The sequence below is a fragment of the Rhyacophila brunnea genome, unplaced genomic scaffold (genome assembly GCF_057557595.1).
Source record: "Rhyacophila brunnea isolate RB1 unplaced genomic scaffold, BYU_Rbru_1.0 scaffold_9, whole genome shotgun sequence".
In the NCBI taxonomy this organism is placed as follows: domain Eukaryota; kingdom Metazoa; phylum Arthropoda; class Insecta; order Trichoptera; family Rhyacophilidae; genus Rhyacophila; species Rhyacophila brunnea.
Genome location: NW_028233361.1, coordinates 29,046,634 through 29,190,812, shown reverse-complemented (window position 1 = coordinate 29,190,812; position 144,179 = coordinate 29,046,634).

Here is a 144,179-nt window from a genome sequence, read left to right as displayed (position 1 = left end):
AACATTAAAACACTGAACACATTTAAAGATGATTCTAAAGATACTTATTATAAGCTATGTCTTTGACCATTCAAGTGTGATAAACATCTTATGAATAATGATTACAGTCGGAAGCCAACAGCGGTGGAGTGAGGTTGTACAACTTCGCTTGCGTATTCGTGTCGCATTCGCCTGGTTACTCGCGAACGTTTATAAATACGTGATACAACAAAAATAATATTGTTTGTAAATGAATTTGACAATAAACTCAACATGTGTGGTCCCATGTGATTTTGACAATCAGTGCCAGTGCTTGAGAAAAAGTGAAAAATATTTATTGTTGCACGGATAGTGCACTTTGTGCGGGGAGTGCGTCAAACGCTGTGAAGCGAGGGGCTGTCCACACTGTTTTTTGTTCACACTGTTGCGCGAATTCCAAGACCGCGTGAACGGCAAAAACAATAAAATGGAAAACACCACAATGGAAGTGAATGAAACGAAAAAAACGAAGAAGAAAAGAAACGATGATGAAGAGGAAGTGGTTGGAGAAAAAGAAGAAGAATGGCAGACGGTGACCTCTGGAAAAAAACCCAGAAGAGACTCTGGGGTCACTCCAAAGGGAAACCAAAACATCGTCATGATAGCGACGGGAAGTAAAATTCCATTAAAGCTGAAAATAGCGCAGATGCTGCATAAGGCAGGAGTAAAAGTACAGAAAATTTACAATAAAAATTTAAAGACGTACATCCAAGTAGAAGACGAAAAAGAAGCAGATAAAGTGAAACAAGCTGGAGAACTCAAAGATCTCGGTTTTGTGACCAAAGAGAATGACTCCTGCTCTTATGGAGTAATAAGAAAAGTCGATATTGATATGGACCTCCAAGAACTGCAAATGGAAATCAAAAGTGATGCAAAAGTAATCAACCTTAAGAGGTTGACAAGAAAAGGTGATACAGGAGAGCTGACAAAGACCTCGTCAGTCAGTATTAAATTTGGGGAGAAAATATTGCCGAGAACAATTTACATATATGGAGTCTCTTTTGCTGTAGAACCGTATGTATTCAGGGTTATGCAATGCTACAAATGCTGGCGATATGGGCATATCGCGAACAATTGCGGACGTACAGTAGAAACGTGCCCTAAGTGTGGTGAAAACCACAAAACCTGCGAAAAAAATGAGGAAATTACGTGCATCAATTGCAAAGGCAACCACGCGGCAAATAGCCAAAAATGCCCAAAGTGGCAAGAGGAAAAGAATTGCAAAGAAGCAATGAAAAAAATGAACATACCTTTCAAGGAAGCAAAAAAAAATATGTTAAATAATAGCTATGCTGACATATTAAAACAAAAAAAAATCGTAGGAAGAGATGAAAGCGAAACAATTCAAAAAACTAAGGAAATCAAAAAGAAAGAAGAAGCGGTGGTAGAAGCTTCAGGCTCAACAATAATAGCTACAGGTAGTAGCGTAAAGCCTACAAAAAATAAGAAAAATTCAAAAGGGAAGACAGAGGTTAACGCGATGGGAGAAATTATGAAAGTCTTGCTGAAAGGGGGAGATTGGCAGCAGATCATTAAACAACTAATAATTAAAGCAGTGGACTGGGTATGCAAACACTTCAAAGAAGGAAACTTAGGGGAAATTCTAGGGGAGGTTCTGCAGCAAAATGGATAGTAAAAAACAAATTAGGATTTTACAATGGAATGCCAGAAGTATGAAGCAAAAGAAGGATGATATAGAACTCTACTTAATAAGACAAAAAATTTCAATAGCATTAATCTCAGAGACTTGGCTGAGGTCTGAATTAGACTATCTGAAATTCAATGATTACACGATGTATAGAAAAGACAGAGGGGATGGTTACGGAGGAATAGCGATACTGGTGCATAAAACACTGGCGTCTAAAGAAAAGACCCTACAAGGCCTTCCAACTGAACTGGAGGCATGTCAAGTCGAAATCAGAGGGACACAAAAACTAAAATCAGTGACAGCAATATATTGTAAACCCAATGTTACCATTCGGAAAAACGCATGGAGCAGGCTCTTCGATCAAATGGGAGAAGGATCAATTATGGGTGGGGATTTCAATGCACACCACCCAATGTGGGATCATATACTTCGAGACGCAAGAGGAGAGGATGTCGCTGACGTATGTCTTGACTCTGACTTAGTAGCGATTAACAATGGACAAAGTACCAGGGTCGCCCCTCCAAATCAGAGAGGAGCGGCACCGGATATAACATTTATCTCCAATGAGCTGGTACTGGAAACCGATTGGAAAATAGACTCCGATACTATGGGCAGTGACCATTTACCCATTATCATCGAGTTTGTGGAAAATCAATGCCAAACAGAAATGATCCCAAGAAGAAATTACCCTAAAGCAAACTGGGAACAATATCGAGAAATCATCTCAAATGACATAGACAGACTTACAGAACCTACCAGAGATGTACAAGTAGAGTATGATAAATTGGAGGCAATATTGAATAATGGGGCAAATTCAAGCATTCCGAGACTCAAAGTATGCAGTCACCCAAACTTTAGACCAAAACCATGGTGGAACTCCGAAGTATCAAAGGCAATCGCTGAGAGAAGGCTTGCCTATACTCGCTTCAAAAAAATCAGTTCAACAGAAAACTACCTAGAACTAAAGAAAAAGCAAGCCACAACTCGAAAAGTAATCCTAAAAGCCAAAAGAGAAAGTTGGAAAGCATTTTGTGACTCCGTCAACTCGGAGACTTCCTACTCAGAAATGTGGAGAAAAATGAGTTGGATGAAGGGCAAATCGGGAAACAAATTCAAAAATCAACTGGATGAAAGCATGGCGTCACTCCTCCTTGAACAACTAGCAAGTAAAAGTGACGAAACGAAGGAAGAAATTGCAGAACAGGAAACATATAATCCTAATGATACATTGAATGAAATTCTTACAGTGGCGGAACTAAGATCAGTAACCAAAAATAAAGACACTGCCCCCGGCATGGACGAAGTTTCATATTCCATGATCGCTCAGCTGCCAGAGACCGGAAAAAATAAACTAGTGGAGATATTCAACTTAATCATGGAAACCGGAAAAGTCCCTAGGCAATGGAAGGAAACGATGATTATCCCAATCTTAAAACCAGGGCGAGACCCTACCCTAGTGTCGTCAGTCAGACCAATTGCACTCATATCATGCATGTGCAAAACGTTCAACCAGATGATTGCAAGAAGAATCGAATGGTTTGCAGAGAAAAAACAACTATTTCATCACAATACTACGGGATTCAGAAGGCAAAAGTCGACTCTGGAGAACATAGGCAACCTAGTACTAGACATCAATGCAGCACAGGTCAAAAACGAAGTAACTCTGACAACATTCCTGGACATCCAGGATGCGTATAATAATGTGCATGTGAAAGAAGTGTCAAGGGTGTTGAATGAATGGGGAATCGGTGGGAAGATCACTAAATATCTTAAGCAGTATTTAAATGAAAGAAAAATCACCATGTGCATTAATAATGAAAAGAAGAGTACGGTATGCTCTAGAGGCCTTCCGCAAGGAGACCCCCTATCCCCATTACTATTCAACATTCTTACAACTGACATATTAAAGTTAATAACAAGGGTCAACATTGTACAATATGCAGATGATTTTGCACTTTTTTGTTCGGGAAAAAGAGTAGATGAATGTCAAAGGTTAATGCAGAAGAGTCTTGACGAAATAAAATTATTATTGGAAACGCGAGGCCTCAAAGTAGCTCCCAGCAAAACTAAGGTGGTACTTTTTGCCAGAGGCAAGAGACAAAACCAGCTTAACTTAAAAATCGACGGCACTATAATAGAAAGAGTAGACACTTATAAATTTTTAGGTATGAACCTGGACTATAGACTAACGTGGAAGCATCATATTAGTCATTGCGCGAATAGCCTGACACAACCTCTGAACATACTCAAAGTACTGGCGGGAGGTGGGTGGGGCGTACACCCCATTCATATGAGAAGGTTATACACGGCACTCATTAGAAGCCGATTAGATTACGGGAGCATGTTTTACCACTCCGCCGCAGAAACTAATTCGGTGAGGCTAGATCGCATCCAGTCCAAAGCATTAAGAATATGTGGAGGATTTATCAGGACAACGCCCATTCACGTGCTACAAGCGGAACTCAGCGTACCTCCACTGAATGTCAGGAGATGGGCACTGGCTACCAAGACATGGATGAAGTGGAAATCTATAATAGATAACCCCATATTGGCAAAGGTGAAACTCCTATACGAGCTCGTTGAAAGCAATACATACTATGAGAAAAGAAAGCTCCCACTACTGGTAGGAATCCTTAAAGCCACAGAAAGTTGGGAGGTATTAAATACAAAATGCCTAGGTATGTATTCGCTGAGGAGGCCAGTTGGTACCTACGACCTCAGCTCTGTTATCCAACTAGAGGTCAAAGGAATAGACAAACCAAAACGGAGCATAGTATCCGATAAAGCAAGAGAGCGTGTCGAAAAAATGCTGACAGAGAGGTACGCAGGATGGAGCCACCTTTATACAGATGGATCCAAAGATCAGAATAGAGCAGGAGCAGCTCTTGTGATACCAGAAGTAGGTATAAACAAGAGCTGGAAGCTAAACCCAGCGATACCAATAATGACGGCGGAACTCATCGCGATAAACGAAGCAATTAAATACACTTTAAGCGATGATTTCTCGGCGCAATCCGCTGTCATTTTAACAGACTCCAAAAGCGCTTTACAACATCTTGCCGCAGCAACTCGCTCACATAACAGTAAAACCATAGCATACCACATCCTTGACCAGATCGACGCCAAGAAAAATAGAGGAGGAGATCTATGCCTTCAATGGATCCCATCGCACATGGGCATTGAGGGAAATGAAAGGGCAGATGATCTGGCAAAGGAAGCCGGCCATTCAGGGGTACCACATCAGTGGATACCAGAAAACCTGGACTGGAATGAGGCTATAAAAAAAATGTGCCATAGTATGTGGATAGATTTTCACCATAGGGCATCATTAGAAAAGGGGAAATGGAGTAAGTCAATTCTACCATCACCACGAGAGGTGCCCTGGTTTGTAGAGTCTTCTTTGACGAGGAATGAGCTTAAGTTAATTCTGAGGCTAAGAACAGGGCACACCATGGGCAAAAGATTTGATGTCCTCATGGGAAGAAGCGAATCGCAGCTCTGCGATGAATGTCATGTTTTAGAGGACATTGTACATATAGCACTGCAATGCCCCAAATATGAAATTCACAGAGTACAGCTGCGAATTGCAGATATCTATGAGAATGTCGACGAATTGAAGGGTGTCCTGGCGGTGGGTAAGACGGAAGAGCTAGGCAAAATTGTAAAGTTATTTAACAGAATAGGAGTGAGGACCTGATCGACGGATCCCCTTCTAGAAGAGAAGAGGCGATATGACAGCGAGTCGCAGTCAAAGCCTCGGTAAAATCACAAAAAAAAAAAAAAAATAATGATTGCTTTATAATAATTATTAAACTAAGAATAAGGTAGTGTTTTTTTGAAATACGCCATTTCTTTTGTCATTTCACAGTGGTTAAGCTACAACATAATAATATGGCCGTAGCCATAAATTGACAAACTATAATTAAAGTAGGGAGTAAAATGATATTAACGCGCGTGTTTGAACATCTTTATCTTTAGAATTATCTTAATGTGTAAATCTTGCCTATTTTTGAATAATAGAATGCCTAATTCTTGTCAAATTTGGGATCACAGAGATTATCGATATATTTTTTTGTCGTGAATATTTTACAAAAATTATCTCGTCATAAATTATACTAATGGTTTTATAAATGCGTTTAAAAATTAATAAATGTAAATAATCTTAACACCACTACACAGTTATGTACCGAAATATGACTATATTCTAAAACATTAGAGCGAGAGGTTTAAAAGAATACTATTTTATGTAACAAGAATACTTTATGCAGTCATCAAATGTTTAAAATAAATATTAGGGATAATAAGGCTTCAAAATAATATAAATAGATTATCTACAACGTTTATGGAGTGTCCAGGATCATGATTTGAAAATACAATAAAAACTCAGTTTTGACCTACGACGAGCAAAAAATAACTTTTTGGTACAGTTCGGTTATGAGGAATACAGCGGAAAACACATTTTTAAAATACCCGATATAGTGGATTATTTATTAGTTTGGGTTAGTTTAGGTTAGGTTAGGTTAGGTTGGGTTAGGTTAGGTTAGGTTAGGTTTGGTTAAGTTAATCTAACAAATAATCCAGTATATCGGGTATTTCCAAAATGTGTTTTCCGGTGTATTCCTCATTACATAACTGTACCAACTTTTTATATAAAACGTTTTTAAAATTTCTGTTGAATTATTATGCTCAATATGCTCAAACTAAGTAAGAAAATAAAAAAGAAACAAACAAACAAACAAATATAGAATACTGAAATGTCATTTTGACGTTTCATTTTGATTTCCATAGTAAAGCACGTATATATTAATAGTTTAGTTGCTAGGACCACCCCCATTACAACCAATAATAGTCTTTTACTTTTTACGGATTTTTCTGAAATAACTTTACATACAAAACAGAATTAACTGAAAATGGATTCAATTCTGCTTAAAGATGGCTAAAAGTATTAAAAAAAATGCACTGGCATCGTGTTCTGAGATATTCCAAAAATTCTAAAAAATGATATTATATTCTAAAAGTTTCAAATGTCTAACTAGTCGGGAATTTAGTTGAAAATCGATTGCAAGATTTGTACTGGACAAACAAGAATACGAGCTAATAAAAACGTTGTAAAGTGCATGAGAGGAGATTAATCAGTACAATTCTAAAGTGAATATGAGAAAATTCATTGATAGACTGAGAGCGGTAGAGTTAATGAATGTGGTTTTAGTTAGAAGTAAGAATTACAATTTATTATTTTATTTAACATATATTGTACATTACTACTCCCAATACGTATCGTAGCAACCTAATAATTATTTGGTATTCTTGAAACGGTAACCACGAATAAATACAGTGATGAAAAATTAAAGAAAAAATATTATGTTTCCGATGATATTATTTGCATAATATATATCGCATTATAATTTTCACTCAGTTGTTATTGTTAATACTAACAAGTAAGTAAGGTAGTAACTCGAAATGTAACTCCGACAATGTATTATTACTCATACAGCAGTTGTCCGATGACTTGTCCGTAATAAACCGTAATTAGTTTAATGTCTTTTTTTGGTTCGTTTACTTTTTCAAAAGATTCAGCTGCCGCGTCTTACATTCGGCAAACATCGCGTCGGACAATAGCGCCACAACTCGTACCGTTAACCCTTTTAGTACAGTTGCTACAAAAACAATGCGTGTGGTAAAAGTATTATCTTATTTAGTGGATGCAATAGGTATCTAAATGTCCCTTAAACGATCCAACTTATAGACATATTATTCTACGTATACGATTTCATTTATTCGTTAACAGATGAACGTTTTAATTAAAATGATATGAGTCACAAATTTGCATTCGAAGTTTTTAAAACTTCCTCTTTTATTCATAATTTCTATGACGTTTTCTTGAAAATTGGGGTATATCATCAGATGAAAAAAAACCCGTTGATGTTTTTTTTCCGACGACTCGATTATTCCTCATAATTCTGACAGAATAGATTAATAAAATATAAATATGAGGCCAGTCGCCATAGAACAAGACTTTAAAGAGAGATTTGGTTTATGGTTCAATGACTGACCGTCATAAAATGCAAAAAATACTCATCACTAAAAACTCATCAAATATTACCCGTATTGAATAATCGTTTCGTTTACATGACAAACTTTAATGTCTATTGTTTAAGTGTATCTCATATTTATCTACACTCGAGAATTGTACCTTTTTATTATCACACCCACAAGGTAACACATTTTCCACTACTTTTGTGATTCCTAGACATTATCAAGTGGTGTTATATAATATAACTAATTGAAGAGGCGTTTACGCATTAGAACTCTATTACAATTGTTTTGAAATAATGTTTTTCTGTTTGTTAATTCTTCGATAATTGAGTTATTTATGTTGACAACTGTTTCGAGATATAAACGCATCCTTCAAACCAGGTAATACACAAATAAGTGTCTGACCTTCTGGGTGAGGCTGTGACAAAATTTAAATCTCGAGTGTGGAGAAATATAGGATAAACTTTAACATATGGTAAAGAATATATTGTGGTTAATAGGTACGTCTGTATAATATTGGCTATCGTGGTTTCTGGCGTTTCATTCGGGAACTCCGGGTTCGATTCCCGGCGAAGACTCAATATCTTTATCTGATTTTTTCAAAACCTGGTTATTTGTGATTAATGCAATTCTATTACTGAATACACTACCGTTCAACTACACTACAGTCATTAGGCGTCTAGGCCTGTTGTAGTGTTAAAAAAATATAATTCGTGTTTTAAATATTGGTAATATTTCAGAGGATTCGGAGTGTTTTATCTTTTTTGAGAAAACAGGTTTTTGGGAAGACTGGCTTTGGTCATTTTATCTTATTAATCTGTTCTATGATATTTTATATCGTATTCTATTTTAATTTTATTCAATATATTTTTTTATTATAATGATTTTATTGTACGTTTATTTCTGAATACTTACATAAGTACTACATGATACAAATAGGAGTCAGCATTTTTTATTGTATTAATCCATTTAATGTTTTGATACTAATACGCAGCTGAGCAGTGGCGCACGAAGGGTTAAGCAGTGTCCGAGCGCGGTATAACGACCCCCCGGGCGGGCAGATGGGCGGCAATAAGCTCTCCACACGCCGCGCCCGAGCTGATCCGGAGGAGCGCATCACAATTATTATTACGTTATCCACCACATTATCAAATAAAATTATTATTACCCACACATTGCATGTGCTATTTATAAGACGGCTATACCAACACATCCGGACTTACACTGACTACATTTTTTGCCAGATCCAAACATTTTGTAATCAAGTTTTCAAAACATGCATCTGGCATATGGATTTCAATTTAAAATGTTTGATGTCACATACAGCAGAAAGATTAGTTATAAAATGTATTAGGTAGGTAAGGTAACAGCATAAACCCCACATCGTGAAGCGGCCCCCCAGGCTAGGATCTTTGGCGGGCCCCCCTACCTATCGTTAAGGATAAAGGCAATGTGATGCTCTACGGTAGCGTTTTCCAAATGGTGTACGCGGTAAAATTAATGTGTATGTTTAGTGTTTTATTGTAGGTATATTTTAATACAGCCATTTGAATTATGGAGATGTCGAGTATTGATACACAATTAAACTTTTTTTACTATTAAAGCGAATTTTTGATGTGTGTTTATCTCACTTATCTGTTCGTCTCGCCTCGCCGGGCCCCTCCTGAGCCCGGGCCCCCAGGCCAGAGCCCTGTCAGCCCCCACCCTTGTGGGGGCTATGGGTAACAGTGGCGTACGGTTCATTGACGCTTCAGATGCAGAGCACTCCCTACTTTATTAGTAAATATGTATTTATTTTGAAAATATTCTATAGTCAATTTTTCTTAACTATATTCTTAACACAGAGGCGTTACGAATAAAACAACAACACTAATACTGTCTTTCACTACCTACCACAAAGAAATACTCAATATGCCATTTGTCTTAAAAATGATAAGTTTTGGTGTTCTTTTGGACACTCATTGGACTCATAGTCAAAATATTATCCAACTGTGGAAAGAGCCTACTAGTGAAACTACGCCTCAGCTTAAAGCGCGATGATTTACATCTTATTTTCTCTCACTTCTGCAACAGATGCAATACGAATCAAATGATATGACAAGGTCACACGGGGTCCTAATGGTTAATTTGAATGTTAAGGAAATGTAAATAGGAATGGATAATGCTTTCAATTGAATTATATTATATCATAAGTGAACGATTAAAAAATCCATCCCTGTCGTCATGCTAACACTACTAGATTAACATAACTTACATAATGCAGGAAAATAATTTTGAATTTATTATATTTTGAAATATATATATCTACAAGTTGAATACACTCATTATTAATAGCTTTAATATTTTTTTAAGTATCTGTAGAATGTTTTATTTTTTTATCATATTGTAAGGTGCGCATTAAACTATAATTAGTACAGTTTAATATACTTAGTAACATGATTCATGATTGAAATTTATCTTAAAATGTCTAAACATAAGTAATTACTAATGATTTATTTCAGCTGATAAACAAAAAACAATTAGGCAGGTACATGTGTACACACTAATAGTCAATCCTTTACTAATTAAAACCGAGAGATACTAATTTGCATTTGACAGGAAGTATAATAAATAGGCATACCTAGTGATAGTTTTTCTTTCATTATTTACAACTTTTAAATAACATTTTAACGTCAAAATAAAATAGAATAAGTGATTAAAAGACAGATAACTCTTTCCGAACGTAAAAACTCTAAAACCAGCCTGTCATTTAAATAATTAAAAGTAATAAATATCTTTTTTCTGTTTTCTATCGCATTATAACTAGTTGTGCCCAGTCGTATTCATTTAATTTTTAAACGCTGCGTGTTAGAATAATAATATTGTGTTTTAAATTTAATGTTAAAAAAAACAGTCGGTTTCTTTATCTGGGAATCTATTTTTGACCATAATGGGACTTATATCATTTTATTTGGAAACGAATAATTGTACAGGGGTTTTGAGGCTTTCGAGGAATGTCTGGTTTTAAAAATTTAAAAAATATATTTGTAACGTCTTTAAAGCTACCCACTTTTCAATAAATTCAATAAACGAAACACTCAATATTATCAGAAATAGGACAATATTAAAAATATGATGTTATCATATCATAATAATTCATATTGTAAAGCACGGATAATTAAATTTAACAATACAGAACTTTAAGATGAAAACCTAAAAATGTCACTTGAGATACTAAGCCCGGTCGCACATATTTGTCTTGACTGTAATTTTGATTGTGATTTTGTTGTCATTCACAAAACATACGTAACTTAAATGTACCCTCAGATAACACTCGAATGCGACATTTTAATTTGAAAAAAAAACACCTTGTGTCGCATGCAACAAATTTCACTCGAAATGCAACGCAGGTATAATACCTACCAAAATGTAGCAACGGAACATGTGCAGAAGCTGCTTTTTCATTCATTTAGGCTAACCGCGTGACGTCACTGCCACGGAATGTGTTCGCTTGTGCGTATGGAATACAGTTGCAGTTTATAACCGTGTCCCGTTTGAGACGATTTTCAATGTGCGACTAGGTGGCACTGTAGGAAATACATGTACTTATGTGGGTACCCAATACTGCAAAAATATTAGGTAAGGTGAGTTAGGGTAAGTGCGACTATGGGGGAAGAGCATATAGGTTAAATAACTTTTTACTGCAATCAATGTAATTACTGCCGTCGATAGGAATCTATTACAAATCCATAAATGTATGCCAACACCCAAAGATGGCAGCATAATAATGTTTGATGTGTCCAGTATGACAACTAAGAGTTTGACATTCGTTTGATGTCAAAAATCAAGTTGGACGTGTTTTTTTCAATCGATCTGTATTTCAACAATCTTTCGTGCTAAGAAGGAGATATTATTTGGTGAGTACCTTTGTTTTAAATTGTGATTTGTCTTCCGACTGTAAGATTTAGGATTAATGCAAATGTTTAAAATACAATTTAAATGTTATGTTTTATTGAACTAGATGCACTTACCCCACCAAAAATATAGCATGGGGTAAGAGCGTCAGACGCTTTTACCCCATATACTCTATTTTTTGTATGTACAAGTTTTTGGCTAGTGATGTTCCTTGCAATAAAAAATGTATTGAATTTATAATTTATGGTACCTAAACATTTTTTAATACAACCTCTAGATTCATACAGTACATTACTTAAAATATAAGGCCACAGATTAAATACCTACCGTGCAGTGCATATTACATATCGACATGACCGAATACTTCATGGAATAACACACTGAATCTAAAGTGTTAACTTTTCAGTAGAGCGAAAAAAATTTTCTTTTCTTACAGAAATATGAGCATTTCGGCCTGTATTATTGATTTATGAGGTCATACGTCACACTTGACTAACAACTAATAGAAGAATCAAGAAAAAATAATGTCACAATTTTAAAATTGCCTCCCGAAAGATGCTTGGGATGAATCATTGGTGAAATGGCAAAGACTACACGTAGGCTCAAAACTGCCCAAAAATGAATTTTCAAGAATAATCGCAGAAACCTAGAAAAAACTTGACTATCAAATAATCAAAAACGGATTTAAAAAGGGAGGATTCAGCCATTTAATCGAAATGTTATAGGCTAAGACAAGTTTGACCCTATGATTGACAGTAACAATATTACGGAAACTCTAATTGATTATGAGCACTGTATTGATCAGGGATCATTTGCAATGACACAATCTGCGGATGAATTAACACATCAAAAATCATCAGATTCTTCAATATTTGGCGAAGAAAATAACATATGTATTCAAGCACCTCCTACTTCTAATGAATGAATGACACCAGTGAAATCCACTAAGCGAATACAAATTTTGGATTGTCAAATAATAAAACCGCCAGTAGGAACTACTGATATAAAAAAATCTTTTTGCGGATAAAAAGGGACGATCCTGTACCCATAGTAGGACCCATAAAATGATCATTTTAGGATCGAATATGGTGTGATGTGTTTAATATTATTTTTTGACTAAGTATAATATTTTATATTTTATTACAAACCAAAAGATCTGTTAACTGAATATATATTATAATAAATATAATACCTATTAAATCACCTGTTTTAAAGAAGGTTCACAAAAAAATAAAACGTTAAAATGAATACAAACCCAACTACATATCGTTCTTCTTTTTTCTAAACGCATTATTATAATATGTACATTTTTTTTAAATTAAACTGACCAGCTATCATTTACGTTTTTTGTAGCATGCCACCAATTACTTCTGACTTCCACCTGTTTGTTGCAACTAGAAGCGCCATGTATCATAACATAATGGCTTGCCTATGGCCACGCGTACTATTAGATACTCTACTTTTTGACAACCAGCATCTACCTTTTTGTCGATGAGTGAATAATTATTTATATAACCAAAACAATCATTTTAAACCTCCATAATAGTACATCTACCAATTAATAATTACGTAAGAAACAGTTATAACTGAATTTATGACTTTTTCTAATATATAAGTACAATTTTTAATTAATAACTTAATATATAAATTACTACCCTTAAATTAGTACCCGGCTTCGCACAGGGTCGCTTCGTGGTTATATTTATCTTATATATTTAAAAAATATTAAGAGGTGATTATTATTTTAATATTAAAATATCTGTGTAATACAATATGGCAATATGAGAATAATTCTAATAGGAGTGAAGGTCAAATAAAAGAACACTAGATTAAAATCGAATCCAAAATATGAAAACGTTATTAATGTTATTAATATGTAGTAAAAAAAAATCACAATTGGATGGAACAAGCAAACAACAAAATTTGTATTTTATATAATACTAATTTAGAAACCTTCGCAGTTGTGCGCACAACAACTGACAAAAGTTTCATCGCAATCGGATGAATGGTATAGGGACGCATACGAATAGAAGAATAAGAAGATATTTGTACTAATTCAGAAACATTTGCGGGCGTGCGCACGACAACTCACCAAAGTTTCATTGCAATCGGATGAATGGTATAGGAACGCATTCGAATAAAATAAGAAGAAGATGGTTGTAATAATTCAGAAAACTTCGCGGGCGTGTGCATAACAACCGGTCAAAATTTCATCGCAATCGAATGAATGGTATAAGAACGCATACGAATAGAAGAAGATAGAATAGAAGAAAAAGAAGAAGAAAATGGTTGTATCAATTTACAAACCTTTGCTGGCGTGAGAACTACACTTGATCAAAATTTCATCGCAATCAGATGAATGGTATAGGAACGCATACGGGACAGACAGACAGACAGACAAACAGACAGATAGGCATTCATTTTTATATATAAGGTATAGCCTATACTCTTCACGCAAGTGCAAGCAATAAGTTGACAAAGTTTTATCGCAATCGGATGAACGGTATGGCAGCGCATAAAACACGAACAAACAAACAAATATTTATTTTTATATTATAGATGATAATACTCTCCCGTAAGAAATGACATATAATTAATTGTTTTAAAAATAATTTCATCGGAAAAATAATTGTTATAGGGAATTAATTATTTATGATTGATATTAATATATTAAATTTATTTTTTAAGGCGGTATTTTTCGTTCATGAAAGGGTTCATCGAGTTTTTCAGAGTAATGAAGATTACTTAGACAAGTATAATCGAGAGCAAACACCCACTAGGGCAGTGATGGGGAACTTTTTAATGCATAGTTATGTACGTGCCAAAAATCGAAAATTATAGATGAAATACCAACGGATAATATTGACGCAGAATTAAAAATTAGGGACAGAAATATTGACATATTGATTGTCTTAATGTAGTGTAATTAACAAAAACCTATATTTTGTGCACGGATCCATACAGGAAACCCCAATTAAGTGCGATGTTTATTTATAAACGGGAAAAATCACACCGATCTGTTCTTTATGCATTTATACGTACATATAAGTTTTCACCATGTTCGATCCCAAGATGATCATAATATGAGCCTCTACAGAGTGAAGGTTGCATTAACAGTTTTTTTAAACGAGAAATGGATGTTAGCTACCTGCTCAACCTATTGGGTCTATACTCCGGGTCCAAGCGCAGAGTGAAAAAAACAACAAGTGAATTTGCCAGACCCGCGATTCGTATCCACGATAGTATAACCATAACCGCTCGACCATCATGCACGATATTTACTAGTTAAATTTATAAAATTTAATTTAAATCATTTGTTTGTCAATAATATAATGCTGACCGTATGGTTGGTTTTGTCATCAATCGGAGTATTGCAAGTATGATGACGACTAACCAATACTCTCTTTCTAAATTTATGTACTTACCTACTATTCACGTGTTGCCATAATATTTTAGCGTGTGCCGCACGTGGCAACATCATAAAAGGTGACGTGAAAGTGTCATCTATGTACCGTCAGAAATTGATGAAAAAAAAATGAAATAAACTCAGTTACATATAAAAAGAAGAAATCGGTAAATATCATAAGAAGGATGAAAGGAATTTATTTCCCGCTGAGCAATTTTGGTAGGTAGTCAAAATTAACGTTGACAATTATTATTTATTTTACTTTCACAGTAGTTTACAAATACAATATTTCCTACATTTTAGGTGTTTGCAAAGAGAAACACCTTATACAGAATAGCTATTAGAACCAAATAAGTCGGTAGGGTGATCGGGTTGATTGTCCAGGGTACCAAAATCTAGATGGTGCACAAATTTTAAAATACATAATATTATATTTAAAAAATACATAAGGTGAGTCGGGGTAAGTGTGACTTTGGGGTAAGTGTAGCTACTAAGATATCTCAGTATCTACTACAAATTGGATGATGCCATCTATGGAAAGGTGATAGCAAAATCACCGATTTATAAAAATAATCAGAAATGGTGTCGATACCATGTTTTTTGAGGTGACTACATGGAATTTTCTCCAGACGACATTTTGAAGTCGACGAGTGAGATGGTAGCTGTTACTAAAATATTTTTTTAAACACGGAAATCTGCACATTGTGGTTGTAAAAATTGGTGAGTATATGTGTTTTGATACGCTGCTTCACGTGGTGTTATCGTTTTACTGAATTATAAGCATTTGAAACCTTTAATCAAGTAGACACACTTCCCCCACGAAAGTAAACACGTGGGGTAAGTGTGCCTTTGTATTGTGTCACACTTCCCCCATATATTTTGTATGAATTTGCAAAGTCAATATTTTAACTAGTGATGGGACATGACGCATTATTTATATCGATCGAAGTATCGAAGATCGAACATGTTCGTAATTGAAATAGAATGTTTATATGTAAGAATTTGTATACCCGTATAACCTAGATAATTCGAAATCCAAGGGACTCTGAAAATTTGATTTCGAATTCGCGAAAATCGCCATAAATCGAATTTTCCGAAGAAGAAAAAAAAATCGTCAATTTGTATGGGGACTGTTCGACTCAAAAATGTTCTTCTAAGCCTATAATTCTGGATTGCAAAGTTGTTCAATTACCAAATAAAGAAGTTTCCTGCAGAAAATATAGAAAAAACTTTGTTTGAAACACTTTTGCTGAATTCTATCAGTAGTAAGGCGCATATAAAGAATAAGAGAAAAATGGTTGCCCCAGGAGCAGAAGTGATTACATGTTATGATGTTATAGAGCGAATGAAAAATAATGTCCCAATAGAAAAGAAAATAAAGCCATTGCAAGACAAAACTAACACGCAGAAGAAGGTATTGAAACCGATAAAAGTACACCAAAACAAAAAAAACACGAACCCATGTCATCAGAAGAAGATTTGTCATGGACATCAAGTGACGAAAGCGAAGATAATATGCAAGACTATATTAATAATTTGCTCGGCGATGAGGAAAACGATCCTTCAATTAATTGTCTGATCAGTTTGATGATACTGCAGTTGCATCTAATTCAGAAATGTTAGGGATTGGAAAGTGGATTGTAGTACAATTTGCTACAAAAAAAACTGTGAAACATTTTGTTAGAATTATAATAAAACTTGACCAAGATGACAGAATTCTGACAAAGTTTGCTCGAAAACTTAAGACGATTAAAAAAGAAAAAGAAATTATGTTTTCATTTCCAAGAGTAGAAGACATTTACGAAGTGAAAGAAGAGGATGTCATCTGCATATCGCCTCATCCATCATCTGGACGAAGAGGCGAAATAATTTTCAAAACAAAAATCTCTGGTTACAATATTCAGTAGGTACCTAGTCATGCAATTTCAAATATTGCAATTCGAAATAATTAAGTTAGAATAAATAGTTTTGTAAGTTAAGCACTTAACTTGAATTTTAAGTACAGTAAAAACGAAAGAATGATTCGAGAATGAGACCCAAAACGTTACTAGAGTTTTAATGTTTTTGTGTATTAATTATTATTTTTTCTTTTATATATTACTCTCTATTTGTATCCACATTTTATTTTTGCTGATTGTTATTTAAATTTGTAATAATACGAAAATAATCATGTTAGGTGTATTAAATTTCATCAACTGTTTGTTAATGCTCACTGTTTCGAGCTAAAAAATAATAATTCACCCTGTTAATTCTTGGTGAAGCTATAACATTTCAAATTTTAAAAATGTGTAACTTATTTGTAAATAATCAGAACTGGTTTCGTTAATTGAGCATTTTCAACGAAAATGTATTAAATATCTTCCAGATTTTTTATAATAAACACCTACTGATCTATTTTATTATTTGTAATATTTTTCATTATACTTACATATTATGTATATGTATACGGTAATAAAATATGTGTCGCAAACATAATTATATTGTTAAATTTAGTAAATACTTCGACTTACATTTATTTTTTCTCCAAGAAAAATAACCACAGAACGCCTTTTGCTATTTCCTCGTGCGTCATTGCTACAATGCAAATTTCATAACACTCTAAAATCATACATGTTAATTTCAAAAGCCCTTAAAATGGTAGGTTAGTTTCAAAGTCCCCTAAAATAAAAATCATTTGATTTTTAATTTATTCTCTTACTAAAATAATATGTAAAAAGTGAGTAAAATATATTAAATAGGTATAATACTCTTTATAATGTATAAATCAAATAATAAATACCTACATAGTGTTTACGTATTCAATAGATATGCCCTTTTCTCATTTTTATCAAAACTATCTAAAATCGTTTCATGTCGTGTCATGTAAGTACTGACTATTTTTAGGGTTACTCTGCATTCCTGTATTGTATACTTTGTATTTGTGCTCTTTCGAGACAAATAAAATTATAAGTCAATCTTCAAAAGCCTTTGATTCATTTACCTACCACTCCTGTTGCTGAGATAAACACATTAAATAATTAAGTACCTACCTAATAAAAAACGTAATTTTTGTTTCGGGACATCACTAGCTCTACATACATTAGTATGACACACTTACCCCAAAAAAAATGATATAGATAAATTTTGTTGAAAATCTATACAAAATCTTTAATTTAAGAATCAATATCCATTAAATGATATATTACCTTTCTATGCATGTAATACCTTATGGTTTTGAAGAACTTTTGGATCAATGGTGAATTTAGTTACAATTACCCCAATATCGGGGTAAGTGTGACAAACTGACTAGTGATCAAAAAATATTAAAATGTCGTATTATAGTAAGATATACAGTGGGTTCCTTCTGTACATATTAATTGTAATGATATTGTAGATCCTATGGTAAAGTTTTCAACTGTTTAAAACATACCTATTCATCATGAACCAGGTTGAAATTCATCTCATCAAATTATATGTCACACTTACCCCGACTCACCTTATATATATTATACTTAAATGCATATGTACATTAGACTTAATCTAGATAGGTAAATACATTTTTCTATTTTATTATTCCACAATTATTAATGATCAATTACCGATCAAAAAACACGTAATTATTTTAATAAATCCCCTGACGCACGATTATAACAAAAAACTTAGCAGTTAGAGATTTTTAGAATATTTTTATAATGCTGACCTGGCACTGTATTGCGAATTACGATTGTAGTGCTAGTTATTGATTATCTTTGAATGCAATGCGGTAAACTGCAATAAAGGAAGATTTTCAATATTTTGTTCAAATTATTACTATTTATTTCAAATATTGCATTCGAAGAATTAACGACAATTCGCACCACCATCGTAAATTATAATTTCCTATGACGGCCTGACTATAAATGGCAGGCCTTAAATAATTCCGTAAATTAACGAAACAACTAAAATATTACTTTAGTTTAAGCCTTAAGGAAATGTACTTACAATGTGAATAAACCGTTACAAACATGCTAACAAGAATCAAATTAAAACGTCAAATAAAAATTAACTAAAACATATAAACCAAAAACTAAACGAACTGTGTGCAGATATGCGAATGCAACTAACTGCTTACAGTGTAGTCATGTAGTGTAATATTTCGTGATGGTAATTACTCATTTCATCGTCATCTTGCGGGTGGGTTTCGTTTCAATTTATAGGGAGATCTTTATCGTTCGCATATCGTTACATCCACACCCAACTTTTTGTTCCGATAGTCTGTTTCGTAGGGACAAATAAATACATTATAGGTATCTACTTAATCTGCTCTAGCGACGCAATGTGTTGCGTTGAATTAATTTTCGATGTAATGTTTTATCGTGAATTTTAACGGCTCGGTTTATAATTATTGATTAATAGTCTCGAATTTCGTTGGAATTGTGTTTTCTTTATCGATGGCCTAAAGGTGTACGGTAATATGTAACTTATGTTGTTAATAATTACGACTTTCTTTTTTAATTCAATTATTGAGTGTTTTATTTTCACATTAAAGAAAATTGAAGTGTTAATAAAACGGGTAATGTACCTTCATCCTATATTCTTCTCTAATTGCCTGATACGTAGATGACATTTCTATTAAACAATTAAACTACAGAACAGATTGATAAGATAAATTACGAAAGTCAGTCGCCAAAATTTTGACCGCAGTACTTAATGAATGACCGATAAATGCAAGAGATACAGAGCCCCCTGAGCATCCTCAAATATTATTAATATCGAATGCACGTTGCGTTTACGTGACAAACTTTAATGTCATGTTATTATAGGTCACCGCCATCTTTAGATTAATAAAGCCTTAGCATAACTTTTTGCACAAACAACGAGTGGTCCACTTTTCAGCTGGCAAAATGAGATCCCAGATTGCTTTGCATATTCACCCTTTCTCATTTTAAATTGAATTATAAAAAAATCTCAAATCAAATATATTAACTATCAGTGTTATTAATAAATAATATACATTCCTGTTATTCATCAGCAGCTGTCAAAGTCACACTAGTCCTTCACACAAAAAACGGTGGTAATATCAATTTCCAAAAAATATGTAGCATTGATCTATGCATTACAGAAGGTGTGTTAATGCTAGTATATTATTTATCATGTAACTTATCTATTAAAATCAAACCATTCCCTGTTGTAAACACGACTGACGTGTCAGTATGAGCACTCTATAGAACAATGACAGGCAATGACAGTTCATACATAAACAACAACGGGAGGGGCGGAAAAAGTAGGATCAGTCGTTGTGAATGTATTGGCTTTCTACTTGAGTCGGCAATGAATAGGTACATAGTATGTAAATATCTAAAATAACATATTTTTAACACGTGCTTACGACTAACCCATATTACCCCAATCACACCTTATAACCACACCCAGAAAGTAACGCATTTGCGGCATTTCCCATTACAAGTCAATAACATGACAAGTGACAACATTCCATTCCAACATCAAAATTGCTATTTCATTAGAATACAATAAAATTGTAAAATCATAACATTTGGACAATATAAATTTAAATCAATAGATAATATTATATATTTTAAATATTTAAATCGTTCCCGCGTTTTTTTGACAAATGCACGAACCGCGGATAAATAATTATACGTTTATGACAAATAATAGATACTCTTTTATTATCAAAAATAACGTTTAATTAAATGGATTAAAGTGCCTTTTTTATACTTTATAATTTATCGACTTTATAGCTAATTAAATGAACTAGACATAACATGTATTTATTTAGGTAATCTTTTTAATAATGCAGCAATAATAAAGTAACGAAAAACGAGCTAAAAATCCTGGAAATAAAATATATTGTGTGCAGTCAATTATTAGTCGCCGCGTTAAATTTTTCGTGAATTTCGAAAAGTTGTGCAAATTTATCAAGGTTATTCCTTTTAAGTAAGACTAGATGCTTTAATTGAAAATACAATACCATCACAATATATCCATAATGTCTCTATCGAAATTAGTTTCGTATTTGATACTCAGTTTATTTTATTATGACATGTAATGGATTTTTAATTATAGACTTTTATAACCATGTATGCATATTGATTCTATGACATAATGACTCATTGTGGTGATATTGTTTTTTTAGATTTGTGGAGTGATAGATCTAGCTAATAAGCTGTGGAATATCATCAAATATTGATTGTTATTACGGTCATTTGTATCGGCGGATCGTGTATACTTATATTATTTTCGTAATAAATGGTTGTGGAACAATACAATACGAAAACCAAAGTATTTATTATTAGTAAAAGTATATACATAATAAGCAGCCAAAACAACACTACTGAAGCAAATAAAAACAATACTTTGTCATAACACAATTATATAAAAATATACTTGGGTAATGTTAAAATATTAGATTCAAAAAATAATGATTTTAAAACCCTAATCTCACAACATTATAATTATTATAACAAAATATTGATAAAGCTTGATATGAAACCGAAACGCGTATGTAAAATAGTGGGGATTATTATAAATATTTTCCATATGATTCAAATTGAACAAATAATAATAAGTATACATCAATGTACACACTTTATAGGGGCGAAAAGGTCACATGGCATATGAAAATGCAGATACTGTGCTGTTGCTGGATCGGCCACGTGCATAGAATGCCGTCGGATATACCAGCAAGGCGGGCTATGTACATACGCAACCTCTGAGGGCGAGAAAAGATCTGGATGGCTGAAATTGAGATGAATGGACTGCGCCATATGAGATTTAAGAATGTTCGGTCAAAGTAATAAAATTGGAGAGTGTCGGCGCTGGATCGCCTAGGATGGAGGAAGTTTTTAAATTATGCCAAGTCCCGCCAAGATTAAGGGGTGTAGTGCCATAAATGATGATGATACATCAGTGGCGTGCGGTGACTTTAGCTTTTGGGGATGGTGTTAAAAAATATATATTTATTGAGTACTACCTACTTTTACTATACGCTATTGGCAGGCAATTGATAATCGAGTTTGCGGTATTGAGTGGAAATTTTAACAATGTAGAATCTTTAGATACAGATTAATGATTTGAGTTATCCCATCTACATTCGTAATTTATATGCAACCAAAATTTGTGGACAGTCATCTTCCATGACGCTATAAACGTATCTGAATGAAAAGGTTTTTTTGATAAACTTCCTTGTCACGAGACGATATCGCTCGGGACTGATGCTGTTACCAACCATGTAAATTGGTGCACCTTAAAAATATATTTACGTAAAATTTACTTACATATTACAGGGTACTTGACCGATAACTTGTATGGATGCTCTGCATATACAGCATCTATGGAACGCATGCCATTGGTAAACATTTTAAACCACACTTTGTATGAATATTAAATATGTTTTGAATATGAGTCTCAGCTATTTTTTGAATCTGAATCTGAATTAAACACTGAAAATTATATTTGATGACTTATTTATATATATCGTGATCCTGTTACAAACTTGTAAAGAGGAAAGTGAGTTTGTATTGTGTAGCTTTGATGTCTTTTTAATTGGCAATGCTATATATTTAATTACAACGTTTTTCTTATCTTGTATTCTTATTTGTCTGGTGGTTCTTTGTCCGGTACAAATCTTGCAATTGATTTTTAACTAACTTCTCGACTAGCTAGACATTTGAAACTTTTAGGATATATCAGAACACGATGCCAATGCATTTTTAAATACTTTTAGCCATCTTTAAGTAGAATTGAATTCATTTTCAGTTAATTCTGTTTTGTATGAAAAGTCATTTCGACACCATTATTGGTTGCTAAGCGGATGGTCCTAGCAACTAAATTATTAATATATACGTGCGTTACTATGGAAATCAATATGAATGTCAAAATGACATTTCAGTATTATTTCTATCAAGTCCAAATTTTTTTGACCGTTTAAGCTAGTTAAGTCAAGTTTATATAATTCAACAGAAAATTTAAAAACGTTGCATATAAAAAGTTATTTTTATCTTGTAGCTACTGACCTATTTTATTAGTCATCATTTATTGTGGATTAGATCATTTTTACGAGACATAGTCTCAAACAGTGGTATTTTTAAGTACCCAGAAGTGTGATTCTTCTTCTTCTTCGATGGGGCTACAGCTCAAGTCGAGCCCTGGCCTCCTCCACCGCCATCCTCCAGCCAGAACGGTCATCCGCACGTCTTTTCCAGTTCATAATTTTTAGCAGCTGGTTGGCATCTTTTGTAATGTTGCCACCCCATCGTGTGCGTGGTTTTCCCACTGGCCTTTCCCCCCCTGGATTTCCTTCGAGGATCTTCTTCGGTATCCGTGACTCAGGCATGCTCTGGACATGGCTTGCCCAGTTCATCCTCTGGAGTTTTATGAAGGTGGAGAGTTTTGAATCTTGGTATGAGCGGTATAGTTCCGTGTTGTACGTAATTCTCCACTCCCCACCATCATTCATGGGTCCATATATCCGCCTCAGGATCTTTCTCTCAAAGAAATCCACCATTTCAACTGCTTTCACATTAATTTAGCATCCATGACTCACACCCGTATGCAACGACTGTGCGTATGACGGTTTTATAGAGCCGGGTCTTAGTTTTTTTGTGGACATTTCTAGATTTGAATATGGGCAGCAATGAGAAGTACGATTTATGGAAGTGTGATTCTCTATTGTGAATTTTACTGTGCGATAAGCCATCATTGAGTGTTACAATATAAAATTAGGAATAATATAATAGGTAACCTTGATTTTTAATGAATAGACCACATCGTCTGCTTCATGGAAAACGGTCGCGACTGCTGTCAAACGTTGTGTTATTCGAATTCGGTTCTTCATTTGTTGTACTTTATAATGTGCTGCACCTAAGCAACGCACGACCCGTCTACCCCCACGGGACATCACTGATACCCACTCTGATATATATACACGAATATTGTATATCTTATATATTGATTCAATCTTAAAACTTCATTAACTCAGAAGTTAGAACTATAAATACACGAAAATAGTCCAAAATGCAAATTGTAACTGATGTAAAAATATTTATATTTGTACATTTTATTTACATGTTTCAAAAAATAATATAAAGAGTATTAATAGACAGACTTATTGCGCATTTTCAACAGGTGTTAAGGAAATTTTTAACATATTTCGACAATTAAATAATTAATAGCAGGAAACTAAACAAGTTAAATTAGAACAGAGAAATGTGGCATATTTGAGGAAACACCCTGTGGAGACAATGTCGGTATATTTAGAAATAATTAATGATCGTTTATACGTGTTTCATTAATTACTATCATTGTAAAGATAATTAACTAAAATTTAAAACAATTAGGCCTAAATGATAATAATATGATATGGGACTCTTTTGCATATCCAAATAAGTGATGTTTTATACACGCGTTATTAATTATCTTCGAAATGTTGTAAGCATGGCCAGTACCGGGCTTAGGAACTTGAAGGCACTGTGTGATTTTGAGGCCATCCATGATAAAAAATAAAATAAAAAAGCGTACAACTACCAACGTTCCTCAATGTATCTCTTTCTTAGAATCACATCGTGTAGGTAATTAAATCAACATTGTTGAAGATTACATATTTTTTGTGTAGGTTAATAAGTAGGTAGTTATCTCTTTGAGTATACATATTATAGACCCCTTTGGTGTTGGTTGCAAGAATATTCTTTTGGTAATATTGAAACACCCACTCATAAGCACCCACGATGGCCGCGAGGCTTAAGCGTCGGCCTCTAGCGTCGTGGGTCCCAGGTCCGAATCCTGAGTCTGGCAAGTACACATATTGTTTTTAAATTTTTGTATGAGTCAGAACATAAACATGAATATGAACCTAACAGGTTGAGCAAGTAGCTGATATACATTTCTCGTAAAAACAATATGATCTTATTAGGATCGGGCATGTTCGGAAAGAAAAAGAAAAAAATATGTTATACTCATTTTTTGTATAATTTGTAAATCGTATAACAGGTTTAAAGTGTTCCAAGGCCCCTTTTTAAAATTTCTGGTGAGTCGATTGCGTTATTTGCGTCACAGAAAATTACCGGTGAGTATGAATGACAACGTTGTATTTTATAATAATATCAACCTTTAATTTTGAATGTTTACTTACTATATAAATATCTAAATATTTTCGACGAGTAATGATTATTTATGTAAAAAAATTAGCAATATACCTATTCAAATAATATCTAAGTACATATCGTATTACAGTGGTCAGATCAATTTTAGATATAAAACACACTTGATTAAATTACTGCTAATTATCATTCAACCAAAAAGTATTAGGCGCCCATAAAACGAACGTGGTAACATTCTCTTTCTTGCGTCAGGCGAATTGGCCCACTTCCCTACTAATTCCAAAGAGAGATGTTATCGCGTCGATTTGGGTAACATGTAATCATCACGTTTTAACTAAAACGAATGCAGTAAAAACGAACGGCTCATGAATAAACAATTGAATACAAATTAATCATGTCCGGAAAGAAACTCGGTGGGTCCTGACCTGCTACCTTCCAGACCGTCTTTTAATTTGGACCTTGCATAAATTGCGGGCATTTAAAGGTTTGATTGATGTGATGTATACGAAAATATAACGTTGAAAATAGTTAATACTAATCTAAATATTAAATAAAAATACTAAATAGCTGAATATTATAATATATTTCTGTTTTTCTTTTTTCCTATGCAATGCAGATGTCAAGAATTATTACAAAAGTAATTATGTATTTTGCTACTTCTTTTAGAGCTAAATATCAATGGAGCTAAGTGATTGGGTGACGGTTGTGCAGTCAGCCATGGACCCGTATAGTATTTAGCGCCAGATTAATTAAGTAAAATTTTAAGTTTTACTATTGTACCTGCACGTAAGAAATATTGTATGTATATCTCCCTATGAATGAGTATAAGTATAAGCTAGTAATTGGACAACTTTGAAGCCAAAGAAACCATAAAAAAAACTTCGATTGACATATTTTTTTTATAAAACCTGTCTGAAACAATATCATAAAACTTATTATTTCATGATTAAATACAAAAAATGAACATCTATTTTCAATAAAGATTGCAATATTCTTATGTATTATATAGGCCGCGCGGTTTAAGCATCGAGTCTTGGGTCTGGCAAGTATACATATTGTTTTTCAATAATTTGTGTATGAGTCAGAGTATGGACCTAATAGGTTAAGCAAGTGGCTGACATCCATTTCTCGTAAAAACAAAAATCTATCAATGCAAACTTCCACTGTATTGAGGCCCATAAATGATCTTATTGGAATCGGACATGGTCGAAATATAATACAATATGTAGGTAAATTCAATCATGAATAAATAATAATAACTAAATTAACAAATACATTTTTATATTATTTAGTACTTATTATAATATTTTCCATATTTCTGACATTATATATCTGATAATATGTACTATTAATTTAGATAACTAACCGAAAAAGTCACGTTTCCATTTCCTCATAATATATAATATTTGTCAAATTTTTGAAAAATTATCTATGTAGATAAGTATATTATTTTTTATTGATTTTAGGCAGTAGGAAGAGACGGAGCTAATAAAATCTTGCTGGTGACACTGGTTTCTACATTTACCTCGCATACTACATATAGATTCTCAACGCGGAATACCGCGCTTTTACAGGTACACTCTTTATAACCAGACACTCCACATTTAAGTCCAGCGATAAATACCTGGCTTGCAGGTATAACTAAGTGTATTTACCTACTGTTATTACGAGCTGTAGCATCCACAAGCTACTGGCTATCGAATACGCATGGCTTAACAGACATAATTGTTATGATCGTTAGTGTCCATTTCTATCATCCGCGCTGTCTTGTCTTTTAGACATGCCGCATCGATATATTAAAGCAAACATTGGATGCTCCTAATAGTTGCACCAATTCATGAGTGACACGAGTCTTCTTGCGTCTTGTAGAATGCTGAGATGACTGGGGTAAACCCATTGAGAAGACTGTTTGACAGTCAAATCATCAGGGTCACAATCCTCAGACATGAGGTCCTGACGACAAAGAAGAACATGTAATATGCCATTTATCTAAATATTTTGTATTTTTTTTTTCGTTTCCGGACAAATAACTTCTCGGTCGATCAGTATAAAGAATAATTGAATACAAAAGTTGATTCATTATTTTATTTTGTAAAATAAGATTTAATTTTAAGAAGTTTTTAATGTAAAATTATGCAATTAGCTTCGTGGACTATCATATACATATAGTATAATCAATAGTAACACAAATTCAGTTGAACAATAAGTTAATAAAGAAAGGTTATTTTTTCGACTCTTCATATTATTATAAAACTTTAAATAATTTGAATGGGGTAGTTTCTAAAATTTAAAGCAATTTAATTGCACATTTACTTTTTAAAAATAATTATATCAACCTCAATAAAGTAAAAACGTTTGATTCCTACGCCACCTGTCTGAAGATTTACAAAGTCTTCATTCAAAAACATTTATCACTCGTCAAAATCTTGTATTTAGCCAGCGATAACGGCCATTTAATACTGTAATAAGGCATTTTAATGAAAATTACGCTAATAAGGGGGCATTCGTGCAGATTATGGCATCAATTTGCTGTTTTGTTATTAATTTGATAGCATACGTATCAAATTCGGGTTGTCCGCCTTTCATTTCAAACAAAATTCAGATTGCGGTATTAGATAATTTTTATCTTTTTGCGAATATTTATTTATTCAGTGTCATGATATTATTAATATATTTTGTAAGCAAAATTAGGGATAGGCTGTTGGTGTTAAATTGAGTAATATTATTTAGTTTTTAGTTATTGTTGTTTTTATATCGGAAAGTATTCAAATTATAATTTATTTATTTACATATTAATGCACCTAATACAGAATAACAGTATAAAGAGTAGAGACAAAAATTATAAAGTAGATACAAGGAAGTAACCGAATGAGTTAAAACATAGAAAATTTTAATAGTTTATAAAACAAAGCCCACCTATATTAGATACGTGACGTAAGTAATAATCCTCATTTAGGTGGAATATAATATCAACATCCGAAGCGAGTTGGTTGAACAAAGTTATTGTCCTCCCAATAGACATCACCTATGTCAGTTAGTTCTGCACAAACAACTGATGTTCCCAATTTCTAAGATGCATGGACCCTTATACCAATACTATTAAGAATTGCCAACTTCTAATTTACATCGCGTATACGTCTGGTGAAACATAAAATGATACCAAGTCGCGTCAAGCGGGAGAGGTGCAAAACATCCGGGTGGTAGAATTCAAGTGTCATGTTATATATTATTATTATATATTCTTATTAAGTATTTTTAAATCTCCTATTACAATTTCGGGCTTGAACCCGGGCGGCAACCATTCCTGGCACGGCCCTGTTTGTAATTAAAAAATAAATACAGACGGACGTGATGGAAAATGAACTCAAAGTGAATTTAAATATAGGTTAATTTGCTAAGTGCGTCAATTTGTATATCGTTTTCATTGCCATTTTTATAGACAAGAATGTTTTAATTACAAAAAATCTCTTTCAATGTGCAAACAAAAGATTTCGCAGATATTTTAAATTTTTGCAATGGAAACACCGCTATAATATTGCAATTAGTGAATATCACATCCCATATTATGACACACGATATCGATGAAGTTTTAAAATACGCACAATATAACAATGGGTTTGTCTTAATAAATAAATAAATGTGACAAGAATAACGTCCGGGTTGAAGAATCTATGTGTTCAGTAATCCACCCCTGTTCAGATTAGTGACAAGGAAAAGATTGCTAATGCCAACGGCAACATTCGGTAATGAATATGACCAGCGGCAATTTTCTTTGACGCAAATAACGCGATCGATTCGTCAGAAGATTTAAAAGTGAGCCACTAAACTGACTAAACACTTGAAATCAGTCATACGATAAATAAATTATATCAACAGTTTAAAAATGCTTATTTTTTACAAAATGAGTATAAAATACTACCTAAACCACAACAAAAATCCTACAACTACATACAAGATATAAGAACCATTCAAACATATCCGTACCCGTAATAAAAAAGACAATAATTATATGCCTTCACTATCACCTTAAATAAAAATTATTTTTAATTACAAGATACATTGATATTTACAAGGTATGTTGGTAAGTCGAATTTAATGTCTTTTATCGTAAAGGGCCTCAAAATCAGTCAGTGTGAAAGTCGAACAAAAATCTCAGGTTTAATGCAAAAAATGGAGGTTTAGAAAAAAATATCCTCTTTTCTATTAGGTACCAACAGTGCACTGTTTCCAACTTAATTAACTAATTAAATGTAAATTTGTTTAAAAGTAACGTTGTACCATGTACGCTTAGCGTAAAAAATAGACATTATTCATGCAAAAATGACAGTTGAACAATTTTTATCTAATTTAACATGCATACAAAAAACTTTCAAAGTGTAGTTTTCGAAAGATAAAATCGGGTTAAACGTGATGCGTCGATGCACTCTTTAAAATGTTTGCATGATCCCACTGATGCTATCGCAAAATTCAGATTATCAACGTTTAATGCTCCGCTACCACTGCTTTCGACAGTGAAGTAGATAATATTATGTAACTTTTCCAGTGGTAGGTAATAGTTTAAATAACCTAATAGGTATTCTAACTAAATATTCTAGTATATTATATTATTATGTACCTAAGGGCAGGAGGTCTGTATAATGGTCGAAAATAAACAATTCGGATCTAAACCTGAATTCCCTGATCATATGAAAATTTTGTAGGAAATACTCTTCTGTCAGTATTATAGGACGATTTTCTCATTATGTGAATATATTTTAATTTAATTATCAGATAAAATACTTGCACATAAAAAATAGGGTAATTTTTAACATCTTTGTTATAATAATAATATATTCTCTCATATCTCTTTCATCAAAATAAATGTCCAAGGTTAATTTATTTTTTATTTATTTAACAGTATATTATACATGTGTATTATTATTATATTTTTTTTGTTATTATTATTGTTATTATATATTCTTTTCTATATTCTCTTCTTCTCTCTTGTGAGGGTAATGTTTGACTTATAATGTGAATCTCATGTTGTGTACGTCATGAATTTAGATTTGTTATGTCCACAATGTTTTGTATTCTTAAATAAATAAATAAATAGTAAAAAAATATATTAAAAAACGTCTTATAAGAGTTTAGAATTGACTTGCATTATTATTATTATTTCTAACAATGATTACATCATTATTTTATATATTTATTATAATTTCAATGTCCATTATTTTTCACAAGTTACAATATTTAGAAAAAAAATGATTTTAAAATCTAATAATTATATTTTGTTATGATATTATGATGCACTATCAAATTCATGATGGATACAATTCGAGCAGGCCTAACATCACATTACATCAAAAAAAAGCCAATTGTGATAAATATATCACATTTATCACTTTACATATTTGGGCGGTTAATTATGTAAAAAAGTTAACCGTCTGAACTGTCAAAAGGTGATGTCTTTTTACAGCCATTATCTTGGCTGTGTTAACTTTGAGAACGAGACAGAGTTAGTACGTCAATTTTACATATTGAGAATCGAGATGCAAGATCCGACTGTTTCCGATCCGATTTCAATCGCATTGACATGACTAATCAAATTGTAGGTTATGTTGATATGTCTGACATGTCAATACAAAATTCTTGTATTCGGCTCATTACCGACTAGATGGCGCTGGTTCGGTTTTATCCGCTTGTGCTCGGTCTTATCCGCTTAGGTTTGGCAGCACAAACGTATTCGAATTTGACTGACATGTCTACCAACCTAAATTTTCGCCTTATTATGAATTGGAGATAGCCGCCGATAATGATTTTGTTTATGGAATACCGTTCATGTTAATTTGGACCAATGAAAATAACGGAAATGTGCTAAAGTGATAACTCTTAAAAATATAAATAATATTTTATCACGGTAGAAAAAAATGCCAAGAAATTTACCCCCCAATGACAGCAGTATTTATAGTAGTAACGAAACAGTTATTAATAATACCAATAAAATTATCATAAAAACGCAGTCACTTTACTGGGAATCGAATACGAAGCACTGGTATAAGAAAGCAGTGCCTTACGTTATGGATTACGACTACCCATTAGCTGAGCTACATTATAATATCCAGTGAAAGATAATATATGTATATTTTAAACAAATTGTAGAAATCAGCTCATAGGGTTATCTAAAGTTATCTATCTTAAATTCAATACAAAATTGAAGGTGTGGCGTGGCTTTCATAAAACATATTTTACCGAGAATTATAGCAGGTTGATTGTGCATCTTTTAACATGTTTGAGTAATGGTCAACGCCGGAGGGGTTATTTTCTTGTCAGTTTATAAATATATGCATAATATATACGATTAGAATAACCAAAATATTGTAAAAAAAAATATATTGTCATGCTTTTAGAAACGACTAAAATGCATCTAGTAAAACCTCTTCTCATCAGCAAGAAAAAGTTAGAAGCTTTGCATATTCACAGTATAGTATTAGAGACAGATGTTGAGAGTCTTGTGGATAGCCAAGTAAACAAACGATTAATAATCAGCAAACTTCAGATTCGAGTTTGCTTTTGCTGAACTTTCCAATTTTATATGTATATCTCTTGGGGGTGGGATGATTATTTAGGAAAACTATTGAGCAACTGGTCAGGTCCAAGGTTGGAGAGAACAAATAAAAGCTCTGTCTAAATGGAATATAACGGGATTACTATTGAAATAAACCCTGCGTACCTTTAAATACTAAGAGGAATGAATTGAAGCCGGAGGTAAGATGTCCAAATTATAAGGGTCACACTCATCTTCAGTCATGAGTCTTGCCGAAGAAGAATGCTTAATATCTTGTATGATGTATTTACATGTGAAGATATTAACATAAATAACGATCTATTTTTATTATCCAATAGAAAAAAAAACTAATTCGACGAACTTATTTAAATTTTATACTTATTAACTTAATTAAACCATCTTTATGTAGCTACTCTTTTTGAGTTAGTTTTAACTACTGGAAAATATTATTGTATAGACAGACATAGCAGATATCACGGAATCAATGATGACGAGAAGTTTTAAATCGCTTACTTGAACCTTAAAATATATGAGTTTTGTACAATTTTCATAATATTTTTCAAATAAATGATAATCTTGAAGTGTTGTATTGTTGGTTGCTTATATACTCACCATGGCGAATGTTTTCATACGTCTTCCAAAATTGTAAATAAATGTCATAGCAGTAGTGTGAAATTCTCTGCAAAGGAACCAACAATGCAAAATCACTTGTAGCTAGTCAGTGGGACAAATATCAGTTAGCTACAATTTCACACATTTAGGCAGAGTGTTGGAGCGGATCCACCCTTTTTTGAGTTACTCCACTCCGGGACCTAATAATTACTCTAGCTCCGCTCCAGAGACTGCTCCGCTCCGGATAAAAAGTTTTAATAGGTAGAAATTATATGTATACAAATGATAAAAAAACAAGTATGTAGTTTCAAAATAAAGTTTATTATTTGTTATTTTCATTATTAAAGTGTCTCCAAAATGTCATAAAAAATAATATTTTTATTGGATTTTAGGATAAAAATTTAATAATAATAAAAAACATCCGGAGCAGTGCAGCACTACATATTTTCGGTGCTCTGGGTAAAATCGCATTCCTCTAATGCTCCGTGCTCCTACTCTAAGCTCCGCTCCAACGCCTTGCATTTAGGCTGCTTCTCTGTAGAAAAAGGTTTTACTCAACATCTTTACTTTACACTGTTTTATTGACTCTGGTATATACAAAAGACTCTCAAAGATGATACCTAATACAATAATGTAGTAATTAACAATAAATACTTAGTAAAATACATAAATATAGGAAGTAAGAAGTTTATTTTGAGTAGATAACAGTACAAAATGAATCGACGATAGAATATTTAAATGAATTCGTTCTTTTATACATGTGTATATTCAAACATCCATTTTTGAGATACCACCTAACTCTACCTTACTACTAAATAACTCAATGGAAATCCAAAAATAAAAATCTGCAATTTTATCTGTTGCACGCCAATGCAGGAATGAGTGTAGATACATAGTAAGTAATCGTGCATTGGCGTACAGACATCCCGTAATAAATGTAAAAGAATATACAGACTGACATGATAATTACATTTTTTTCATATGGCGTTATCAGTTTTCAACAAGTAAAGGTGGTCGCGTATGTAAATCCGGTGCGAGCATTTCGCGCGACGTGTCCAACCTACTGCCACGTTATTTATTTACTCTTATCTGAGCGACGCATCCATCTGGGTGATTTGAATAACATTTTTATACTGCCGATGATTATAAGACGCCATGCAAAATGGGACATGTCATGTATTTTTGCTTAACTCCTTACGGACAGAATATTATTAAGTACTATATAAGCATTACAATTAATTTACGATATATAAGATTCTGGCGCAAATGAAATCAAAAAATACTAAATATATGTTTCTATAGTTCTGAGATAGAAAATATTAAATCCAATTTTGTATAAAAAAGTTATAAGTAAATTTTTAACCCAACAGAAATCTGGAATTATAAAAATAATCATTTTTTAAATTGTGTTTCCCTGAGTGTGTTCTTTTGTAGAAGATACGTTAGTCTGGTTACTATCGGCAGATTTTATTTTGGGTCTTACAGTTTTATAACTTTTATTATAAAACTGGTCAACATTTACTTGGTAAAATTCAATTGAATAAGTGCCTGATGATTTAATATTACTCTTCTTCTTGTGCCATGTCCTACCTTCGGTCAGCCCCTATCAGGCCGATCTTCATTTTGTTGACTGCTACCCGGAACAGTTTGGCGGCACTGCATAATTACCTTACATAACTATATATATATATTATGATTTATCTGTAACGCATGAGATAAAACATATGTAAATGTGCAGGAGAGAACGAGACAGGACGAAATGATACGCGTAAACGTAAATTCTAAATTTAATCGTCGTCGCTTGGTAAATTAACAAGTTCAGCGATGGTGTGCTAGGCAAAGTCAATAAATTCTATAAAGACTCCACCAAGCTGATTGATGCAGGTCACAGGTAAAAATCCAGAAGCACCAGAGTAAACACGAGCTGTTTGTGCAGGGCAATAGTTAGCATGTGAACGTTAAAACCAAGTGAAACACTTCAATGAAATAAGAAGATGAAATTTATTTTACAGAACTAAGTCACTTCCAAGAATGTTGACAAGTAGCACTGCCATAAGCCAACGTAGTTTAATAATAAGAGTAAATTTTATTTTTATAAAATAAGTTAATAACTATTTCGGTTTTGCCACCATTATATTAATATATTATGGATATTATTGATAATTTTGTAAAAGCAAAAAATAGGCACACATCAAAGATATTAAAGAAAATCTATTTCTATAAATAGGTAAAGGGTATAAAAAAGATAAAAGTGAAGCTAAAAAAGCTCCTGGTCTATTCATTTTTATACAAATTTAGTGAGGGGTTTGGAAGGTTGTCGTTTAGAAAAATGGCACTTACAGGAAACTGTAATTTGCTTCCGCGATTTTAATAAAAACAATACAGAAAACTCCATATTCTATAATAATTATGTAACATTTTGCGTACATATCGCTTTTAAAACAAATGTACAGTAATTGAATTCAGTGTCTATTATGATTAGTCAGACATTTTCTTCGAAATAAAACAAAGAAAATCAAAATTATTCATTATTACTAATACATATCTACAGCATAAGAACTTCATTTTTTTGATGAACAAAACAATATACCTAGACAACAAGTTCTCTGTCATTCAAATTACAACAATTGTAATGTTTATAAAATATCAGAATTTGTGCGTTTCTTTCCTGATGTCCATTTCATATTATTAAGATTCATTGTACTTAATATAAATAATTTTAACTCGTTAGTCTAATACAGTAAAGTATAACTAAAAGATATATAATAATATTCACTCTACATCAAAAAGAAGCTTGAAAATAAGAAACAATGAATAGTTATGAACAATGAAATGCCATGATCTATATATTGACTAAACTAATTCAGCTCAGATAGGCAGAGGATTTTTACCGTATGCTAAATACACGTGTTTCTAAATTAATCTTAACTGTAGTACCCAGTTGAAAAAATACAGCTTCGTTGGACCTGTGAAGATAAAGAAGAAAGAGGGAGAAGAATAATAATTGATGATTTGTGGTGCTATTGAAAGAATAAAGAGAACATGTAAAATAATTAATGATATTTTATTATGTTAATAAAGACTAATATAAAATTCACTTTGTAGCAAACAATTGCTCTATATTTAAAATAAGTTTCTAAATAATATTACTAGAGCTGAAAGGGTAAAGCAATGTATTCTTGACACCTTGAGAGAAAGTTTGATACATGTAATATCATTTTACTACTCAGACTTTCTGACGAGGTAATTAGTACGCGTTTGTCATTTTTTTGCGTATGAAAGTGGTTGCTTAATGCAAATTAAGTACGAACAATTATCAAGACAATGAATACTGCAATTATCTCGTTTTCTACATATTATATTAAAAATTATAACATGACGGTTAGATTGTTACATAACAGGTTTATTGCTCTAATGAATTATGGATTTGAGATTACAAGTGTTGCAAATGAAAATGCAGTTTTTCAGTCGACGGAATAAAACAATTCTTGTTATTTTTTCGTTCGCTTTTCACATATTTGGTGGTGAATATTGAAAAAAAGTATACGTATCAAATTATACTTATACTTAATCTTTGTCACCTGTAGCGACCTTATAATTGAGGATCGTATCCCAGGTGATTTTGCCGTCTGACAACCTTCTACTTGGCTTTAATTCATGTGCTGTGAAATGCGTTTTAAATAAAATAATAACTCTATTCTTCACTTACGTCAGGAAAGGAAAAGTTCCATCCAATTAAATACATTGATTCCAATTGGATACGTTTGTAATCAAGTAAGACATGCATTGACGCAACGCTGTCTGCTTTGCCGTGTGTCTTGGCTCTTATACTATCAGAAGTCGCGTCCCGAATTGTATTACAAAAATTACGTATCGCAGTCGAGATAACATTATTATGGAGATGTATTGAAAATTGTATTCCAGAATATTAATAAGGGTACCAAATTACTATAATTGTCATTGCCTATTCCGAAAACCATGCAACATACTCGACTGGTTTTACGAATTTTATAATTTTTATAAATTTTAGATATGTGAAAGTAAATAACCATTTTAGCTACCAAGTAGACGTTACATCACTGGACAATTTGTGATGAGTGTTTGTAGTTATTTAACCAATCCATTATGATCTGGCACTGGATCTAACACACATTAGAAAAAACAATATGTTTTTTTGTATCCAGTCGAGGGTTCGAACCCGCAAACCATGACCGCTCTACCAAATAGGCTATGAAATTTTCTACACTAAATATGTAATAGTTTTCAAAATAGGTAAAGTATTATTGGAAAAAATGGGTACGTACAATTCACTATTTCACTGTGTTTCACCCCATTCCTCTTTGACATTACTAGTGTATCTGTAGCTTGTCTCTATGCTATGCGTTTCATAAAAATGATCACAATCTTCTTCTTGATCGTTCCTTCATGGCTGAGAATCGTGACTATCTTTAAATTCAGTCATATTCTGCGCGACCAAGACTCTCCATCTCTTTCGTTCTCTGCTTCATTCACGGCAGAGTGAAGGCTGCCCCTAGTATGCTTCTTAACTTGGTTACAACACCGTACCAACGCTCTTCTTCGACTTGGCTTTCCCTGGAGGCTACCCAAAACCACTATGTTATTTAGTCGGCGCTGAATAATATATCCTAAAAATTGGAGAATGCGTGTCAGAAATATTGTCAAGCGCCATTTTTTATCTAGACTTAGAGTCTCTGAATGATTAACTAGTTCGTCCTGTGATCTATCATCACAATAGTAAACTTAAAACAAAGTGTTAATTATAGGAACAAAAACAAAAAATATATTCCATGCTCTTAATGTATATACTCACATTTTGTATATATTATAAATTATGACCATAATGGGTAAGTAAATTACCCGAAGCCAAAGAACTCTAGTACTAGCGAATTTGTTATTCATTAGGGGCCTATATAAATCGGTTATTGAAAATTTTCCGTACGTACACGTTATACGTATTGAATTTTTATTTCAATCCCCGGCAGCCATCTTGATTTTCTCCGCGGCGTGTTTCCGACCGGATGGAGTGGCGGCGTCACGCCAGGCGAGCCAACTTAACCGGAAAATACTCCGCGGCTCAGTAGCGAAACGGCGCTGGCGCTAAGGCCCTCAGGGTGACTTACGCCCTTTCGTCACGGCGCCCGCGACGGAAAATTGACTACGTATAATTCGATTGACGCGGCGCTGGCTGGTCGGTTATCGCGTCGCAAAGTTGGCGAAAGTGTGTTTTTGAATTCTGCGAAAATCATTCGCCCCTTTCAATTATTGGGGAATAATTTTTACACCCATTGAAACACCTAGGAACGTATTTTCTCTAATAGCAATACCACCAAAATATTATAACTCGCGGTATATCTGAAAACGTATTATGTTATAGACAAGGTGGTATTCTTGTTATTAACTATAGTCAATTCCCGCTATATTTGTAATTTATTGATTAGTATATCGATTGATTTGATAATAAAGCAAATATTGCGCTGGTTATAACCAATCTGCGATTGGAGATGACACAAAAAAAATACTATTATTAATTGTCAAACGGTGCTATGAAAATGCAACAGCTATATATTTACCTATGTCTAAAAAAAATTCAATATATTTACAAAAACTACGGTAGGTAGGTACAGTATGTGTATCATATTTGTGTAGACCAGACCAGTCCAATTTAAATAGGGCATTGATCTATTGCCCAGTATCAAAAATAACAGTCATCTACCCGATTTTTCCATTGTCATTCTTCAACTTGAACAAATGTATTATATTTGGCTGAAAACAATTATTACACAACAATACTTACATAATTGTTTAGCTATCATTTGGATACTCGTCGTTAAAGTATCTTATCGTGCAAAGAGCCTACTGCGTGACGGCAGGAGTAAACTACGCCTCAGTACCAACAACTAGGACTCACATCTCCTGTGGGCAGACTGTGAGTTATTCGATGCGAATCAGTTGATACGATGAGGTCACGTGGGCTTCCATATGGATAATTTGAAAACCTTTGTCGCGTAAGCTGGTTAAGAAAATAAAAATAAGAAAGGTTACACAATGCTTCCTCTTCAAATTCTAAATGAAATTATATTATAACTAAATGTATGTTTCTACAATACGGTTTTACATGTCAATTGATATAGTGCAATAGACTAAAATCCAACCCCTGATATACATGTTGGGTGTGCCTGGTTTAGAGCATTAACCATAATATAAGTTTTCCATGTTTTAGTTATCGATGACGCCTCTCTATACTGAAGTACCAATTATTTTATTTAAAAAAGTATTGCAGTGCACTTAAATTAACACTTACATTATTCACAATAGAGGCTTTGTACATAATCAACCAGTAATTTTCTTGTTTCATTTTTGCATAACTCTTTTCAAATAAATTCATAAAGCATGCAAACTTGAATAATATAACTATAAAATCTCAGTTTAACATTCGAAAATCTTTAAAAATAGGTACCTACCAGCAGGGACGGCTCTAGTAAAGGAGCAAAGTGTGCAGTGCACTCCCGTCATAGATTAAATAAAAATATATAGGTAATATAAAACCCCCATGATTCAGAAAAATGCGATATCGAAAACTTATGCGAAATCACTCATTTTAAATTCCGCGCGTTTTCGAACAATGGTGACGCAAGCGTTTCAACACTTCGCCTCAGCCACCCATACACACAAATGTCGAAAAAACAATGTCGATGAGACGCGACCAATACACACGTAATAATTCCATCGATGCAGGAGCATTATTCGAAGTGTTCCTTGAATTTACGCACATTTTTCACGCATACATTTATAGCGGACAACCACAGCGACAAAAGAAATGAAGCTTGTAGAATCAAAATCACCAAAGTTCTATAAGACTACATGAGTCTTCGTTGGAAACGATGTTTTTCATATTCTTTTCATTTCAAGTACAGTGCACCGGCCGAAAGCACACACACATAAGCTAGTCATTTGGACTTTATACACAAACCTCACAAACCAATATGAATATTCCTACATATAACTCAGGCGACGCGTCGAGGTACAGTTGGAAGCCTTATTATTATAATGAAATGACGAACTTCATGTCGATGCATATTGTGTCAAAAATATAATCATATTCACGACTGTTAGTTTGGTTGATATAGTCTATGGGTTGATCGTTCGACAGTTGGGTTTATAATATAGATTTAATAGTATTTACAATGAGTACCGTGTATTCAATTGCATATATTAAGGACAATCGTCACGATTTTTCCAAACGAATTGATATTAAAGTGGCAGGCCGTCCTTTACCATGTATAAATTTAATTCAAAAGTGTACAGTGAAATCGAAGATTGTTAATCGGAAATTTAATGTGCAAATGTACTCAAAAACACAATGGCTTTGCGGATGTAATATTCTTAATACCCTATTTTGTTTTCCGTGTCTGTTGTTCGGCGGAGATGTTAACTGGACGGTCCATGGGATTCAAGACTTGGTCCACCTGTCAGTAAAAATCAAAAAACACAGTGGTTCAGAAAAACATATTTTAAATGAAATGCAACTTGCAGTCTTGGGAGAAATAGATATACGTTCACAATTGGATGCAGGGTACCGTTTATCTGTGAAACAATTTAACGAACGTGTTGACAAAAATCGTTATATTTTATCCAGATTGATTGACTGTGTGAAGTTCTGTGGTGCATTTGAATTAGCTCTTAGAGGACATGATGAATCTGCAGATTCAAATAATCCAGGTGTTTACCGAGGGCTTATTGACTTTGTCTCGGAAATTGACATAGCCATGAAACAGCATTTGGAGAGCAATAGTGTTTTTAAGGGTACGTCAAAAACGATTCAAAATGACATTTTAGATTCGATTCTAGAGGTGTGCCGTAACGAAATTAAAAATGAAATATCACAAAGCAAGTTTGTAGCTATACAAGCAGATGAAACAACGGACATATCTACTACAGAACAACTTGTTTTGGTCATAAGGTATGAACTACGCGGACAGATACATGAACGATTCTGGAAATTTATGACGCCGAAAAACCACACTGCGGCAGGTATTGCATCTGAAATTTTGAAAGAACTAGAAGTTCTCGACATTAAACAAGCACAACTAATTGGCCAGAGTTATGACGGTGCATCCGTGATGAGTGGCCGATTAGGTGGTGTACAGGCTTTGATAAAAGCTTCGTATCCACACGCACACTTCATACATTGTTATGCACATCAATTGAATTTGATAATGGAAAGAAGTGTTTCAGCTAACACCATAGTCTGAAACTTTTTTGCTAATTTACGAGCGTTTCCAATTTTTTTTTCGAGGTCTGTGAAGCGAACTGATATCTTGAAAGAAATAGTTCATAGAAAAATACCAGCAGCACCAACAACGAGGTGGAATTTCAATATAAGAACAGTTACTGTTGTGCATACTTATCGCGATCAGTTATAAGAGTGCATGGAACACATTTTAGAATCTGAAAATTTAGACGCCGATACCATTAATCAAGCTGGAATGTTGTTACGGTATTTAAACGAAGACAATTTTAACTATTGGTTAGATTTCTTTGCCAAAATTATGCCAGACTGTGATATACTTTTTAAACAACTTCAATCGAGGTCAAAGGACGTGTTGGAGATAAATATGGACATTGAACACTTTACGCGTGCTATACAATGTATTCGTCAAAATAATCATATGTCACAAATTCAACCATCGAAAAAACGTCGTCCCAATGATTTACCTCATTCTGTAATATGCAATGAAGTATGCGACATTATAGTGAACCAAGCGAAAGATCGTTTCGAATATAAAGGTCATTTAGTAATAGCCAAATTGTTTTTTAGTGAAAAGTTCCGGGATTATCATACAAATTTTCCAACTACAGATTTTAATACGGTAACCACATTATACGACATTATTGACAAATTTAAACTTAAAAATGAACTAATAGTCTTATACAGTAGAGAAGATTTCTACGTTACTGATGGAGCATTGTCGATACTTCAACTTTTCACTAATAATAATTTACTGGAAGTATTTAGTGAAAGTGTTACCCTATTAAAAATAATTTGTACAATTCCGATGACTTCAGTGGAAAGTGAGCGTTGTTTCTCAACTTTAAAGAGGGTTGTCATTTTTGAGAAATACCATGTCTCAAGGCAGGCTAAATGCTCTTGCGATGCTTAGTATAGAAAAACAATTGATATCGTCAATACCAGACTTTAATATTCGTGTTATTGACGTGTTTTCAAAATCCAAGGATCGGAGGATGGACTTCTTGCATAAATAGGTGAGTCTTTTTTGCACTCCCTCATATTCTTGTCACCGGCCGCCACTGCCTACCAGTGGCGAGGGGTGGAGGTAGGTTGTTAAGATTCAAAATAAATAGTGCACACTAAACTTTATCAATCATCTTTATTTATTATCATTGAACTAAGAATACGATTTGCAGATGGTGCTGGTTAATTTTTAAAATTCAATTAAACCAAACAAAACCTAAACAAATTTTTGACTCATACTTATTTGTTTTCGTTGAATTAAAAATGCGTATAACAGATAGATATATAGATGGTGTTAGTTGGATATTTTCAAATTCGTTAAGCCCTCCATAAACCAAACCATTATCGATAAAAATATTATTCTATCTATAAAATATCTAATACTATGTATGGTTTAATGGCATAATTAAAGATATTTCATAAATAAACGAATATTTTATACTATTATCTATTATGGCTTGGATTAGGCATGATTTAAGTGAATTTTAAAAACTAACAATCACTATCCACACATTGTAATCTTAGTTTATACGTTTGACTGTCAAAGTTTAGTTTGCACTATTTTTGTAGGATCTCAACAGCCTACCTCCACCCTTCGTCACTGGTACCTACTTACATAATGTCTGTAGCTGAGAACCAGTGTATCGCATATCCAAAAATAATACTATCGCAATTTAAGATTTTTGAGCTTCTTCATGTCTATACACTTTTGGCTTTATAGTCTTTAGGAATTTCAGGTTTCTGTTATGTACCTACATACCTATTCCAAAATTGAATTGGCTCTGAATGATATGATACTATTTGTTTTTCAACCAATGACTGCAATTTCATAACGCTGCAAAATACGTAAATGGGAGTCAGGGTGTATGTGTACGAGAATGACCGAGGTAATAGTTTCGTAGATCACCGCTAGGATCTCCGAATCCATGATGTAATGGTAAAGGCTACTAGGTACAAAATCCGTACTAATTCTCTTCAAAATTGCACCTACGACAAACATGCTTTGAACTACAGATTTGCTTCTGATTATAATACTATACTTTTATGTAAGATGATGAAATTTTTTTCGATATATAGACGGAGCCTAAGTATATGAAAGTGAAGCTCAAAAGGTTACTAGAACCACTGGCTAAATTAGCTGCAAGTAGTTTCGCAGCGAAGATTCATTTGTAGCGTATTGTTGTTGCCCGCATATGTAATGATTTCAACACAATTTTGTATTGTCTCAGTAAAATCCGTTAATTATTAAATGTGTAGATAAGCTTTTAAACGATAATTTGTTTACAAGTGTTACATTTGAACCACGAAACATGATCGTACTTGTACCAAAACCAAAATATTCAAATATACTGAACCATCATTATTTAGAAGGCAATTAAAAATTACTTATGTAATTTTCCATAACAATAAAACTTCAAAACAACTCTCAAATAAGTATAAATATAGTATTTATAAACGACAAATGTATTAATTTAATGGGATATACGCTTACGTACAAAATATTAATTTGAGCTACCAACTCAACCTTACTAAAAATTGCGAAATCATCATTAACCTAAAGCATAATATATTGTAAATCAGAATTCAAATTATCTATAAAATGCACTATTTTTGACAGAAAATATATTCTAAGCGAAGATCTACAATTATGGCCATAGAATAATGCAATCAAAATTAACCTCTTTATCGCGACGTAATTTCGCTCATGTACTTGTTCGGGCGCGCTGCGATTTTTACGATTCATAAATCATTTAAGATACATTGGAATATATTTATATGAAAATGACAAACACACGTATGGTATCCTTTTTTGTTAATTTATTCAATATATTATATTAACTGAATATAATAAGTATAATTTATAAAATAAAAGATAGGTACAATATTAAATTTTAAAAATAAAATACTTACGTACTCTTATAATATTAATTTTTCATTTATAATAAACGCGTTTTGACAGCATGTGAGGAATAGTGGTTTTTTCGTAGGTACTGTGGAACAATGTCATTATTTAAATATTTTTATGTTAGGTAAAAAAAACAAGGTAGACTGATAAATTGTCAAACCGAAACACACGACAAATTGCCCGCTTGCGTGTGGTCATTATATGATATTTCTGGTTTTACATCAACGTCCAATCACTCAAAAAACATCGGCTTTTAAATTGATTATTATTTTTACTATCTTTATATCTAACAAATAAAAAAAACCCTCTTATATCAAACATTTTCATGGCGAATCGATCATTTTATTTGTTAAAAATTTATTATTGAAGATAAGGACACAATTTCGACTGTCACATATTTTTTTTAAATATTATGTTTAAGATTTTTCTTCTGTGTAGGCAGTAATGTTCCTAGGCAAAGTGCCGCCCTTAGCCAGACTTAAAATGCCGCCCCCTTTCATTTTAAGGTTCATTAAGTGGTGGTCGTATAGCATTGTGATCAAGTAATTACGCGTTGTTTCGGGAGCATTGCAGACAGTAATGCTATAATTTTATTAGATTCAAAAAGAAAATTAATTTAATATTGATTGCTATCAAATATTTGATATTAACGCTGTGATAATTATTATATATTTGATAAGTACGACTTGATACTTACATACACCTACTTGATAACCTAGTTTTGAATCATTTTATATAAATATAAACGATATGATTGTATTTCTAATTTACAATTTTCTTTCGTCTTTCTCATACCTTCTCATTGTTTTCAAGTGTTTTAAGTAAACATTAATTTGATCTCAATGCTATACGACCATTGATTTAAAATTTCCGGACAGGAAACAATACACCTTTTTATTGTATGGTTGTGTTTATTAGGCCACAACGTAGTTTAAAATTTAGAAGGGATCTTTATTTTGCTACATATTCTTTTCCGACTTATACGCGGCGTAAATGTGAGCTCTGCCATTCTTGGTGGTGTTGACTTCTGTGTCTCTGATAATTACCTTAGGGGTTGAGGGCATCCGTTGTTTGTTCTCCCAAGGTGCAGAAATAACCTGCCATTAGTGATGCCAATTGGGAGAGGAAAAACAATGTTTAATGAAATCGCTTCGAATAATGATATATTCCACTTACGTGAGGGTGAATTTAGGTGGACGTTGTTTTATAAGTTTTTAAGATAGGGTCTATCAATAGTTCACTCTGTGTGCTTCCATCTACTTTTACTTTAACTTTTATTTTTGTTATTTCATTTTATTTCTTTTCATATTTTATTTCTTATTTTATTAAGTACTTATTTTTATTATTATTTATTATCATATTATCTTATTTATTAACTCACATTTCTCTGTATTTTTATTTAAAGAAATGTTAACACTTATTTTATGTCATGTCGTGAACGCTTTGAATTTATTATTATTATATTATGTAAAATAAAGAAATTTGAATTTTAATTAATTATCTGCAAATGATATCGACATATTGTGGACAATGTAGAATATTCACAAATCGATGTTGTCGTTGCTAATAAAAAAACGTTACTAATAACTAAAAATATATATTTTTAAAAATCTATCTGATTGATAATTTTTAAGATCTATTGTTTTAACTACGTAAGTGTTATCGAAAAAAAAAAATACCACTATTTTTATCCTAAAGGCAAATTACACTATGACTTTTTGCAAGTGAGATACCTTAATGTAATTTGCTATTCGACTTCCCGCAATTTCTGCAGCTAAAAGAATTAAAAAGTTGCACCATTGTTGGCAGTACGTAATAATAGAGTGTACTTATGGACTTACTTTAATTTGTTTCACCATGCGACCAAGTAATATTATAGCGAACATTGCCTTAATCCGTCTGCTACTGTGATCCGGAACCTTTGTTATAGAAGGCATGACATTTTGTAAACGTTTTTTTTAGTAATTTTTGTTTTAGGTAGAAGTTCAAAACTCAAATAAGCAACATACTATCTACGTATACAATATTACAGATTGATAAATTCATGGAAGCAAAATTTAGGTCTTAACGGCCCACATGCTCAGCGTAGGTCAAAATGGAGCTTTTATGCAATTTTCAGAGCATAACCCTGGACATTCCTTAAACGTTATAGAAAATCTATTTATATAATTTTGAATCCTTATTTATTGTCCTTTATATTTATTTTAAACATTTGATGACTGCATAAAGTATTTTTATTACATAAAATAGTATTCTTTTAAACCTCTCGCTCTAATGTTTTAGAATATAGTCATATTTCTATACGTACATGTGCAGTGGTGTTAAGATTTTTTAGATTTATTAATTTTTAAACGCATTTACAAAACCATTAGTAAAATTAATGTTAATATTACATAGTGACATATTTACAATAAAAAATTATATTTTATAATCTTTGTGATCCCAAATTTGACAAGAATTAGGAATTTTATTATTAAAAAAATGGACACGATTAACACATTTGAAGATAATTATGAAGATACTGATTATAAGCGATGTTTTCACCATTCAAATGTGATAAGCATCTTGCGAATAATCTTTGCTTTATAATAATTATTGACCTAAGAATAAGGTAGTATTTCTTTGAAATACGCCATTTCTATTGGCATTTCCCAATGGTTAAGCTACAACATACGGCCGTAGCCATAAATTGACAAATGATAAATGAAATAGGGATTAAGATCATGGTAACGCGCGTGTTTGAACATGTACCGTTTTTAAAAAAATATTTTTTTTTCGGTTAGGTATGGGAAATGCCAATAGAAATGGCGTATTTCAATAAAAAAACCTTATTCTTAGGTTAATAATTATTATAAAGCAATCATTATTCGTAGGATATATACACATTTGAATGGTCAAAGACATCGCTTATAATCATTATCTTTAGAATTATCTTCAAATGTGTTAATCGTGCCCATTTTTTGAATAATAAAATGCCCAATTCTTTTCAAATTTGGGATTACAAAGATTATAAAATATATTTTTTTATCGTAATTATGTCACTATATAATGTTAACATTAATTTTACTAATGGTTTTGCAAATGCGTTTAAAAAATAATAAATCTAAAAAATCTTAACACCACTGCACATGGACGTACTGAAATATGCCTATTTTCTAAAACATTAGAGCGAGAGGTTTAAAAGAATACTATTTTATGTCATAAAAATACTTTATGCAGTCATCAAATGTTTAAAATAAATATAGAGGATAATAAGGCTTCAAAAATGTATAAATAGATTATCTACAACGTTTAAGGAATGTCCATGGTTATGCTCTGAAAATACCATAAAAGCTCCATTTTGACCTACGCTGAGCATGTGGGCCCATGGAAAACATTTAGATTTGTTTTTTGTGACAGATTTTTTTAAAATGATTCACTGGCCGAAAACAAACAAATCAACTAAGGATGCGGCATATGTAATTTTTTTATTGAAAGTCTGCAATAGTAGAAACTAGGTAGGTACCTAATATTAATATAAAAAATAAGATCTTAAGACTATTGTGGGACTCGGATTCAAAGATGGATATCTTGTGACAATGTTGAGATAATTTCTCAATAAGTTCAGCCAAGAATATATCAATCTATAAAAATATTGAAAAAAAAATATCAAAGAAATACTATTTATTATCTACTTAGTGCAAGTTTGATTTAACCCATCATGCCATAAAATTTTATAAAATACTACTTCATTATTAGCTTTCAACTTATTTTAATAATTATGAAACAAATAATTTTACGTATTCATTACTATATATAAAAAAGGTTTAACTCTACTGATCGCCTGTAATAATGAAGCTAATTTAGCCCCAGCAATAAAGCTGGCAAAGAAAAGTATATGCCTACAAAGTCAATACCGATTTGCGACACATATTTAGAGCAATCAAACGGACTTTAACGTGGATATTAAATTTTCTTTGTTTTATAGTATTTGTTATTTTATTGCTAATGCAGCTGTATGAACTAGGTAAGTTTCAATACTGATTATATCATATTACAAGTAGTGTTTTGGAATTATTAAGGTAGATAAGTTTTGAAATAAATTGAAAACTCATATCTCTCAATTATTAATGTACATCAACATTTAATATTGCTAAGTCAATTGGGCATAGGTACGTCTTTTGCATCTTTATAGGACAACAATTTGAGGTAAATATTAAATTGATTTTATCATACTTATAGTTTTTTTAACCCGTCAAATAATATTTGTAAGTATGTCACAGAATAACTTTTGTTTAACGCATTTTTCGTATTTTTTGTCGAAATTTCTCGTACTTTGGATAGGTAGGCTTAGTAACCTCAAAATATGATAATAATAATTATAATATACTTACTAATTATATTGTTTGTTTAATTTATATAGTTTTTCTAGTTTCGATAAATATATAGTTTTGTCTTTTAATAATTGTATTTATAGCGCCTGTACACTGGCAGCAAAAATGCGTATTTTAAACTATCGTGATTGGTGACAATAACTGTTTACACGTAAAAGTGCTGACGGTCTCTTCAATCTCATTCTTCAAGTGTAAGCGAGACGAGATGTTGTCATTTTGTGGTACTATTTCACAGGCAATTTAAATCGGTTAACCTCAAAATGAGTATAGTTCGTTTTTGCCGGCAGGTTTGCCACTATCGTTCTACTGCGTAGACGCAGATCGAAAAAATCCCTACTGTGGCATGAGAATTCAGAAGCTTCCAATATTTTTTGATTCATGCATGCAAGCTAGCAACTGCAGGATAATACAATGTTTACCCATACATTTTCTTGTTATGGCCGTGATAATACTTACTGTCAACAATAAATCCATACACGTGTAAACGGGGGTTTATACTAACTTTAAAACATCAATGTAGATAAATATATAATACTGCGGGCCATTCATAGACAAGACGTGTGTTCGTTTATGACCACGGCTTTACGCGCCTGTACATTTGCAGTGTTGAGTGAGTATACTTTTTGTCGAATATTCCAATATTTTAACTGGTGATTTTGACACAATAAATTGTATCTTATACAGTCTAATGCATGTCATCTTTTAAATATTTTAAAAATATTACTGGACTACTCCAGCATAACTTTGGAAAGCGCCTCTTGTTTCTTACGCCAAGATATTCCTAAAAAAATACGGAAAGAATTAAAGTATGCATGTTTAGATATTGTTGGCTAATACAACTTAAAATGTTTACCGAAAACTAAAAAATAATCATAGAGATTACTCCGATCATAATATATTAAATGAATACTCTTAGTCAGCATTTTTTTAAAACATCAAATTCGATTTGAATTAGCGGAGTATTTAAGATTAATTTTTATTTAATAAAATATTACTAATTTTTAAAAAATGATGTAAGCAAAGAACTAATTACTAAACAATATTTATATTGTACAAAAAAACAACGTCTTTATATTTTAGTAAACACTATTCGCCCAGGCACCGTACGTATTTTCCCCAAACAGATCGGATTATAAATTTCCTCCGAAGAAAAGTCCAATATGAAAATTCACTTAAACATTACTTAGACGTTGGAATACTTTCTTCCATCATCCATCAAAAAAGATGGATTACGGCATCAAACGCAGCGCTGGTGGGTATACAGATATACCTACCTACACACTGCTCATACATATTAGTATAGGTATACAGCGTGCTTCGATCAGACATCATTTATTAAACATTTTAAAAACTACCTTTTCATTTTTTCGACATGTCTATTGCAAAGAAGTACGTTGCATATATTATTCAAAAAGTACTTTAAAAGTGATTTTTTTTAGTCTTAGAGTCAGATGCATAGAATGTCACTAATCTTTATTAACCATTGTCGTACAAGAAATTCTTATCTACGGGTTAAAACTGTGAATGAATAATCCTTTTAATGCAGCTAATCACACTTCCATTTTCATATTAGAAACTCCCCCAAAATTTATCATTTCATTTTACGCTCCCGTAGTGTACGAATCTACAATTTACGTAGTTTGAAGCTTTTAATAATAAAAACATGTCTAAAACGATCAGGAGTGATGTTATAATTATTATTAGTGAACTTTTGGTTTATGATTATGATTGAAATTTTTGAAAGTGAATCTTTGACGATTTTATCTTAGCAAATTTTTATAGACGGAAAAACTTCTTTCCACTTCTACAGATGTTATTATTGCGTATGTAAATTAAACTATTTCTGAAGTAGAAAAAATTAAAACGTCTGAGGAATCTGATGGATTTTCCAAAACAGCATTAATATCCTGCAGAGTTTGAAGTCCAGTATTTTTATTTAATTGGTTCAGGAACATTGAAATTTTGTGTTTATGTGAAAATATGTGCTTAATATATTAATAATATGTAAAAATATGTAATGATCCAAAAATATTTTAAAATATGTGCTAACAAATTGGGCTTAAATGTTTCAAAATTGTCTGAAACGGATATATATTGTTGATATTTGGTTGTGGGGCCGCTCAAAAAAAATATTTAAATACCTAAGAATCCTAATCCTAGTCATGAGATTCATGTAAAAAAAAACCAAAAAAAAAACTTGAAAACATTTGATATACTTAATATACTATAAATTAAATACGCAAATATAAACAACTAAATGACGTGTTATAATGCATCTTCCATTATATTATTTTCACTGACATAAAAAAGCATTAATACAAAGAGATTTTATTGTCATACTAATGAAAAATAAATGGATCCAGTATAAATATATCTTCTAGGTATATGTACTGATTCAGAAATTTTATAAATAATTCAGTTAATTACTGATAAAGTAACCATTAAATTATTTAAAGGTTTTAAAACATAAAATAATGTTGATCACGTTGCTTTAACACTCTTCTGAGTAAAAATACAAAGATGTATATTGCCATATAAACCAATGGTTGAAAACATCAAAATAATATAAATAAAAATTAGGAATAAATTAGTAGGCGGGATTGTTTTAGATTATCTCAAGCTAAAGACAGCATTTTACAAATTATATATTTTAATACTAATACTACCTCAATGTAAAAATTATATAAAGTAAAAAAAAAAACACCTTTTATATCTTGCATACAAACTAATATCAAGTCCTCTTGGCTCCCAGTCTCCCCTCATACAAAATGCTAAGTGCCAACTCACCCCACGTTCCCCACGTCATTATGATTCTGCCTTATATCCAAAGGCTATACGCTGGGGGATGTATGTAAGTATATTTCGTGCCAAAAGGTAATAAGATGGGTATGTATTTTTCTGTAGACGTAGCTGGTCTATATATTACCACTTGCCATGCGTTCTGAAGCCCGCTATTTCCCTCTCCGCACATAGGAATCAAAGCTTTGTTGTTTGGAGGCTGTTATAGCGATGGCAAAATTAGAAAGCGAAAGTTTTCATTCGAATTTATTTCCATCTACCTACATTAACATTATCCTTGGTGAACCTCAACGATGACGGATTTAGGGACGTGAAGATTTTTAATGTCCCTACGATATAAAACATAATTCCAACTACCAATGTACTTGGTAAAAATATGTACTTACCCTTTTTCTAGAATCACACCTGTAACTAAAAATTATTTATTTAATAGTTTATTGTTTTGTGTACAAGTACGTATTTCTTTAAGTATATGGTTTATGCTGTAGGTCTCTTTGATTTTAGTTGCAAAGATTTTGTTATGCTTTGGCTAATATTATTTTATACTAAATATGTCGTAAATGTTTTAAGGTTTTGATATATTTTAGTAATCGTGTGGCTTGAAATATTACATCATTTGCGTCAAAGCAAATCGCCGCTGGTCACATCAGCCTTCTAAAGTAGTAGATTCCAATCCCAACAGTCCCTTTCCAAATGGAAATCGTGTTCATCGATACACCTAGTAATATCGCAACACCCAGTCCATCGGAAATTCGTAATTTATTTAATGGTAAAAAAATTCCTGTTGTTTTGTTATGAATATACAGACTCAAAATTTAAACCATGAACGATTTGATAATGTAGGAACATTTAATATTTAAGAAAAATAATTTTAATTGAATATAACAGTTTAAGTAGGAATTTATATTTAAAAAATCCCGTTCTCGAAACTCTTTATCAATCACCCTAATGTACTAGTCAATAATTTAAAGTTTCTGTATATATAGTTTTACTGGAGAATTCTTAAGATTTTATAAATACCTTACGATGTAGTTATTAGCTTTAAGCGTCCAAAGATATAATTAATTCGTTGCGAGGAAACGGAAACTCAAACACTTTCACTATATGAGAAATGACAAGTTATGCACTTCTTCAGTTCAGTTATACAAGAGAACAAAAAATAGACGCAATATAAAAGCTTACACTCACAAAAAATAAAGCACCCGGACGGCAACCACCCTTGGTGTGGCCCATATAGTCTAATGTGCAAGATTCAGAGTGCGATTCCTAGTGAGGTAATCATAATTTTTCCAAAGCTGGGTGTTTTTGTGTAGTGTTTTGTGACAATAATAAAATTTGACCCGTGAAAAGTTATAGTTAGAGTATTGAAAAAAAAGAATGTAGCAACTTTAAGTGGAGAAAACCGATTGTGATCGTGAAAAACTTAAGTAGGTACTTTACATTTTTTTTCAATTAATAATTTAGTCATTGTTTCACACATCAATTGAAATTTAACAGAATCAAAATGACTTATATAAAAATATGGAAGCTTTTTCTCAAAGCAATCATTTGGTTTGATTGTACCCTTGCCAAAGCTCCGCTGTTTTACCATATCCAGCTGACACTTCCACTTTTCTTTTCACATGGATTTCTCATTTTCCCTCTCCCTCTCTCCCTTTCTTTTTCTCATTTACATAAGCCCAGGTGATTGTGGTTGCTTCCACATTATAAACTAATACATTATGATATGAGCGATGACTTACTTCGTACGATTTATGATATCAAATTAACGACCGAGGGAACTTGATGGAATTTGAATTTAAATTATATTTAGGTATTTGATTTGAGTTTTAGACTATTTATTCCCTTTATGACATTTTTTGCGACCCGAGTTTCGACTTTCGGTATTTTCTGGCACTATGCGTACTCACCAAGTTATGAATACTCAACAATTTAATACAATAAAAGAAAGTAGAAATCAATACGTTAAGTAAAGGATCAATACATGTTTGTTAATTTTTTGAATATTCAAAGTGTTTTTAAAAACCCGTAGTTAATAACTTATATACTATTAATACAATCAGTAGGTAAGCACATTTTCAATTGTCTACGAGTAGTGATATTTTAATTTTCTTTATAACTATACTTTTCCGTGTGAATAGGCGAGGCCATGCAAGATCAGTGACGTCACGCGGCTAGCCAAAATGAATGAAAAAATAGCTCCTGCACATGTGCCAGTGCGATATTTTGGTATTATACGGTATAATTTATACCTGCGCTTCATGTCGGATAAAATTCGTTGCTTGTGACACTTCTAGCTGTTTTTTTTTCAAAAAAAAAATGTTGCATTTGAGCTATGTGCATTAAATTAAGTAGGTACATGTATTTTGTGAATGCTAACAAAATCACATCGACTTATTTGACGCATTGCAGTCGAGATAAGTATGAATATGCAACCCGACTGAATCTACACAGTTAGGTACCTATAGTCATTTTTTAAATAAAATGTAATTATTTAGATTTTATAAAAAAAAGATATCGCTTACTTGCACTAAATTCCACTTTATTGTGATCTCAGCCGTTGCCAGAAGCTTAACGCAATTTAAGATTTTGTCACATTTTTTTCAAAACATATTCCTGAGAACAATAGCAATTCTTACAAAGGTAAAAGAACTCGTGACTGCTTTCTTCATAATATAGCCAAACATTTCTTGGCTACACATAATTTATTAGTTATCATCATGGTTAATATAAAAGCTTATCTATCCCAGAAACACATAGGAAATTCATATTAAATTATGAACAGAAGATTTTTTTTAGTTATTCAAACAATTTTAAACACATACAAAACGTTTATAGAACAAGGTGGAGCTTTTTACGTAAATTTGTGTTGCCTTTCAGTGTGACCCAATATTAATTGTTTTTATACAAAATGTTCATTTTTATTATATTGACAAGCAACTTATATCTCAAATTTGTAAATTGTTGTTAAAAACTCTAAATCAAATATTAACCTAATATAAACTAGATAGCTAGCTATATATGTCTTATAATATCTATAATGTCCTTCAATTGACCAGTGATTTTGAATACCTACCTATGATTTATATTTTCACGAGTTAGATGTACGACAATTGACAATTTTTATTTTTTACGTTCAACAAGAACTCCATTTCTGCGCCCCAACCCATGTTGCGCCCGGAGCGGTTGTTCCGTTGACCCGACCCTTGTTACGCCAATGGTTGTCTTTGTAGACGAATAGACGATGAGTCTTTTTCTCTGAGTAAAATAAGTAGAATTAAATACTTATATACAATTTGTAAAATACAATAAAAGTAATCACTAACATAATTATTAATTAACGTTGTTCGTATTCATTTAAACTTAAACTACCTATGTGAAGGTATTAATACTTATTAGTTATCTATATATAACTAATCCATGTTAGTGCCCGATGTTTTTTTTACTGATAACTAATCTTAATATATAATATATTATTATATAAAATTACTGTCTACACATATTTTATATATATATTACCTAATTCTATACACACGCGTGGATATAAATTTACCTCTTCAATCTACCCCATACGATTTTTTTCTCTTATTTACTAGTCAAGCCTTGGAATAGAGATTCGTTTCTCTGCACCCCTAACACAAAATTTCTCCATATCCTCACTCCGAGTCCTGGGCTCGTACGCGTTCCACCTCTTCTTGTTAGTGAGGTATCCAGAATGCAGTGGTGTTCATACCTGGAATAAAAGTGAGAAATATGACACATGATTTTTTTATTATTACATCAATATATTATTAGCCAGTGACTTTCATATCATTTTATATTTTCATAAAACACTATATTACTTGTTTGTATAACAATATGAACATAAACAGTATATTAGTATTTAGGCGCCTGTATTAAAGGTGAAAATAAATAGAGATACGTACATATTATATAGCGAGAAATATTAATTATTTTTTAATTCTAAAAGACAACAAATTTAATATTGACAGCCAGCCAATGATTCTAATGTAGGTATATTATAACTTAACACGAAAGTATTAAAAGTAGGTATAATAAAAACTCTATTTTGGATGTTGTTCCGTCCCAGTGTATAGAATGCAACCATTGACCACCAATGTATTCTTCATGAATGTAGGTAGATTGTCAGTGCCTTTGACAGGTTTCAAGGGCCCCTACAAAATTAAGTAATACTTACTTTAAATTATACCCTATAATGTAAATAAATAATTTAAAACCACGTATATTTTTATTTTTCTATTTTTTTTTAAATTGCGTTTTTAAATTGAATGGCCAACTCTCTTACAATTTTCTGGATCAGATAGTACTCCACTGCCTTGCATTATTTGGCTAAAATATACTAGCTTTCTTTGTTTAACTTATTTGATAATTTATTTCTCATTTTTTATCCTGGACGTAACATTAGTATATAATATGTAAGATACAATTTAATTTAAAAAATATATATATTATATTTTATTTTCCTACGTCAGTGTGTTATTGGAGGTGGCAGAATGAAAAAAAAAATAAAGGTAGGAGTGGCAGTGGAGGCGAATGAGGAAGGGCTACGACGTCGAAGTTTGGAAAATCACTGCCAAAGTAGAGTTTTGTTGGTGGGAGATTTAGTATATTTTTTTATTTTTCTGTTAGTAGAACTATTAGTTACGGATAGCTAAAAAACAATTTATCGTCAATTTTATTTTAGTTATATTATTTTTTATTAGTACTTATTACTACTCGACCATGTTCGATCCTAAGAGGATCATATGGGCCTTCCCATAGTGGAGGTTGAATTAACAGATTTTTTTTATTTTTATTACCAATATTTAAAGAAATAATTTATACATAAATCAAATAAGGGACAATCGCTGGAAAAATCTAGTCGTCTAGTGGTACTCAAGAGATACAAAACGTCGGCAAGGCAGACCTACAGGCCGCTGAATCGATGGAATGGTAAAGTTCTGCGGAAGTACGAGAGAAGTGGAATCAGCTTGGATAGGCCTTCATCCATCAATGTATATATTCAGGCTGATGATGATATAGTTAAAATTTATTTATTGTTCATTTATTTACAGCACTTTTATAATAATAATAAGAACATATTATTATATATATATATATAAGTATATTTAATATTATTAATAACCATGTCCTTGCTTTTTCATACAAGGTAGTTGTTAGTAATTATGAACGATCACAAACACTCAGGCTTTGAGAAATTCACATAAATGTATTGTATCCTCACCGGGATCGAGGCCAGTGCTCCTGGATAGAATACCAGCGCCTTACGCACTCTTCCACGAAAGCCACCAATATATTATATTATATAAAAACTAAAAAATCAATAGGTCCTATTAAAATATCTATAATATTTTATATATATATAATTAATGCATACCTACAACTTACTAACTAGCATATATGATTAAAGTAGCATGATCGAATATTTTATGAATAATGACTGCTGTTAAAGAAAAAAAAATATACTTAAAACTGTTTTAAATTATATACATTGTACCTATAATACATGATATTACAATACACAATATATACGCCGACTATATGGGTTTCATGTACCATCTTAGAATTATACAAACCATGTGAAAGTGTGGTGGCTTGGGTCGTCAAAAATGTATCAATAATTTTTCATTCGATATGACGGTGGTGACTCCGTTGGGTAGCCATATCTCAAAAATATAATACATCGAATCACCTAATAGACTCCTCTTTAATAAACCGAGAAAACAACTATGACTAACTAACTGACTGAATAGAAAGAGTCATGGGATTTTTGAACTTAAGGCAGTCAAGAGAACTTGCTGTAGATACAGCGTATTAGACATGTTTTCTGGAGAAAACCAATATTCTACATTTTTTATTAAAAAAAAAATTATGTAATGGGATTAAAATAAAATTATTTAAAAGAACACAATAATTAATTATTGATTTTGTATAGTTTTCATAACAAATATATATGAAGTTGGTTCGTGTTATATTAAATTACAGGCACACAAGTAAATTACTCAGCTGATTACAGAAAAAAAACCCAACCGCATATCAATGGCAAATTGCACACAATCTAAATAAGATCGAGCATTTTGAGCATTTCTCAAACTCGGGGGTGATTAATTGGAGCGGCAGTGCAGCGAAAGTTTGGAAATGATTAATTTTATCTCGACTTCTGATCAAGGTGTATTTACACGGTCGACCGACAAATCAATCAATGGATTTTTTACTTCGCCAAGAGTTTAAATGTTTAATCATTTTCAAGAGAAAAATTTGATGAGCTTATTTCAGTTAAATATATTTATGTTAAAAAAATATTCATAGTTAAATAATGAATATAATAATAATTTACTCTTTTGTATTACAGTTTAAGTAATTAATTGGTTTAAACTGTTTTTGAGTTAATAGTTTGTTAATATATTTCATATACGTATACGACTACAAAAATATAAATTAATATTTTCAATAATTTAAGATAATAGTTATATAATATTCAGTTAATTATTTTATATCATATTAAACCCCCTAGAAAAATACATAATGCAATTACCTTATTTCTTTATGTCAGATATTTTATTTAGAGTAATGGTAGAATGCCTGTCTGTAAAGACTGATTTTTTAAAACAGTAGTATTGACAAAACGCTTATAACTATTCCTCGCAGCCTATCTGTTAAAATAATCTTCACTCCATAGTGGCTCATATTATGCTCCGCCTTGGAGTAAAAGCAATATCTTTTGAATGTGTCATTCATTTCTTTTGCCCAATTCGAGTGCTTAAACGTTATCTACAAAAAAGTGTTTTTTTTTTATTTTTAGATAACGTTATTTTACATTTTCGGCTACATGATAGTCAAACAACGTTATGTCAATCTTTTCTAATTTCTTCTTAAATCGTCAGTACAGTTTATAGTTAACTACATAAGTAACCCTTATTCTCATATATTTTTATAAACTATTCCTATAAATTTTAACATCATCATAAGCAAGATAAATGTACAATACATAATAAATTCTAAAATATGAACATAAGGTTTTAAATAAACATTTCCCTTGATTAGTTACATGAATCTAAAAAACGATTTTTGGCTCTACTGTAAAGTTGCACTTTTGTAGATAGTGTTGTTTGACATTAAGCCCTCGAATTGAAAATTACTACTGAATAGTGTGAATGAAAAAATGAATGCACCATCGTGGATTATGTGTTAATTAATACATTATTATAAATACAGTAGCTACGAGAAGGAAATTTGGTAAAGTCTCACCAAGACACAAAATCGCAGCATAATAAAATCTACTGAAAAGGACTCGTTAAAATGTTAATATTTTAAATTTTCCTATACGGTGTTAAAACCTTGAATTTCAAAGAGTCCAGAAGGTTGATGATTGATAGTTTTAGTTAGGTGTGGTGCTGGTGGACGATGTTTCGCATTCCATGGATACCCAGACGTGCAAATGTATAATGTACATACTGAGAAAACTAGATATCGAAGTACGTTTCTCGAGTAACTGCAAGAGACAAATTTTCTAATTCTTGGGGCACGTGGTAAGAAGAGATCCAGACAGCCTGGAAAGAAAAGTGATTTCTATTAGAGTCGAAAGGAGAAGGTTGCGAGGGACTTTCAGGTAGAGCGAAACCTTCAAGATAGTGATTCAATAAAAAATAACACAAGATCAATGTGGGATCACTCTAGACGTAAGAAGATTAATAAACCATTTCTTTTATTCAAAGAATAATTCACAAGATTTTAGAATCCATATATTGAATATTAATAGCTTGAAAACACGTATACACATATGAAAAAAAATACGACACCTGACGGGATTTGAACCCGTATATCCACTGGTATCACGCCAATATGCTTAACCAACTAAGCTACAGGCCTCCTACCTAATTACAATAATTTAAAAAGGTAGGTCCTACATAAAATGCTTATCAAATTGCGTTATTATTTGACTATCGGTTTTTGTGTTTTAAACCAAGGAATATTATTTGCCGCTATACCGGTGGATATACTGGTTCAAATCCCGTCACGCATCGTACTTTTTTTTCAAATGTAATTTTTTCTAGTTGGTAATATACCTGGGGTGTTTTTAAGTTATTTATATAAGAAGATTGTTGCCAACGCCTGTAATTTAAGTGATCACTATCCAAAGTTACGTGGCAATGGATATGAAGAAGAGATTATGATTAAATGAACTCATCTTAGAACTGAGGTACGTTCATAATATAATTGCTCAAAAATTTTTTATCATAATATGGAGATCGTAAAAAAATCAGATGTGGTTACTACTAATAGAATATAATTGCTTTGTAATGCGTTAAAATGTTATTACTATAAACATTACATGATAAAAAGAACTTTGGATTGGGTTTCGGATATCTTCCGAAATAACTTTTTCTACAAAACAGAATTAACTGAAAATTAATTCAATTCTACTTAAAGATGGCTAAAAGTATTAAAAAAATGCATTGGCATCGTGTTCTGATATATTCTAAAAGTTTTAAATGTCTAGCTAGTCGGGAAGTGAGTTAAAAATCGATTGCAAGATTTATACTGGATAAACAACCACCGGACAAACAAGAATACAAGCTAAGAAAAACGTGGCAATATTGGTACTCCTCTATTGAATTATTTTCTCATAGTTCTTCTGTGGTCACCTAATAAATAAATCATGAATTAAGATGATAATTTATCATTATATTAGCTTAACTAAAATACAGCTGAGATTTCGAAATTTTTTCGACGTTTCACATTTAAGCCAGGCATCCTTTAGTTAGCATTTTTAGGCGTAGGGTACTTAATTCATGATTTACCGTTTATTTATGCCGATCGTCGAATTACGACTATCTGCGTCCCCCTTAGAATGCAAGCCCTCCAAAAATCCACCCCCACTACAATATTTAGCGTGCCCCTGAAGGCTCTTACAAAAAATACACCCATGGGGTGAGGATTTTTTTCAAATAATCCTATAGGAAAAATCAGGGGGTGCGTGTGGGTGTCTAACGATATGGGGAGAGACTCATTCGAGCGTGGATGATTTTTTTTCGGAAGTATGTATATTTATGTGCGTATATGTACATTTGATAAGAGGTTTGAGCTGCCATTTTGTTTTTATATATTATGATAATGGATATGTTCAAATATAGTTGTAGGTATGCTTTTTTAAGTACTGTAAAATAATATAATCGGTTAAACTGATAAAACTAAAATGATGTTTCCATAATTCTTATATAATAAATAGTAATTATTATATTTTTATTTTTCAGCTCAATACACAAAATATCTAACAATATCAAGTAGTTTTTTTATTACTGAAAATAAAGATTTTTGAAAAACCTAAGAAACATATTTATTAGAAAAGATTGTGGTGTTGCAGCTGCACTGAAACTCAATTTGATTTAAATAAAAATAAATTTGAAAAGAAGTTATATATTTTTTCTATAAAAATCTATTTTTTAAATTAAAAAAAAAAAACAAATACACCATGAATTATTAAAATAAAAATCTAAAATGTTCGAGAGAACTCATACAACTATATGTAATGATAGAAATAACTATTAAATATTATGCCATAAAATGAACTTTTTTACAAACGTACAGTTTATAACAGTTTTTTTTTTAAATTGTAAATTTATTTTTGTATTAAAAATAATATTTTTATCGTAGTTGCTACGTATTGATTATTTAAGATTTAAATAATCGGTAATATTTATTATATTGTAGTTTTTGTATTGTCGCTAGAATCATGACACCTTTTCATTATGATGTAGTAATTCACTGGATTCACTACTCACGATTGGATTTCATTTTTCGTGCGTAAAATTGGTTCACTCCATTAATATTGCAATCACATCAAATTAAATAAATCTACATATAGAATTATTTTATAGTAAGTAATCTTAACTCAAAAATAAATAAATAAATTTAATAAACAAGATATAATATCTTTATACTAAACAATTTTTTCAGAGAAATTGGGAAGAACGTGTAACAAATTGTTTATTTGTCCAAGTTTTCACAAAGTTTTTGGAGTACTATTTTCTATTGAGAAATAAGGATTCTCCGAGATAGCATCGCAAACGGTCATTTCTATTTTCCGATAGGTATTCTTAATTATTTATCTACCTGAAAGTGGTCATGGTAGCGTGCCATACTATGTGGATGTAAAATGTATCTATACAAGTGTGTATATACTTCGTGTGAATAATATTAACCAATTTAATTACCCATAAGAAAGCAATATCTATCCAATCATAAGAAATTTTGTACAACTATTATTGGGTTATCTTTTTTACTAATTCGATAATATAATTACCAATATACATGTACGTGTATTATATATTATAAATTGTTAGGTATCGTACATAGGTGACAAAAATTTTTCTAAGCTAATATAAAAATGGTATTTTTCAAATGTGTTTCCGAGGCCAACCCTGGAGATGCCATTTTGAATATTATATCACGATCGTATGTGCCCGCCATGACAAAGTTTCGATATGTGCCCAACCCCCGAAAAGTGGGGGGTGGCACTCACCCCCGTACGAATCGATACCGGAACTTGTCGAAGGAATTTGAATTTCGAATATGATTGCGCTTTGTACCGCTGGCTGCCTCCCCCCTCTTCCGTGGCGCGCGCTTTTTTTCATTCGCGCCAAATTCGATCTCGTATTTTTCCCGCGGTTTCGCCCGATCCATTTTGCAATTATTTTTATTCTTTGTGAAGGAAAAGAGGCGAGGGGGCAGCGCATTTTTACGTATTATTTGCATCTCACCGGAAGTATAATAATAATATCTACAATGAAGAGAGCGCGTGCTCGAATATAAGAAGCCATCTCTAGGCGGAAATCACATATGTTATTATACACCATGTAACAATACTAATCTTAGGATTTCTGTTCACGGAGATAAAGTAATATTTTATATTTGCATCTGACTGTATCTGTTTATTAACCCTATAGGTATGTTTATATACTAAGTAAACATATAATTTTGATGCAACATGCGATACCAACTTCATTTTAAGAGACGGATATAGTACAAAAATACTAATAATTCAGAGAGAAGTATATTTTTTTCAGTACATTAGGTTAAAGTAATCCTATCGTAGAACTAATTTAAATTTACCACTACCACTGTTCAAAGTTGTATAGGTCTATGCCATATAAAGATGTAAGTAATACCTACTGTTTTATGGTAGGAACTAAATATTATTATAATTATTTGAAATACGATTTACATCAGTTTCCCTCCAAATTAATCGAGATTCTAGATAAAATAATTAAAATATCCCAATAACAGCATTTTAGTCGACATTGTAGCACCTTCAAATTGCAGTCAGCGGCATTTTTTTTTCGACGCAAATGACGCAACCGATTCGTCAGGAAATCTTAAAAGGAGTCTCTAAACAGCCAGCCATAATCCAATACCAAAATCAAAAAAAAAAAGATGTACTTCTCACAAATTCTACAATATGACTGAAAGTTTATATATAAGTATACATTTTAAAGAGTTTGAAAAAGATACCTTTAAAATTGTAATTTATAGCTTATGTTCTAAAATTCACGAAAGCTATTTGAAATTTTAAAGTTTGATTGGTATTTTTTATTATAGGTATGTCGGTTATCTACACGTGTATCATAAATGGGTCACCGATCACAGGTGTTTATTTATTAATTCAGTAGAGTATGATTTACTTGATAGAATTTCATTTTTCAATAATTGATAATATAAATTATATTAAATTCTACAAGTTATTTTTATCAGTTGATACCTATTTTAGTTCTAACAATATTATCCAAACTAGTTGACAAATACTTATATTACTTTATCTTACTACTATATTAAATTACAGGTCAAGTACAAGGTTGCGCCACTTTTCTATGTGAATCGCCACGTCCCGCGCATCACGATATACGAGACCTGCAGTACGTATATCACGTAACTGACTGATAATGGACGATATGTGAAAACTTATTTTTATGATACTTATTCCAAAATATTTAGTTAGTTGTCTGTCTTGTATTATCAAACTTGTTATTTCGTATATTTATTATAGCTACTTAGGTATTATTAAGGGTTGGAGGGGGTGGTGAGTCCAATAATTAATAATAACTTAGGTAGAAATCGGATTATATTTTACAGATGATGATTACAGACAATGTATAGTTTACAACAGTCAATTGAGTGGATATTAGTAGATACATATATAATTACATACCTTTACATTAAGTAAATTTATTGAGGGATCAATAGGTGCACACATCTCTATTAACGATTAAATAATCTCGGAATCTTTTTTTAAAGCAGTTTCTTCTATCGAAGTTGTATTTTGTAATCTTGTTATTTATTGCAGCTTTTTTATTTTCACTCCTTGCACCACCTAACAGTTCAGTGCAACTTTGCACAGTCTCCCCTATCTACTTGTAAAATTTTGTTTTCTAATCAATGCACAGATGCGCTTTAATCTCAGAATATACCTATTTATATGTAAGAAAGACGGCGTCTAATTCAAACTTGAGTTGAAATAACATCTTATGTACAATAAGTACATTGAGATTAAACTCGGCAGAGTGCTAATTTGACTGAAAAATACTACGTAGCTAATATTCTAAATAGTTATATATTTTTCATATGTATACTTTTTTATGAATGAACTAAAATGTAGGTAATATATATGTGTTATTAAGTTACGTGTATATATAATATTTTCATATTCCTCAATATTTTAATTTAATACATAAGTTAATACCGGTTTACCTTTTGACACTTTTTTTTAAATATCATACTTGTAGCATCTCAATTGTGTTAAAAGAAAAACATTTGTTATATTACGAATGATGAAACACGTAAGTTAAATATATTTTACTAATTGATTTTCAAAAATAAAATGAAAAATACTAAAAAAAATAATATGAAAAAATTATATAAATGAGCGTTGATTAAAAGAGTACCTATGTCTTCTTATTATTCATTTTTTATCATTGAGATGGAATTATGTGGAAATTAAAAACTATAAGTAGGTACTGAAATTATTAATAGCCCGACTATTTTTACATTAAAACAGGGTATGAACATATTCTATAGATAAATAGTAGGTATATTTTTTAGCTTGTTACAAATTTATTAAATAAAAAAGGTAAATTTAAAACGATAATGAAATTTCTGTATCTGTAAGATGAAAAATGTTATTGATTTATCCAATTTTCAATTTACAGAAATAAAAAATAATAATTTACCTATGATAATTTGAAATGAAAAAAAAATGACGAAGACGGATAAGCAAATTGATGTTGAAAATGTGTGATAATGACGTTCCCTGTAAATAAAATCCCGAACCAAATTGAAAGCTTTCCAACGTATTCCCGTAAATTCCTAATTGCATTCAAATTCCACCGACAAAATAATGATGGTTTACGGCCAGTGCTTTTACAATCAACACAAAGTATACATTTTATTTTTTAACAAATAAATTATCGACTATAATGAGCTTCATAAGTAAATATTTGTTCTTATTGATAATAATGATTCTTATATTTTTATATCCATAGTAAAATCGACCACCTAATATTAACTAGAAACTCGTATGAAATAAAAATGAATATTCAATTATTTAAGCGTAGGTTTATTATGCATAATCTATAATTCCTTGCAATTCTTATTGTGATAAGACTAAACAAAATACCACGAATAAAATTCTTTTGCATAATAAACTACATATTTTTAAATATACGCAAATATAAATATATTAAGCATCATGATTGAATTAAAATATAATACATTAATAAATATTAATGCCCAAGGGTATAAAAACTGGTATATTCAAATAAAGTACACAATATTTATAAACCTGTTTTAAAGTCAAGTTGATAAAGTTAAAACGGTTTCCAAAAATACTTAGTAATAAGTCGTTATTCCTGAATATTACTGGAGTGAGGAATGGAGGATTTTGAGACTTTCTGCGAATCTAACACTTGAGTAGACATATATTATTTATTTCTGCACCCTACATAGTGTGACAACTGAAATAGCTATCGAATAATAAGACAACCTGTAGAATGACTGAATTTTGGCCGCCTCACGAAGAGATTTCATAAAAACATTATTTTACGAGAAATGGATTTTAACCACCTGGTCAATCTATTAGGTACTTGCTCTGGATTTAAACGAACATTGATAAACAATATGTGAATTTTGACTGACCCGGGATTTCAACCCGAGACCCACGACTTATAAAGCGGATACATTACCACTCGGCCATCGCGGGCCGATTAGTTAATATATATATATATATTATAAATATTATAAATATATGTTTACATATATTGAAGACCCCTGCTGTGAAAATGGAACAGGGGAAAACTTCTTATTTCAATAAACGAACAGACATACAGTAAGGAAGGTAGCATAAAAGGAAATAAATAATTTATTTTTCCTCTGAATTTTATCGTTGTATCTACAAAAAAAAATGTTGAGAGAATTCGAGCGAAACAGATTAATGATGTGTGCTTTTTCCTTTGACAAAAGGAAAATTTTTATTTTTCAGGAGATCTTGAATCCATATTTTAAATGCCCTAGGTAAATAGTCTGGCAGAAAAATGGATAGATAGTATTCAGTATGATTTTTTATTCTAAATTATTTGACTTATCTTTGAAAAATAGATTTTATATTGTTTATTGTTAGATATTTTATTATTTACATAGAAAAATAGTAACGTAATAATACATATTATATACTCGTATTATATTAAACACATTCATAATACCTAAGTTGGAATAGGTATAGTATAATAATTACTACGTATATGGAAAACTTTGATGCATTATCGTATTGCACTGGATGTCATAATGCATAGAAAGGTCCGTCTATTTGCGACTGTGAGACTTTCCAGACTATCGCGGGTTTTAATGATATTAGCCAAATTGATAGATATTGATAGTTCGTCTATAAATTCGTAGGTCATGAGTTTGGTCCAGTGACTGAGCAAAGGATGCATGTTGGTTTTCAATATATCTTTGATTAAATACAAGAAACTGATGGGTAAGAAGACGAATGGTGTACTACCATCCCTCGTATATTTATAAATGTTAATACAATCTCCACTATACAAAATCTCCGCTAAACCAAGAGATGTCACGGAGACTTGAAGCTTTCGAGATGTGGCTGTATAGACGCATCCTCAAAATTCCTTGGACTGACCAGGTGACAAATGTTGAAGTTCTCAATCGAATGGGGAAGGACCGAAAAGTTCTACGTAGTATCAAAACCAGGAAACTACAATACCTCGGCCACATTATGAGAGGACAAAAATACTGCATTCCCCAACTTGTCATTCAAGGAAGGATCAATGGGAAGCGTGGCAGAGGACGGCGCCGCATTTCGTGGCTTAAGAACCTCCGTGATTGGTACGAGTGCAGCTCCACCAAACTGTTCCGGGTAGCAGACGACAAAGATAAGATCGCCTTGATGGTGGCCGACCTCCGCTAGGGGATGGCACAATAAGAAGAAGACTATACAAAGATTCACATACTTATCTGAAGAATAAAAAAAGTAATTTAATTTAACTTTTAATAACTGATCTCGATCAATAAAAAACATATTAGACACGGCTAGTCCTTATGAGATGAGTGGGTAGATTTAGGTACTTGTTTATTTTACCTATAACAAAATATTATATTCAGCCAGTATTATTAATAATAACAACGTTAGAATAAAAATATAATATTGAATGTTTAACTGATGATATATTTCGGGACATTGTTAACAATATTCGTTTAAACTGACAAAATTATTTGTTTTTTTAATATAACATAAATTAATGTACCTAGTTTTTTTTTTAAATTTGGGTTTATTTAATTGTATAAGATGTTGTTTATTTTGTGTAAATATTGTAGCTTATGTATTTAGTTATCATAAAAATAAAGTAATTTTATTTATTATATATTTTACATGCTTCATACAATTATATTATTAATTAATTGAACAAAATATTTTTTCGCAAACTTTTTTAATATGTATAAAGAATAAATAATTCAGTCACCTTGATATTTTGATCAAAATCTAACAGACGAATATTTTTTAATTCTTTTTCCACTAGAATAATCAATGTAAAATACTTTAAAAAAAGAAAAGAGGGGGTTGAAAAAAGTCAAGTAATAAGCGTTCTCGGTGACCCCCCAAATTCAAAATTTCTTATTTGCCATTTGGCTCGAAATTTTCTCTTTGCGAATCAAGTCGAGTGGAAAATCTTTGGAAATTGTATGTTATGCGTTAGTATTAAAACTGAGAATGCTAAGGGACAATCAAAAATGCTTTCATACTAACATCCCTTTGAAGTCATACAAAGATGATGGGCCTATAAATAAGAAAGTAAGTAAGTAAAAATTTGTATTATTTATATTGTAAAACTTACAACATTTTCTCTCCATTGAATTATATTTATAAAATCGACAATAATCATTATTCTCGCGTATGGATAGATCAATTGATTGGATCTAAAAAATAAGCCATCTTTTAATTCTAGGATTTATTTACCATACAGTGTCAATGCAATGACCGCGTGATAGTATTTTACCACGTTTTTATTAGCTCGTATTCTTGTTTATCCAGTACAATTTTTTTTCTTATTTGTCCAAGATTTGTATTGGACGATTGAAGATTTTTAACTAATTTCCCGACTAGGTAGACATTTGAAACTTTTAGAGTATATCAGAACATGATTACAATGCATTCTTTTAATACTTTTAGCCATCTTTAAGCAGAATTGAATTCATTTTCAGTTAGTTCTGTTTTGTATGGAAAGTTATTTTGGAAAAAAAAATCGTAAAAAGTAATATTGGTTACTAAATATACACGTGCGTTACTATGGAAATCAATATGAAATGTCAAAATGACATTTCAGTATTTTATATTTATTCAGTCTATCAAGTACAAAAAAAGTATTTATTTATACATAGAATTGTCAAGTTTATATGGTTCAATAGAAAATTTTAAAAAATGGTAAGTATATAAAAAGTGATTTTTATCTTGTAATTATTTTAATTAAACTTGTACATCTGTCCTCATAAACAATTGTCCATAACAATGCTACTTAACCAGAGTTTCACGGTACCCTGGAGTTCCGAAAACCATATCAGGGGTTCCGAGAAAATTCTGAAAGATTTTTTTTTTGCCGAAGAGTGAACAATGTTACAATTATTATCACATCATTGAAATACAATAAAATAATTCGTATTTCCTCATGTAGTTATAGTATCCTTTTTTTCAAATACATATTAAATTAGTTAATTATTATCGAATTCGTGCATGATCTGAATATGTATCTGTTCAAAATGCAGGAATAAATAGTACCGCTTAATATTTATTTTTCAAAAATATCAGTTAACAATTATTAAATTTACTGACCCTATTCAGTGACGTCATAGATTCAGTGATTATAAGCAGGTAATGCATTCCTATGATGCGGCACAATTTTAGGGGAAGTTAAATAATGAAAGGAATGCAAATAATGCGATTAAGAATTTTCCACTTACGATACCAACGGATAATCAATATTTATGAGTGTAAATAACATAATTTTATAGATGTATTCAGTTAAAACAGGTACGCACAAATAATAAATATAGTAAATAACGTAAATTTAAAAGAGTGAGTAAATATATTATGGGGTAGAGTTTTGAGTCTGACTGAGGGTGGCAAGTTTCCAATATACATCATTAAAAAGTTGTAATTATATTAGTCATCAACTGGGGTCAACCCATTGCTAGATGAAAGCATCCCATAGCTCATTCGTTTATTCATCGGGTTTTAATGTGTCGTTGTGGTCAATTAATGTCCCTTGGGTACCACTATATGACGGCGGTTTATCCAGCTGTTGTCCACTCACCAACTGATAATGTGCAGCCCATTGTCATTTCATCTACTTAGCGACCTCTATCACTCTAGTACTCTTGTATGCTTTCTTATCTATTGGTTTCTTTTCTGGTTGGGCTACTTATACTTTTTGGATTTTTCTTACATTAAGAGTCCATGTTTCAACGCAAATACGTGAGAATTTTTAACACACATTGGTTGAGTACGCTTAGTTGGATAGTGGGAGGTTACTTTGTAGATAATATTGAGGCTTCCAAATGTACCCATGACAATTTGGTTCTGTGAGCAATATCATTGTATTAATATGCATTTCGTGACATTTTACAAAAAGCATCAAGGGTTCTATCAAAAAATAAAGGTTTGAAAATCACTGGTCTACACCGTTTATTATGTGTACGAGTAAAATCTTGCAGAAAAAATTGTTTAAAATTAACTGCACTCGCCAGTTACAAATATTTTTAAAAGCAAGCAGAAGGTACCTAACTAAGTAAGCACCACTTGCAGCCAAGTTACAATTTACGACTCAATAAAAAACACTTCCACACATTGCATTGTAATGACCTAAGTAATGGTTGAATATAAAAAGTAACATTGCGAATTTTTCATTGATGACAGCTGTACTAACTCTATCCTCTCGTAAAAGGAGACGCCAGCTATTTTTTGACGTACGAAGGTCGGCGAGTTTTGGAGCAGGTGGCAAATACGAAACGGATAAAGCACTTTTTATTCCATTTATAACTTCTCTGTAAAGCCTGTCTAGCTTTTGACAGGATTTATGTGAATTGGCGTATACGAAAAACGTGTTATAATATGATTTTTTTTACATATATCAGCATACCATAACCGTAGAGTAGTATGCATATAATATACACTACCTACTTATAGATGAATCCAGACAATTTAACGCGTCGATTAAATTACAAGCTTCATAGATAAACTTTTACATAGAAAGTGATTATTATTAATGTATTAATTTAAAAAAAATGCCATATATATTCGCCATGTATGTCTGCCCCCCCGGTTTCCAACACAAAATTCTCTCCCCAATTAAAAATTATTATTTTTTTAGTGAAAATAATATGATAAAAATCAAAGAATAGTTTGAAAAATAATGACGTTATTCATTTTTTTCCAATGTTGAAGGATTTGTTCTTTTCAATAGTTAGTTACAACTGTGTCATAATAATATGCATTAGAGTAATATTTGAGATTCCGCAGTGGGTTTTGTATTTATTGCGTGTTATTGTAACTGTTTGTCATTAAGTCATAAACCAGAGCTGGCTTCAAAGTCTTGGTTAATAGCGACTAGCTTTTACATTTTTATCTTATAAATCTGTTTTGTGATTTCTACGAATGAACATATACGGTAAACCGGATAAACTATTAGAAACTATAACACAAATTATTTAAGGCACAGCATTTACAACAGTAAGCAATCACAAACGAAAATTAGGAAATAAAAAATGATGAAATCGACCAAAATCGGCGAATGTAAAAAAATAAAGACATATATATAATATTATAGTCGCGATATCCGCGCCTGGCACGGAGTCAAGGGAAAGGCAAAAAAATAATAATAACAGAACTCGAATCCGAGAGCGACGTCTGAACCAAACAGAAAGGAAAAATCCCAATCGGAAAATAGACGCCGTCTGTAAATCCAATCAAACGTAAGGGCGCGTCGTAGCCATGGCAACGCTCGTAGGTCTACGGTCCTACGCGGCGTAGTGGCTCTACGCCGAGGTAATGCTGGGCCATACGTATAAATAATTCCGCCTTATCTGGGAATGGTGAGTTTTTCTATGTAGGGAGGAACGTCACGAATTAAATGTCAGAGGGCATTTTTGGATGAATCGATCAAATATTATAATGCCCGCGAAGAGATAAAAGGTATACAATATTATTTTGTAGATGCATTTAAATATATACATACAAACATCCAGAAATACACTTTTTATTTTATTCTGAATAATTTTTATCAATACATTAACAACATATAAATTTTATATATTTTAATCGCAATAAAAAGTTATACGATGTATTACTTTACGAAAATCTTGATTCTTATAACCAATTTTTCAAGATATTAGATTGTTAAAACTATCAACTTTTTAGTATTAGAATTGCCATAAAATTTTATATAAAATCGTCACAAATGAGAGAAATGTGATATTATATATTATATCTTATAGTACCTCCACTCTGTGGAGGCTCATATGATCCTATTAGGATAGGACATGGTCTATTATTATTATATTACAGTACCACGATAAAGCCAATATATGCATTTTTGTGATGAATTAAAAAAGTCAATGATTTTAGAAGTATTGATTCAATAATCGATTTAATTTAATTAAAATTTAATCACATTGCGAAAATTCTTATTTCTACAATATTATTTTAGATATCAGGTTGTTATATTTGAAAATAAAAACAGATTAAATATTACAACCTATCTACTATATACAACCTAACTACGAGTAGTTAAATATAAACATTAAATTATATTTCTACAAAAAACATACAAATTAACGATAAGCTATTTCAGATTTCATATTATAAAAACTAATAATAAATATTTTTTTCCTCTGTAAATTTTACTCAGGTAATACAAAAATAATCTGTGGTTTCATCATAAATTCGACGCTACTTTTAAATGCTTACGTTTATGTAATAGAATAATACTTACTAATTAAGTAAGTAGGTCGGTTTAATTGATTGTTATAATTTCAGTAATTATTAAAAGCTATTAACGACGAACAATGACTGTATTTAGTAATGTATTAATGATTAGCTTACAGTAAGTTGACATATTATTATTATGAAGGGAGTTTAGCCTTTTGTCATAATTACTATTAATTTTATTTACAAAATGTCATTGCATTCATTGGCGCAGATTAAGTCAATCGAATTAAGTAATCCAATCCAAGTAGTCCAGATGCAAAATAATAATTATTTATAAAAATCATTATTTACAAATTTAAATTAATTGCAGGTGTAAGCTATCTTTTAAATAATATGATTGCTTTTAGCAGAAAAATAAAAGGTGGTTAATTTTTTTTTGAAAATATGATATAATATATAATAATGGTTAGACGAGTGGCTGTTTATACTACTTGTACAAGAGTCACCCCGTTTCAACATATGTTTCAATATACGTTTCAACATATGTAAAAATAATTGATTAAAATATTTAATTATTCTAAATTAGTTGGTTAAAATGATTCAAACTACAAAATATTATATTTAAAATCAATTAGAATCTTAACTAAGTTTCTTTTTAAAATATGAATCAAATTAATCTAAGGCACTAGGTATTTTACTCTTAACTTTAAGTCATTTTTATATTATAACTTCAGAATATGCACTGAGAGCCTCTAAGTAGCTTAACCCACTACTGTGCTAAAAACCAATGTAAATAGGTATATTATAATATTTACCTTTTATATACGTACATATGTAGTTAGGTAACCTTAAAGTTAATGTTGTACTGAATTGACTATGACTCATATTGCTAATCAAATACCTAATGCATTTTCACCTACAATTATGTTTATATTTTATTGAATTTATATATATTTCTTCACTAGTAAGTATCTATCCACATATTCAGATGTTTAAAGAAATAATAATTACATATTATGCGGTTGAAATGAATTAGTTATAGACTAGGTACTATTAAATAATAAATTACGTTAGATAAATGGCCGAACATTTTAACTGCACGTGGTTGGGTAGAAAAAAAGATGGCCCGAAAATATATCCCCCCAAATATCCACTAACAAAGGGAGGGTGGTTTTATTGAGGGGGAGTCAATATCCAAACGTGCCTGTAATCATATATTAATTCAAAGCTACGTACATCGATACATATATTACGAATATTTGATAGCTAGGTGCTATGGTATCATATAAAATGGAAACTACAATCAATAAAACGGTGGTCTAGTCGTCAACATTTATGTCTATAAATTAAAATCTGTTATTTTTTAATGTGTTTAAATGAAAATTTATGTCTAAGTATACATTTACAATCATACTTATTAACATGTATAAGACATCGGTTCAAATTCCGAGTTTACCAAATTCACATAGTGATTTTTAACGTGTGTTTGGGCCAAAGTATGGACCCGATAGATTTAGCAAGTGGTTAACATCCAATTCTTATAAAAACAACAATCTTTTAATATAATCTCTACCCTGTGAGGCCATACGATTCTCTTAGGACTGAACAGGGTAGTGTTATGTAATGTAATAAGAAAATAACCTACTTTAAATATATATATTGGTGTTAAATAATTAACCAACCAACCAACTTAAACAGAATAGTAGTGCTTATTCCACACAATTTAATGATAATCCGCCTCAATCAAATACTGTCAACTGGTGAAAAGTTGAAAATATTTTAATATAATTTTAAAGACAAAGTTATTTCTTGAAGATATGGACGGTGCTAAGATAAAATTCTAAAAAAATCTCTTTTCAAAAATAAATCAATCAAATTTATCTAGCTTTTTTGGCAATTTAATTAAAACATATTAACATGTTCAATTGTGTTAAAACTTGGAGAGAGTAAAGTAAGTAAGAATAAATAATCGATTTTAGTATTGTTAATACAAATACATTAATTTAAATTTACATAAGATAACCAATATTAAAAGAATATAAATAACACTTCAAATGGATCGTTATTAGGAACTTTCGTTGTAATTAGTCAGTACCAGTAGCTAGCTACTAGTTGATAAAGCTATATGTGGTCTCAAGTTATATCAAAAATATTTTTTTAATGACATATTTTTATTTTTGGCAAAGAGAAAATTTTAACTTCGATATTATCTGGATTTATTTATGAGTATTTTAACTAGATCTGAGAATATTGAAAATTGATTGAATAGGGTACAAAATGGCCTGTCTTGTCTTTTCTTACGATCAATTTTCACGCGCGCGAACGACCAAACACCAATCACTATTCAACACGTTTTAAACATTTTCCTGTCTGGCAACACCGCCGCTTTAAGATAATCACTCATTACATTATGTAAACCAAAAGTTAATTTTAAATCAATCAATATATTTTGGTACGAAAAATCACTTGCGTACGAAAGAACACACAAACGATAACTGAAATTAAAATTGTTTCGCGTAAAAATTTTAATGCAAAATTTAACCCTTTTCATAAATCGGATGCCCCGAGGCAAATGCCAAATCAAGACTAAGTCCATTGATTATAATTTTATATTAAGGCACCCTTTTTGTAAGAACACGTTCTGGAATAAGTTGTGTCCCAAATGAATAAAAAAAACAAGGTAAATAAGTAGTTGGCATAGTATTATAATGAATGCCCGGGGAACCCTAATGCGCCTCCTGGCCGAAGTCGTTTATTTTTTGATTCGTATAATAACATGCATGAAAAAAATACCAGCTGTGTTTATATGCAGACAGAAAGCGTTGGTTCCTATTTGTTTTAAATCTGAGATACTTCGTTATAAATTTTATCAAAATTATCTACTGTTTACATTTTGTTTTCACTTTGATTCATTCAATTATTATTATACTAATTACCTAAAACAATTTTACGAGTAGTATTCAATTTTTAAAACAGAAATCAGTATAATGATGTATCTATAATGTAATTAACTTAATATTATTATTGCACCTTGGTTTTTGTTTATGACCTATAAGGTATATTAAAAACTATATATCTGAACATAATACTATAACAATAATTAAAATATTAATTGATTGGTATAAAATTTGCAATTCAAGGTGTAGAGTTATTGTATTAATGAAATAAAACAGAATATGTAATGCATACGTCACATTATTTAATAAATAACAGGATTTTGACCACTTAGATTTTTATATTTTGAGAACGTCCTGCTTTGTAATAACTCAAGGCTTAATGTGAATACTCATAGGCACCTAGCGGAAAAATACAAAACTTGCAATTTTGATTATTTACATTTAAGTTAATAAAACACGTAAAAATATTTAAAACTAAAGATAAACTAGAAGTAATTAAAGAAAGTCATAAACTGTAAATCCTTTAAACGATCCTTTTTGTTATAATATTATACCTATAATATCTATAGTCATGTTTATTATTAAAATGTAATTTATAAAGTTTTCTCTAATATAAGAGATTTTTGACTAATTCGTAATAATAATGTTTCTCATATTTGCTTTGAAAAAACATCGATTTTGAAATAAATGTTAATTAGCATATGACTGGAAGATAGTAGGTACGTAAAAAAAGCTATATTTAATTGACCATAATGTTCGGCGTTTTATTTCATTGTGGAGTTTTCATTGTTTATAATTAATTTTATGGTATTAACTGTCAATTTTTGGTGGATATGTAGTAAGTAGTGTATATATACAGTGTAGTGCTAGTTCCATTTATTTTAATATTAGCCAGGACCGGTTTCGTCCGCTACAAAAGGACATTGTCAATTGATAAGAAATATACAATTATACAGATAATAATATTAACAAATTTTAAAAAGAAAAAATATTTTAAATTTAAATAAAAATAAATCAATTAAATTTACATAACTTACAAGAAAACATTATAATCGTATTTAGGTGGTTAAGCTGCATAAAGAAAATATTAATATTTCAATAATGGAAAGTTCTAAATAGTAAATTTTAACAATGAATTAATTAAATTATTATTCACATCTTCAATAAATTATATGTTTTTTTTTAAATTTCGATCTATGTTATTGAAAAATTAAATTTAACAGTTTAAAGCAAACGATACCAATCAATAAAAAAGTGGAACACAGTATACATGAGTTTTATTGTGTTTCTGTTTTAATGGTATTATAGGTACCTAGCTTATATTTTTTAATAACGTTCGAGAGTTAGAAGATAAATTAATATTCAGGTTGGTACGTAATTTAAAGGACGCATCTTTCTTAGTACCTCTCTTCTTTATAAAATAACATTACACAAAAGACTCATTTTTTATCACAAAACGTTTGTATTATATTATTGTTTCCATTCATCGAGTTCATTTGCATATTATTATAAACATGCCGGATGTTTAACGAGTTGGGGAGGCGTATGGGAATGCATAGAACTACCGGATTATGAAGTGTTTTTAACAGGTAAAATTTATGCGCTCATATCAATATGCCCTTTAATTCAGTACTTGTAGTGATATTTATGACAAATATTATGTAGGTCATGATGTAAGTCACACTTGGGCTTAATTTTATATTTACAATAATTGCAAGGATAAACTTAATTTAAAGTTATTTTCTCAGTTAAAAATATAATTTATTATAATAGTTAACATTATCTTTTCTATTTTATTAGAGTCTTTATTATTCCTGTGTGTTGTTTAAAATGTATTTATCTTATCGTATTTAAGATTTACTGTTATACTCTGAGTTGCAAAACTCACCCCACTTTACAAAAAAGCTACCCCACATCTTAATCCTGATTAATACTAAATTTATTCCTACTAATATGATTCGTCTTTAAAACTCAGTAAGAGCTGAGGGATAAAGCAGACTAATTTACATTAATTCGATAAGATTATAAATGAGAAATATTTTCTCATATAATATATTAATAAATTATAATATTTCTTGGCGTTTATTTTCTTATAATAATTACATATAGAATAGTAGATGCACACTACATTTTTATCAACCTAACTAGGGGTATTATCAGTTATATACTTATCAAGTTATTATTATCATTATTATATTATAATTATTATATTTGATTAGATACTTAAGGTGACGCATCAGTGAAACGCCAAATAATGTTCAACTGTACGCGCGACGAAAATTTGTACTTGCTTCGCATTCATTGAGAGAACGTGGAGTCGGACGCACGTCACTTTGCTGCGTGATGGCGACGGGCCAATTAATTCTAAAATCGTGTAAAGATGACTAAAAACTTTACCCATTTACTTTAAAAAGCAAACATGTCAATGAATATATTATTATTGATACTAATAGAATAATAAACAGAACATAAAATGGACGTATGTTGGATTTATATGAGAAATAATATTTCGTTTGACAGGCGTCATTTTCACCCGCGACCCGCAATCCGCACATCGCCTAGCAACGATCTTTTTAGACCGTGCCTCAACTAATGCATGGCCTTAATACCTTAGATTTACATTTAATAATATACGATGACTAAATAAGTATAGTGTATTATAAATTTTTACTAGTTCTGTAGGTTATTTAACTTTTTTTTTTCTTTCTCAAAGTGACATAATATTTCATAACTATAAAATACAATGAAATAAAATCACGCCAAAAAAGCTTCGTTATATTATTCTTGAAATATTTTTAAACGTAAAAAGCTTCCCTTACCTCTTATTTGACGAAAGTGAAAATATAAAGACGCCTTTAACTAGTTCATTCACGTTCGATTGTTCTTATGCAAATGTCTTATAAACGGGTTGAATGATATGTAAATGAACACAGGTAGCTACAAATCTATATTTTAAATGCTTCTCAAAACTTAAATGGCATTGCCCTCTCTTCGATTAAGAAAATGTTAAATATATTTTTTTAATTTAAATTTAAATTGTCCGATAAAAAATGAACAAGTAGGTAGGTACTTATTATCGTCTTAAATGCTGCTAATTAATAATACAAATTTAATTTATCGACTGAAAGTATTTGATGAAAATTGATTTTATATAACTACATAATTAATTGCACATTTGAATTTCAGACTACCATATTATACATATCAATTTTTGTTTTATTTTTTATTTTTTTTAAGCATAGTTTTTTTTTCAGATTAAGGTGTATCTTTTTTAACCTGTGTAGGTTATAGGTAGTTAGATTATTTTTTTTTAATAATATAAAGCTACAGAGTAAAATGTGAATTATAGATATTATTATACACAATCTTCATCAGCTGTATTACTCAAGATAATTAATTCGTTCAGTATAGTCTTTCATTTTTCCTATTTTTATTACTTTTGCAGATTTTTTTTGAATAATATTAAAAAACACGTGCATTTTTTGACCAACAGCGAATTTGAAACCGTGACCTACGGTTTCATATTTCTACAAATCTGCCGCTCTACGGAAATACATTGCATTATAGTTATTCGAGTATAAGATAAAATAATGTCTTTTCTTTAAACATCTGAATAATTAAAATAATTTTTTAACTTTGAAAATAAAATTTTACGTCTTAAAGTTTAAGTTTCACTGGTCTAAGACTTTTTTTATAGCCTAACAGAAATTAATGTAAGCATATAGTCTTTGCTCATAATAATATCATCTACATAAAATATGTGAGAACAATGTATATCGAGCCACTCCTTTGCTTTGCATTATGTTACTAAATATGTTAGAAACACTAGGTGACTACAAAAATATGATGATCGGCACTGTTGAATAATTTTCAGCAATTGGATAAAAAATTATAACATGAATTGCAAACATCAGACAAGACATCAAGACTGTGGCAACTATTACAAAATGTATATTATGTTTCCTTTTGGGAGATATCAAATAAAATGTTGTACTATTGTTGTCACTATTATAAATAATAATATTAATGAACTCAATAAATAAACATACGAATAATATCACAAATATACATAAGTAAACCATATTTAAATTATTTATTTTGATACACAATCAACCCCACAAGCTCAGTATTTCAGTGTAAAATTTAAAACAATAAAATTTTGGCATTTTTTGGAAAACCAATGAATAAAAATTATAGAAAATATATCTAGGTGTGGTTTACATAAATTACAATTCACGTGTTTAGAGAAATATAATATTTACGTCTATATTATAATAATATGTATTAAAGTTTGTCACGTAAACGCATCGCGCATTCAATATAGTGATTTGAGGATATTCAGGGGGCTTTGTAAGTATATCTTGTGTTTATTGACTTGCTTCTCATTAAGTCATAAACTTACTATGACTATAATGAGATAATAACTGGCGTCAAAATCTTGGTCTATGTTGACTGGCATTTGCATTATATCTTATTAATCTGTTACTATAATTACCATTTAATAAAAAAGCCCACAAACTATAATAACATTTTATTCTTTAAGACAGTGTAAAACAGTACCTAAAAGGTGGTAGGATAATGGTTGCAAAGTCAGTTATCTAAAAATTTTATAAACTTTTAATTAATTTTATTCTTGAAGTACTTACCCACTTTTACAATGTAGCATTACCTACAATAACTATCAAACCTTAGTTTTTATAATAGTACAATTGTGTTAAAATTGGATGTTGGTTTCAAAATTGGTAATATCCATCAGCTATTATTAATATGTTATACGGTAAATAACAAAAAAGTATGGTTTTATAATATTGAGAATGTTTAGTAAATCATTTTATTTTTCAACTTGAATTTACAATTATTTTTATCTAAAATTTTTGTCAGCCCTAGTGATACTTAATAATAAGTAATCTCTGGTAACTGAAAATCTACAAATTAATTTTTATGCAAATAAATATCTATTCTGTTATCAATTTGAGTATTTAATTATTCATTTATATAATGTATTCTATTTTGAATGGTTAACTTTACGCACACCCGGTATCAACCCATTAGGTGATATGACACACATTTTTATCACTTGACTACCGTTGCATAAATTTCCGTCTGGCCCACAGGAGGGTTATTATTTTTAATTTATTTTTCGTTGCAAAAATATCTAGTTTCACACTACCGTCATTATTACTATTTGATGTATAATTAAATACTTTTCCGTTATTCAAATATAATACTGCAAAGGTGCAGTCACTGCATATGCTGCCTTGCTTTAATACATTACATAGCACCAGAATATTTATTTGCTACTTTTTGAAAAAAAATCCGAATACGGCAATGGTTTTGAATTTGATAGCGGCTACCAAAATGGTCATCTAGTGAAGTAAAAATAAATACCGTTGAAATGGTATGACATTACATTATAACATAGTGTGATGAGTTTATGAGAAATCGATGATAGCCACTTGCTCAAGTTGTTAGTTGAAACACACGTCGAAAAAACAACATGTGAGAATCTACCAGTCCTGAGATTTGAACATAGGACCCATGACATTGTAAGCTGACGCATTACAGCTCGGCCGCAGTAAGCGTCTGAAATGTGCGGCGATTATTAATGATTTTGTTTGATAGTCCCCACTATGTGAAGTTAAATAAAGATACATTTAAAAATAAATACTTACTTTCAATTGTAGTTAATTAATTATGATGTCACATTATTTTGGCTACTTTAACCCTCTCCTCATCGTCATGTTTTTGACACCCCCCCCTTGAACGTTAAAAAATATTTTTTTAAATACTTATCTTAAAAAATGAATTTTTATGATAACTAATCTACTTTAACTGTCCAGGTTTCGTCTAACTCCAATATGCCAATCTTCATACTATACTAAATCATAATTTTATGAAGACTGTACTTTACTATGTTTCTTTACGCACTATAAGAAAGAATTTTATGTTTCTCAATAATATAATAAACAATAAAAGATTTTATTATATATAAAAGTATTTATCTTTGTATAATGCCCTTAATATTTTAATTATCATTTAATGCGTGTGAAAAAACGTAACTACTCAAATTACCTGTAGAAGCAATTAAATGAACGTTACACATGTTGAGCGGTATAAATGCCAATAATTAGTATTAAGAAAAAAATACACATACACACTAACTCACCTTAAAGTGATACAATAATTAAATAGGGAGCAACAATTACTATTAACTCCTGGAAGATTTAATACAGATTAACGATGCGGTAGGTTGATTTTGTATTATAAACTTATATAAATGCATGTAAATGCTAATGAATGCTGTAATAAATAGTAGGATATATAATATATCCATATTCATTGTTACATATAAATACATAACAGGTATTTTTTTAAGATGTATAGATTCTTACAAGTTTTTAATATAATTTACTTCTAAATATTACAAAATATGTAGAAGAATAATTATTACCACTTTTTCAGGAAGATATAATTATATTATTATATGTCATATAAATATTTAATTGTTTACCTTAAGGTGAAGCCTTTACTGAGCCGTTTTTAAAGAGGCACCTAGCGGAAGAATACGAAGCTTGCAAACTTGCTTCCTTTTTATTTATATCAAATTAAGCTTCAATATTGGAACCATACATAAATAAAATTTGATATAAATAAAACCGATTTCAAGTTATACACATTTAAAATTTTTATAAAAATGATGTTTTTTAAAATAGATATAAACAATATTAAAACTATGAATTAGTCATAAATCTCTTAAGTGATGCTTAGAAAACTTAATAAACTAAATTTTAATAATAAATATGACCATTAAATATATGTAATAATAGGATGCGGTCCGATTGAACAAATTTATCTTTGACTTAAAATAAAAAATATTTTTCTTTTTAATGTTTTCAGATACATATTTATTAATTAATACAGTTGAAATTGTAAATTATCAAAAAAAAATCTCAAATTGCAAGCTTCGTATTTTTCCGCTAGGTGCCTCTTTAAAAAAGGCTCAGTAAAGGCTTCACCTTAATAATTTCAATTACAATTTATTGTTCAGAGAATTACAATGTTTATTTTTTAACTGAAAATTTCTTAACAGTTTATTTAATTATTGTCCATAATGACTTCAATAAATAATTATGTTGTTTTTGAAAAATTGTTATTGTAAATAGTTGTAGGTAATATTGTATATTTTTGTATCAGTTAATTATCTCCTATTGAAGCGAACGAAAACGGTCCAAATTATTATCAAATTAAGTATATTGAATAAGTACCTACAACGTATTCGGTTTAATTTATTTTATTAGTGCCAAATATACACATAATGTAAGAATTTTAGATTGTTAATAGTTAAAATACATAGGTACTTAACTTTGAATAACTTATATATTATAAAAATCCGTTATAATTAAAATGGAATTGTGATCCTATCCTTTAAATAAGGTTTGTCAATAATTAAGATTGTGTAGTCAATAGTATATAGACTTACCCTTTTTTTTTTAAACAGTAGTTTTAAAATATGAAAATAAAAATATATTATTTATAATAACCGAAACCGACATTAATTTATATGACAGGTTGTAACAGTTTTATATCACACGTAAACACAAAAGAATTCAAATAAAAAGAATACAAAATTTGCATCAGTTTATATTATTTTTTACGAATTATCGGGGAGAGATGCATTGTTGCAAGAAGAACAATTCTTCGTCTTGATGCAATTTTCGATTCAACATAATAAGTAAAATACATCCGCGTTGCATTGTGAAAGATCGCATACTGCACTACCGTAAAGTAGACGTATAATTATACAAGAATTTCACACTGCAGTGCCTGCGGGTATGCAAATTATTGCATATTAATGAAGCCGCTTGGAGATTTTTAGGAACGAATAATAATAATTCTTTGCCGACAGCCAACGCCCTTCTTGTAAGTCTGATGAATTGAGGAATAAATTATACAATTTAAACGGAGACTCAATCTGAGAATTGAAAAATAAATAAGATTTCATAATGTATTGTAATAAACTAGTTTAAATTAGCATTTGGCATATATTCCCATTATTTAATATTGGCGGTTAATTGTGTGCATGTGATTTTGACAATTTTTCTCATGGCATAATAATTATATTGTTGTCACTATGACAAAGAAATTATTAGTATAAATGTATATATTTGACCGTAAAATATTAAAGAAAAGAGAACATGAATAATGGGTTCATAAATGTTTTGGAATTAGCACCACTTTACGCTACACAGTATTTATTAGAGCGCGCTCTTATAAAAATATATGTTATTTTCTCTTTGACTCTTTGGCGCTAAAAAAACTAAATATTAATTTCTCACAATGAATGGCGTGCAAAGGATTATTTTAGAAAATTTTTTAGCCCTCCTTCCAAATGCTCTGATCAGCTTCGGTCAGCTTTTCTACCAGCAATGAAAATTCTGCTTAAAAGTCAAGATCCCTTCCAACAGGATTTTCCAATGTGCCAAGCATGGCACCTGTACCATAAGATCGCCACCGCTGATTTACCTAGACTAACTAGAGCAATGACTCAATAGGTTGGATGAATAGCTAAAAAGTAGTCTTTTGAAAATATTTGACGAGTAATAAATATTATTAAACGAGATATTTTATACCATTCAATAATTATTTTATAAAGCATGTCGATCAAAAGCTTAGGTACTAAAATACTATGCTAAAAATATAATCATTTTATCCCGTTTAATATATTTAACTATTATAAAGTAATAAAACCCTTTATGAGTTGCGGTTACATTTGCAACCGCTTTTCTGAGCAACGGTATCGAGGTATAAAGCATCAATGATAATATTCATCCACCGATTGGAGCAGAATTAGAAGAAGAAGACTTTCAAATATAATTTTTCCAATGAAATTGTCAGTTAACATCATACAGTGATGGGCATAAAAAGTGAATTAATGTTCCATTAATAAGAGCGTTCGCTGTTAATAACAAAACTTGTACTGATTTTGGTGTCGCTTTTTTTGATAGAGTTATAATATGACTTTCTTGCGATTTATTTTTAAGCCATAAAGATTGCTGATCTCATTAACCCATTCTACCATTTGATGTAAACCGTTTAAGCTATCAGCAATCAGCACTGTGTCATCAAATGCCGTATTTTGTTTATTTCCTAACCTTTTTAAAATATCCGAACAAAAATAATAATAATAATGTTAGGTACACATAATCGAATATAATATACAAGGGGACAGATAAACTAAAGAATATTTGACCGGGAAGTACACATAAATGAACAAAGAGCAGATGCAGCATGACCCGATGCACTTTCATGATGACCTTTTTTTCTTCACCTCGCCCATACCAACAAAGGCAATTTGAATACGCGCTCGTTTCCCATGGATATCATTTGCCGAAGATAAATTACTTAAAAAAATTAAGTGAATTTAAATAATGAAACGGGATGAAAATGGGGTAGCAGAAAAAATCGGTTCCTGGTTTTGTGCATACATTAAAATCATAAAAAAATCTATTTAATAAAATGAATGCATTGACGACATGTATGTAGTTCTATTCATTTATAGCATTTATGCTCTAACTGGCTTATTATTTAACTATAAAAACCTTTCGAGCTGTTTTCTATATTTTAAACACGGCTGATAATTTTTAGTTACCACTCATTTAGAATACGTAGGTACCTAAGAGTTAAGCTGAAAGATTTTTTTTATAATAATTATAAAACAAAAGACTAATTATTTTCATTTAACAGCTATGAGTATTGATAATAAATTAGGTACTCACTGTAGAATTCGTTGATAATTAGTACTACTCCATTTACACGTGCATGGATTTACTGGCGGCAGTACGTATAGTCGTAACCATAACGATAAAATGCTAATGTAAACACGCATGGACCAAAAAAAAAAATTAGCCGCTTTTGAATTTATACGCGATAGTTGTAACTTGCATGACGTATGCACATGCAGTTGAATCTGCTGGAAAAAATACTAACTACACCGCACAAAGCATTTTAACGTTTAAGAATTTTCACATTATGTCAAATAGCACCATACAAAAGCAATAACGGACTGGCGAGACAGTCAGCACTTTTGCGTGTAGACGGTTATTATCGCGATAGTTTAATTTACACACTATTGATGCCCGTAAATCTATGTACGTGTACACGTGCTATAATTTTGTATCGCGAATAATATAATCGCATTTTTATAATAACGCAGTTTACCTCTCGGGTCCATGTAATATATTAAGTATATTATTTTCTTTTTTAAGAATTGAGTACATACATAAAATGTTAAGATGAGGTTTATTAAGGAAGTTAGTGGTTAGCAATTTTTGCAATCTACTAGAACCGTTAAGTTAATCTCCCACCATTTCTGTCTGTAAATCTATATGTTCACAACCTCCCGCCACGATTTACATTATTATATCTATCGATTTCTAAATAATTATCAAGTATTGTCAAATAATCGTGAATGATTGTGGTTGATTGTGGACAAAAATAGGTAACGACCTATTATCAAAAAAGTTTGTTAAATATTTTCAAATTGCAGTAATCATAATATGCTACATCTGAAGGTGGATATGGTGAAATAAAATAGTTTTTCAACCAATAATTTTTGCATAGTTTATTTATTATTATAATGCATACATACTTTTGGTAAAATGGAAGTCAAATGTCTATATATTTTTTTACATTATACCTATAGCTAATTTGCATCTGCTACAGAGTGTATTGTTTGTAATAAAAAACGTTTTATTTAAAATTTTTATTGTTCTTGTATATTTTATAATACTAAAAAATATGTGCAGTGCAAAAAATCTGTCGCAGTACCCCTTATTGTTATTTTAAAACTGAAAAAAATTAACAGCAGTCCAATGGCATGATAATGTTTTTTTTTCTCTCGATATAATTATGCGCCATAGCTGTAATGAATATCTTTATGCATTTATAATAAAAACCAGTTGTTTTGTTTGCAGTAGCATAATAAATTTTAAAAAAATGTCATGTAATTATTGTAAAAAAAATAGTATGTCATTGTTATTCTATTTCTAAAAACGGATTGTTGCATTTGTAGCCTCGTATTTCGTAAAAAAAGATTGTATACAATAATTAGGTACTTATTATTGATAACAAATAAAATATACAAAAACAATTTTATTAGACAAAAATGTCGTGTTGATCGTTATTAAAAATCGTGTTTCAAGTATATTTTATTTCATGTATGTAATGGCTTTCTACTTACGTACTACTAGTAACGAATTAAAAGTGATTTCGTAGATATACTTAAAGGGCTTGTAAGACTCCCCACTTTGCGAGTGTAGTGAGATTCAGATTACAGATCACATCGTGGAGTCACCTAACATGTAAAGTATATCCAGTGACGACTCAGGGGTCATACAGGTTATGCGTTGTTTAGGGGGCAAATTGTGGAAGAAATACTGCCATTACAACTTCTGAATGCGGTGGCAATTTTCCATTAAGCGGACGATGCAGTCGCTTCGTTAAAAGTACCGACATTTTAATTAACACACACTAGGGACTCCAAACTTGTAAGTCCCTCAGATTTTTACGCATCTAAAATCATATCTGTTTGAAACTAGGTTTCGTAGAAATCCTCAAATTTTCAGTGGATGATAAATTATTATGTACGTATTTTTTTTCAAATTGTTTTTCATTTGTACAAATATGTAAGTATAATATAATTTGAGACTAAAAATGAGACAAAGGGGCAGCACTTTGTCTGGTGACGTCACTGTAGATATTTCAGCTATAAACTTGGCCAAACTGGAGGTTTTTGCATGGATTGATGCATCGCCGGTTCCACTGTAAGTTATTACATGACTAACTCTGTGATTTTATATATGAATCATGGTTTACCAATTCTCTACACTTGTGACGAATATTTTATTTTATTATGAATGTGAATTTTGTTACGAATGAATCAGTTGCTTATATATAACTCAACCATAAATCTTACTATAAATTTCACTTTCATATAAGTACATAGTACATATTATTTACGTTTGATATCAAAAGAAACAATATATAGGGTAGATGAAGTGTGATCAGAAAATAATTCTCTTGGCTACGTAAGTTCCGTAAATGGATCAGTATCCAAGACGTTAATGACCTGACACAACTGTCTCAGGATAAGGAGATTTACTGCAATTAAGTCACTAACCTTGGATAGAAGACGCTACCAAAAGAAAATTTAATATATTACATAAAAAAATGATCATTTACTTTAATTATCTCAATTACTAAAGCTATACTTTATATTATATTAAAATTTACAGATAATCGATAGTTATTTAGGTTGTCACTGCAATCTCAAGACGACTCTGTGACAATCGAAATAATTATAGACTACTAAATCAATCTATAGAATTTTATATAACGAATGGATATGTATGTAGGTACTTAATGATCCAATCAAAACAGAGTAAATTTTTGTTAATATTACATATTTACTTTAATTTAAATTTAAAATTACTTGCTTAAATTATTAATAAAATAAAAAAGATCCAGCAACAACACAATAATTGTAATTAAATATGATAAAAACTGCATTCAAATTCGTCAATCAGTTGCTCTTTTTTCGATAAAAAGCTTCCGTGTATTGTTAACAAAAGCTACTTACGCAGCTTTCATTGTGATGCTCTATTTATATTTTAGGGGCAGCGTATTTTTATACCTGGATTTCTTTTGTAAATGTATCCCATATCCTATCAATCTCGGTATCGCAAGTTAAACTATTTGTCGATTTGTATTGATCCCTTTGTACGCTTTGTGACTTATTTGTATTTCTACACTAGGACCTGTTATCGAGTGCTCGATGTAGCTAATGTCAGAATATTGATGTGGGTTTTCAGAGGCGTGTGGTTTTGTTTGACACGCGTATTAATGCACAAGAGATTTATTGGGAAATAATTGATTTGAAAAAAAAACTAAGTTGGCATTGGAAAAATTAACTGTAAAATTGTAGTCCGAATATTAAGATGGAATAAAAAAAATACTGATTCTAGTACAATAATAATATATAAGCTAACACAATATAATAGCCTAGTTATTAGCATTTATTTAGTATAAATTACAGATGGATTGGTAACTTAATAAATACGAGCACTCACCCAGAGAGCGAAAGATGAGCCCCCCTTTAGTTAAAAAAAACAACGTCGTCCAAAATTATTTATTTCGTTCATTTTTAATCAATTTACTTAATTAGGTATTAAGATAAATAAACAAGAATGCACATTATATTAGTGGGTGCCGGACGAATACCCGAAGGCCGAAATCCCGAAGGCCGAAATCCCGAATGCTGATATTCCGAATGGTCGAAATCGCGAAAGCCTAAATCCCGAAAGCTAAAATCCCGAATGCCAAAATCCCAAATGGCCGGAATCCCGAAGGCCGAAATCCCGAAAAATAAAAAAATACAAACAGAAATAATTGCGCAATCTTGAATTGTGCATTTTTTTACAAGAAAGACAAAAAACCATTTTATGTAGAACAAATGGGTTTTGTCTCTCCTGCAAAAATTGCGCAATCTTAACACTTATCTTGAATTGCGCAAATTTTACAAGAGACAAAAACCCATTTTCCACAAAAAAATGGTTTTTGTCTCTCTTCTAAAATTTGCGCAATTCAAAATAAGTGTTATGATTGCGCAATTATTTCTGTTTTTTTTATTTTTCGGGATTTCGGCCTTCGGTATTCCGGCCATTCGGGATTTCAGCGTTCGGGATTTCGGCTTTCGGGATTTAGGCTTTCGGGATTTCGGCCATTCGGGATTCCGACCTTCGGGATTTCGATCCAAACCCAATATTAGTATATAATAAATTACAAATTATATTTAATGACAGTTTTGTACTAGGTATTTCATGGAAATCGAGTTTAGCTTCACATCACTATTATTATATTTTAATACATATTTTAATAAAAGGTGGTTTATCGCCCACGATAGCCAAGCGGCTTACGCGTCGGCTTATAATGTAGATTGTAGTGGGTCCCTGGTTCGAACCCTGGGCCTGGCAAATACGCATTATGTATGTATACGCGTATGGACCTAATGGGTTGACCAAGTGGCTAACATCCATTTCTCTTAAAAACAAAAACAAAAATTGTCGATACAAACCTCCACTGTGTAGAGGCCCATAGTATGATTTTATTAGGATCGAAAATGGTCAAAAGAAAAAAAGAAGGTTTATCGCATATACACTATTTTACAAAGATACCTCCAAACCTGTCAGTGCCTCAAAACATCTACATACCTAAAACCATATCCGCTTGAGAGTAGGTTTTGTGGAAACAGTCTTTTTTTGTGTATGTTTACGATAGCTGAAAATAAATATTAATATAGGTAAGTACATACCTACCTTATGAATTTACACTTTAATTCAAAACTAGAAATGAAAAAAGACGGCATTCTATGTCTGCATAAGGGCGTCACTTCTCTTTGCATATGGACGTCACTGTAAATTTAAATATGCCAAATCACATATTTGTTTGAAATGATTTGTTTTAAAATTCCACCTTCCTACTTATTACCAAATACTAACATCTGTGCTGACGATTGACGTAGGATTATATTTTTCGATACGCCATTAGGCAAGTTGGAATCAACCCACATTTTATATTACGGTTTGCGTGATACGATTAATTTGCATCAAAACTATCATTAAAGTCTCATTGGACCCATAAAAGGGTAGAGGAAACTGAGGTCAATGAAAACAAACGGTAATAATTCGTTTAATTTATTGTAGGCAGGTACACTACATTTATAACTAATTAGCAACTGCCGTAACCATTTTTGTACGTGATTATAATGTATATTTTGATATTATATGTGATTCTCACTCAAGGTTAATTACAGACGTATAAACAGGAACGAAAAAATACAAATTATTTATGTGAATCGTATTATATGTCTTTTTTTCCCAAGACCTCATGCCTGAAGATCGTAACTCGGATAATTTAATTATCAAATAGTCTTAACGGGTTGGACCCACTGCTCCCAGCATTCTACAACACACAAGGAATATGGCCACTGAAAGACCCATGACACTTGGACTTGCTACAACCATTTGGAATGTTTGCTTTAACATTCTGATGCGCCATGTCTAAAAGATAAAACAGGGCGGACGATACAAATTAACACTAACGATCCTAATAACAATGATAGTTAGACAGATCGCAATATTTCGTATATGATCACTCTTAGTAAAGTTATACCTGCAACACAGGTGTTTATCATTGGACTCAATGGTCAGAGTGTCTGGGTATATAAAATGTACCCATAATAGTGCGGTGGTCCACAGTTTAAATGACGATAAGCTAGATATCGTATGTAGAAAGTCAATGACACCTGTTAGGTTTCCCTCGCCTTAAACATCAATAATACAATATTATTATGGGTATTTTTTCAAAATGGACCCTCCCAAACGATTCTTTTGTGTGTACTTATGTGTGCCGCGTCATTTTTTTATACAATATTTTTTTATCATCCGTGCTCGTGTCTTTTCTGGTCATCAAGGATGTCGAAGAGCAACGGAAGTAAACTAGACATCGGGAACCCGACAAAAATTACAGTCCTGTTAAACCTTTTATGTTAATTAATACATTTTGTTTCCAACCATTTTTTAAAGGAAAGATACTTATTAAGTACTCAGTTTAGGTAGCTATTTCCATATATACTAAATGATTCTCCTAGATTTGCCGCCCTTCGAGTAATTGCCGCCCCCAAGCGGCGCTCAATCTGCCTATCCCTACGTAGTGACGTCCCACTGCTTTTAATAATAATTGATAAAATCTAAATTTCTTATAAAAAAACATTGTTTTTCTTAATTTGTGTGTGTGTTGTGTTTTTTTCCGTAATAGAACAAGCATCAGACTTTTAAGTAAGTACTTATAACTAATTATAATAGTTGTGTGACATCGATTGGCTAACTGTCCATGTAAAATATCATCTTTGACATAAACGTCACAATGCCGCGATACGTTTTGTCTTATATTGGAAAAAGATTTTTGGATACTGTCTCATCGCTTCATCGACTCCTCTAAAACTTCCAAGGTTTTTTTATACAACCTTTGGTAGTATGCAAGTTTTGGAATGAATAAATATTAGTTGAAAAGTTTATTATGATGTAGCAGGTATCTTTTGTCGATGTATAAAAATAAATTAAATTTTAACAAAACCAATGATTCCCTATATTTTGCTGGTTCTATCATTTTTGTTCAACTTAATAATTTGACTTTAATAAGTATTGATTAATATACTTATACCTCGTTTCAGAAGTAATTGATTAAAGATTCATCCGGTATACGGTCATATAGGTATAGTTTCATAATTAACGTATAGCGCCCCTTCACAAAGGAATGCGACAGGAGCAACCTCGTAATATCTTTCTTGAAGTGCAATTGAAGTGCAGTGAAGAATTTAATAAATCCACCAGTATAAGTTGTCCGCTGAGTGAGGGCGCTACATGCTAACGTTTCACACATAATTCAATAGTTTTTATACTATGGTGAGTTTAGTTCTAAATTCGAGCACCTGACGATTTATGATGGTATATCTAAATGTAGATACCATCATACATCGTCAGGTGTTTGAAATTTGAATTATACTCATGAAAGTATAAAAAGTATTGAGTGATGTCAAATATTAGCATGTGGCGCCCTCACTCAGCGGACAACTTATACTGGTGGATCATAACCATTTCACTATGAACAACCTATTCATTATTAGAAACTATTCACATATGATTTATTGTTAATATGAAGAAAATATTCCATTCTAGTGCCTTTAGTTTAGGGTAACAAATATTACTGAAATAGCAAGAGAAGAAAAGGTCGATACGAATTAAAATTTATTATTATTTTTAATAAAATACACACATATTAAGTATGTAAATACAGCGGCGGATTTAAGTACCTAGAAACCCGACACCCACAACAAAAAATAAAATAAGAACCAAAAATGTTGACTAATTTTTACTTGTCAACAATATTTTGGTCTTATTGCAAAAATTAAAAAAGATTAAAATACTTTATCTGGTAAAAGATATTCTTGAATAAAATCATAAAAATAAATTTGAACATGACTTAGGTTCGAGATCCTCTTTATATTGCAGTTATTTTGTTTTGATTTGGGTAATAGGCGACATTAAATTTGTGATAAATATTCTTTCTGGGCACCTTTTAAATCATGTGATGAATCAATTGCGTCACCTGCATCAAAGAAAATCACTGATATATGAATACAAAATACATACAATAAATAAATACTTTTCAACATATTTTTAAACTATAAAAAAGGGATAAGTAATAATATGTTGTTTTGTTTTAGATTTAAGTATAAGTATAATGGGAATGAATTTTACTAAACTCAATATTAGTTAATTTACATTTTAAAGTAGGTATAATTAATTATTTACATGAAAATCATGTAACATTACAAATATTTAGTTTTTTAATGGCAAAAGCAATACATCAAGTTACATTAGGCAGCTATTTTACAAAGTTTTTATTAGCTCGTATTCTTGTTTTTCCGGTGGTTGTTTGTCCAGTACAAATCTTGCAATCGATTTTTAACTAGCTTCCCGACTACTTAGACATTTGAAACTTTTAGAATATATCAGAACACGATGCCAAAGCATTCTTTTGATACTTTTAGAAATCTTTAAGCAGAATTGAATTCATTTTCAGTTAATTCCATTTTGTATGGAAAGTTATTTCAGAAAAATCCGTAAAAAGTAAAAGACCATTATTGGTTGCTAAGGAGGTAGTCCTAGCAACTAAATTATTATTATCTACGTGCGTTACTATCAAAATGAAATGTCAATATGACATTTCAGTATTCCATATTTTTTTGTTTTTTATTTACTTCATATCAAGTACAAGTTTGAGGATATTGAGCATAAAATTCAACAGAAAATTTAAAAAACGTTGTATATAAAAAGTTCTTTTTATCTTGCAATTATTATTATTTTATTTTCTAACAATAAGGGAACGCGAAGAAAAATGATGTTTCAATCGATACATATAAGTAATTCAACCATACATTTTTTTTCTGAAATTGTTTGTAAATACAATATGTATTCCAATACAAAAATTTTGTATCCTACTAGTGGGTATTAGTATCAATTTTTTGTGGGGATAATACCTACTTAATTTATTTGGACATCATTTTTGGTATCTTTGTTTTTTGATTCCTTATTATTGCTAAATTAGTTGGCTACCTTATCATTTTATTACTCCATAATTTATTGCCAGATATTTTCGGTCGCTATAATTTCGGTGTCGAAATTAAAGAAGTTCCAAACCGAGTTCAACGTACAGTCGAATAGGGTTGTTCAGAAAAACACTTATAAATAATATTATATAATATCGTCTCTGTTAAAAAAGTTTTTTTTAATAATACGTACGAATACCAGCTACTTACCTACTTATATACTCGTATCTAGCCTAGATTCTATTTATTCTTGAAAAATCCACAATACTCATCAGGTTCTAGTGATAGTTTGGTTCTTGCATGCAGTGCGTTTGGGCACCTGAATAGTTCAAAAGTCACCTCCCATTGTATATTAAGTGTAAAGTGTTCAACCAATGTGTCCTACCAACGCACACGTAAGCATGTGAAACATGGACTCTTAATGTAAAAGAAATTCAAAAATTACGAGTAGCACAACGTGGCATGGAAAGGTGCATGCTGGGCATAACGCGTAAATATCACTAAATAAACCAATGTATCTATAAAGAAGCAGACAACAGTATGCGATGGGATAGAGGTTGGTAAGTAGATGAAACATGAAATGGCAATGGGCCGGATATGTCGCACGGCGAGTTGATAACCGCTGGACAAATGACGACATACAGTGGTACTAAACAAGGGGCACTAAACGCTCACAGGGGCGCCCTAAATCCCGCTGGATAGACGACCACATAAAGTTCGGTGAATGTACGTGGCAGCAAATAACTAGGGACCGAGAATAGTGCTAGGGGAGGCCTCTATCCAGCAATGGATCGACATAGTGTTAAATACGAAATAAAATATAATGAAATAATAGACAACATGGAGAAATAGAGAGATTCGATTTGAATTTATTCAAATCAATGGATGACCAATAGTTGCATATAGACGTAGTCTATCTCCTATACCTCATCCTACCACTCCAGCGCTGCTATCTAACCACTTTAAATACGCGTGATTATATTTTATTACTATTTTTGAGCAAGTCTGCGTAATTGACAACGGTTGGATGTTAGCGCGCGCCTCTCTACCCAATTGTTTACTTACCAGTTTAAATCGTGTAGTAAGTGTATTCGCGAATTTCAATAATGTGAGCACTTATTTGTCCACTATACAGTAGTCTTACTATCCAATCGGTGCGCCAAATCGTTCCATTCCCTTTATCATCTACATTCCACGGTCTGCCTAGGTGTAATAAGATAAAGCTCGGTTATTGCGGTTGTCTAAAACATAAATATATACTTAAAACTTTACATGTTCAACTCACTCGGTAGATTGTTTACGTTTCTTACTAATTCTTCTCTGTGTTTTCTTAAATTATATTCTTTTTATAACTATTTGATATTAAATGTCAAGTTGTAAACGTGATATTATAAATGTAAAAATAACTATAGTGATAATCTATCTGCCTATTTGCGTGAGAATATTTATCAGGGCAGATGATTTTGAATAGAGCATTTGAAACACCTTGTATAGGGTATGAATGACAACCCTTGGTAGCAATCAAATACGACATCGCAAGCCGATGATTATAAACCCAAACTTGTAATTACCAAAAAACATCATTCTTTATTTTACTTCGGGGCTTCCCTTTTATTATAGCCGCGACGTTTTTAGGACAGTCTGTATAACTTTCATGTTTGTGTATTTAATTATACTGTCATATATTTGTCACATCAGAAGAAATATAGGGCTGCAATCATTATTAAAAGAATACCTTTGTTTATATACTAACCAGAAACAGTCATATTTTAATGATAAATACGACATTCACCCATACCCACTCAATATTACAGAATATTGTTTTACACATATATTTCTTTTCATAATAATAAAATTAAGCACTTACCTAAAGTAAATTACCACGTTCTCTCTACATCACAGTATCACATGGGCCTCGTCATTGAAGTTATATTAGCATTTAAAAGAAGAGAGAATTGGTTGTCAGCTATTCATCCAACACATTGGGTCAAACACACATTGAGCAAAAAGAACATCACGTATTCTTTGCTAAAAGGTAGACTTCTATTACGAAATGTTTCTCAGAATTGGTAGTAGCCATAGAGATATTAAATAAAAAGAGGGGCAACGAATCGGTTTTCTCATACAACTGAATGAAGCAGGCCAACAATAGCCGACAACATACGAGAAATAGCGACGCGATAAAAAAATGCAGGGCATCACGGAGAATTTACTTTGGTCATTATAACGTACCTATATAATATATTGTTAACGTGGAAATTTTTCCGCAAATTGATTACCAGCCTGCCTCACCATACTTGTCTGCTTCATCATACTTTCATATAATCTGCCGCCCCTAGGTGGTAGCTATTCGCTAGTTCTCATTTCAATTGTGTCTATGGAGACACTTTCACAAACATCAAAAATCCTTGTTTAAAAAAATACTTACAAATATTTTTATTTTGAGGAAAAACCATGAAATTTCATTTTTGATTACTTTTCCAAGCACAACATGCTTCATTATAATTTAATTGCTGATTTTGAATGTATATGTATGAAGCTGAAAATGCTGTGAACGTTATGAAATTTATGTGTACTTTTATTTTGTACTGGGTCTAGGACGATTCGGCGCTTGGACAACTGGGCGTCACGCAATCACATGAAATTAGAAAATAAATAAATGTTCGTGAATTATAGTTACTTAATATATAATTAGGTATATTTAATATTAATATTTATATTTAAAATATTATTTAATACTTGGTGAGAATTTAAATATGCAGACGTAAATAATGCTTTAATCGTGCATATCTTTAAATTCCAAAGAGAAGAGAGTTCTTTTAGTTTTCCTCGGACATGATAATTCTCAATTTATAATAAAAAAATATTATATCAAGAGAAAAATGAATTAAAACTACTAAGGAGTAGATAGAAACTGATTAAACTTCCTTATCTACTTTCTGTATAAAATCGTAACGAACGTCTATTTATTTCATTTGACAGTGCGGCACCCAATTATCCTGGCGTCCAGTTGTCCCATTCCCTCTGTACTTGCTTGGTATGCTAATAATCTACATCTTCCGGCGGCTCTCGTGGTGCAGTGCGTAGGGCGCTTGCCTTCCATCCGAGAGTTCCGGGTTCGATTCCCGGTCAGGACACAATATTTATGTATTTTTCTCAAAACCTGGGTTTTTGTGATTGTTCAAAATTACTAACTACCTTGTAAGAAAAAGCAAGGACATGGTTATTAAAAATTAAACAAAATAATCTACACCTTCCTATTAATGTACTGTATCTCTTTTACGTAATTAAACAAGTCAATATTTAGGGATGTGGGCTGAACTTAGATTTAACTGATTCTAGATTTATCACCTAGACCAGTAGTTGTCAACCTCAAAATCTTAAACTCTAATGCCAAAAAGTTTTAGAAACACTGATATAGACGCTTCAAAGCATATTTAAATTTCTGGTTCTGCAAAATTAATCAACTCTCATAAAGAAAATGTTTCACAAAGTAGATAGACTCTGCTAACGTATAGAAACATAGTTTTTATTACATATTCATATTCGCCGTAATGATGATTGTATACAGACACGTTTTGAGGGCACTTGTATTTTTGAGAAGACGAAACTTGAAGCATTAAAGTCATGATAGCGTTGGTGTTTTAATTGGACTGGGTAGTCAAGAGCTGATGAAAACAGGTGAAAAATTTTACCAAATAGAAAACTAGTAAGCACTCTACTCTAGTCGTTTTAATGAATCGTACATATATTTATGTTTCTAGCATTTTAAATTATAGAAATTTGCAGTGTCCCTAAGCAAACTGACACTTATAAAACCAGTGACGTTCCGTAGAGGTAAGAAGGGCGTGCGCTGCATATAAACGGTACAAGAACTTGAATGAATGAACGACAATAAATATTACGGTCGCTTTATTATAAAATATCGATAGATATGTTTAAAAATAATCAAACCATAAAAAATCTTGATAACATAATGATTATTGTATTATAATACATATTGTAATTGCGGTTTGTCACACAGGATTTTTTTCAAAAGGTTGCCTCTTAATTTATGAGCATCATAATCTTCCATTTACCTAAAAAAACTACCACCGTTTGAGAGTGGGTGTCGTAAAATTGCTTTGATTCTCAGTAGATGGTCTGTTTATCAATTTAAATATTTTTTTGTGTATTTGTCTATTTAAGAGAGACAAAAATAAATAATAACACAGATAAGTAGGTAAATACATAACATATTTATAAGATAATATGACATATTAAGTACCACAAAACGGCTAACATTAACGTGCGCATTAAATTTTTGGTCTTAAATTGTATGTTAATTCATTCTCTTTGTATTTGTATATTTTTTCTCGTGTATTATAATTAGAAAAGTGCATAATAATCCTTAAAATGTTGTGTAGAGATAACATTATTAAATTAACCTAAATAACATAAATGATGCCGCCACCAAATAGTGACAGAATTGAGAAACGTATTGTATCAAAGTAGTAAAACATATCGCACACATAATTCAAGCAAATGAAACAATATATTTGCGTTTATTAGTGAGTACCAGCGTAAGATAAATTAATCAAACTAAATATAATACAACTAAAAAAAGGTGGCTGTGGCACCTGCAAACATCCTTGTCAATGCATGCATATACAAGGTAACAATATTCTTAGATAAATAACGCATCGATTTGAATAGATACCAATATAAACTGATATGTATATATTTCAATAGAGCCAGAGTATTTAACTTGAATAAGTATGTGAGCGAAATGCATATACGTGACTAAGCGGTTAGGTGCAGCGTGCAAGAGAGAGATGCAACATGGTTGTTCTATTTATTCGATTACGCAACAAAGACGCAAACTCTTCCGCATGAAAATTTATAAACATCAGAGAAAGATAGTTTATACGTTACAAAAAGACATATAGGCCGATAAATCAAGACAATTATTATGCATAATTTAATATTTACTTGCATTATGTGGGCGATATAACGACTAAATTATTTTGAGAGCTGTCACTTGCGTATGTCAATTCTGCCATTATTTAGTTGTTACATTTATGCGGCACTTCGTACCCTTGTGGCACAGCCTCAAGGGTACGAAGTGGTCGTGGCCGGCTCTCCTTCACCCTGCAGCGGTGCTACAAGAGCGACCTACGTGCTGCAGGTCTGACATGGCGGGAGGCGCAAGAGTTGGCAATGGACCGAGGGAAGTGGCGCCAACTTGTGCTTGCCCTATGCCCCAATGTTGGGAAGTGACAGGGTGGAAGAAGAAGAAGGAGACACTTATCACTAAGTGACCGATTTCAGCCGTATAACGGTTAGCGGCAATAATTAGGTAGATACATAAGTTTATGCTTACGTAATTACGTTCCGCATTTTAGTATCTACGTAAAATCTGTTTTGTTTAATATGTATATAGATACGATATGCCGCTCCATGGCAGCGCATGCCCTGACTAACTCTGCAAAATCTCACTAGAATTATTCGTGCTAATAGTTACTTGTAATAGGTAAGTATTAAGTTTATGTTTCCAACAAAAAACTTCGAAAAATCTTCAATTTTATTTATAAAAGATACTTAGTACATTAATTTATCGTTTATATAAAAGAATATGTCTCGTTAGGCCGTGTACAGTCAGAAGTAATGGCAATTTTAGTAATAATAAATTTGACGAAGAATCTCTAGCCAACAAGTTGATGGTATTAATTAACATAAATTTGTCTCTTAACTGGGAATGGTTTTCGTACGCGAGACATCACCTAATTTAAAGAAAAGAATTTACTGATAACGCATATACAATCCGCTAAGAACAAGACAGACAGTCCGTATCAAATGGATTTTGTACAGTACAATCTTATCAAAAAGGCACTAATTTTAATTATTTTCAAGTTTAAAGTACCTTCCCTCAGATCGTATGATCGTATGTAGGTGTTAGACAAAAACCTAAAAATACAAGAATTGACTAGAACACAAATCCATTAAATGAAATAAATATAATATTTGTGTTTGCATGTCACTTGGTAAAAGATTCTATAAAATTCATCTTACAGTTTAAGATCGAAATTTTGTGTAAAAACAAATACAAATTCAATTTATACATTAAATTAACGTATTGTTTTGATACCGCTACTCAATTTTCATATTCATAGTGTTATAATATTTAATTACTTACGTTATTTAAGCTGGCACTACAGATCGTTAAGTTAACCTCGACTGCAAAATCGTCATTCAGTAATCTCTATTCCCCATACTAATCATGTTTGCGTCCTTTGTGATGATTTCCATGCCTCTCCACCGGGGCAGTAAAGATGAAAGAATGAAGAATACAAATTATTCATCATTATAAGAGTATAAAATACTAAAGACTAATATATATAATTTTTAAAAAAAAATTTAATAAGGTATTTTATATTGAAAATTAAAGTATACACACTATTTAAATATATCTATACCTATTATTCATTATTGAAGATACATACATAACATGGAAAAGCCCAGAGACGCGCCAAGGGCAGCTGCCGCCCGGGTGCAAGCCCAAATTGCCGCACAAAGTTGTAAAAATATTTTATCGTCATCAAAATATTTATAAAAAAATACTTAGGTATGTCATATGTTACCTATTACATAATATAATATGTTAAATAATTATGTAAAGTGACTTATAATGATTGATAGTATGTATTGATGAGCACGGAAGCATAAATTTATAAAATAAACATTAATGATATTGAAGAAACTTTTTACTATCCGTAAAACCAACCCATGATACAAATTGCTTTTTTTAATATTGTACCTTTATGATTCCGTTCATTTTCTGGTGACTGGTTCTTATGAATTTTGGACCCATAACATCCCGTTTAGCGTGCCCCTGGAAAAGTCACAGAAAAATACTAGTCAATCAGTTTTATTTTGTGTGTTAATAAATCAATCATCTGATGCATTGAAAAACATTTAATAATATTTCCTAGTCCCGAAAATGAATATCTATAGTCCACGCACTTTACATAGTCACTGTTGTACGCTAAAATTGCTTCGCATCTGTTTTGGCATTATTTGTGTGTATGCATTAATTAAGACCTGTAATAAAACCCTACTTAGAACCGCCTGCAATTATTAGCGTATCACCAATTGGTTAGGCGTACAGTGCAGGGGCGTAAAGGGCGGAGTTTCTATTATTATTGAGAGTCGCTGGTCATAAACAGGTCATAACCTCATTCTTTGGAGTCATCTACAGTGTGTTCATATAGTGACTGTTATCTGGTTATCTATATAGCTGGGCGCGTCTTTAGTGTCCAATGTATGAAATTATGTTCTTCCTATTATTTATTTTACTTTGACAGCATTATACTTATAGTTGAAAATGCCATTTGTAATTGTTCTCAGAAGTCCTAATGATTATATGTATAATTAAATGACATTGCCAACGAAATTATTTATTTCCGGTATTATAATTGTCTTTAATTGTTTATTTCTCTATCAATTTATAACTAATCTTTTCAATAACGATAACGAGATCGTTAAGGCTAATTCATAAATTTTAAAACATTGTATATTCCCAATGGCAACTAAATAAATAATAATACACAATGTTTTCATTGAATTGTAACTATCGGTATAAGTAAATAATATATAGGTACCTAAGTTCTAAAGTACGCATTTTTATTCCACATTTTATTAAAACAATAAGTCATAAAAATATGCTTATTTACCGTACTTCTTTATGCACACCCTGTGTCAATACTACCAAAGAACACCAACACAACTACAAATCGTTTTTAGCGTACAACAGTGCCGATGTAGAACGAAACACCTATACCTACCGAGATTGTGCTCTTTAGTACTTTAAAAACCAAGATATTTGTAATATACTTATATGTTATGATAGCTGCTATAAAATTCAAGATTTATACTAGAAACATTGTAATTTAGTCTAAAATATTATCGTTTACACAAAGTTTAAAAAATAATTTGATAAAGTAAGGCGTAGAGCTCCTTTCCAGCGAGTGCCGCACTCATGGAATAATAACGCAATGAATTGAGTACACAGGGCGCTCGTTCGGCGTACAAATGACCGGCAATGAGGCGGCTCGGACGCCTCCTTAGGCCGGCATTAGCGGTGCAGCTTTACCTACACGCCCGCCAGAGGGCAGTGTAATACCATCTCGATTCCCGCCTAAAGTATCGTGAACGATCATTATGCGCTATTTGAGTGCATTAGTGATAAGTAGCCCGTGTTAAGAATATACACGAAAATTATTATTTTAACTCTAAAGAGTAATAGGTAAAATTAAACAGACATCTCTACTGAATAACAAGTTACGGACATAAACAAATATATTATGTTTATTAATTGATATGGGTAATTATCTTTTGTGATATTTTAAGTATAAAGCAAACGGTAATCTATATTTCCATACATCTACGTCATCCTATAGGTGCGAATAAATAAAATAATGTGTTTTATGCAATAATGCAATTTCAAAATATTTTCTCTGTTATCAGCGTTTTCATTATTTCCATAATGCCTGTGGTAAAAGTATTAATTTGTTCTAATGGATTCAGGCCCTGTACAATTCCATTTAAGTCGTTTTTTGCGACCCGGGTTTCGCCCTTCGGCATCTTCAGGCGCCGTATACACTCACCAAAAGTAAACACACACTGACAACGAACTATCTTTACTCTAGCTTATAGATATAACAAACCAATACAATAAAGAAAAGGTAAAAACTCCATCACCTACCTATCAAGTCAAAGGTTACAAAAAACACAATAAACAACTTTGAATAGTTGAAGTGTCAGTAAAAAACCTAATTAGTAAAAACCCTATCTTATTTATAACAATACCCTCGATAGCATATTATAATAAATCGTCAATATTAATATTAATTTTTTGCAGCTAAAATAACTGTAGTTGAAATTTGTCGCAGTTTTCAAAATCCTTAATTGAAGTTTTATATACTTATATAATATATTATTATATATAATTCGATTATTGATATTGTGAAATATTATGTAAGTAATATTATTAATATTAATAAGTAAAAATGTAGAAATAAAACAAACAATTGAAGTTATTTTTATCAGTAAAAATATACTTTTTTGCCAACATGTGACACAATCTGTGATACAAAAAAGCGCACCATTCGATTACACGTTGTGGTATTAAAATATCACTCGCCTACCAGAGATACCTAGTAGAAAAAATGAAGCTTGCAATTTGAAACAATTTGTATTTTTAAATGTTTTAATCAATCAATACGTATCTAAAAATATTAAGAAGACTTTTTATAAAGTCAAAGGTAAACTTATATTTTTTTTATTTTATAAAATGTGAATTCTGTGGTTGCGGGGTAAAAGTTATTAAATCGCATTTTTACAAAATTAAGCTATTAATGCCAATGTGTGTGTATAAAAAAATGTTCTCATTTTTGTGTATCATACATTATTTTTGTCACATGAAAGCAAAATAAATTGATATTTTAATTTGTAGAAAAACTCAAGTATCTGGAATTATTGAGGTAATCATTTTAAATAAAAATACTTATTCAAAAATTATAAAAAACATTGAATATAACACACTATCAATTAACTTAATTATACATAAATAATGTAAAAGAAATTTAAAAAAATGATACACCAATTAACTTAGCAAGAGTATTTTGAAAACTGTGATATATCTCAAAACTGATTAAGTATCTCAACTGCAACCAAACTGACTTAAGTACTTTTACCCCGAAACCACAAAATTCTTTAAATTTGAAGAATCCCATATTATTATTAGGTACAAATTATTTTATGACTATCATTTTTTTTTTTGTATTGAGATTTCTTCTATGAATTAAAAATATTTCTGAATAATTCTTAGTTTTAATATATTTTATATTCATCAAATGATTTTTTTATAAAAATAAAAATATGTAAGTATAAGTTGAAATACTTTTTATTTATATCGAATCTGATTTCGGTATATTATATTACTATCTGCGACGCAAAAAAACTTTGTAATAATATGGGGATTTCCTCTACATAAATCTAACTCTATTATTACTTGCAAGTTCTCATTCTACGAATAGCCACGGTAAATAAGTGTATGCGATCATTATACCCGGCCAGAATGCATTAGCAATAAGTGAATTCATCGCGTGGGCTAGTAAGAAATGAGGTATTTATTTCCTCGATCAATTGCCGCCCGAGATTGCATGTAAGTCATCAGTAGATAACTGGCAATATTGGCTACTGATTATTACCATTCATATTATCATAACATTTATTTTAATTATTTACATACCTTAACCATTTACGCCAGTGGCAAGGGGTGGACATAGGCTGTTAAGATTTGACATAAATAGTGCACACTGAAATTTGTCAGTCGTACTAATTTGTTTTCATTGAACAAAAAATGCGATTTGAAGATTGTGCTTGTTAGATTTTAAAATTCAATTAAACCCTGCCTAAACCAAATCATAATACTTTAGCTATGGTATGGGTGATCCGACAAAAATAGTGTAGGTAACTACACTTTTTCAGTAATACTTGCTGGAGCTTTTGTGCTATTTTCAAAGCATGATCCTGGACATTCCTTAAACGTTGTAGATAATCTATTTACATAATTTTGAAGCCTTATTATCCTTTATATTTATTTTAAACATTTAATGACTGCATAAAGTATTTTTATTACATTAAATAATATTCTTTTAAATCTCTCGCTCTAATGTTTTAGAATATAGTCATATTTTAGTACGTCCATGTGTAGTGGTGTTAAGTTTTTTTTTAATTTTTAATTTTTAAAAGCATTTATAAAACCATTAGTAAAATTTATGTATTATAGTGAAATATTTACAATAAAAAATTATATTGATAATCTCTGTGATCCCAAATTTGACAAGAATTAGGCATTTTATTATTCAAAAAATGGGCAAGATTTACACATTTAAAGATTTATTTAAAGATACTGAATATAAACTATGTCTTTGACCATTCAAATGTGATAAACATTCAACGAATAATGTTTGCTTTATAATAATTAATAACGGTACATGTTCAAACACGCGCGTCAACATGATCTTACTCCCTACTTCATCTATCGTTTGTCAATTTATGGCTACGGCCGAATGTTGTAGCTTAGTCACTGGGAAATGCTAATAGAAATGGCGTACTTCAAAAAAATTCTACCTTATTCTTAGGTCAATAATTATTATGAAGCAAACATTATTCGTAGAATGTTTATCACATTTGAATGGTCCATTTTGACATATGCTGAGCATGTCCCCCCCTCCAGTCCTGTCTAACCAAACTACAATCGATAATAAAATATGTTTCCATCTGTAAAATTAATTATGGTTTAATGGAATAATGTTAGATATTTTATAGATAGATATAATTGAATATTAAAAACTAACACTATCTACACATTGTAGTCCTAGTTCAATGAAAATAAATACGTTTGACTGACAAATCTTAGCATGCACTATTTATGTCGGATCTTAACAACCTACCCTTCACCACAGATTTACACTTACACTTGCAAAAACGTTGTTCAAAATTGCACGTATTAACGTTTTTTTAACATTTCGTTCATCATTAAATTAAAATTAATATAAGTATTTGCGTTTTTGAACATACATTATTTGAAAACATCGCATGCCTGTTGAACCTGTAACCGCTGGATTCGCGCCAGTGTACTTTTTCAATTAAGCTACAGGCATCCTACTTAATTACAGCAATTTCATCCAGTAGTTCTTACATAAAATACTTATCGAATTGCGTTACAATGTTGGCTATCAGTTTTTGTATATTAAAGCGAGGTAGGTACTAACCGACGTCACGGATCACCCCAACATTTTAGTTCTTATAACGTACTTAGACTTGGTGATTTATATCTACTGTGACTAGATATATATTTTGCACCTAGTTTTTACGGTTGCTTGTAATTGTAGTAGATTTTTGATTGAATTCTCATCTCTTGCGAGTGGCGTCTGCAACGGCCCGAAGGAATGGGGGCGATATACGCTGACAACACAACAATTTATTGTCTAGATTATATAACATTGGTACCAATTTACTGTATTTTGTAAAACGTATAAGTATAATAAATTTATAATATATGTGTACATTTAAGAAAAGAATACAAATTTGCTCTTTATGTCATCTCTAGATTTCGTTACCACTCAGGTTGTCAAAGTGAATTTAATTTCAATAAAATACAAAATTATCGACATATATTATCAGGGCATTTTATATGAATAGCGCAATCGGTTCATCACAATATTTAAAAGTGTGCCTCGAAACAGATCAAACCAGTCATACAATTGCTAAATTAAACTAAAATTTTCAAAAGATTTTTTACAAATTGAGTAGGTTATAAAATATTGCTCACAGCATAACAGAATCCATTCAACTAACATCGCACGGGCCCATAACAACCACTCAAACATAAATGGTACCTACTTGTATATACAAAATTAAACTACCTTCTAGCAGGTAGATATTATGATGTAGTTGTAGTGTAGACTGTCATCAATAATATTATTATGTGACTTTTGGTGTTTGTTGTATTTTTCCACGGCTTAGCACCACTGTAAGTATAAGTATTATGTGTTTTTTTACAATGTTCGATCCTAAGAAGATCGTAAATATGGGCCTCCACAAAGTGGAGGTTTTTGTTAACAGAATTTGGTTTTTACGTGAAATGAATGTTAGCCACTTGCTCTACCTATCAAGTCTCTGTGACTCTAAACACATATTAAAAAACAATATGTGTATTTGCCAGACCCACGATTAGATCCTGGAACCCACGACATTACAAGCCGACGTATTAGCTGCCCGGTCATCATGGCCGTATATGAGTTGGACTATTAATATTTTGTTAACCCATTATTCTTAAATTTTCTATTAATTTAACAGTTTTTGAGCATGAAACTCTGCAACACCTATAATTACAATAGGTACCTACAGATATTAATTTCACACTTTGATAACTTTCATTATTAAAATTATTGTTTCTAATTTATAGCTGAGTTTTGTAACACCTTAAAAAACAATTCCGTTGTAATAATACCTAGGTACGTCATATTTTTAATGGAGTTTACCGTCAACAATACTCTTATTATAAAAATATGAATTATCACCTCTATTTGTAGCAATTATGATTAATTTATAATAAATATATAATTACTAATACACTAGGTGTAAAATAAAATTTTTAAATGGTCAATAAAATAGTCAACGGTAGGCAGGTACATTATTTTAGTAGGTAAGTTGGTATATTATGTTGTTCGATAATAATTGAATATATACATAGGTACATAACTGATTTATTAACACATTACCGAGCTAACTTTATAATAAAAAATATTAAATAAACTCTATAAATAAAAAAATATAGCTATTGTCAATCATTAATAGGTACATCTACTTAGATGCTGTGCACGAATACTTCAGTATTAATGACGTTATTAATTGGCACGTTTAGTGACATAGAAGCATGACACACTGACTAATTGTTTGCCCCCCTGTAACAAAAAAATTAACCAACAAATAATTTTAATTTTACAATTTCACACATGCATTCGAAGAACACTTATATTATTTTACTCTGATTATTTTGTTTTTAATTACCTATCTATTAAACATTTATATAAAATTTAATAATTAAATGACAGGTTTCAACTGTTTGGAGGTCCCATTTTAAATTTTCTAACGAATCGGTTGCGTATTAGCGTCAAAGAAAACAAAGAAAAGTATAGGTATACTTATATTATAGGTGAAAATTCTCACAAGACCCGAAGGACATCCAAGGTAGAATGCAAGATCTCGCAGATGTCAGTCAAACGGTCGGCCTAAAGATAAATGTCTCAAAGACAAAAGTGATGAGGAACTGCTTTTCGGACCCTACGACTATCTGTATCAATGGCACCCAACTCGAGCAAGTCAGCAGTTACGTCTATCTCGGACAGCAGGTGCCAATAGACGGAAGCATGCACGATGAAATTGCTCGCAGAACAAAGCTGGGATGGAGTGCTTTCGGACATCTGAATAGTACCTTCAAGAATGAACTACCATTATGTTTTAAGCGTAGGATGTTCAACCAATGTGTGCTGCCCGTGCTCACGTATGGCTGCGAGACGTGGACCCTCAACACGAGAGATGTTCAAAGGCTAAGAGTCGCACAGCGAGGCATGGAGAGATGTATGTTGGGCATCACGCGAAAGGACCGTAAGAGAAACGAATGGGTTAGGAAGCAGACATGAGTACGCGATGTAATAGACGTTGCCAAACAGCTGAAATGAAGATAGGCGGGGCACATTGCTCGCTGAAAGGACGGCCGCTGAACCAATACCGTCACCCAATGGTACCCAAGGGGCACGAAACGACCACAGGGTCGCTCTAAAAGCCGCTGGATTGACGAACTGATAAAGTTCGGCTGAAATACGTGGCAGCAAACAACACAGGACCGAGAGAGTTGGAAGAAGCTTGGGGAGGCCTTCATCTAGGAGTGGATTGACTCCGGCTGATGATGATGATATATAAGTACTTTAAAGTAAATCTAATTAAATACCGAAAAAAAAATTCAAGGCTTTGACCTAATGGTAATAAACAACACAAGAATTTATTTAATGTGTCGCAGAAACTCTCGTATGAGTGGAAATGTCTGAGTTATTTACTAACCAAACTATACAATTTCGCCGTAGGTACATTGTAACTGCTATTAGACAAAAATTACCTTACATAAATCATAGAACATTTTTATCAAAAATCAAGAGTTTAAAGAATATGTGTAATGTAACTGTAATGTATTTTTGACTTGTTTCTCTATTGAACTAGGGTTAATTTTAATTGTCCGACAATAACAAATCAACGATAACAGGAAGTTGCTGTAATCGCACGTAGAAGACTTCTAGTGACGTACCTGTCATGGTGGCAACGCGTGCTAGATGCGTGTTTAAATATTGTATCGGCTTTATTTTTATATTTAGATGATACGCCTTTTCTTCTTCGCAATAAACCAAAATTTTACTACCTAATAATAATTCTGACATCAGTCCTGATCGTTTTAGACATATCTATTATTTTTAGTATAAAAAGTTTCTAATTCCATACACCACGGGAGCGTAAATTTAAATGATAAATTTGACGGCTTTCCTCATTTGAATACGGAAGTGTGATAAGCTACACTGTGGAAAAGAAGTTCTTGTTTGACAGTAGGTAATGTATCGATTTTCATATTATATAATAATTTTACACTTTTTATCCATATACCAATTCAATCTAATTGGTATCCGGTTATTTTCTGATAGTGGAATCGTTAACCGAATATGCAAGTTAGAACCTAAATTCACGAGATCCCCCATTTTGAGTAAGTAGTAAGGTCAGTGGTTAGAGCACAGGTTAGCAAGTAAGTTTGAATGTGTGTTCGAATACCACTCGGTATTTTTTTCTGTATAAAGGATTTTTTTTTAAATTTTAGTCCTTCAGTTTCTTTTTTCATTTACGTTCAAAATTAATTGTTTTAAAGATATATTTTTTTAAAACTTCATACTTATTGGTAGGTACCCAATTAAAACAACTTATGGGTAGGTGAGTATATATTACAAAAAGTTAGGGAAGTATCCAAGTGCATAATCATAAAAAAGCCCTGGTAATGTAAATTAGGTATAAGTACCTATAAGTACTAGAGTAGGTACTAGATACTACTTTTCCACGAGACAGAGCGATAATTTTGGGGATTTTATGAACCGGAACGGCGCTCCGGTGCACTCCGGTCCATTTCGACCCCTAATTTATAAGATCACGCCAGTCGCCATGGATCAAGATTTGAAGCCAGTTTTGGTTTATTACTTAATGACGGGCAGGCCATTAAACGCAACATATATAAAATTCTTTTAGTGATTTGAAATACTACCAATATTGAATGCGCGTTTCGTTTACGTGTCAAATATGATGCAGATGTAACTATTTAAAATAACGTATCTAGGTATAATTTAATACATACCTATTAAATTTTATCTATTATATCCACACTCGAGAATTAAATTGTGTCACAACCTCTTCCATAAGGTAAAACACTTCTCTTATGTTTTTGTACCTACCTCGTATATGCATAGGTATTTACCTACTATTATTATGTTATGAAAACAGGTGTTTAAAATAATAATGGTACTCGTCTATGACTAAAAAAAATCTCTCGAGTTCAGCTTCGCTTTGATTAAATTAATAATGAAAAAATATAAGCAATTTTCTCGTATTCAAAAATAGCTTCAAACATTCAACGCAATTAGATCCAACTGCACCCCTTACCTTATTTATTTTTTAATAGGTATTATCTGGCTATCCAATATGAAGAAATATTTTATTAAATTCTCCCCACCGAGAACGCCTCTACCCACAGCCGATGCGAAAAAAAATCATTTGTCAAAAAAATATTCCTAGGGGTGAGTCTGCAGGGGGTAGGAAAGATAAGCCCAGCCCCCTAAAAAAGCTTTCTTCTATAATACTACACCACACACACATATGTAATGTACGTAGGTTTTTTTTCGACAAAGGTTTTTACGTCCCTTAACATAATCCACCAGAAAGAGACGGCATAATAGAATGACAAAAGTTGTCAATAAGTGAGAGAGAGACGTTGTTGTTACTTTGGTGTGTCTCTGAAACAGGATGCTAAGCGCGCTCAGGTATAAAGTAGGATGGGGTAAAAACGGCTTGGGGTGACAGAGAAAAAATCGTTAAATAAGAGAGGGGGTTCGGTGGTATAAAGTTTCTCGCTTTTACCGCCAGATGCCACCGCCAGTCATTCGGTCTAATGCCGTTATGCGTACAGCACCATTATGCTTAAATAACTTATGTTTGTATGAAGTTTGAATTAATGAAATGAATACATTGATGTCTGTGGAAAACTTTAACGCCTTTCTTTGAAAGTTTACATTAAGTCATTTATCTGTCTGGATAGTATTACAGTTGATTGATAAATAAGAAAGAAGATGGCTTGTAGGTATTTCTTAATACCCCATCATCTTTAATTGACTTTTGGTATTCAAAGTCGACACTCAAAAAAAATTTTTAGCAATCTCATGCAAAAATATCAATAGATACCAATATGATTTCAAATATTTACAATAAGTACTTAATTGTCAGCACACTCGAATAAAATTTTAAATATTTTAATTGTATCAAACATTAGGTAGGTTCCTCAAGTTAAATTATATAGTTACCTACCTAAGTTAAAAATTAAATAAGTAAGTATAACATGAATTAATATCGATAATAAAAAAAACGATAAAAGCTAATTTTAGTGGCTATTCAAAATATCATGTTTTTTATCTAGTAGGTGAGGAGAATGGGACAATATTTTTTATAATATAATTATTATTATACAAATGAAAATAATTAAGACTTATTTGTATTTTTTTCTAATAAGACTAGTTATATAAATACCAATAGGTAAATAGATCAGCAATTGAATACGCATATTTTATATCTATTCTTATAAGTATAAGTACCTACATAGGGAAAAAATATGAACACTGCTAAAAGTTTTTATACCCACCTGCTAAATTGTAAGTAGGTATACAGGTATTTTCAAAATTCAAAATTTAACATAATTTTATAAATTATATTTTGTTAAAAAAAATACTTTGGTAATTGTTAAATTTGTTTACTGCCTAAGTAAGTAGATTTCTCCACGTATTTTTTCTGGACAGATTTTTTTTATTTAATTTATCCACTCGTCGTTTTTTTTCTTATCAATATAACATATTTTAATATTGTGCATTAAAGTATGATTGATATTACGTCACTGTTTTGGCAGAAAACACTAATTCGAAAAAATGACATAAATTGAGTTAGTTACCAAAATGTTCCTTATTTCAAACTTTACCGTCTGGAAACCTTCTTAATAAATAAACAGTCTTTATTTTAAAGTCATCCTTTTTATGATTACTTAATAAACTCACATGATAGACCATTATTTCAAAAATTTTAACAACTTCAAAGTCAAATTACTCAAAACTAGTATTCTCCAGTTAGTGTGTTCTGCCAGAACAGAGACGATTTGATGTTTATAAAATTTAGATAGGTACCTAAGTACGTACTACGTACCTACTGCGTATTTAAAGATGTTACGTTTTGTAATCTTTCTAATAGGTATCATTAGGTAGAATATCGATTGTATGTTTGTTATTATTTTAAGTAATGTAGATATAAAAATACATTTTACCAATATGTAGTTATCTAGGTAGGTACTACTCATATCTGATAATTTACAATACGATGTTTTCACAAATCTCGCTTGAGGCATTCATACACTGTTATTTATTACATTCTATTTATAGAAGATTATATTACATGTATTAAAAAATAAATATTATTTATAATAGGTAGGTACATAAGTCACCTTCATTAATTTATAGATAGGTACTTGCAGGTTACATTATCTCAGAACCATTTGGATACACAAAAATGCTTTGATGTTTGGCTGATCTATAAACATCTCAATATTTATTAAGGTGGTCATAATTGATAATTTAGACTTCTTAAGCTTTCAGTCTTGACCATCGTTAATAGATACTGGCATTAACAAAGTGATTTAAGGCTATACCTCAGCTGGGGCACGGTCTAAAACGATCGTGACTACGCGACGCGAAAATTATGCAAACGATGCCTGCTGAACGAAATATAATTTGTCATATAAATCCAACATGCGTCCATTTAATGTTCTCTTTATTGTTGTATTAGTAACAATAATAATATATTCATCGACATGTTTTGTTTTTCAAGTAAATGGGTAACGTTTTAGTCATCTTTACACGATTTAATAATGAATACCCCCATCGCCATCACGAAACAAATTGACGTATTCACACCTCGATGTTCGCTCTCCGATTGCCAGCGAGTCCAAAATTTTCGTTGCGCCTATAGTTGAAAATTATTTGCAACGTAAAAAGATATCGTTTAAGTCTTATCATCGCTTCTATTAAAATAGGTAGGTATTATGTAGATTTATTTGTATTTCAAAGAGCAGAATAACTATTTACCTACTATTTGGTGTTCAAGTAAATAAGGAGGTAAGATAAATAATTAATTAGTTAAATATTATGGTACAAAAATATGACAGTACATACACAAATACATAACGTGTTCCGTTTGTTATTCTAATGACAAGTTGACAAGTAAAAATCAACCAAAAAAATACACCAATTAAACTCAATTATAACATCGCCTCATCGCGTAATGTAATGACAGGCTTTTATATCATGAAGACTAATCAGTCATAGCAGTACTTTGCATTGTACTTAGTGGGTCTCTCCTCAATTTTATTCGACTCATATACATATATGTACCTGCGTTATATTACATCCATGTTATATATACCTAACTACATTGTAGTACCTAGTATTCCCCGAGCGCCTCATTAGTTGTGTGCCACCGACTGACAAATGTTATACTTTTATCAACGTCAATTACCGGCATTGCGCACAATTGAAAAACAGAATTAGTGCAACACTGTGGCTTTATTCAAACATTGTAAACATATTTCACGTTACAATATTGCGGCATTACTAGTAGCTAGAGCATTTGACAAGAAGTCAACAAACAAAATATCTCTCATTTATTAACTTCCCGACTTTACTTATTACCAAATTGTGTAAACGTTCAGGTACTTGGTAGAATATCATTTTATAAAATGATAATATAAATAAATTATATTAAATACTACAGATTGACTTTTTAGGCCGAGATGCATATATAAGTATATATACCTATAATGTATATTTTTTTCAAAATTAACTCACCCCAAACCATTTTTCTATGTGCGCGCCTAGTTATTACAAAATATTACTTAACTACAAATATAAAGATAAGTATATATAATATACATACATATAATAAACCTATATATATATATATATATATATATATAGGTATAACATGTGCGTGTCATGGTATAGCGTGTGAAATATAGAGAGATTCAGAAAGTAGCACAACGTGGTATGGAGAGGTGCATTATGGGCATAACGCGAAAAGATAAAAAGATGAATGAGTGGATAATGGAACAGACAAGGGTTTGCGATATAATAGAGTTTGCTAAAAACCTCAAATGGAAATGGGCTGGACACACAGCTCAAAGAAAGGACAATCGTTGGACAAATTTAGTCATCCAGTGGTATTCAAGAGGTACAAAACGTCCGCTAGGTAGACCTAGAGAACGCTGGATCGATGAAATGAGAAATTTCTGCGGAAGTACGCGGCAACGCAACGCACAGGACCGAGAGAAGTGTAATCAGCTTAGAGAAGCCTTCATTCAGCAGTGGATAGATTCAGGCTGATGATGATATCTATCAAGTGGTATACCTACCTACAATTTTTTAATCTTTGATATGAATGTTTTGTTTGAGTTTGAGTTTATAGATTTATAAACTTTCCCACACGTTTTTTATTTTTTATTCATCTCAGTAATAATAATATAAAAGTCTTGAAAAATAAAAAGGATACCGCTTATGAAAGCAGTATCTTTGAAAGGAACATAAATCTATGCAAATGCACTGTCCCCATATAAAAATCATTATTCAGGATAAAGAATACTATTATAAAGCGTAGGTACCTACAAATGTACTCACGACAAAATCTTACACCGGAAATAATGTCACCCATTCACCTGTTCAGTTATCATACATATTTTTTGGTACCTGCTCAATTGTATTACCTAAGTAAAAATAAGTCATAGAAAAAAATCAAATTACAAGTTTAAGTTAATTTAAAAGTTTATCTACGTGGATACTTTATTTGTAATTTATGTAGGTATATATATAATATATACCAGGGGTGGCCACACTTTTTTTTATAGAATCGACTAGTTGAAAAAATTATTTATGGCGATCAACTGATATCACTTCTAATTATATCATGCGATAACAATAAAAATCCATTTTTTTATAATTCAAATATGTATTTTGAATACAGATATTTTATACATATAAAAAATAGTGATACAGAAACATCGAATTAACGACAAAAAATTGAGTACGTACACATTAACTGTATCTAATTTTGACATAGTTGCACAATTTACCTGTATATTGAATATTAGTAATTTTGTAATAGCCAAGTAACTAACATGCAACCCTTCGCCAGGAAACATACTTAAAATAAATTCTATACTATATGAATTATCATTCAATTACATCAATAATTATATCACATAAAATTGCATCGCACAGCCATGTATTTTAAAATTTAAACATTTCTTCAGGAAAATAGCGCCGCAGGCGACTTTTCTACTATTCGAGCAAATTTGTGATTTGTGTTGCGTTTACGTCGAGTAGTTTTGACTCGTTTGAACAAGAAATAGTACAATATATTATTATGTCCGCAATCGACCAAAAATACCTTTGCGATCGACGCACTGGCCATCTCTGTCATCATCACACCTATCTAAAAAAATCTGCCTAGTGACCAAATAAATGTAGATAATAATATGTCGACGTTACGTTAGCCAAAACTTAAATGTTCTAAACACGAATATTATAAATAAATACATCAGTTGTTTTTCTAATTTCCACTAAGTTGCCGATTACGATGGGTCTAGGACGATTTGTAGTACCTAAGTAGTTTATCAATCAAACTACTGAAACATTTATACTTAGCAGATAACTTACTTAATATTTTGTTTGTAATTTCATACTATCTTAAAATACGCATTTATGCATAATAATATACATGTTTAAGCTTTATTATAATATTCAGTCGATAAAACGCTGAAATATAATATAATTTTCATTCTAACATCTAACATTATTTTTAATATTTGTTGTAAATATAAATAAGTACCCATGTATAGACAATAAATTAATTGATTATGCACATCTTTAAGTTTTAGCGAGGGAAGAATTATTTTCTTTTAATAAACATCATAAGGCATAATAATTATTCTCAATCTATATTAAAAATGTGTCAAGCGCGAAATGTATAAGGTACAACTACTGAGAAGATAGAAGCATATTAAACTGACTTGCTTATTTACTCCAACAAATCGTAACGTACGTCTATTCCTTTGCGCATTTAATCCAACTGTGCGGCGTCTAATCCTCCCGGAGGCCAATTGGGTCGGCGTCGAATTGGGTCGGCGTCCAATTGGGCCGGCGTCCGATTGTACCGGCGGCCAATTACCGGAGGCCAATCGCCGGAGGCCAGTTTGCGGTGCCAAATCGTCCCATTCCCGATTACGATGGCGGGACGTTAAACATTGCTTAAAAATACTCAAATATGACTTTGCACAAAAGTGATAGTTTTGTTTCTTTAAGCGTTTTACCCAATTTAGTCAACCACATTCATCTAACGTTAATAATACGACCACATGGCTAACCTCTGACTGACGTCATTCTAAATATGGTATTAATGGAGGAGGGTTCTTACCTAAAATATTATAATTAATCAACACTCCAGGACTTTTTAAATTATCATCAGAAGGCTGATTATAATAACTTGATACCTGTATGAAATCAATAATTATTATTAGGTATGTAACTGACTTTATAACACAACCAGTAAGTACCTACCTGTCTAAGTATGTGAAAATGTTAATCAATACAGTAAAGTAATTTAACTACAAATAGCTAAACAGCTCTTACGAAAGATAAAACCACGTATTTCATTAGAATGCTGTTAAGAAGCACATTCTCTTCATTGTTTATTAAATTGCATATCTGTGGTACAAATTAAAGGGGAAATATTTACATGCAAAATATTAGACATTCTCCCGGTAAATGACGCTTCATAATAATATAATACTAGATGCATTCTGAGCTATTTGCACTGCAAATAACCACAGTTTGGTTTCACTTAACACACTTAGCATTCTAGATCAAATTATAGCTAGAAAATAATATATAATTAATAAATACATATCTATCCTGCACATTAATAAATAGTAAGTTTTAGTAATTCTTCTTCTTTTTCTTTGTCCGTTTTTGCCTTATCTGTCAGTCGCCGTTCTTCTTGCGAGTCCTCAGTCTCCGGTTCATGTCTCATCCATAACTCCAACATATACATCGTATGAATGGTATTTAGGAGGTTTCAGGACATCGAAAAACCAAATACCGCAATTAATATTTAAGGGAAGGGAATAAGATTATATACCTAAACAATTTTAGCGGTAATTTTCTGAACTCTCCTGGCATTTTCTACTCTTTTCTATATATTTGATGTTACTTATTTTTGCTGAATTCCATCTATTTATCGATTCAATAATGTTCAAGGTAGTCACTTTTTTAACCTGTTCAGTATTTCTTGAATCACGGCATTTGTCATGTGATTAAACTACGTACGGTACCTACGAAAATCCAGTCCAGATTATCGTAATTTCAGAAATTTGCCTATATTTAGGTATTCATATACAGACAATTGGCCGCGTTGATAGATTTATAAGCTTATTAAAAAAACTTATATAAACTAATTACTATTATATTGAGAAAAATATTCTCGAATTACATTAGTGGTATCGTTAAATGTAGAATTTAGATTTATTAGGTAGCTATGTTTAAGTTTACTATTTCAGATGGGTCATTTTTTGTCTATAATTCTAGTATCTATCTATATTTTACAATATGTTTTAATTAATATTTTCTAGAATAAGGAGTATTATACTTAATAGGTAGGTACTTACACAGTAAAAACAGAAACACGAAATTAAACATTCCAAATTATAATTTTTATGAACACTTGTAGAAACTTACGCAAAAAAAAAACTTTGGACGAGACAAATAAAACAATCCGTAAAATTACTAAGTATTATACTATTAAGTATAAAAATATTTTTTTAATACCTACTTATATTCTTACAAGTGTGGCTTGGATTTTTTTGAGGTAAGAGTGATTCGGACATCATTTCAGATGATTATACAATAAATATAAGTAAGTATATAATTAAACTATGTAATTGTTATATGGATCTTAGTCTAAAATGTACATTCAGCTTAGCTATAAGGACTTTAAAACTATTATAATTTCTTTAATAGGTATCTCAAAACGTCTCAAGTTTCACAGAATCCTGGTAATAGCATTGCAATGCCTACTTAGCATATAAGTATACTGAACAAAAGCTGTTTTCGCCCTGAACGAGTTAAATGCCCGTGCATTATGCAAAATACATAAAATCGTATGTATGCAAATGAACTCTAAACAAAACTCAAAGGTGTGACTGACAAGATTTCCGTCTATGCTCTGAACCCTTTCACTACAAAGGTGCAACAGCATCGGTGAATTTATTTTAATTTTTATGGGGTGAATCGCTTCGATATTTGTAATAATATAATATATTGTCGCTCTGTGTAAACTAAATTGTCTCTAAGCTCTGTGAGAGTGTACGTGCAATATGTAAATATTTCAAGATTTATTTTGTTTAATTTCAGTTGGGTATGAGTTTTGTAATTTAATTTTTTAAAGGGTTGCATGGTAATTTTTGTTTAGTGTTTATCAATTGCTTCAACAGTGAGCACATTTATTATAAGTTTTAGATATGTAATTCCTAAATTGTAATAATTCTGTGAATTGAAAAAAATACAAGTGAAATGTGAAAATTTTTAGTTGTAAAAATCATTCTTAATACTTATATATTTTTTTTAAATAATGCGAAAATGTGATGAAACGTCTTAAAATCACATAAAGGATCGAGGAATCTTAATCGCTACAAAAATGATCCATGTGAAATCATTTTTATACGGTATTGAGTCATGGATCGTGGAGGCAAGGAGATGGAAGTCAAATGTGGTGCTTTCGTCGAATGATTTATATTTATTGGAAAGAGCTCACTATAAACCAGTTAATCATTTAGAAATTTGAGATAAAGGAACGGATGTCGTTAATATTTCTAAAATGCATTTTATAGTTTTTTTGATGTATTGTTCATCTCGCACTAGATAATCTGGAGAGATTAATAATTTTGGACAGCCTCCTTGATAGCAAAGTGATGGCCCACGATCCTCAGACACAAGACAGCGAACGAGAAGATGAGAAGGGATCTATCGAAATAAAATGTATACAGCAGGTATCTACAGTGATTTTTTTTAAATAATTTTTCTTGTAATAGGTATTTAATTATCCGTTAATAAAATGTATTTATTAGGTATTTAGAAAATTTTCACCACATATGGAAATTAATTTAAATTACATGACATGTAACATGTACATACATTGTATTTTACTGACATAGTAAACTTTAGCATTAACAGTAAGAGTAATATGTATAACATAATATTATAATAATTAAGTATTGTCAATGCTAATAGATGTAATATAAATTATCATTAATGCCCTGCAAGTCAGCGATGAATATTTTGAAAAGAGCAATAATTATCTAATTAAATTATTTTTTCATTTAAGAAAACAATATTGTTAAAAGTAGATTAGCAAAGGCTATTCATCAAAAGAAGAAAATTACTTATTTGTAGCTGTATTAGCCACCTACAACTTTGTACAATTAATTTCAAATAGGTATGTCAGTTTCATTTTTATATTATCTACTTAACCATCAAATTGATGTTATTCCCTATTGTATACACCTAAGTAATAAATTATTATAAAGATTTATATTTCCATTTCAATCAAAATTATAAGTCTCTTCTTATCGATATTTCGGTAAATTATTATTAATTATTATTAAAGTAAGTCGAATAAGTAGTATGATTTATTGTGTTTTATTTTAATTAACTAATGTCTTTCCAGCAATAATTATTGATCGTTGACACCATAAAAATAGCTAATACCTACTAAAATTTAAATACCACTTAGGTATTGTATCGTCACATTTTTCAAAATATAAAATAAATACCTATCGGTATGTATTTAAATAACGGTTATATGAAAACAACAGCTTACAATGAAGTTCAACGTTTCTGATATACGTACTTACTTATTGAAAAAAAGTAAAAGTTTTTAAAAACGGGGTAACAAAGTCAAGGTGAAAAAGTGTCCCGCCGTCGGGTCGTGACGTCACCAATATAAACACAGGGACGGTCATATAATAATAATAATAATAATGAGCGTCCGGAGAGAATGGTTGGTGGGGGGGGGGGGGGTTTGAATTAAAAGCGTCTCGACGCCACAGATCTTTGCTGTCGCCTTAGTATTTCCTTATTATTTATTTAATGAATGCACTGCCCCTGATATTTTAAACCAAAAAGACACTGACTAATGCAACTTGACTCTGGTTGAAACAATCTTATTAAGTAATTATAAAAAAATACGCACTAATAATTAATCATGCTGCTCTGAAAATATTTTTCGACATTAAAAAGAAGACTAAACAAACCTAAGTATTTGGTAGGGGCTGAACGAGAGAGTGAAAGAGTTTAAAAGTGAAGTATGTAATATAATATGTACTAAGTGTGATTTAAGTGTGAGTTAAGTATGATTTTTATTTACAATAATTATTCCACATATTATACTAGTTAATTATAACTAATGATGCATGTACTTAACTGCAATTAGATACGTTTAAAATGAAATTGGTACAATGATAATGATTAATTGTTTTTTAACCATTTAAATTAAGCTATATTTAACTACTTGCTATCTATCTACGCTGCTATTATGTTATATTATGTCAGTTGATATCTGTTTACATGACTACTAATGTAATTATTAGTTTTATATATATTTAAAAGCATCCGACGATGGCCGAGTAGTAACGTGTCAGCTTATAATATCGTGAGTCGAGCATTCATATCTCAGGCCTATCAAATTCACATGTAATGTTTTTGTAAATATATGGACAAAAATGGTTGAGCAAGTGGCTAACATTAATTTTTCGAGAAAACTAAAATCTGTTAAAAACTAAACACTGTTAATAGAACCCCCACTAAAACTTAAAAAATAAATACTAATAAGCATAAAGCTAATTTGTGTAAATGTGGAAAAATATATGTCAAATTATTCTAATGCCTATGAAAAACCATAAAAAATGTCTAAAACTCAATCTGCTTTTGGTTCAAATAAAAAGTAGTGATTTTAGATTTGTCTCCATTTACCATTCACACACGGAAGTATTTAAGATGCTAGGTATTTATTTAATGTAATAGAGATATCTATATTAATATTACCCTTATTAAAAAAAAACTAATACATAATTATGTGCATAGGTATAAGAAAAGATACTATTGTTGGCATCTTTTATCAAAATATGATAATTATTTTATTATTCCATTAGATTTTAAATTTAGTTTGCCCAAGTTCTTTCGTCTCAAGTTTTTCAATGCCTGGGTATTTGTGATTGTTTCTCTTCTATTGCTAAATACACTACTGTAGTTGGGCCGCATGGCTTATTGTAGTGTTAAAATAGAAAATATATTCCAATATGATACCAATATTATCGAAACTTTTAAATTAAATGCTATAACCGATGGTCACTGTTAAATTGATTTTTTTGATTGTAGGAAAGATAGGAGAGTCTTTACATGTATATCATCGGACGCGGATATATTGATAATTTAAATGGCTTAATAAGTTAAATATTATTTTTTAATAATTTTAATATACCATGTCAAAAGGCGTGATGATCACTTAAGAAATGAGAGAGATGGTATGATAAAATTAGCCATCAACTAATGAATGAGCGTGAAAGAGCAGGAGTTAGCGGGAGCATTGCCCCCATAAGGCTTTTCTCTTAATCTGGGGCAAGAAAAAACCGCCTTAAGAAAACTTTCACGTTCCAAGTTTAAATTTTAAAATAAGAAGAAAATTCTTGCCCGGAAGACGCGGGTGATAATTATCTTAAGGGTTCCCCCGGTGGGAAGCGACAGACGTCCCATCTCGTTATCTCTCTTCCTCCTTCGCCGAATTGGCCGGAGCAGAAAGAGACGGATTACGCTGAAAGCTAATTATTTAATGAAAAAAGATGACGAGAAAGGAAAAGAACACTTTTGGTTTTATGACTGTTTTAAAACCTGACCCACACTTAATAAAGCTTGTTGAAGAAGTGCTAACGAGTTTTGTGCAAAGAAAAATCTTTTTAGTAGGCAGATATGTTTTAAACTGTTAAGTATCTTATTATTATCACTGAGTACGTATTATCTTTTAAATTGAGAATATACTATTTTAAAAAAAGTTTTGTTCTTTGTAATACTTATAGGTACTACCTGCTAAACTATTGATAATTAATTGTTGATTTACTTGATAGAGTTTATTTTAAAACGATTCCCGTTCATTCCTTTGTGGATGAGGTTTGTGGCCACTACGAAATTCAGTCATGTTTTTAGTGATTACAACTCTTCACCCCTGACTGTCCTTAAGGCAGTTCACGAGATCAGAGTAAAATGTTAAAACAAATTCAAAATACGTTTAGACATAATTCATTTGATGTTTCTATATAACTGATTATTTAGCTGTATACTCTGTCCAAGGAATTCAAAGCAGTGAATTTTAACACCATATTCAATGGAAGTAATTAATTCTATTGCGCATAGAATCGTACGAAAATATGTAGTTCACCAATAGTTCTATAAAATATTTGATAATTAATGGAGTAGGTATCTACATAAAATAAATCGTTATCATCGACATCTCAGCTGGGGTCGACACACTATTGAATGAAAGCCTTCCCTATCTCCTAACACTCCATTAGTCCATATTTCTATGCTGCCACATACATCCACCGAAATTTATGAAGACTTCTCTATCTAGCGGGTTGTAGGGCGTCCTTCTGGGCGTGTAGTGCCCCCTCGATACTACTATATGACATCATTTGTCCAACGGTTTTCCACTCACTGACCGAAATTTCTGGCCCATTGCCATTTCATCTGCTTAGCAACCTCTATCACATTGCGTATATAAACCGAATTTTATGAGAAGTACCTACCTAAATATTGTACTTGTCTTATTGCAATTTTTTTTTTTTAACATATTGTGGACATTACAAATTATAAGTTTAAGACGTTCACAACATGACATTTAGAAACAAAGAAATATAAAACAGTGTTACATAACAAAGAGATAGATAGTAAGTTATTAAACAGTAGAAATGTGTAAATATAAAAAATATAAATTAGATAGGTACAAGCAAGTACACTGGATGAGTTAAGGAGACCCTATTTTAAGAATTTATAAAACAACGTCCACCTTTACTCATCCTCACGTAGGTGGAATATATCAACACCCGAAGCGATTTCGTTGAACATAGTTATCTTCCTCCCAATTGGCATTACCAGTGGCAGGTTGGTTCTGCATCTTGGGAGAATAAACAACTGATTATGTCTAAGTTATTGTTCATATATGTACATATTCGTCTATTAGCATGGTAACTACATTAGATAAATTATGAATACACTATATTTACATGGAATACACTATGTTTACATGATCTTTGATTGTAAGAAATAATAATACCTGTTACATAAATTCTATCACACTATTTACTATATACTATTTACTAACATGTGGTGATGACAGGTTTTGAGGCCATCTTTGAAAATTTTGGCTATGCGATAAACTAATTTTGAGTGTTAAAATACAGTAAGTTATGATGGTTATTTATCTATGGTATGTTTGATTTTTGGACACAGATTTTGAAAAGATATTGGAAAAATGGCTGATATAAAAAATCGCCACTGATTGGTACCAGGTGATGGATTATAGGTACGCGTCATTTTCTGCACAGCGATCTGATTATGATGTTAACGGTACCAGAAATAATATTCAGATTTTAAACTGACTGCAGTGGATGGGTGGGGAGGCGGACTTCATGATGATGATAATATTAGAATACTGAATATATGAACTAGTAAATGATCACCACTATCTTGATGATTAGGTACCTCACGTATAAAAAAAATAGTAAAAAATCTGAACAAAACAATGCGTTCGTTCAAAAAATATAGTCAAATGAATTTATAATGAAAGTCTTACTAAGAATAGTCGAAGTGCAGAAGAATTTTCTTAAACAAATACTATAAGCTGGCGAGTAATAGTCAAACACTTACCACTGTGCTGACCCAACAAGTTTCGGTCGCTCCGTTCAAATAGATTCTTGGCCAAGACGTGACGCAATTTATAAACGAACTCCAGTGCAAACAACTTAAATACTTATTACACTAAAGTTCCTTCGCGGAGAAGATGGCTAACTAACAGAAGAAAATTGAAGGGCATTTCACTAAAGAAATCGTTGAATAATAATTATATAATTAAAATCTAACAAAACAACATGACTTATTCCATATAATTAAACAATGATCAGTATCGGTAACGTACCTACGTATTTCAATATAACATTCACTATATTGACGAATACATATATCTCTATTGGAAGTCAATACGTAGGTATATACATATACATATATCATGATAGTAAGATTTTTGTTTTTATGAACTAAAACGTAACAACGACTCAATAATCAGCAAACCAGGGAACACAAAATTAATGGGAACTGATTTACCCTACCGAGTGTGGTATAACAAGCTAAATATCTGGAGTGTGGAAAAATATGGGATAAACTTAAACACGTGTCAAATAATATGCTATTTTCAATGTAAAGTGCTTTCAACCTTTGGGAACAGATAACGCGGTTATTTTTATTTAGGTTTTTTGGCGGTCAGGCCATAAACTACCTTTGTGTACATGGCGATGGCTTTTACATTTCTATTTATTAATCTGTTTTGTGCAGTAAACTCTATAATCGACAGTCTTTTATAGGTTTTCCTTCACCGAACTAACTCGCAAAAAAGATGAAAATCTGGAAAATCTAGTGATGTTGGGTCATATCAGAGAGTTAAAAGAGGTAAAATAGACAGATCAAAACAAGAATGCCACAGGTTTTAAACTGACAAGAGACCTGAGTGCCGCTGAATGCCGATAGGGATAGAGTCAAGTCACGAAGAAGGAGAAATTAATATTAGATAAATTACACAGACAATAAAATGACAGAATTATTGTACCTATACTTAGTTCAATTTAATGGAATATTTTATCGATCCTCATTTCCGTAGCGATGGGCCACCCATCTCGAGTCTGTTAACAGAATGCCGAGACTAAAATAATTATGAAGGCTTAAAACGATAAAAGAAAGAAGAAGAAAAAAAGTGTAGAGACGAGCAACAGTGTTACCAAGTTCCGGGAAACATTGTGCATAATAAACGCCTACTTTCATAGACATTTTATTTGTGCCAGTTTAACGCGGTAAGGAGGAAAATTATCTTCAGCGGCGAACGAGCTTCGTAATGAATTAAATTAGGTGTTTTCCTCTGTCTGGAAAATGCAAGTCGCATTCAAAACAGGAAACGGGCTAAATTTTAAAGTCAAAAGATTCCGTGTAAAGGAAAATTGGGTACTTGGGGCCAATTATTTTAACTACCGTCTTCATCTATTAAGCACACTACCCATATATAAAGTTCTGTCGATATTCCTTTTTCAATACATACAAGATACAAGTACATAGTATGCGATTTAATAGTATTGTTATAGAACTTATTCATATTACATATGTATATTTTGCTAAGAGAAAAAACGGTACAAGTCGGTTATGTGGAATACAGCGGCAAACACATATTGAATATAGCCAATATACTGTATTATTTATTAGGTTAGCAACCTAACATAAACTAACCCAAACTAACAAATAATCCAGTATATAGGGTATTTTCAAAATGTGTTTGCCGCTGCATTCCATATAACCGACTAGAGCCGAAAAAACATATTGTAAGCTACATAAAATGAGTAAGAAACCGTCATTATCAAAATAAATATAGGTAAATAATTTGATCCAACCTCAGAAACATTGATATGCGAAAAAATAATAGAGGATAATATATCTACCGAATGGGCTTGAACCCACATCCATTAAAATTTGGGCGGTGATATTACCGATTAAGCTAGTGATCCAATTACTAATTATGTTAAATTTTTTTAAATTGGTATGTGACTCTTTGGTTTATTGTATTTCAAAAAGCTTTGTGTAAACCAGCGCTCGAAATGGACAGTAACGCACCGGAGCGCAGTTTCTGTTTGTGGAAAAGTAATATAATCATTCACTTTAAATATATTTTTTTACAGTTTATACGAAACATATGATTCCGATATATTAATGTTTTTAATGGCGTGAGGTTATCCACAATTTTCATCTGTGTCGCCGACAACATTATGCCCTAGTCTTGCATGCCACAAGATTGTTATCCCATTTGACTGTCTGATCTTGGCAGGTACTTATATAAAAAAATCTAATAAGTACATTTATTTTTATATAAATACATAAATTCATAAAATATGTTATTATTTTCGTAAAATTGTTAGGCGCTCCGGTTCGTAAAATTGTCCATTTTGAGCACTGGTATAAACTACAATGCTATATATATTATGTGCACGCATACCTAGCTTGTGTGTAAAATTAAATTGTTGTAATGTTTCAGTTGAAATATTTATTTTCAATTAAACTCATAAAATATATTATCTACATATACCTAAAGTATGGATTATTTATTAGGTTGAAAACAGTTAACTAATAAACTGTGTAATTATTGGTAACGTTATAAATATAGAAAGGCTATTTATAAAAAAATATCTTCGAGCAGTCTAAAACGGTGGAATTGAATTAATAAACGTTGTCAGGACTAATAATTAATCAGAGTAACTGAGTCGGCTTCCAAATTCAAAAGAGCTTAAATTTAATTTAAACGGACAAAGTTCCAACCTCTGCTTCGCAAATGAAGCGTTGCTAAATTGAAAGAGCGAGATGGAAATGTTAAATTAAGCAATTGTTGGAGTAGGTCGTGGTGTAAATGAAGGGAGAAGAGAGAGGGAAAGATGTGTTTCTTAATGCCCCCTTGATTAATAAATTGCACCGTTATTATAATGCTGTAATAGCGAGAATTTTTGAAAAAGAATTTGATTTTTTTTTACAATTGTACCAATTTTACAATAATATTATCGTACTTATATTAATAATTTTAAATAATCAAGTGAATGAACTTATTTATAGAGGTGAAATTTTGCGGTTCTTTATCGCGATACTTCTTTAAGTATCGCGATACCCAAATTACGGTGGTTGGATGGTAAGGATTTGGATGGATGAATTGATAGGAATCTCGGAATGGAAGAGGACAGACCTTTACGACGTCTACATTTAAATTTGAACTAAACCAAATGGAGTAAATTAAATGTATGTACATATACGCAATAGAGTTTTATATATGCGGTGAGCCAGGTAGGCACCTACTGACAGGTTTAGAGGAAACTCTACAACATTGTTATCTATTTGATAAACTGCCATTGAATGTAATAAATATTGTAGGTAATAGTTATGTTGCCAGTATTTGATTATCGGGCCACTTTTCTTTTTTATGTTTAAGTATTACTGAGAAATTGTGAAAAATTCGCAGGATTTTAAGATTTCCTAATTTTTGGTTAAGCTATCACTTCATGTGCCTTTTGGAAACTATATACTTTAAATTAATGTATTGTAAAAAAAAACTGAGCATATTAATTATACATAATATGTATAGCATAATCTATTTTAAAAAAATACAGATAACTGTTCATCTTCCAATCTGCATACCATATTGAATAATTATAAATGATGATTTAAAGTAAAATAACCAATTCTTGTCGAAATACAATTCAAATTTCAGCTAAAAATGCATATTTAAATTAACAAAGGATATAATATTATTATATTATCTCTATTTACACCAAATATTAACCTAAAGCGTGTCGAAACCTCAGTGCTTATAATATTATCACATAAGACAGAATAAAATAAAATTATCATTATATTGTGAATAATTCTTACGAATAACCAAATCAACAAAACTTTCCCGTTCAAATAATTTAACATAAAGTTAAGATTGAATTTAGAAGCTGTAACATTGCATTACCGTCGGTGCAATTTTCCCAAGAATGCCTAATACAACAGACAAATTTTGGCGTACGGATTTAGTACTTCTCTTTCTCTCATCGCCGTCTTGTTTGTCGTAATTTAACAATTTAATTGTGTATAGAGTAATTTCTGGCGCTGAAAAGGGGGGGGGGGTTTAAAAGGGTGGGGGCACGGTGTGAATTTTAATGAAGGTTACGTGGATGAAAGGAAGTGAGGCAATGTAATTAGGGTCTGTAGGTCATGAAATAAAATCGATGGTGTTTGGGTTGTCTGCAAATTATAACGGTTTGATATCACGGTGAACTTTATGTTTCAAAGGGTTATTTTTAGGCGGATTTAATCTAATATTCACAATTAATTGTCTTGTACTTCTATTATTATCTTTATGATAATATAATTATGTATGTGTTATGTGAATGTATTGGTAGTTTTTAATGAAACAGATGTACCTAAATAGTACCTAAATCTTAAAAATATACGTATTTTATACAATATTCATTGTGACTATTTCTATATCTACAACACCCAATGACGGTTTATCTAAGATAGAAAAAATAGGGGCCTCCAAACCTGTCAGCATCCAAACCCTCCACGTAACTAATTGTTTATACACAATACAATATGATAATATAATACACAATATGTATGTACATACTTCCGTTTTGTCATGGACCAATGGAAGTTTTCTGTGATATGAATTGAACAATAGTTTTTATCATTACCGTTGAAATAACGCAAACTAATTGAATAACTAATTACTTAGGTTTTTTTTAAAGTTACACGCCTGGATTGAAATGAACGTGGTTTCAAATCCCATAGGTATGTTTCTGAGGTTGTAGCAAATTATGGAATTATGTATCTACCTTGTTTTCATATGAGTGCTTAATAATATTAGCTAGGTAGGTAATGTGAATTTAATTACGTAGGTATATTTCATTATGAAAATATTTATTATAAAGAAGAAAATATTGAGTAACACAAGAAAATTAATGGAATGCTTATACTTTTTAATCGTTTTAATTTTGAAAAATATAATTAAGAATATATTATAAAATCCTATATTGTTGATACAAGTTACCAAATAACTGGTTATATTTGCTTTTAAGGTTATTAGAACAACACACTTTTATATTTTTTTAAGATGATTTAAACATTTTTAGATTTTAATACAATTGATATAATGCAATGTAATCTATTACAGATAATCAGTTAGGTACCATACACGTGTGTTTTTTGTTTCTACAAATTAATAAGTAAACATGTATATTATTTTGTCTTCGTTTGCCGAAAACACAATAATATTGTTGGATTCGAATCTTGATATAACGAACAAATTATTTCATAAGATTATTAAATTATAACTTTGATCAAGTACCTACTTAATATTTTATTATGATACCTTTAAAGTTTTCTATCAGACTATTATATTATAAAATTAATATAAATTTGCTTTAGTATTCAACTTGTAAAAATGTATACTGAATATCTGTATTTTGTTTCGTACCGTCGGATTAAAATTTTCAGCTCCCGACGGGGATGGAAATTGAAAAATCTTCAAAGAAAATTCATAGAAGAAAACTCACCATTTCAGTTAATTTACAACTTCTTCTCTTACTACTAAAAAAACTTTAATATTCATTTTACCGAAATAGAGAATATTTACAAAAACTCAAGTTGTATAGGTATCTACGGGTATATTTAATTGAATTTACCTGTTCAATTCGAATTAAGACGGCTGTGTTGCTTCATTTTATCAATTAATAGGTATACTAATTTTCATAAATTAGTTCTTAAGATAAAAATTATGCTGGAATCAGCTGGACAGTAAAATTAAAATACACTTTCAGAATTTTTTGTCTCGTACAGGTTTACAAACTTTGAGTTTATCATTAATGATTGTAAAATACCCTTTGAATGAATTAAAGCAATTATCATACATAAATTAAGCTTCTAAATTATTGGAAATTACGTAATCTTTTAAATTTGCAAGTTTGTTTGATACAAATCTACCTACACGAACTTCTTTTTTTTCAATATACTGCATTATAAATCAAGCCAAAAGTCTTTGGATGCTTCTCTTCTTCTCCTTAATTGTTCACCAGCACCAAAATCGTAGTATTCTTCTGATTTTTCCGGCACTATCTTTTTCGCTATAGAAGTTTTAGTCCGATAAGTCTCTCTTTTATGGGTTTCTATCAATGATTTTATTTGAGATTTGGAAGAAATATATCCATTACTGGCACTGATCTTGGATGGAGAATTTGTATGTGTATAAAAACTCCAAATCGCCTAACGTGTACACCTGTTATCCATATTATTCTCAATACCTTTTCCACTCCAGTTAAAATTCAATCGGACATTAAAAAACAAGCAAAATTTTATTCATGGGTAAGGTACATTTAAAATACGAGAATTTATATTTCTATTAGACATTAAAAATAAAATTTGACACAGTTATGCAACACGTAAATATATAACGTATTGAGATACCCATAGAGTCTCTTGGTTGGACCATGGTGTATGCGACCTCTCTCTGTATCGATTTTTGATATTTTTGGAGACTCTTTCTTTCCAAAATATTGTTTTATATTTTCGTTTTTGATCAAAAAACTGCAGAAATCTATAGAAGCATATTAAAGAACCTTCCTTTTTTTCGAATGAAATATAAAAAAATTAAATACATGTGGTTTCTTTTACTGTGTGATATACTAAAGATAATATAATTTCCGTTTAAGGAAATATATTCTCACTACCTAGATATATACGAGCCCGACTGCATCCGTTTATATACTGTATTCATAGACATACTATACGTTCTGATTTAACTTGGATTGTTCCAGTATACAATGTAGTACGTATTTTAGAATCTACAGCAAGAGATTAATAATTATTTGTTCCCTAAAATACTATATGATATAAAAAACTGTACAGAAATACCATATAAAGAACTTTTTATAAACGACGTTTTCTGTACGAATTTTCTGTTGAATCGTATAAACTTGACAATTATATGTATTAATAAAAACTTTTTATTGTACTTGATAGAAATACTGAATAAATATTATAGAATACAGAAATGTCATTTTGACATTTCATATTGATTTCCATAGTAACGCACGTATATATCAATAATAGTGAGTAGTAAATATTATTTTTATAGATTTTTTCCGAAACATACAAAACAAAATTAACTGAAAATGAATTCAATTCTGCTTTAAGATGGCCAGTATTAAAAGACTGCATTGTTGTCGTGTTCTGATATATTCTAAAAGTTTCAAATGTCTAGGCTAGTCGGAAAGTTGGTTAAAAATTTTGGACAAACAAGAAAATTAATTAGTAGTAATTAGTAGTATTAGTAACAATTAATAGTAATAGTAATTAAGGTGGACGTTGTTTTATAAATTCTTAAAATAAGGTTCACTTAGATTATATGGTGTGCTTCCATGCTTTATAATTTATATTTAATATTTTTTTTATAATTTTGCACCTTTTACTTTACTTTTCATACTGTTTTTGTGATACTGCATATATTTATTACTTCTTTACACTGTTTCTTTGTTTTTAAATATTATGTTGTGAACATATTAAATTTGTAATTTGTAATGTCACGGTACCTATGTAAAAATTAAATAAATTTGAATTTAAATTTGACACATAATTAGTGGTTTATATTTTTTGTGTACAAGTACATAGACCCTACTCATATTTGTTGCAGGGATTTTGTTATGCTTTGAGTAAAATAGTATAGGTATCATTTTGTGATAACTACGCGTCTTTTTAGGATTCTTGTGTAACCTAATAATTGTATGACTGATTTTAATTGTTTAATCGATTGCGTCATCTGAAAATACGATATTCTCAGCTAACGAATATATATTTTTACTTAAAAAAAAAATCGTATATGAGTAGATAAAATAATATAGTTGAAAGAATGAGAATTTTATCTAACCATGCTGTAAATAATACTTTTAGTATGAAAGTCTATATATTATTATCTTTCGTTTGTTTTTTTATCAATACGTAATGCGAGGTTTTATTTTGTTTTCGTGCAATAAAAATTTACGCAGGTTTCATGCCGTTTGGCATGTCTTTGCTTAAAAGCCAAAAAACACTTTCGCTTTATCACAAAAAAGCAATGTACTTTACATTCGAGTGTGCACGTATATATATCCACAGTAAATAACATTCGCGGTTGACTGAATTTTATCATTTTTCATTGCCTTATTTTAAGACATTTTTGCATCATTTATGCTTCTAACCGTGCGTTCACTTTTAACGTGCTTTAAATACACCCACTCAAAAGGAATTTATGAATACCTACGCATTATATTTACTTTTCTCTAAATAGTATCTATACATATATACGAATATAATATTTACATACTTTTCTTCTTGGTTCATGTAAACTTATTAGATGAAGCAGGATTAATATGGGTCACATGCGGTATATAATACATATCATTCCCCAGTCGATTTGCGAAAATATTTTTCAAATTGTGTCCACTTTACTCATTTGACTACTTACATAAGTATTATATATATTTATTGATTTTTCTATTTACTCTTCTGATTATACAGTTTTTTAATAAATATTCATTATCCTGATACCTACTTATTTATTATTTTTATCTCTTGTTATGATTGATAATTCTTGATAATCTTGATAATCATTAAGTGTGAAAATAAAGAAATGATTTACATTTTCTCGAGTTTATGCCAGTATCTCATAGTTTCGCCATATACACACTGTTGCTTAAGGCCTGAACAAAAACTAACCATAAGTGCGAGTGAGAATGCATTCGGCACATTTATATTCTCCGCAATATTTGTAAAAATAAGCTGAATTAAATATTTTTTATACCTACATTATATTTATTTGAATGACTCAATTCATTCAAAAACTACGAGCACGTATTGCTGAAATTTATTGTTTTTGAGTTATATATAAAATAAGTGCTAATTATTTTTAATTAATTTAGTAGGAGATATGGTGAACTGTACTGAGATAATAATAAAATTGAGGTTCTACTGTGTATTATATGCAAGAAACACGGCTTCATATAGCTGAACAATACACACTCACTTTATTTTATTACTCTGAGCTGTGGATGGTATTTCGGGCTAAGACACACGTTGGGCACTCTCATACATATTATTATGTCTAGGCTACGTGAACAACCGATATCCAATGTGACATTATCACATTAGATATGTCACAATCCGTTCTCTTATTTCTACGTTTTCGACTAATTCGGATATATATCTACTATGTATTTCCGCATGCATATTATGTTCTCAACGTACTTTCATAATTTTCTTTCTATGCTCACTATGTTATACATAAGATGGAAAAATAACCATGCATTATAAATATAATACAATTGTTTGATATAGAATATTGAACGTTGGTGTATCCGTGCAGAGAGTACACAGTTCCTCTTCGACCGACTGTATGCTCGATTCGCTTCCTTCTACGTAATACTTTCTTTTCCCTCCCCTAAAAATGTCGTTTATTTCTTTAATGCATATTGTGTTTTCTTCGTGGCAAGCTCGTAGATTGTGTGTGTAGATAATATATTATATAGGCGCTGCTGGGTGGGTTCTCTCCTTTATTAAAATATATATCGCGCCCATTCCCAGTCCCACCCTGGCAGTTGCCGTTTCACGCCTACTCCTCATTATACTTTGCCCACATTATCGCTTAACGTGTATTATCGATCAACATAAATTGATAAGGTCATTGATTGTTGAAATCAATAATACTTAAGTATCTAGTTTTTTATTATTCTTATTTAGCTAAGTATATTTTATAGATTCTTCTTATATAGTGACGTCTCGTGGGAGTAGGCAGGTCATACATTTCATAGGGGCGGAAAATAAAGGAACGAATACAAATATCACAACTTTTAAGTGCAGTGGAGAATTTCCATGAAACAGACGATGCGGCTGTTTTATTAGACTATTAGTTTAAAAACTAATCGAAACATAAAAAGTCCTGAAAATATTGTCGTATTGTAATCCACATCGTTACATGCCGGTTTATCATACAGCGGAAAAAATTACAGGCTTGCTTCTAAATCTGTTAGCGCCACAGACTTTTTAGAGTGGGTTTCGTGGAAATGCTCTTATTCTCAATAGATTATGTGTATGCCAATTTAAGATTTTTTTGTGTATTTGTTTGTTGATTACCTAAAATACATAATAACAGGATAGTTAAGTAGGTACCCACCAGTGGCGTACAGTCCATAGATTATCTAGATGTGGAGCATCCCCAGAAATATTTGATAAATCACTATTAATAATATTATTAAATATATCTATTACAATCTTATAGAAAGTTTTACTAAACTATACTGCTTCGATTGTGACATTCTACATTATGATATAAATACGGAATAATTATAATCGAAAAATACAATACTATAATGTTATATAAATGCATTTCACGTAAATTCAATCTACCTATATGAATAAAAATTAAGCTGATTTTAGTGCTTTTTGAAAAAAGAGTGGTTGATATTTTTAATTTTTTGACTATGTTAGATCCTAATAAAATCATATGGGCCTCGATGAAGTGGAGGTTTGTTTTAACATTTTTTTTTTGTTTTTACGAGAAATGGCTATTAATCGCTTGTTCAACCTATTAAGTCCATACTCTAATTAACACAGATTGAAAAACAGTATGAATATTTTGCCAGACTCATGAGTCGAAGAACCTGAGACCCCACGACAGTATAAGCCTACGTGTAAGCCGCTCGGCATTGTGGACGTTTAATATAATATTATTGTGAGTAGATACTATAACGCAGGTAAAGATTAATACTGACTGAATTTTTGGCATCGTAATTGTCTGTAAATATTTATATTGCTTAAAAACATATACAAGCAATAAATAAAATGTCGACCGTCGACCTCATAGGTTTTGTTTGATTAATAAAATTTTGTGGAAACGTATAAGTACATTATTTATATTTTTGGAGTATTTTTATCTAACTAATAATAATTATTTGACTCATCACTTATTCAATATGAGTTCAATGAAATCTGATCTGAAAATATTAAAACTTTGATGTAAAAATCTGCCCGAAAATATACAACGAATTGGTAGACTAATCAGTCAACAGAAGCCGTTCTAACAAATTGAGAAAAACTCTGCCGTAGACACTCCCTATAAAAAATGATAATTCAAATTTCTTAAGACTTTTGCATACGACAGTCTGGCTAAAGCTAATTAATTATAACTGAAAAAAGGATAAAATATCTACGATATAATCATATCATATTTCTTGATTATTAAAATTTAATTAATAAAATTTGTAATTAAAATAAGTCAAAATATAAAAAAAATATTTTTAATTATTAAATTTTAAATTATGATTATGATCTTAGAATATGATGAATCAAAGATTATTTGTAATTTGTAAAAGAATGATAAACATATTAAAAATATTCCATCGAGCCCACGAAAACTTCACTCAGCTCACTTCATTGCAGTGTCGACTGAATTTGTAGGATGCATGTGTACTTACCTAAATTAAATTGTTGGAGCTCATAATTAATTAGAATGAAGTGTGAATTGTTGCAGCAATTGAACTTATGTTTGTTCCAAATGTTAAGTCTCTAACACATCTTTGAATAAGCGATACCTAAATATGCGAAAAAGTTATTTGGTGTTTGAACACAGATATATTATATAAACACATCTGTGGCGAAGGGTAAAAGTAAGTTGTTATGATCTGACATAAATAGTCCATACTAAAATTAGTCAGTCAAACGTATTTGTTTTCAATATTAATACTACTGACTGAAGGTACTTGATGGAATTTGAATTTAAATATATTAGTATTTGTTTTCATTGAACTAAGACTAAAATGTGTAGATAATATTTGTTAGTTTTTAAAATTCAATTAAATCCTGCCTAGTCCAAGCCATGGTAGATAATATTAAAAAAAAATACAAACCATTTAAAATTATGTCATTAAACCATACACGATTTTAGATATTTTATAGATAGAAGAATATTATTTATCAATTTATGGTTTGTTTAGGTAGGGTTTAATTAATTAAAAAAAAGCTAACTAACACCATCTGTAATATTCTTAATAATTCAACAAAAATAAATAAGCATGACTAAAAATGGGTTCAATATTTTGTCGAATCGTCTATAGTATACCTAAACTGTTACTATTTAGTATAGGCAGGTTTTAATTGTCTAAAAATTAATCAGCACCATCTGAAATTGTATTATTAGTTCAATGATAACAACCATGTATGACTGTCAAATTTTAGTGTGCACTATTTATGTCGAATCTTAACAGAATATAATATCTACCCCTCGCCATTGATATACATAAGACATAGGTACACATTGATCCCAAGAGATTAAAATATATACGGATTTGTGTGTTTTGTTTTATTTTTTACATTTTATGTGCTTTGTCTATTTGACAGGTAAATGATTATCAAAAATATAAATAAGAATGGAAAAATCCTCATTTATACCAATCATAAGTTAGGAAAAATACATATTCAAATAATTACACGATAAAAAGAACTTTTTATATACAACGTTTTTAAATTATTATGCTCAATATGCTCAAACTTGTACTTGATATGAAGTAAATAAAAAACAAACGAATATAGAATACTGAAATGTCATTTTGACGTTTCATTTTGATTTTCATAGTAACGCACGTATATATTAATAATTTAGTTGCTAGGACCACCCCCTCAGCAACCAATAATAGTCTTTTACTTTTTAAGGATTTTTCTGAAATAACATTCTATACAAAACAGAATTAACTGAAAATGAATTCAATTCTGCTTAAAGATGGCTAAAAGTATTAAAAAAAATGCACTGGCATCGTGTTCTGACATATTCCAAAAATTCTAAAAAATGAAATTATATTCTAAGAGTTTCAAATGTCTAGCTAGTTGGGAAGTTAGTTGAAAATCAATTGCAAGATTTGTACTGGACAAACAGCCACTGAACAAATAAGAATACGAGCTAATAATGACGTTGTAAAATACTCTAAATTATATATTTTTAACCAAGTTTATGTATGTAGGTATGTCTAATAGAAAGTCAGTTGGATATTTTTTATTTCATATGTCACGGAATTTACATGAAACCATTTTTTTTATATTTTATACTGCCATTCATTGATGACAAGGGAGAAAAATCACGGGAGCTGCGAACATATACATTTACTTTTTCCATATTAATGTATTTACATTTTCACATCTTTCCTTATAACATTTTCTTATTACACACTTGTGCTTGGCAGAGCCGTTCGTAATGTCAGAAAAACGCGTCTGTCATACATAAGCAATATTAAACCGACTTGTTTACGATGAAATATTTGACGCAGCGCAATTTCGGGGGCCAAAAATTTCTCGTTCACCATATTACCAGAGCCCACCCCCGCTCCATAACTCCCCCATTCCACACACTCTGCATCGCTTCATAGACGAAAAACGTATTTATGAATATCCTGGGTGTTCTATCAAATTTCATTTAGTTTTTTTAATATCACTATAAAAAATCTCAAGCAGAGGCTACGTTTTATGTAAAGAAAGTGAGTAAGTACCTATATTGCGTTATTTCATTATTATAAAAATATTATTTAATCTTTTTCATTGGATAATTTATATTTTAATCATTAAACCATAAGTCAGTTATTTTTTTAACTAATATATTGCTACTTTTTAACGAAGTGACTGACTTGTCCGTATTATGGAAAATCGCCACTACTTTCAAAAGTTGTATTATTTGTATTCGTTTCTTTGTTTTCCGTTCTCCTAGTGTCACCCTTAAGCAACGCATAACCTATCTACCCTGACAGGATGTCTCTGATCTGTTTTCGCTACCTTCCCCAGTGCATAGTTTAAAATATAAACCATATTTTATAATATACTAAGGCTTCATTCTTGTGTGTCTAATAAATACTTCGACTTTTCTCTAATTAGTAACATCAATAAAAAAAGCTTTATTTTCAAACTAATTAATTATATTAACAAAACACATTCATAAAACTTAGATTCATCAATATTCGCAAAAAACGTCCGAAGTAGAATTAAAAATAATTTTCTTTTGTTTTGTGCATTCAGGACATAATAATATATTATACTGAATAAATTAATTTCAATTAATATGTTGATTGCAAAAAAAATCAATTTAACATCAAAAATTAAATCGGAAATAGAAATTTCCATTCGATTAAAATCACTTTTTTAGTTATACCTATAAGTGCTTGTAAATATGTCGAAAGTATAATATTCCATAGTTAAAACCCCCAATATAATTCTTAAAAGAAATATTTTTCAATCAATAATGAAAATACGACTTCAAAAAAAATGTTGTTATTATATTTTTTAAATTAAGTATATTTTATATTGTTCTAGTTTTAAAATATATAAATTTAGAAAGACAATACTTTTAATAAATTAAAATAATTGTACACTCCGAAATATATGAGTACCGAGGAGAAAATATTATATTCGCAGCACCATATATATGACATGGGCACATTCAGGGAAAGTCAAAATGGAAGTCATTTTCCTATATTATGTGTACCCGCTCGCATTTTTTTTTCTTCATGCGCATACTTAGATCTCCTCGCCATGTAGGTGGTCTCACGTGACTTTGCATTATACGTCGGGTGCTTTTCCACCCCTGCTTTCATCCCCCACTATATCATCATTTAGAGCAAAGATTCGGTAACTATATTGCTTAACTATTTTTTATAAAGATTGTAAGAATGTAAAAAAAACAATATTGAAGTTGGATTGATAAATATGTACCACTATTGTATCTATAATTTAATAACAGGGTGGTTGTCTCTGAAACTGTGAGTGCAGATAAATATATTATATATTATTTTTAATGTATTCAAGCAATAGTCACCCCAATATAATATAATCATAGGTGCGGTGCATTTATGCCGTTTATAAATAAATCAAAATGATCTTAAAAAAAAAACAAAATTATTAACGGTATCAAAAATAGTGACCCCAAATACCTACACAAGTTTTGTAATGAATAGCAAACCGATTAAACATGTGACCCACTATAAATATTTTGGAACTTCAATGAAAAATGGAACCAGTCTAAGAAAATATAAACAATAATTAATTAAGATCGTAAAGAGTGCCTTTCTTAAAACCTCAATCTAGAAAGACTTTTTGTGGTTCAGTGTTATGTTCTCTCAATCCCTTTCTATTGTTCTATTGAATGGACTATTAACCAGGAGATGGCACTAGAGTTGAGGTTTTCAAGATGTCGCTGAACTCTTCTGACTAAATCTTTGGATTGACCGGGTGAGAATTTTTTACGTTTTCAATTGAATGAGAAACGGCCGAGAAGTTCTACATAGTGTCAAAACCAGAATACTACAGTACTTCGGCCATAATGGACCATTTGGAAAAGTACAGCATTCCTGACACGTTGTCCAAGGAAAGATCAATGGTAAATATAGCAGAGGACAACTTCGCATTTTGTGGTTTAAGAACCTCCGTGATGGGTACAATTCGAGCTTCACCAAATTGTTCCGGGCAGCACATGATAAAGCAAAAAAGACCCTGATGGAAAACGATAAGAATAAAATATTGACAAAATTATTAACAAAAAATTCTCATAAAACATCTGTTTAAACTCTTAATTACCAATAAATATGATCTATTGAAAATAGAAAATTTGAAAGCTCTTTTGATAAGAAAATATGAATATTAAGTTTTAAATTTAATATTGACATGATATAAAATTTGTTTTCATACTTATATTGATATATATATATTTACCACGTTTTTCTTAGGTCATATTCTTGTTTGTCCGGTGGATGTTTATCCAGTACAAATCTTGAAATCGATTTTTAACTAACTTCTCGACTAGCTAGACATTTGAAACTTTTAGAATATATCAGAACACGATGCCAATGCATTCTTTTAATAGTAGAATTGAATTCATTTTCAGTTAATTCTATTTTGTATAAAAAGTTATCTCGGAAGAAATCCGTAATCCAATCCACTATTATTGCTTGCTAAGTGGGTCGTAGCAACTAAATTATTAATATATACGTGCGTTACTATGAAAATTAAAATGACATTTCAGTATTCTATATTTGTTTGTTGCAGAATAGCAAAAAAATGATTTGTTGACAATTGCCTTATTTGTCCTAAATTATTAATACATAGAATTATCAAGTTTATATGATTCAACAGACAATTTAAAAACGTGGTATATAAAAAGTTCTTTTTATCTTGTAATTATTTATTAATCACAATGTATGGAAGTTTGTGAAACAGTGAGTGAGAGGGGATGTTTAAATGTACTGTTATAAAAAGGGGAGGTTGAGGTGAAGTTAGACGAAAAGAGGGCGTCCCGATATTGTGTCTTCGTAGATTTTGTAGATATTGTTCTCAAAGAAATCGAGAGACATGACGCTCTCTGCGAGACGTAATTATTGACAAAAGAAAATTTATTTTGATCATGCTCCTTTTCTCTTCTGGCGGTTTTATGTTGTCATCATTGGCTAAGATGTAAAACGTCAGGACGGGGATAAAGGTAATTGGGAACTCTAAAAATTGGGTAACTCTACAAAGGATAGGTATATTTAGATGCACGTTTTAAAAGCGCTTTGTAAATAAATTGAAAAAATGGTGATTAGTACAAATAAAAGGAAGCATGTCTTTTTTTATTTTTCTTAAATATGAGTAAGCTTTGTCATTGTAAGTATTGTTACAAAACTAGATCAAATTTATACACAGAAATAAAAAAAAGTACTCGTAATATTTTCTTGTGCTGTTTACAAAACAATACATATGTATTTATATAATTTGTATTACAAATATAATTAATATTAAGAAGGGTTTGTATCTATTTTTACCTTGTAAAGAGGATGGAGTATGTAAAATATCTAGGTTGCTGACAAAATTAAGATTAGAGCTCAGATCATGAGATTAGCATCATTATTTTGATGACAAGAAGCACTTTTGAAAAAAATAATACATCTCTTCTGCAATTCTGGATATATTATTATCTCTGACCACTCGACTAGGGTAATCGGTTGCTACATCATACCGTACTGGTCTACAGCGTCAAACTCTGGACTTTAAAGGAACGTACAATAAGGAAACCGGTGGTTTTCGAAATGTGGCTGAATCGGCATACCATGGAAGTATCCTGGGCTAATCACATTACAGATGAGGAGGTTTTAAGATGACCCAATAAGACAAGAAATCTTATAGCATATTTAATACATTACGCGTATTAATACGCCCAGCGCGTAACGATTAGGTGGTCATTCGATATAATTAGCATGCTATTTAAATGTGTTAATTAAAAAGTAATTATCTAGTCAGCAATCAATGTGTAAGCCATTGAGAAGTATGATTCAACTTATAATGTGAGGTAAGGTAGCAGAAACGTAGATAGGTTATGCAACATCAGTGATTCAATGTCTATTGATGATTTGCTACGAAGGGTCCAGGATAGGTAGATGTACTACTGCAAGTTGGTCGTCATCCTTTAATAAAAGACGACACAAAAAAATAAAGTAGAAGTATCTATTTTAATATATTTCAATGTATAATCTACTGATGAAAAATGTATTAATTAAAATAAAAATATAATGATATGTTATTATTACTTAATCCGCATATAACATTAATTAGCACCGACTAGGCTATTCTAACGTATCACTTAAAATCCAAAAAGAGCTACATGTGATAAATATATCACATTTTTATCACTTTTATGTATTCAGGTACATACTTAATAATTATTACAATAAGTTAACCGTCTGAACTGTCAAAAAGAGCAATCTTTTAACAGCCCCTCTCTTATCAGGCTGTATTAACTTTTAGAGCGAGATAGAGTACGATAACTTTACATATTGAGAATTGAAAATAAATACAAGATACGAGTATTTTGAAAAATAATACGTCACGGCCGCGGTTAATTTATAGTTTCCCGCGAGCTGTCAATAATATCGAGTGGTTATTTGTAACATAGTATTTGTTTTACTACGTGCTGCAATCGTAATGACATGACTAATAAAATAATTGTAGATTATGTTTCACGTTACAATTCAAAATTTTGGTGTTCGTGTGGATACGCCAGCCCGAACATACCCGAATTTGACCAACATGTCTACCAATCTAAATTTTTGCCGTATTACGAATTTACTAATAATTATTGTAAGTAACTGCCGATAGTCATTGATTACCACAATGTTAATAAAATGCCTTCCGCGTTAATTTGGACCAATGAAAATAACGGAAATGTGCTAACTTTTAAGAATAGCGCTGCGTAAGAACTGTTTTGTTCACTTACAAGATCACTGTAAATCGTTATTAACTAATTATAATATAGATTGAATATTGTGCTAATGTTGTTTTTTAGAATTAATAGAATAAGCATAATATTTTATTTACGTCTTCCTTAGAATAAACTTCCTTTTTAAAATATATTTATGTTAACATACAAAATAATTATTATATAAATATGAAGCATAAATTCAATATTAAAACATGAGATATTTTTAACAATAAATGTAAAACGAAATAATATTATTTTAACTAAGCAGTTGTAACTATATATTAAATTTATTAAGCTACATACAATCATCCAAATACGAAAGAATTTAAAAAAATATATATTATCTAGATTTGGATTTCAATTATCGCAAATTATAGCGTTCTCTCTCGTGGTAACAGTTTCAAATCAAGATATCGGCTATAACCGTCTCTTTCTAATCTACATCGGAAACGTTGAAATTCACAAACCATTTTCTTCTATTACTTTTCTTTATCTATGCTTGATCTATAAATTGCAACCGTCTCATTTTTGTATTCGTTTTGTACATTATTATTGTGAAGGAAAAAAGAGGAACACAGTATTTTGGAGAATCGTATGTAGGTATCTTGAAATGGTAAAAATACCTCATTCTCTCAGCATGTGGCGTCTGTTTTTCTTTAGAAGCTCCCATTAAAAAATGGAAAAGTTTTTTTTGTTTAGATTTAAAAAATAAAAATGGTTTGCACAAACCATTGAGTGCTGCCCCCCATAGTGCATTTAACGCGCTCTAAAATATTTTTATAGAAAAATGTTTTTAATTTACGAGTATAAAAATATGCAAATAGTCATAAAACTATCCATGAATACTTTTTAGCATTGTTGTAGCATAGTTAAGTAATTTCTGTTTCTATGTAGTGCTGAATTAACACTAAAAGGGTTGGCAAAATATAAGTAAAAATTTAAAATACTTATCTAAATAATATAAATTTTATATATTAAGTATATAATATTTTAACAATAATTAGTCGCATAATTTCATTTTTTTTAATTTTCTAGCCTAACTAGATATTCGTTAAAAAATTTTAAAATTTCTCACTTATTAACAATATTCTCGCACCGTTGCCAACCAATATAATATTGTGTACTATATTTTTGGTTATTAAATCAAGATAATTAAATGTAATATTTCTGAAACTTTTCCAAGTTATGTATTTTTACATATTGCAATTTTAAATCGTATATATTTAATCTTAAAAAAAGTCGCATGTTAGTACTTATTGAAATATATCTATCAATAAAGCTATCATTTTATACTTTTTTAACTATCAGTTTATATCGTATAAGCCTTTTCTATTTTCAAAAAAAAAAATAGATGTGTGCTTATATTTTTTACAATATAAAAAATATTTAAAATAAAATGTACAGTATGTATATGTTTTTGTGATGAGTTATTAAAACGTATCAAAGCTTTCGTCCGACAATACAAGAGACACGTTTCTTTGAACAAAAGCTGATAGAAGCCGCAAGATTCTTTTGAGCTCGGGCAAATAATGACAAAACGTTTTCGTCGTCGAATTTTCTCACTCGCATATATTTATATATATATGAGTATATATAGATAGTATATGTCAAGCTGCGCCATTAGTATATATTTGTGTGTTTCAGATTGAATAAAAAAGTTGTCGCCCGGAGATTGTGAGTGATTTCAAATGGTCAAGAAATATTTGATGATATTCTAGTAAGCTCAACTTCTAATGGATTAAAATATTTAATAAATAGTCAATTTTTCCATGCTGATGATTAACAAAACTACCTAAATACCTAATAGTAAGACAACCCATGAATTATTCTGATAAACGATAATGCAAATTTATCTTCAGATTAATTTAGTCTTCCGTATTACTGCAGTAATGTTTGAAAAAGTCAATCTGAATCAATCTGCTGCTAGATGAAGACTTCTCTAAACTGATTCAATTCATTTCATTATTGTGCATAACGTTGTCTGTCGTCGTAGTAGTGTGTCGTCTAATACTTCCGCAGAACTTAATAATTTCATCCACTTCGTCAATTTTTCGGTCGTTTTCTACCTCTTAAATTCCAGTATACGTCTAGATTTTTTAACGATCGTTTCTTCTTTAACCTCTGTGTCTAGCTTACTTCTGTTAAATTTTAATGAAAGCTTTATTACTAAGTAAATAGGCAATTAAGTGTAAAAAGTAGTATTTTGTTGCAATTTGAACCATTTAGAAACACCGTACTATAGTACATTATATTACAACCCCTGTTAATACACTGCTATTTACTCATACGAATGGAACCAAGTAAAATGTTAAAAACTTAATAAAATTCTGTATTGAGAAATGTCACATTTTCCATTAAACAAATAATAAATAAATAATGTTAAGATATAATCCATCATAAGTAAACTAGATGCATCAACTATAGACGTACGTTAGACAGTTAGGTGCGATATTTCGAACAGTTATTTGTATTCTTGCTTCTTTACTTAGTCATTACTTAGACATTATTAATTTGTTATAAGTGAAATAACTGTCAGGGTGTAGGTATATGTCATTGATACCTGAAGATGCCGAAAAGTAAAATCCGGGACGCATAAAATGGAATAGCTTAAATTATTAAGAATAGTATTAATTTTGTTTTTATTTAGAGTTATCTAAAATATATTGTTATTCGAATATTTTTACGCAGAATATTTGGGGGCAAATTATCAAAGTCCCATTTGTAAAATTACCAGGGAATGGGACGCATAGAGGAAAGTGAACGAATACAAAGGAGCAGAGCGGCGGTGACACCGAAAGTGTACCAGAGAAAAATGTCACGGAAGTCATCAGGGTCTCGTCCGCGCCCCGCCTCCCCCGCCGCCGACACACGCTTCCTATGCTCAAAAACCACTTCCTGAAAATATTTCCATACAGCGTTGAACGAAAAAGAATAAAAAGAGGAAAATGGAGCGAATGTGACATTTTTAGTTTTTAAAAATAAAGTTAAGAAACTAAATATTGTGGCTAAATAGATATTTACATAATAACATATTTTTTGCTAATTTAATTGTCAAATATTAATTTTATATTAAACTAATTTTTGCCACACCAATTGTTTTTAGAAACAATAGGTATTACCTATAACTAGAAACGGATTATAAAGAGAAATAATATTAAAATAATATTGAAATAATCATAAAAATATACTTAATTGAACTATGAAAATAATGTTTACAGATATATAACGTTAAGTACAAATTAGTAGTACCCACTAATAGAATCAAAAGGGCATGAATTACATTTAGCAAAAAGAAAAAATATTGATATGCAATTAATAAAGACTGCATCTAGAGTTTATTTCCATTCTTACTTTATAACTTCTACATATTTCTACAAGTATTTACAAATTTGTCGACTCAGCTCTTTAGGTTTTTAGTATCAATGCAAGACAGCAATTTTTTAGCAATTATCCACCTGCCCATTTTACTATAATAATGGTACCCACGGTTATCTACAATGTTATATTAAAAATGTTGATTGAAAAAATCCGTAGTATATTCCAATATCCTCAACCACTCCTATCTTAAGTGGCCCCTTTCCTATTCTGAACCCCCATGTATATGGTAGTCATCGGTAGCTTCTCCATCTTGCCAACAAAGTTTTAGCTTGCTTCTTCTCCTGTATCCTTTGTATTGCTCGATATTACTAATTTTTATTTTCCGATTCATGATCGTTCACTTAGCGCACATGACCTAGCCAGTGTAGTAAAAAGTAGGAACTTGTTAATATATTAATCATAAAAATAAATATAA